Below are 142945 nucleotides of genomic sequence, written 5' to 3' on the forward strand. Positions count from 1 at the left end.
GAGGGCGGTCAAAGGAGAGGGGCAGTGGTGCGGAGGGAGCCCCGCAGGACGCGGTGCCGCATCCCGGGAATGGGAAACGAAAGGGAAGGGAAGGGAAGGGAGAAGGATATGGAGCACTGGCGGCGGCGGGGCCGGAGGTGTGGGCAGGGCGGGGGGAGCAGCGAGCAGCCCCGGCGGCCGCCGCGCCCCGGCCGTGAAGGAGGTGGAGGAGGGCGCGGGGCGGCCCGGGCGCGGCGGCCCCGTCCGCGCTCCCCCTGCCCAGCCCCGGCCATGAATATGTAACTCCCCTCTATTTCCCGAGCTCCATTGCGGAGCTGCCGCTCGCCATATTGTGCTGCGGGGGCTGCAGCGGCACCGCCGGCCACGGACTGAGGCGGCACCGGCGGGCGGTGAGCGCGGGACCGGGGCTCTCTGTCCGAGCGGGGCGGGTGCGGAGCCGCGGGTGCCTGGGCGCGGTGTCCGAGAGGGGCTGACCCTGGGCGGGGAGGCGGCGGGGAGGGGGTCGGGGTGTCCGGGAGGAGCCGTGGCCAGCGGCTCCATGGGAGCCTGGAGTCCCCGTTGCCCCCAGGCTGGCTGTGCTGGGGGGCCGCGGGACACCGAGCCGCCCCCCGGGCCGGCGTGGGGCTGCCGAGCCCGGAGCAGCCGGGGTATCCGTCTGTACACACATACCTATATGCACGCAGCTATCTCCCTATGCGTGCACGTAGGGATGCATATGAGATGCATGTGTGCAGCCCGGGAGCTGCAGGCAGAGGTAGAACGCGGCTCCATCGCAGCCGCAGTAGCGCAGCAGCAGCAGCCGGCGAGCGCGGCACCGGCGCTGCCATCCCCGGCCGGGGACAGCTCACGGACACGGCCCCGAGCCGCTCCCGTGGCTCTGCGCATCGCCCCCCTAAGCAATGCGATCCTGGTGTGATTTATAGCTCGGCCTTGCCGGTCTTTTGTCTGTCCCGGAGCCCGTGCCGAGCGGTGCTGGCGGGGCGTGATGCTCACAAACTGGGGCCGGGAGCCACCCGGCTGCTCCCGGGAAAATGTCGCTTCTCGCAGGGCAGCAGGTGCAGAAGGACGCTGTGCCGGGAGCTGAGGATGTGTCTCCTCCCTCCACATCGCTCCCGCTGCTTCCCGTACGAATTTAGCGCTTGCTTCTTGCCAAGTTTTGCATTCTGCAGGAGCTCTTCTGGATCGCTCGCCTTCCTTGCACCAACCCTATGGCACCGTGTGTGTATAAAACGAGCACTGAGCAATATTCTTCCCGGGATTTTTGTAAGCTGTTTGTTTTTCAGACCCTCTTCTATGGAAAATAATTGGATCAAGTGCCTAATTCCACAGAAATCCAGAGGACAGCTAGTAGAGAAAGATGATTTCCAGTATAATAATTCATAATCCAGCCCTGTTTGGAAGTGGTTGTAGCTCTGTGTGATAACTGTGCTCTGCACGTGGGCTTTTAAAGATTAAAGGGAATTGCTTGCGTTTGAAAAACTGACTGGTGTGCAGGTGAAATTATTGCTTGGGGAGAATTCTTTCGTCAAGTGTCATTCATTCAGTGACAAAGACTTGATTTGTCATAGGAGTTCCCTGCAGAGGTGCTCTGATTTGTATTCATCTGTGTTTCCATTAAAAACTTGTGTAATGAGATAATTTGACTTTCTTATACATCATGTCAAGCTCAGAGCTGACACTCAGCTGTCAGCGAAGACAGAGGCGCTGGCTGTGACAGCAGCGGATATGGATAAGCAGTATATTTTGCATTAAAATATTTGTTGGAAGGATTAGCTTTATTGGAGATGGGAGGAATTTTTGCTGGACAGCACGAACTGCAGTGTCAGGTACAAGTTTGTGGCTGGGTGTGACTGTGACAGTGCCTTTCAGCAATGACAGACAAATCGAGAGCATCTTTAAACCATTGTCCCCATGAATTGTCACTACAGTGCTTAATAATATTGTTGTCTGCATTCAAATTTATGAAAATAGAGGGACACAGACATTGGAGGTATTTTTTCACTTCTTCAGTGGCTAAAATTGTTGGCCTTTGGCTTCAAAGCTCTGAAGCACCAGCTTTGCTGCAGCTGCCAAGAAAGGCACTTTCTGTCACGTCTTAGAGGTGAAATAATACACAGGTGCCAACAAAATAAATTGCATGGGTTTCCCTTGGTCAATGATGCTTTGTGTTTTAGGAGTGATGAGTGGTAATGGGTTGAGTATAAAGACTTGGTTGGGTATCTTGGGTGATTGGAGCAGAATTCTGGCATTTTCAGTGCTCTGCTGTCATTGAATAGAAATACAGGCTACAGGAAAGCCATCAGTCTTATATGTGAAATAGACATTGGGCTAAGTGAATTTCTTCATCGTTCTTTTAACTCTTTCCCCTGCTTACAAAAAAAAAAAAAAGTAATGGGGGAGAGAAAGGAGCTTTAAAAATGAGACTCCCGTCTGTGACTGCTCAGTTGTACTTTTCTTATGAGCACTGGATCTCCTCTTACTGAAGCACCAGCTCTAGGAACATGCATGAAAGAAGCATTGGAGTAAAGGAATTCCTTCCACTTTTTTTTCCTTAAATACCTTTTACCTATTTTTTTTCTGAATAGGTCAGCAGTTTAATAATGATGCAGACAAAGAGTAAAGAGATTGGTGAAGAGATGCTGCTGAGCCTCAGCTTGCTTCTGCTTGGTTTTCTGTTGATTGAAATGACTGGCTGTCAGAGCTGACCTTAAATTCTTAATTTTCGAAGGAATGAGCAGCATTTGATATTATGGAGCTGTTTAGACTTGTTGCAGTGGAGAAATATTTTAGGAATTACCCCTGTCTGCTTTCCCCCCACTTGTGGGTCCTGGAGCTCTCTTGCAGACAGCGGGGAGTTAGCAGTAGCGCTCTGCTAACTAATTAAAACCTAATCATTCTTTACTCTTCACCTCTTGGGGGGAACATTGCACTGTTTTGTGTAAGTATTGGTTTAAACTGTATTAAGTGTTGCTCCTGTAGTACTGTTCACAAAATGGACAGTCTTACTTGTGGGGGAGTCCTTGAAACACAAATTGTTCTTTGCTGTTGCCCAGCTTTAGGTGAGAGCTGCCCGCTTGCCAAATTCACTGTTTTGCTTTTATTATGTTTATTGCAGCTATTAAGTCAATCAGACATAAAATTGCTTGAGTCTTTTTGTCTCTCAGGTGTTGTGGGGGAGTTTATTTTCTGTTTATTAATAACCAAGCTGTCTTTTTGTTCTCATCAAGAAAATTCTGTCGCTGTTGGCTGTGGCTTCGCTGCCAAGTGGGAGAGCAATCCTTATGGCTCTCTAACATAGCTCTTGGGAGGAACCTGGAATTCTGCACATACCTCTGGCAGAACCAGTCACAGCATTTGTGAAGATGGAAAAGATTCTGAATTGTAGTGCATGCATGTTCATAGAATTTTTGTTAAAATGTACAGAAAATATAAAGGCCACAACAGAGGTACTGAAATAATTAAACTTCACCTTACTGATTGAAGTGCTCAGATCTTGCTTTTGGCAGCTGTTACTTCAAGGACACAACAAGAGAGTGGTTAGCCTCAAAAAAATGTGCCAGCAGAGCAGGGCAAGGAAAAATTAAAAACTAAATCTCATTAAAAATATCCTAAGGCAACACATATCATGAATTGTTTGTACAGTTTAGTTGCTGTGACAGATTCAACTTCTGGAGTTTGAAGCTTTACTTTTGTTTGCTCCCAAAAGTTTTCAGTCCTTTATCCCTCCTGTTCTGATCTGATACAGCACTGAAATGAATTTTAGAAAGGGACTTTGGTTTTTCTCCTTCCCAGCTAGTGATTAATTCTGAAGTCCAAGGTTAATTTAAGAGATAAAGAACTTCATTTTTGAAACTCACCTGGGTAGTCACATACTATGCAGTACCATGCTTGATAATATGAAAAACTTGGCATAAAATTCAACAAGCAGCAGATAAAATCATTATTCTACTCACTCCCCCAGAGTTCTGCTTAATATCGTTGCTTCACAGGGCTAAATTATAGCTTGGTATTGGCTGTTTTCCTTTTTATATGAATTCTTGGCTAAGTTCTTTGGCACATTTGAGGTCAAGTGTTTGCCTGATCTATTGACCCATGTGAATAGTGAAAAGTTGCTGTTCCTGTAACAGTTTTAGGTTTTGTTTCTACTCCTGGCAAAAGGCATTAATGTTGTAACATATTTTCATACTACTTTGGACGAGATGTAGGTGATGTGAAAGGCTAAGTTCCAGGATTTGAGCTCTAATCATTAAAATAATCTTACTGCCTGATGCATTAGAACAGTGGGCGACCTTTGCTTTTGTGTGCGTGTATGTGTGTGTACCAAAACCTGAAAAGTTTTCAAATTGATCATTTAAGATTAAAAAAAATAAGTCTAGACTTTGTAATTTAGGAATAGCTTGGGTTTGACATGTGATGAGTTTGAGGAGGTGAATTCTGGACACCTTAGAGGCAACTGATGGTATAGATAGTTCTCTGGAAATGTCATGGTATTTTTATGTATTCCAGTTTTTCTAGCTGAGGAGATGTCTCAGAGGATAGGATACAGAACTGGGAATGAGGAGCTGACACTGAGGACTGAAGGTTATGGACAGGAATGGAGGGATCTGGGAGGTGGTGTGAAAAGGCCAGATGCATACAGAGTACAGACCTTGTTAGAATAAACTGAAATGTGAGCCTCAGCTCCACAGGAGGGATGTACCTGGGCTCAGGGTGCTTCAGTGCTGCTATACTTTCCTGCTGTAAATATACAGAGAAGCACCAACCTAAAATCAGTCACATCTTTGTGTCGTGTCCGAAAGCACATGGCTGTTCCCAACACTCATAAAACAGCCTGGAGGTTGATCAAGAGTTTAATTTGGTACTTTATTTTCCCCTGTTGCCCTTGACACCTAAACCAGGAGGATTATCTCCCTTTGGACACTTGTGTCAGCATGGGATTCATGGAGCCTTTCCAGAGGTGTCCAGATGCACAGCAGATGGTTTGTGTGAGGTCACACTCCAGTGTCTCCAGGCCAGGAGCAGCAGCTTGACAGCCAGGTTGGAAATGCTGCCCAACTCCATGGGTTGATCCATCTCAGGCCAGGGAATTGTGAGTGGCTTTGAGGTGGAAGATTCCATACCTCAAAGGCAAAACACTTTCTTAGGAGAGTAAATAACAGCCAAGAAGCTGTAAAAACACCGTGTGCTTCCAAGGTTTCAGAAATGCCACTATTATTTTTTCCCTCAGTCAGATGTCATCACATAACTTCAGAGTGAATACTAAACATACTAGATTATAATCTAGTACCAGTTGTCCTGGATTACAGCTGGATGTAAAGCTATCTGAACTGCCAGGGAAGTGCAGGGAAGGTTAATTCCTTCAGATAGTACCTTCCAGATTGTGTGGGTTTTTTTTTAAATCAAGCTCTAAGCCAACAAGTAAAACCAGAAAAAACCTTAAATTTCAGAATGCTTTAATTGAATGATTTGAAATGAATGATTGAGTTGAGCACTCTGTGAAAACGTGCAGTCTGTTCCCAATACTAGTCATAGTGTGAGAGTAAAACTTAAAGCTCTAAACCTGTTAAATTTCCAAGTAACTGCACTATGAATACCTGTTTTTAAAGGAATTAATCCTGAGGAAGAAAACCCAGAAATGGTTGAAGGTGCTGTTGAATTTGGCACACTGAATAGAGGTCTGACTGTCTTACTGTTTTAAGTCCAAATATTTACCTTTTACAACTTGGAACAGAAATCAGTTATTTCTAAGATTTTAATACTCTCTATAAATATGTGTAATCTTTTTTTTTTTTTCAAGAGCCTGATGCAATTTTTTTCCTCATAAGTGTTTTTTTTTTTTTTCATGAAAGTATCACAGAAAGTTGAATGGGGGTGGTGTGGTTATGGTCACACCTGAGCTGGGTTTGTGGATTCTCTCTCCAGCTGCTTGGTACCACTCCAGCCTTTCTCTGATCTCAAGGTGTGCTGACACAGCCACACTGCAGATGCTCTCTAGCCTTTGTCTGGGCTAAAACAGGCCCTCTGAAGCATTTTGGAGCATAATCCAGGTTGTGAGGCATCCCTGATGGCATCCCCTGCTCCCTGTTTAAAGCAGGACCACCATCAAGGTTAGTGCCGGGCTAGAGCTAAGCAAATGTTACATATTCAGACCTAACACTTTTCAGGACTAAGGAGCTTTTACTCACTGGTGGATCTGAGGGTGGAAACCTGTGAAAGATAAGCTAGGAAGGGCAGGAGCAGAGAAATGGTGGTGCTGAGCTCCTCCTTTGGCTGCCCAAAGATCTGGCTGCTCTACGTGCTGTCAGCTGGATTTTATTTTTACTGGACAGTTTCAGGAGTGGGACATCCAAATTCCTACCCTACTTCAGCCATGACAACGTTGGAGTAAATAATTAAGTATATTTCAGTGTAAGAGGTTGTGAAGTAGATGTGGTGTTACAAGTGTGGATATTAGTCTGCTGCAGTTTTTTGTGCAAGCATATTTGGAAGAGGGACATCCCAGCATAAATTCCCCAGCCAGTGAGCAGGCAGGAGATCCAAGGGCTTTTCAGACAGGGTGTTCCTTACTGTTATTTTTCCTGTAACTGCCTGTTTTCCAGTGCTTCAAGAACAAGACTTACTTTCTTAAATTTTTAAATCCCAACTGGTTTTCTTCAGATTTGTTGAGGTGCAGTACGTTGATTTATCAATCATCTCTGGCTTTGATGGTGACAGATGTGTGTCCCCTGTAATTATGGAGTTTGTGCTCAGGGTTTTTGCTGTGCCTGAAGACCGAGTCAGTCTGAAGGGTTGCAGGGGTCCATATAATATTGATTAAGGTGGTTTCCTGAATGATTGACAAGAATGGCCCTCTGGCCACAGCATTAATCCAAGCAACTACTGCTTGTTGGTGGCTCTGAGAGAGAGAGAGAGGTTTGATCTGCCAGAGGGCAGGGTTAGATGGGATATTGGGAAGAAATTTCTGCCTGTGAGGGTGGTGAGGCCCTGGCACAGATTACCCTGAGAAGCTGTGGCTGCCCCATCCCTGGGAATGTCCAAGGCCAGGTTGGATGGGGCTTGGAGCAGCCTGGGATAGTGGAAGGTGTTCCTGCCCATAGCAGGGGTTGGAACTGGATGGTCTTAAAGCTTCCTTCAAACCCAAAGTATTCCAGGATTCTGTGATTCTAATGAATAGACATAGTACTAGATATGGCTATTTTATGTCAGGCTTTTTCCCCCTCCTTCTTCAAAAAGAAGGAAAATACCAAGTGAGAAAACTCTGATTTCTGTGCCTGGATGAAAGTAGATCTAATACTCTGCACAGCTTATCTTGCTTTCCCTTTACAATTAATTAAAGCTTATATAGTAACCTTGTTCTCCAGAGAGTTTGGGACTTTTCATAGGGAACTTAATGAGTTGGAAAATAGATTATAATGTATGTGGTAGATGCCAATAGAAAATGAATTTGGCTGCTGAATTGAAGGGTCTGGAAACCCAGATTTAAAGAAGGAATAAAAGCACTTCTTCCACCTACAAAAAGGGTTTGCAACTGCAGTCTTGCCACTTACGTAGTTACAATTATTTTTTTAAACATACCACTCTCTGGGATAAGTTTTCCTGCTCAAGGCAGGCATTTTTTGGAGTCATGGGAAGCAATGCCTCCTCTCCCCCAACATAATAGTATTTTCTGTTCAGAAACATAATTTTCTTCTGTCACTTTGACCAGACTTTTCCCACATCTGCAGTGACTCTGTGTGGTAACATTGCCTCATCTCAGACAATAATAGTAAAATTTTGATAGAACAGCAGAGCAATTTCTCTGGGTTTTTAAAATTATTATTACTATTTAAATTATGCAGTGACTGGGTTTCTCTTGATCTTTCAAGAGAAAGTATCCTCCAAACTTCTGCTGGGAAAGCCCATGGGATGTGATTTGAAGAAGGAAAAGCCCTCGTGGTGTGCTCCAGTGAGCACATTTGACTGGTGTGCTGTGTCCTGTCTCATTTTGCCCTTCCCTCGGTGTAGGAAGCAGACCCTGCCTGACCCATGTGTGTGTTTGGAAGTGGATGTTTGAGGAATATTTTCCGCATCAGGCGGCATTTGTGGCCCATGTTCTCTGGCCTTCAGTTCTGTGTCACTTTTGTTTAACAACTGAATTGATTTTTGCCAAGTGTTCACGGCTGAGCGGCTCCCCCAGTTCTCCTGGAGTGGTACAAGCAGGGGATTATCCTTGTGTGACACAGCAGAGCCTGGTACGTGGCGGGACTGCTGTTCCCTGGAGCCTCTGCCGGGCTGGACACGCGCTGCTGTGGCTTGGGAGGGGAGAGGATCCTGAGCCAGCCTCACCTGAGTGCTCAGCCCCTGTCCTTTCTTTCCCCAGCCATGTCTCAGGCCGTGCAGACCAATGGGACACAGCCTCTGAGCAAGACCTGGGAGCTCAGTCTGTACGAGCTGCAGAGAACACCCCAGGTAATCACAGAGCTCTGGGACTGCTGGGCTTGGGAGGCACCTCTGGAGGTCACCCAGCCCAGCCCCCTGCCCAGGCAGGGTCACAGGAGCAGGTGACACAGGGGCACATCCAGGGGGGTTTGGGATGTCTCCAGAGAGGGGGACTCCACTCCCCGGGCAGCTATTCCAGGGCTCTGCAGCTTCCAAGGAAAGAAGTTCTTCCTCGTGTTGAGGTGGAGCTTGTTGTGTTTTGGTTTATGGCCATTGCTCCTCATCCTTTACATCCTTACAAACATCAGAGCTTTACCCACTGGCAGCTCTGAACAGAGTCTGGCACTGTTATATTGATGAGATTCCCCTCTCTGTCCTCTCTCCTCCAGACTGACCAGGTCTCCCACAGTCTCTCCTTATCAGAGAGATGCTCCAGACCCCTCATCAGCTTCCCGGCCTCCCCTGGACCCTCTCCAGCAGCTCCTTGTTTTTATTGCAGGGCTGGCAGCACTGGGGTTTTGTGTGCTTGATGTGTTTGTGTCTCGTGTCTCTTTGCTGTGTTCCCTTGGGTAAAACACGCTGTCTCCATGAGGAAGGGACTCAATCCCAGGAAAGAACCTTTCCTTTCTTTGCTGCCAGGAAGCCATCACAGATGGCCTGGAGATCGTGGTGTCCCCCAGGAGCCTGCACAGTGAGCTCATGTGTCCCATCTGCCTGGACATGCTCAAGAACACCATGACCACCAAGGAGTGTCTGCATCGCTTCTGCGCCGACTGCATCATCACTGCCCTCAGGAGCGGGTACGTGAGCGCTGCCAGGGGACACTGCCAGGGGACAGGGGAGGGACACTGCCAGGGGACAGGGGAGAGGACACTGCCAGGGGATAGGGAGAGGACACTGCCAATGAACAGGGAGAGGACACTGCCAGGGGATAGGGAGAGGACACTGCCAATGAACAGGGAGAGGACACTGCCAGGGGATAGGGAGAGGACACTGCCAATGAACAGGGAGAGGACACTGCCAGGGGACGGGAGAGGGACACTGCCAATGAACAGGGAGAGGACACTGCCAGGGGACAGGGAGAAGACACTGCCAGGGGACAGGGGAGGGACACTGCCAGGGAGGGGTCACTGCCAGGATGCAGTGGGGATGACACTGCCAAGGCATGGGGAGGGGACACTGCCAGGGCATGGGAATGGGACACTGCCAAGGCATGGGGAGGGGACACTGCCAAGGATGTGACACTGCTGGGAAGAGGGATGGGACGCTGCCAGAGGACCAGAAGGGGATGCTGTCATGGGTAGGGATGAATACCATGGAGGAAATAAGGCTTGGACAGTCCATTGCACTTCAGGTGGAAGTGTCCTTGGCGGGGTTGATGTGGGACAGTCACTGTGTGCTGGGGGTTTCTGAATGTGCAGCACACTTTTCACATCCTGTTTTTCCATTTTCAGCCATCTCTGGAAGACAGATCAAATTCCTTCCTTATGAAAAATAATTTCATAATTCTGTGTCTTGCAAGGAGTTGAAGTCCTTTTTTGTATTCTTTTTGTCCCTTAGATCCAGTAACAGTGAAACAAAAATACACATTACTGGCAAAAATGGGGTTCATTTCCCTTATTCTTTCTTTTCCTAATGATATATTTCAAATTACGTGGCCTTCAGCCACTTCAAATTATGTGTCCTGTAAGTGTTGGAAAAAATGGAATCATAGAATCCCGGAATGGTTTGTCTTGGAAGGAACCTTAGAGCTCATCCAGTCTCACCCCTGCCATGGGCAGGAACACTTTCCACTAGCCCAGGTTGCTCCAAGCCTCATCCAGCCTGGCCTTGGACACTGCCAGGGATCCAGGGGCAGCCACAGCTTCTCTGGGCACCCTGTGCCAGGGCCTGCCCACCCTCACAGAGAAGAATTTCCTCCTAAGACTATGCCTCTGTATAATTTCCATTAGACATCCATTTTTTCTAGGTAAAAATCCATCCAGAAAATGAAGAGAAGAAGGGAACTTGGGACTTCTGATCTCTTCAGTCTAAATAGTTTGCTCAAACATACTTTAAAATAAAAGAGCAGCAGGGAGAGATCTGTTTGGGATCTTTGTTTAAATATCTGTAACTACCTGATGTGTCAAGAGACAGAAGCCCCTTTCCAGATTTACCATAAATTACTGAGTCTTAGCGAGCACCTTCACCAAGAATGGAAGCAACAGGGCAGAGTTTTGTTACTGCTGGAGAGTTAAGTGTTGTTTGCTTCCTTCCTGCCCACGTCCAGGAACAAAGAATGTCCCACATGTCGCAAAAAGCTCGTTTCCAAAAGATCCCTGCGGCCAGACCCCAATTTTGACGCTCTCATCAGTAAGATTTACCCGAGCCGGGATGAGTACGAGGCTCATCAGGAGAGGGTGCTGGCCAGGATCAGCAAGCACAACAACCAGCAAGCCCTGAGTCACAGCATCGAGGAGGGATTAAAGATTCAGGCTATGAACAGGTACATAATCACCTTGTTTGCCTTTAGGCTAAAAATACAATGCCTGGCCTCGTGCCCTGTGGAGCTTGAGAATCTGTTCTTCCTCTGGTATCTGCCCAAACAGTTTCTAACCTTTGGCAAAATTATTTTTAACCTTTTATCTACGATCAGAAATCTCTGTATCACTCCCTGCGACTTCTGTGGCAGCCTGACAGAAACTTTAGCTTAGCTTTACCCAATTATGGCTGTCATGTCTTAGATAAGAAACCATAACACCATGAATCCTGTACCAAAATGCTACCCTTACACACCAGTAAATGCACAGAATATCAGGACTTGGGGCTTAGTTGTGACTTAATTCACAGGCTGGAATATGTGGTGTTTACAAGTGGTGAAATTCCAGATGTGCATTTAAACCTAAGAGAGCCAGCTGGGAGAGAGGCCCCAAACTTTGCATGATAAAGCATGGTGTGATTAAATAATTCTAATCACATGTGGATAATTCTAATAATATGTAATAATTCTAATCCATGCTTGGATGAAAATAATGGTCGGCAATTGCCTGAAAAACAACTGTGTGAAGTTAAAACATAGCTAAAAGGGGTTTGAGGGACATGAAAAAATGAATAGTTCTGTCTAAGAGTATCTTTCTCTACTAAAGAATTAATATTAGTAATTTTTTTAACTTTAAATCTCTCTGAAATGTTAAGTGCTTGCATGTGCACATGCCTGACTTGGGGAAGAGGTGTGTTGTCACCTGGCTGGATTCTGGGTGGGTCAGGCTGTATCTCTACCTGTTTGTGGCCAGGTTGCAGCGGGGCAAGAAGCAGCAGATTGAGAACGGCAGCGGGGCCGAGGACAACGGCGACAGCTCCCACTGCAGCAATGCCTCCACACACAGCAACCAGGAAGCTGGGCCCAGCAACAAGAGGACCAAAACCTCAGATGACTCTGGGCTGGAGCTGGACAACAACAACACCACTGTGGCCATAGATCCCGTGATGGACGGGGCCAGTGAGATCGAGCTGGTGTTCAGGCCCCACCCCACCCTCATGGAGAACGACGACAGTGCACAGACAAGGTCAGTGGCATCTTGCCATCTCCAGGTATTCTGCTGCTATTTCCTGGTGATTTGGTTTTCCATCACTTCTTGGGGCTTCTGAACATCAGTTTATTTCAGTCATATCACACCCTGTTTAACTGTATCACAGGATGAAGTGGCAGGGACCTTAAAGCCCATCCAGTGCTACCCCCTGCCATGGAAGGGACACCTTCCACTATCCCAGCTTGCTCCAAGCCCCATCCAACCTGGCCTTGGACGCTTCCAGAGATCCAGGGGCAGCCACAGCTTCTCTGGGCACCCTGTGCCAAGGCCAGATACAAATAAGCATTCTCCCCTTCTTTCTATTCCAAGTCAGATAGATGGTACTGCTCAACTATTATAAAAAATACGGTCATAAGCCGTTTTAAGCCTTTGATCACAAATAAAGATGTTTTTAAGGTTTTCTAGCATTGCAGTTCAGTAGTGGGATGATGGTGTTATATCAGCCCCTTTCTACTTACTCTAAGATTCTTTGGGAATAAACAAACCTTGTATAAGTGTCAGCAGTTTCCAGAGCAGCTTTGTGTCAGCAGGATTTGCAGGCTGGCAGCTTTTCCTGACTTTTTTGTTCATAATCCAGTCCAAGCACAGATTGCAAGTTTTGGCTCACAGCAGTGAGTAGTTTTATGGCGTTTCCTCAGGTCTTTTCTTGGCTTTGTCTGCTGATGAGACATCTCTCTGTGATGTGTGTAAATCTATGCAAATCTTCAGCTGGGAACTGTCTGTAAAGGCCTTTTCACAGCTGACCTTTAATATTTGGGGCGTTGCAAATGGCTTTTCCCACAGCTGCTGCTCAGTCATTGCTGACAATCTGTGGAAATTCTTCTTGGCTGCTGTCACAGGTACATCAAGACCTCGGGCAATGCCACAGTCGATCACCTGTCCAAGTACCTGGCAGTGAGGCTGGCCTTGGAGGAGCTGCGGAGCAAAGGCGAGTCCAACCAGATGAACCTGGACACGGCCAGTGAGAAGCAGTACACCATCTACATCGCCACTGCCGCCGGCCAGTTCACCGTAAGCACCGCGCCGCCCCTGCTCCAGACACACCGCTGGGCTCGGGGAAACGCATGGCACCAGTTATGGAGCAGCACAGCAGCTGCTTTTTGGGAAAAACTTAGTGGGTAGAAAAGGAGGCATAGAAATTAATTGGGGAAAAGGCAGCGATGGCACCAACCATGACCCAGCTTATGCGCTTGAGAATCTTTGTGGTTTTTAGCTTGTAACTTGTTGTCATCTTATTGCAAAGCTCCCATAGCCTCTCAGTGATTTCTCATGTGCAGCTCCTTGCAGCACTGACTCCTTCCTCACAGCAGAGCCAACAAACTCCAACTCTCTTCTCACCCAGCTAACCCACTCTTTTGTAGCACTTATTCTTATTGAACACAGCTGTGGGCTGTTAAGGGCAGGCCTGTTCCTAATCTTTGGTGATTAGTGCAGCTGCAACTCCTCAGGGATGAGATTACTTTCTGCACTATCTTTATTTTCTTACATTCTATCCCCCCACAACTTGTGCCACATTACTGGTGACTCCTTCATTTAAGCATTGATTTAAGTAGCCTGCTTCACAGCACAACACCAGATTACCTAATTTATTCCTGTTTTGCTGTTCTCTTCTAGGTGCTAAATGGGTCCTTTTCCCTGGAACTGGTCAGTGAGAAGTACTGGAAAGTGAACAAACCCATGGAACTGTACTATGCCCCCACCAAGGAGCACAAATAAGTGCTGGGAAACTGGGATGGAACTAACTCTTTTTATAGCTACGACTCCTTTAATATTAAAATAAGGCACCACCAGTATCTTCATGGACAACACACGTGGTGCCTTCAAGCACTCTTACTATACTCAGTAATATGACTAGACAGTATTCTGGGTTGTATTTAATTTAGTCTTTGGGTTGGGTTTTTTGGTTTTTCCCTAGGAGACTAAATGACCTCCAGTGCATTCGTGTTTGAGATGCTTTTTTGTTCCTAATGCATGATATCTGATCCAGTGTTCCGGTTTGGAATGGCTTCATTTTGTCCAGGTAAATCTGGATTTCTGCTCCATCAGTTATAGTAGCCTCTGTGAAGTGTGGAGTGTTGGGTGGCCAAGGAAGTCTGTCCAATAGTAGCATATGCCAAGGAATGTGTTAAATGTTGGAATTTGGTGACTGTTACCCATCTGAAGAATTGATTGGTAGAGAATGGGTTTGGGATAGTCTTGCAGCCAGAGGTAATCTGATTCCCTAGGAAAGGTTCATTAAGATATTTTCTTGTGAACAAAGGTGAATTTTGCATCTTGTGAGAGGTATTGCTGCCCATGGCAGGAGCTTGGACTGACATGGTGTTTAAGGTTCCTTCCAAGTCCAACCATCCTGGGATTCTGGGATTCCAAAGACAGCTGCAGTGAGAAAACTGACACTTGGAAACCTTGCTGTTTACTGGGCTTAATTTAATACTTCAGTGCAAAGTGGTTCATCAGATTGGCTTGGTTTTGTTTTTAATGGCTATTTCAGTCAAAAAACACCCAAACACCCCAAACCCATAACTCTTCCCCATGCAGGCCTTGCCAGTCTTGATTCCTGCCTGGTCCTTCCTGCAATGTTGCCCTGTCCTCACAGCTGAACTGAAGGGAATCTGGATGTTTCATAGCCCTGCTCTGTTCCCTAGAGTAGGATCTCTGTTGTGAATATGCTGTAAAGAGTTGTCCAGAAAACTTTTTTGTTAAAGCAAATCCCCCAAATTCCAGCACATAGCCATCAAAATGCTTTGCTTTGGGGAATGGTGCCACCCCAGCAGGGACCTTTCCCAGTGTCAGTGTGAGTAGGGAAGACTTCAATTGTAAGCTGCTCCAAGATTCTACTTTTGTTACTTTGCCATAGCTTTAACAAACATGGCTTAGCACTTTGGAAGACAACTTCAGTACTTGACAAAGTTTACCATTTAGTGTCTTACTTTTAGGCTCAAGTTTCCCAGTGTGGCAGTGGGCTGTGCTGTAAGGCCCGGTAGCTGCTGGTCATTTGCATGTACCCTGGTTCTGGACCTTGCTGTGGCTCTGAGGGGGCAGCCTGCCCTGTTCCACGTCCTGTCTGAAGGGAAGCTGGCACCACGAGGCTCCCTTTGCTCTAAGATTTGCTCCCCTTTTAGCCCCTTAGGCTCGAAGCAAAGAGTTGGTGGTAGGTGGGAGGCACCAGGCTTTACTCCAGTGAGTGGTTTACACTCCTCCTGTGTCCTGCCTGGACTCCCACTGGCTTTGGCATTTGATATTAAAGTATTCTGCTGCTTGGGGATTCTCCTGGGAAGGACTTGCCCTTCCCTGGCTCTGGGCTTTCCTAGCACTTGTAAATAGTGTCCCTGCTGGCTGCTGTTCAGATCAGCTTTATCCCGCTGTGGAAACTGCACAGGCTTCTTTGAGTAACTTAATTATTTCCTCTGACTGGAGAGCCTTGGGCTTTTGTGATATGAAATGGAAGAGTTCAGGCCCCAGAGCACAGAGGGGCAGCTATTAGGGACCTGTTTTTGCTGACTTTGTGAAGCGTTGCTGTATAGACTGTAGTGCATGTCCACGGAATATAATGGGGGGTGGGGGAGTGGCTGTGCTAAATGCTTTAAAGTTACTGGGGAGAACTTCTAGATTAGTGCCAGCATCCCTCCTGGGGGGAGCTGAGGGGAGGCAGTCCCTTAAGCAAGAGAGGTGTTGTGAAGCTGAGCAGTTTGTCTAGGAGCTGTCACTTTGTCTCCAGTTCTTTTGAAAAGCGTGAGAGAATGTGAAGCTTTTATTTTCATGTTGTAGTGAATTCCCTGAATATTTATGTTCTTTAAATATTATATATATAATGTAGTTGTTTGATTAAACCATTGATTGCACTGTGACTCTTTAGTGCTATAAACTATTTTATTTTCAAAATGCCATTATCCTTCCCCCTTTTAAAGCCATGTTCTTTTTTAAGTACATAATGTGTGTCACGTACGGGTAAGCCTAATATCCAACTAAAGTATCTCCTATCCAACTAAAGTCCCACTGAAATGCTCAAATTGACAATAAAAGCAAAAATGTTATCAACAGTCTGTTGGGAATTGCAGTGCTGCTTCCTCTTCTGGTTGATGAAGAACCCCCTTTGGGCAGTGTTTTTGTTCATGCCATGCAGGCTGTGCAGGTGCAGCTCAGCTCCACCAGTGGTGGCTGTTACAGACCCTGAGAGCAGCTCAGCTCCTGAGCCTTGAGTGAGAAAAAGGGGCACACAGAAGGTGTCAGCTCTTCCCCTGACCTGTCACAGGTGCTGCTGTTCCAACCAGATCCTGCAGCCTGAGAAGGGGATAAAGGATTTTCACAGCATTCTGGTTAAACCCAGCAACTTTGGGTGCATTTAACTATTAGGCAGCTTCAGTCAAGAGCAGCAGAGAGCAACTGTAATGAACCCCTTCAGATCAGGTGCAGTGTTTAGAGAGATCAAGTTTTGTTCCTTTCCTTGTTTTCTCTCTACATGCACCACAACTTTTAACCAGAGGATGCACCTTGAGTTAAGAGGCAATGTTTGAGTATGCCCAGTGTAGGGTTTCTTGAGATGCACTGAAAATGAACAGTCTCTGACTGAAGAAATCCTGCTGCTCTCTGGGCCACCACTGGTTATCCAAATTGCCTCTGAACAGCTTCAGCTCCCAGAAAGCTTCCTGGCCCTGTGGATCAGTGCAAGGAGGAACAAGATGTCCCAAGCTCCAGACTCAAACCTGCAGTAATGGTCTCTGTTAGCTGATTATGGCAGGACTGGCCCTACCTGGTAAATAGCAGAGACAACTGCTGGATAGGAAAAGAATTCCCAGAGGCCTGAGTTACAAACACCCCTTCAGCTGGTCCCTGACAGATTACAACAGCTTCTGCCTGTCTGGCAGAGGAAAAGAGCCCAGATTGTACAGACAAGTCTTGAGTTTTACTTTTTCTGCCCTTCCAAAAACCTGGGAATAGTTGTATTGGCTTGGAAAAGGTACTCAATACCTTTCGCTCCTTAAAAGGAGCTGCAAGAGTAATCAAAAGTATTTCCTACAAGGGCCTTCAGTTAAAACTTTCTCTTTAGCCTAATTTACTGTAATCAGAACAATTCTTTGCCCCAGGTAACTGACTTTAGGACTGCTTTTATCCTACTAACACTGACGTGTGTACCTGCAAGCAACATCTGCCAACACTCTATCCACTTAAAAACTCAAAAATGCCACTAGGGAATGTGAAATTATCGCCTTCCATTTAGCTTTCCAATGTGGCCTTTGGAAAAGAACTATAAGCACTGCATTTTTCAAGGAAACATTGCTGTATCACTGATTCAAGAACCCTTCAGTGGGTTCTTCCTTTTTGAAACTAAAGAGGATAACTCCACCAAAGCAATCTGGAATTGAAGAGAGTAGAAGAGGCAGCAACTTCTGTCTGGCCTGACAGGAGCATAGGATGTTTTGCATCATCAGGAGTGTATTAGCCCTGTTACTTCTATTGTAAAGTTTCAGAGATGGATAAGGATAATAACACCTCATATTCTGCTCTTGGATAAACCTAACACTGGGGGACAGGCTGAACACCAAACTTGTGAGAAATGGCAACCACTGCTGACAGCTGTTCAAGTGGAATACACAGAGATACCAGAACTAAGTGTGGGGGAAAGAAAGGACAAAGGCAAGCTCGTTTGGCTGGAATGCTGCCATGTATTTAAGGAAACCAGAGCTGCCAACACCTGGCAGCTTTGCTCCTTCACAGAAGAGATCTTAGCTCAGAGTTACTATTGACAACTCACCACAAACTTCACCTGAAGGTCCAGTGTGGTCCCTTGTCCCTGTACCTTTCTGCAGCACACAACCACTGTAAGCTCTGAGCAGACAACTACCTAGAGTGACTACACAATTCACTACGATTTGGGTACAAACTGAAGTTCGCTAGCAGCTGTGTCACCAGTCCTTCCTGTTCTCCTGGGATCAGCTCCTGCCTGGAGGCAGAACCCTGGAAACAGACCTGAATGGAGAGTTACATGTGCAACCTGGAGCTACAGCTGCACCCAGGCAGGACTGCCTGGCTTTAACTCAGAGGGCATTTTATCTGTGCTATTTTGTTACCTTTAAATGCCCTCTCTCTCTGGATCATAGCTGGCCAGGTTTTAGGAATGATGCATTTTAGGAACAGGCTGTTTCACAATAATGTCATATTCCAAAATGCTGAACACTGTTAGCCCTGTCCCACCTCCTGGATGCTGTGCTGGCAGTAAGGCTTGGACAGACTGGGAAGCAGCCTCCATGCCTCAGTGTGAAAAAGAGGTGAACATAAAAGCAGGTAACTCCACAGCCTTCCCACAGTGCTGGTTCTGTGACCACAGCCATGCTGGGATCAGGGCTAAATTCTGTTACCTAAGTCTAAACTGTCCCTTCCAAGTACAACAGGCAGCTCAAAACGGTCAAACTCCAGCTTGGGAGGAAGGAGTGGTTTACTGGAACAGGGTGTGCTGGAAGTCTGTAACATCCTGATGAACAAACCCGTCTGCATTATTCAGCAGCACAGTGAGTGGGGTAGGACTCTGTGAACACGGTGGTGGCGACCCCGGATTTATCTTCCGCCCCCTCAGCCTCCTCCACCTTCATCACTGCAGCAGCTGGAACCTCTTCTCCCACCTGGATCTCTCCGGGGAGATGCACAGGGCCCTCTGCCTGTGCCCCCACATAGGTGGGAGTGCTGTACTTCATGAGAATGGTCTTGAACTGCGCCAGGGGCGCGTTGGTGCGGACTCCCATGGGGTCGAAGTGGGTTCGGCTCACGCGGTATCCGGCCTCTGACAGATAGTTCAGGAACTTATTTAACCTGGGAAGAAAGGCAGCAAAACCAAATTCCCGCATTTAGAATGGACACGGTGCTGCCAGGGCTGACTCAGAACAAGCTGTGTGTCAGTGTCAGACCGGGCTGGAAGGTGAAGCCACACTTACTTTGGCATGTTCATGCCCTTGATGCTGTGCCGGTGGACGTTGTAGTAGAACGGGGGGTGCTCGGCGCAGTGCTCGGCCCGCTGCCGCTTCGCCGCGCTGCGCAGCACCTCCTCGCTTTTCCTCTTGCCTGCACCACAACAAGGCCACAGAAACCACTCAGCACTCACAGGCACCCCAAAACCACCAGCAAAGCCTCAGACAGCACACACAAAAACAAAGCCATGCAGCAACTTCAGCTGTGTGCCTGCTTTTCTAAGCTGGTGTTTGCAGAGGTAAAACCGGGCCGGAATTCAATCAACAGGCCATTTTCAGTAGTAACAAGTAAATTACAGTGGCCTTCATAGAGTATTTGGCATTCGGCTTTTATCAATAAATATGATTCTGGATAAAGATAAAATCTAATTCAGTACTGGCTGGGAAAAAAACTCCAGAGTGCAATACTGTTAAATATAAAAAAAGCTACACCAAAATGCTCCACTTACCATGTACTAAGTAGGATTCTGCAGAAGTATTTTGTGTTCTAATATATACACCACACTCTTCTAGAATACAATTAGAAGGCAAAATTAATTCTACTGTAAAGTGGCAAAACGCTTTAATTACACAGAATGAAATAATTCAAATATTCAATAGTGCATTCAACTCTATGGATACACTGCTGTTAAGTAACTTATCAGGGATCAGCATCTCTAAGAATCACCACAAAGCCAGTCCTCTCTGTGAACAGGCTGCCCCTTTTCTTACCTTGTTTGTTCTCATCACCAGGACTGTGGGTAGAAAAATGTTTGGGAGTTGTGCACTCTGCTTCACAAACTAATGTCTTCAGAAGTGGCTGAGCTTCATCCAAGCCATACTGCACAGCCTCCAGGAGCATCCTCCTGAGGAATCCAGTGTTAAAGAGAGCTCCTGACCTATGAAACACAAGAGAAGTCAAAAGTTAAGGCTTCTTAATGGAAGCTGCTCCAAAATTCTCTTGCCCAAATTGATTAGCAATTATGTTACACTGAATTGATTTTTTTGCAATGACAACAACACTGGTCTTGTTTAAAAAAATAATTTAAAAATCAAGATCTCAAGAACAGTAATTTCTGCCCTAAGATGTAGAGAAAGTCATTCAACCCCCTCAAGAAAGGTGCTGTTGATTGCCAATAATTTTTAATACTGATTTGAAATAGCTTAAAGGCTTTAAATGATTTATTCTTGTTTCTACAAATATTAATTAATGAGCAATGTAGTATTTATTACCATCAGCACATGTAATGATTTATTTAATAAATTCTCCACAAGTTTAGAGTAACAGGAGTTACTTTTGGCAAATAGAGGAACACAAGAGGCAGGTTCTCTTGTGCAGGACATATTCCATAAGTGCACTGAATGTGGAATTTAAAATACGTTACTATTTATTAACTGGTTTGAACAAAAGGAAAAACTGAATACCCCACTAAATTCAAATCCACACTCTGTTTCCTGAGCTCCTGCTGATTGCTGTACCTCCTTTTGTAGTGCTAAAATAAAAAATGTTATGGTATGAACAGCTGAGCTTCAGAGCTCCTGGACCAGAGTGGTTCTCCAAATGTGTCCTGTGATGTGAACTTACCAGAGAGGACCAAGAAGCACTGCTGTCTTCCCAGGCATGCTGCCATGGCAGTCACAGGGGAGCTGCTGGTAAGGGTTTTCTGCAGCAGAAAAACAGCATGTGAATTGTTTGGCAATAGCCAGCCATGCCTGTGTGACTGCACAGACAGAGAGATGCAGTGGGAGCTCACTTCAGTGAGGTATTTGGAAGGGCAACAGCAGAAGTGTGACAGTATTTTCACTTCTGCCAAGCAGCTCATGGTGGGATTTAGTGATTGATGACTTGATTGGTAATCAGTGTTAAAACAGGAGTGCAATTTTTGTCTTCTGTCTTTGCTAACCTGTATGTGGGGACAACCCATTAACAACAGCAGGGGAAAACCAGACTGCTCAGTCCACTGCATTTTAAGGAACTGAAATGCAGCAGAAAAGCAATTGACACCAAAGGCTATCTAGCTGCTGCCATCTGAAGGAACCCAATAGTATCAAAGGCTATCCCTATCCTAGGGCTTTTCCTGAAGTGGCAGATCCATGGACATACCGGGCATCCTGGCAGCTCCAGCAGCTAGAGCAGGCTGGGAGGGTGTCCTGTGTAGAAACAACTCTCAGAATGGTCTGGGTTGGAAGGGATCTTAAAGCCCGTCCAGTGCCACACCCTGCCATGGGCAGGGACACCTTCCACTAGCCCAGCCTGCTCCAAGCCCTGTCTAACTTGGACTTGGACACCTCCAGGGATGGGGCAGCCACAATCTGAGCAATTTGTGCCACAAATCCAGTCCATTTACAGGAAAATCCATGCAGACCAATCCAGCCCATGGCCATGAAGCACAGCACCCTCTCCACCTCACATACATTGTTACATACAAGGGAATTGCTACTAATGGGATGTAAATATAAACAAGGCACAGAACAGAGAGACAAACTGCAAAAGAAAAGCCATTTACCTTCCACCATATTGCCCTCTTTCTGGAAAACCCTCTCTTCACACCACTGGCAGTGGATGAGGTATCGGACCTTCTTTGCTGAATCATCTGCAGTGGTTGGGCCCCGTATAACTCTGACCACCACCAGAACAAAGTGTTCCAGAGCTACTGCCAGCAGCACTTCAATGCCCTTGTTACAGCGAGCTGCAGCTCTGGGGGGACAAACACACACAAAGCCCAAATTGTACTGAATTCAGCAGGCAAACACTGCCATGGACACCTGAACCTGCTGCACGGTTCTTGAGCTCATTCCCTTCCTAGAGAGAGCTACTAAAGAGTTGAGAGAGCAGGAGGAAGTGTTCTTTCTGAAGTGCCTCATTTTGTGGCCTCCCTGGCAGGCCAAGCAAATCTAATTTTACTTCTTTTTATCACAGCTAGAAATAGTGGACTGCCACCTGCATCATCACATGAGCAGGGAGAGGACAAGGGAAATCTAAACATGTTCAGCTCAGCATTTGTGCTCTGGCATTCTCAAAACCTCTGGTTATTTCACTTCCTCCTCATCTTTCCCAAGCAGTTTTCCCCTCCTCTTACCTTTTTTCTCCAATTAGGTTTTAGGTCTTCATTTATTTAACAGACTGAGTTTAGTTAGGGTATCTATATGCAAATAACTGATTTCACAAGTCAGTAAGCACATCCATCTTTTTAACCTCAAGTATGAGGATGTGCAGTGAACATCAGGTTCATCCACTGAAGCAAGTCTACCTGAAAGGCTTAGCTGGAAGCCATTCAAGCAGTTTATTTTGTATTTAGGAAGTCCTATGGAGCTTTAAAATGGCAGAATTGATAGAGAAATAGAAGAGTTTGCAAGTCTGGGTATTTTTTTTTCACATTACCATCCCACCCCCCCACCCTACTGATGCATTTTCACCTTGCCCAGTCACTAATTATTTCAAATAATTACCTAATAATTTTTTACCCAAATTGGAAATGGTTGAGCAGTACCTGGTGACAGCAGCAATCACAGCCCTGGCTGCCAGCTCCTTGTAGTACTCTGTTCTGACAATATTGCAGCCATAGTGACGCAGGGCCACGTGCTGAGCCTTGGCATAGAGGGAGCTGATGTCTGTGGATGTCAGTGACACAATGCCAAGGTTTCTCACATTTCTAAAGGCAGAGTCCAGGTAATTCACAGAAGTTCCAAAGGGGTCCAAATGGCTGAAAAGAAAGGATGTACCACTGAGTGTCTGTAAATGCTCCAAAGTCTGGCTTTACACTGAGGAAAAAACTGTTTTATAACCTTCATCTATGATCACATTTAAAACAGAAAGAAGGAACAGGACTAAAACTTCCAGCAATGCTTAGATCTGAATGTCAGTCATTAATAACACAAAAAAAATCCCACCACTTATTTTGATATCTGTTTGAATGGGTTTGAATGCATGCATTTATATACCCAACCTGGAAGAATCAGCCTGCTTTAATTCAAAGTTAATATGCTGCAAAATAGATAAAAACGGGAGATGCAACAAACAGCATTTTAAACTAAAAACAAGTTTTAAAAAAACCCAAAACTGATTTGGTATTTCCCTTCAGCAAACAAACAATGAAGTTATTAAAAAAAAAACCAGCCTGGGTTAAAATTTTCATGTATATTTGTAACCCATTCTGAATGTCATAAAAACTAATATTTTTCCAGCACTTTTAAAAACATTTAAGATTAAAGTTCTGTCTCCACACCATTTCTGGGACAAAATTACATTTCAAGTGACTGCTGGTTGATTATTTTATCATGCCAATTTCTCCAAATAATCACATACTGGGAAGTGGGGTGGGGTGTGTCATTACCAAAACAGAAAACTGACAGAAACATTCAACACTTACATAAAATCAAATGATCTCAAATGCATGACAACATTGGCATCCATTTTTGTCACCTCAATGGTGTCACTATTTTCTTCTCCATTTCCCACAGTTTCACCATTGTCTTCTTCCCTACTGTTCAGTTTCACCTTCATTTTGTTTAAATGACAATTTTCCTTAATCATTGTCACAGAATTTTCATTACAATCATTAATTGTAACTTTCACAGAACTTCTGAGGTGCTTTGCCCACTGCAACCCCATGATTCCTGTGGAAAAACAAAATTTAAGGACAATAAGACAACTGATTTTAAGACCACTGAACTTAAATATTATTTACAGCCTTTTTAAAAGCCTTAATAGAGCTTTTGACAGCTGTCTTTTTGTATGGAAGCTCAGGACTCTCTGCCTAAGGAAGAGAATTATTGTGTATCTGACATTATTTTTGGGTATGTGATGTCAGTTATGAATTTCTGCTGCTTCCTCCTATTGGATTTAAACCCAAACTATTAAAGAAATGGATTTACCAGTGGCACCAAAAGCATCCAAACATTCAATGGGTTTGCGCTCCCCAGCAAGCACGGCCAGCGCACAGAATATCAACTGCCTGCAAGACAAAAATGGCCACAGTCTGTAAATTCAGAGAACAGTTCTATTTCCTTTTTCTTATTTATCTCCCTTTAACCTAACAGTGGGATATTTAAGCTAAACTCCACTTTTTACAGGGAAGAACTGTAAATAAAAAGCTCAGCTATGCTGAAAAGCTGAATTCTACAGCAGAGTATTCTTAAAGTAATATCTACTAATTGCAGGAAAATACTTAATAACTCCAGAAATTACACTATTTCACATATAGTGGTTTTGGGTATAAATATTATTTGTCAAGAAGAGTTTTCTGATGAGAAATTCCTTTCTCCTTCCCTCTGAACAGAAGTTTTGCAGGGTTGCTTTTAAAAACACAGATTTTTCACTACAAACTTCCCACCCCTCTGATGCATCCTCCCACTCCCTGCTCTCTCACCTGTTGAGTTTCATTTTAGGATTAAAATAGGAATCTGTTTTCTGGGGTGTGGAGTGGTTGGGAAGAACCTGCACATCTGTGGCTGACTCCTTCACCACTTTGTAAGATGACTTGGGAGCACGAACTGAAACAGGTAATTGAGGCAGAAGGAAAGAATTGGTGAGAACTGAAATTAGTATTAACACAGTTGGTAAATTACACTAAAAAACTGCTCCCACAAAGCAAGAAGTCTAGGTTATGCTGCAATCCAACCAGCACATGGAGCAGTTTACAAGGATGAGGGGAGAAGCAGGCAACAATTTATATTCTAATCTCAAAAGTGGCAAATAAGATCATGCTCTGCCACAATTTTCTTCTCATAAAACACCAGATTTGTTTCTCAGTTGGGCTCTTATGTATCCACTCCAGTTTAAGAAAGTCAGCCCCTGAACCTGACACTTAGCACATCTGTTTTGCACGTTTAAACGTAATACATTTCTAATTAATTAAAACCCTGTTATCAAAGTCCTACATGTGTCTCAATGAACTGCAAAAATCCTTGATCTGTTTTAAGTTATTGAACAGCCACACAAAATGCATGAACAGCACAGGCACATGGACAATTCCAGCACCAGAGCTCTGTGTAGACAGCCTGTGGCAAAACAAGCTTTCAGATCTGAAACTGTAAACACAGGCTGCCATTCCTCTGAGCAGTTCATCCACAGTCTAAAATGTACCTGGGAACAAGCAGGAAAAATTTGTACCAACTGGATATGACCCTGCCCCTCTCAGGGCTTTCAAACACACACATGGTGTATCTGCTCCACCATCAGGGGCCCCAAGAGCTGCCCAGTGCCTACAGGTCACAAAACCTCGGATTCCTCCTCCCTCTATGAGGAAAAACTGCCTCTTGCATTTTGTTAAAAATACTAAATGGGCCATTCTTTACTCACAGCTCTGAAGGGAAGCACACAGAGATCAAAGTATTTCACAGCACAAAATCTATAAAGATATGGAATGTAGTACTACTATCGCTTTTCAGACATCCAAAGTAATGCCCAGGCATCAAACTACTGGCATTCCAATTATTTAAAATGTTTTTAACCTAGTTTATGCAAGTTTAGAAACCAAAGTCTCATTATGGACCAAGTCAGGTAGGATTGCAATTTACCAAAGAACTACTGACACCTCTACCATGTCTTTCTGAGACTGAAAAAACCTTGTTTTGGGAACCCAGGCTGGTTCAGTCTGGATAAAAAGATAAGGATTTTTCATTGCAGAAAGATTTACTCCGGATTTTTTTTTTTTTTCCCTGTGGATGTCATGTCCTTGCTGTTTTGGAGACACTCAAGCTGGTACTTACAACATTAAGGGTGAGGGGAGTACTTGTAATCTCAGTAAGAACACAGGAACTGGTCAATGCAAGACTAAATCACAAGTTTGATGAAACTAAAGTTCTGAAATATTAAGGGCAGATTTTTCATTAGAAAGGCTAACCCTGTTTGTGAATTTTTCCTGTGTTACTGCAGGTGGTATATGACAGAAGAAGACTGAATGTTTCCTGTCAGTCAGAGCTCACCTGTGCTAAACCTGGACTCAGTCTCTCCTTTATTCACGTGACGATTGATGTGACCGATCATGTCAGTTCTTCGTACTATAGTTGCTGAGCAGATGATGCAGTGGTAATGAGCTCCCATCTTGGACAATGTCTGTAAAATAGAGCCTTTTATGTAGTTCCAGAATACATAAAACATGCTTGAAGTAGAACTGAACACAGACATATGAGAAGTCATCTGTTACCTCTAAAACACACAAAGTATCTGGAATGTACAGCCAGAGCTGCCCCCCCCAGTGAGAGAGGTACAGCCACATGCAGCTACCCAAGGGTTCCATCACACATCCTGGACCAAGAAGCTTTTGGCATCACACACACAGCAGCAAGATGTATTTGGAGACTAAGCAGATCTCAAAAGTTCCCCTCAGTCACCCAAATCCCCCACTTTGTACAGTAACAAGAATTTCTGGGATTCAGCATTTTTACCTGGTCTCCAACAAGGTTGGGTTTTACTGGCCGACAGGATAAGTGACAGATGCACATTCTGTACCCTGGAAAACAAATGCCATTCCAGAAGAGTAAATGAACAGCATGTCTGTGGCCTGCACCACATGCTGTCACTTCAGATTTCACCAGACAGCAACAAGAGAAAGAACATCACCAATTATCTGGGACATTCCCTCTCTGCACAGGGAAATTTATCAGCTAATTATACATTTTAAACTTTAAAATGCAAAGAATTTAAAGTTTATCTTAATAAAGTCTCTGAGCATCTTACAAAGCTACACCAAGTCTCCAATTCAAAAGTACCTGTGAGTCATTCACAAAAATATTGTTACCTGGCTAAAAGACTTGTGTGAAGACTTTATCTATAAACATATGTTGCACAGTTAAAGAAAACCAAAATGAGATACCTGATACTCCAGCTGGAAAATTTATAGGTCAATTTTATCTTGCTCATCCTCTAAATAGTCACTTTATTTGCCACAAACCCATACACCTGGGTTTTTTAAAAACACACACTGCTCACTTTATTTTCCTTCCTAAACTTCTTGCAGGGATTTTAATGCATGTCATAAGCAGATCACAGAGTTCATTAAAAAACAATTAAGGCTACTAAGTACTGATACTACATAAAGACTTCAAGTGTTTATTGGAACCCATGGAATCTTTATGATCCACTAAAATTGATCACCTGTATGTGTCTGATTATTATTACTATATAACTAAAACTTTTATTGAAGTAGTTTTCATTATGCACTTTTTAAAAATTTTATGGTCATTTTCATAAGATGCCATGCAATTATTGGTGTTTTTCTAAAGAGAAAATGTACAATTGTAACCATTCTGGCTGGAGAATAATACGAGTTCTTTCACATTTACATTTTACATACCACCTCAAAATTCATTCTGTCAAAATATGGTTCTAATTCAGAGATGATAACAAAATGCTCAAGCCAAGAGGAATTTTGAAACATGAAACACAGAACATACTCACAATTTCTTCTAGTATTTACTATTCAAACCCAATTGCCATTACCTTCAAATTCAACAGAAACCTTCCAGTGCAAATTCTGCAAGTGACGATGGAGTTTGTGGCTATAGCAAGCTTTGAATTTCTCCTCAGGACATAATGGACAAGGCTTCCTTTCATCTGAAAATACATTAAAAACTATGAGAAACATGAAATGCAGTTATCACTTGTGTTAGCTGACATGCAGGCCAAGAGAAAAAAGGCTGAAGGTAAAACCAACATGAGTTATAGATTAAATCTTCAGGGAACATTCTATTTCATGCACAAACTTCAAATGTATGGGCTGCCTCTTTCTCCTCCATAGAATATAGACCAAAATCACTATAAACTTTTAAAATCACTAACTTCTACAACCTTTGGGTTTTGGTTTCTAGTATTTTTTTACTCCAGGAACATGAAGATAATGAAATTTCTGAAAAGTACTGAGGAACAACAGAACTTTACAGATGACATGCAAAGACTTGAAAGTTCCAACTCCTGAATCCTTTGGACAAAACAAGCAGCTGATATCTATTTAAGCTGCAAAATAAGGCAATGTCCCCTATATAAAATAATTTTGGAAAATATAAAATAATTATTGAAAATCCTGCATGTGAGACACAAAAAGCAAAGGCAAGGCTGTGTACAAAGGTGTTGAAGCCCTTGAAGCAGTAGCCTAAATAAAAACTAGCTGAATGTCAAACAACCTCTCAGGCAGAATTTAGGAGAGGAACAAGAGAATAATTCATAAAGCCTTTTTTTACAAAACCCCTCATCTTTAAATATCATAAATATATGTAGTGTGTTAAAGATAAAATCTAAAGGAAAATGTAAATGCCTGTAACACAAAGATCTGTGTTCTGGGACACTGCTGTGGATAACTCACCGTCTCTCAGGTCAGCCAGTTTCTCTAGATCAGCAAGGTGTCTCTGAATTGAAATATGTTTGTCTAAAAAAAATGCCAGAAATATTTAGAAATTAAATATTCTTAGTTTAAAAATTGCTTTCAGTTTACTGCTACTTTTCTATGCAGCATATCAAATCTAGCACTGTTTGAGAATGACTGCAGTAGGGACTGAAATACTTGGTTTTGTCCTTTTACTTCTATGGCAGCACAAATAACTTCAAAAATTACCCCCAGAATAGCTGTTTAAAAAGATCCATATATTTTCATATATTTCTACTTCCTTTTAATACTGACACACAAACTTTCTAGGATGGAAAGATCCTAATTTGAAAAAAAAACAGCTGAAAAGATCAAGTCACATTCCCTTTACACTGGGTTTTACTGCTGAGCATTGTTAGTGAATGTAAATCATGCACAAAAGCAGTACAAAAACATCTTATGAACTCACTGGAAAAACTAAATATCAACTGTAAGTGGACCAAATTTAAGAACAATTATTCACTGTGGAGTCAGGATACATGAAATCCTACCATTTTTTCCCTTCCCTTGGTAAACAATTTAACCTTTAAATCTACCACCTGATTTTTCAACTTATCAGTCAGCATTTGCCAATACCATGAAAATTAGGTTGAAATCTACTTTATTGATTCCAGCACACAGAACTTCCCAGTCCACTGTAACAGATTCTGTAGCAACTTTTAGCTTTACAACGTTTTTACAGGATAAATATTCAGGTTTTCTTGTGCCAGACAAAGCAATTGATCCATGGCAGGATACAGAGGTGAGTTTTAAAATGAGATTTCACACACTCCCTTTACCTTTCCTCCCTAGTTCTTCTACGTTTCCTCCAGCACATGGCACAAATATTAAGAGTTTATTAACAAACCTCGTGGGTAATCAGATGATAGATCCAAAATGTTGCTATCAGATTCCCTTGGCCGTTCTTCCTCTGCTCCTCTGTCTTCAGCTTCCAATTCTGACTCGGGAATTTTCATATCAGCGTCCTTGCTTTTCATGTTTTCAGAGACCAAACCATCTCAAAACCAAATAAAAACACAGTAAAAGTGTCACCGATGTAACTGAACTTTACAAACACGTAACTGAACTTTACAAACACGTTCATTTGTTTTCAATAATCTGGTGCTGACTAAAAGCATGAAAGAGGAAAAACAGTTAAATAGGAGAATAGTATGAGATGAATTTTCACTCCAATTATCCTTGGAAACCGCTGTGGAATAACGTAACCATGGACAGGGGAAATGACTATTCACACATCAGTATCAGATGTTTAAGGTGAACAAAATAACATTTACATATTGTTTTGTGACAGAATGCAAGGCAAAGCAGGCAAGGAGGAGCTCCAAATTCCCCAGACAATTTACAATCAGCTAAAAAACTTTGGTAACAGTTTAGTTCATGAATCAAACAGTATGAAAGAAGGGACTAAAGGAGGAATTTGCTATCAGCAGAGGCAATGATGAGGGTAAGTGCTGGTGCCATCAGCGTTTGCAAATGAATTACTTCTTGGGGCAGATGGGCCTAGTGAAGAATTTCAAGCATTTAAAGAGCCTGAGAGATGGGGAGATAAAATGAGGAGAATAGTCAAACCCGGGGAAAATAATTGAAGGAAGAGGTAGAATTTCCCCAGAAGGCATGGTCCAATCCCTCTCCAAGGGATATGAGGAAGCACTAGAAAAGAATTCAGAAAGCCACTTAAATCTACAAATACTGTCCTGCTCCCAGCGAAATTCCAGGGGACAGGTGGGACTAGTGAAGTTTCAACCATGGGTAACAACAAATAAAGCTCTGGCATTGCTTTGCAATTATTGAGAAGCAACAGAGCAGGCCAAGGCTTTTCAGCCTGGATGGGAGAGACAGGAGGTGCAGAGAGGGCACAAAAGGCAACCACGAGCTGTCTGTCCTGACACAGAGGCTGGGATGTACCTCATGGAGAAAACACGGACCTACAAACTGGTTTGTGTTGGAAGTTATTTCCAGAGGATGCAGGAATGGATGGTTGTTCTGTGGATGTGGAAGGAACAACCTGGGATAGTGGGAGGTGTCCCTGCCCATAGCAGGGGCTGGAACAGGATGGGCTTTAAGGCTCCTTCCAACCCCAAACCATTGCATGATTCTCTGATTTCTCTGGTCTTCCCTATCCACCTAGTCCTGACCACAGCTTAAGACAGGCTGGAAGGATCTTACAGCAGTTCTTCAGATTCCCCTGGGCTACTTTTGTTTGTTTTCTTTTAAACATTGCTGTTAGGTAAGAATATCTGTTATTATGAAAACTGACAGAAAGAAAAAATGGGAGGAATACCTCAAGACAGGGGCTCAAAACTGAAAAAACAGAAGCACAGAGTAAAATTATTCTACCTATCTTAAAATCTATCAGGAGGTGAATTGCTACAAAGAGACTGTTACTGTGCTCCTCACAGACCTGTTTTAAGATGGCAACTCACCTAAGAAAGATTTGCATGGAGTCTACTGCTCTATTAAAAAGTTGCAGGATTCCTGGTGATAGTTTCTACATGCTTTATTAATACAAAGACAGACGGAAAAAGAGTAAGTAAAAGCATGTTTGGTAAGAAATCCCTAACAACTATTGATTAGTTGCAGGCAAAGTGGAAACGGTTACAAAAATGTATAGTGAGAGTACAGCAGTGACAAAACCCAGCAGAGTTGGACTGTCTGCATCTTCAGAGCACGTGGAGAGGTTAGAATGGTTGAAAAGGATAATACGGATATATGTAAAAAACAGCTAGTTAATATGTAAATGTACAAGGAGAGAGGTAAACTTTCACACTGAATGATGAAGAAAGGCAGGTTCTACCGAACCAAGACGTCGAGAGTTTTTAAATGCCCACGGGGAATCCCTGATCTCACACAAACAGAATAATGCTTCTTCAGAGAGCCTAAAGTACATTTACACACAAAAATGAACTAATTAGAAGATTCAGTTCACTCCAACCGTAATGCTGCAGCAGCAAAGGGCTGGCAGCAAGGGCTCACTTGGGGAACTGGAAGTCCAGCAAAACCAATTTCCAGAGTCCCAGAGCGGATCAGGTCGGAAGGACCACGGTGGTCCAACCTCCCTGCTCCAGCAGGCTCGTCCCGGAGCACATGGCGCAAACACGTTTGGATTTAAAAAACTGCGAGCAAAGATGCGCGGCTGAGCCCGCGCGGCCCACGCCGCACTTAGGGCTCCCTAAGAGACCTCGTGGAACAATAAATGATCCCCAAAGACAAAATACCGGTAGGTTTGGGGAAGAAAGAAGCGACAGGAGCGCGGGTTCAAGCGTAGCGAGGCCCGGCGGGAACACGTGTGGCCCGGCACTGCGCTGGGAAAACGGGAGACCCGGGAGCCTGCGCCTCTCACGGCTCCCCGGCGCGGGCGGACGGGGACGGCGAGCGGCCCTGGGGTGTAAATTCAAAGCAGCTCGGGGTGTAAATTCAAACCCGCCCGGGCTCCGCATGGCGCCCGCCCGCCCTCAGCCCCGGCACGGAGGGCCCGGCTGCCCCAACCCGCCCGATCCCTGCCCGTTCTCACTCAGCGCCGCCGGCTCGCCGCCGCCTTCGTAGTCCTGGTTGTGGTTTTCCTCCTCCTGCTGCTCCTGCCGCCGCCCCAGCGCGGCCTCCGCAGCCTCTAGCGCTGCCTCCGCCGCCTCCAGCGCTGCCATGTTCCCGGGGCGGAGCTGCCGCGGAGCCCTCACGCCCAGGGCGGCCCGCTCCGCCTACACTTCCCAGCCGCGCCCGGGCCGGCCCGGCGCGCACCGCGGCGGAGGAGGAGCCGCTCCGGGGCTGGGGCAGCCGTGCCGGGCACGGCTCGAGCCGCCCGAACGGCCCCGACAGCTGCCGCGGGGCCCGCCGGGGAGCGGCCGAGCGGGGTGAGGCGGCGGCGCACGGCCTCCTTTGAGGAGGGAGGAAGGGAAGGGAAATAGACGGAAGGGAAGGGAAGGGGAGGGGAGCTGTGTTTGTTGGCAGCGCCCCGGGTGCCTTGCGGGCCCCCCGGCTGTCCCCTTGGAGGGAGGGAGTGAGGCAGGAGCTGTCGCCCCTCAGCCCCCCGTGAGAGGCTCCTTCAGAGTCCGGTGCTGCCCGCGCCTCAGGGCGGAGCCGGTCCCGGGGTGCCCTGCTCGGGTCTGGGATCTGGGATCGGCTCGCTGGGAGCTCCGGGTGAAGCTTTCCACAACTGCCCTGAACTTCCTGGTGGTGCGCGCTGTTTGTGTGGAGGGGCTGCTGCGGGATGTCACTGTGGTTCCTCCCTCCTCGGCGGCAGCCGGGACTGCCTTAGGCAGTCACAGCTTCGGCTGGGTTGGAAAAGCCCTCCAAGGCCATCGAGCCCAAGCTGTGCCCGATCCCCACCGGGATCACCAGCCCAGAGCTCTGAGTGCCACGTCCCGGCCTTCCTTGGGCACCTGCAGGGATGGGGACTCCAACACCGCCCTGGGCAACCCCTGCCAAGGTCCGATGGTCTTAAAACTTGGTTATACGACTCAGTGTTAAAGGATGCTAGTTTTTGTTTGTTTGCTGGTACAAAACAGGTGTCTCTGGGGAGGTGGAATTGCTGTCATTTCTGCTCTGGCATCCCCTCAGATGTGAATAATTAATTAACCCTGTTCAGATCTGCTGTGGCTCTGTAATGAGAAAACAAAAGAAGGCTATTAAGGCTATTATAAAGTATTTTTCTCTGTGCAGTTAAAACTTATTTTTAGCTCATCTGGATCTAAAAACTTAATACAAGCAATAAAGACAACACTTTTTTTTTTTTTTTAATAGGATTTGAAGATGTCTAAAAAGAAGCTGAAGAAACTGTCTGGAAAGGAAGTCTCTTTGGATGGCCAGGATGACAAAGTAGGAGCAGAAATATTAGTAGTTTTATATCTTAATTCAGTCTCCTACATTCAAGAGAACATAAATTGTTTAGCAGCCTTGTGGTGGAAGGATGAATCCAATTTAAAGACAGAGTCATAAAGAACAACAGGAGGGTTGAGTTGGGCAGATAAATGTGTTTTTCTTCAGAAGCTGTGAGTAGTATGGGTATCAGGAAATAAGAAACTTTTTCATTTTAGTGTATCTTTCTGTTTGAGGAAAGTTTGGTTTAATACTGGTGCTGAAACCAGTGCTGTTTTCTTGCACTATTCTGTAACTTGGATCGTATATCCTAATTTTCTGATTAACCACAAGTTGCACTTCACAGCATTTTGGTGAGTGACTCTCCAATATTTCCTTCTAGCCACTGAGACATATATTAATGACCAAAATTCTCAGCATATTCTAGTACATACTTGTATCTAGTGAGTCAGCTTTCACTGAATCACTTGTAAAATGCAGGTGCTACAGGAGTTGTCACCTTTTGCTCATACTTGTGTGTAGCTTCCTATTGTTTTTTATTGTTTGTGTCCAACTTCTGACAAGTTATTTACCCTCAGAAGTGTAATACATAGTTGATAAATTAGTAGTTTATTAAATCCACACTTAAATTTGCTACATTTTTTCCTGTAATATTTTGCAAGGAATATTTATAAAGTAAGAGAACTTTTACCTGTCTTCTCAACAATTTTTTGCAGCTGTTAATAAATGAGCATGATTATGGACTTATAAACTGAATTATTCATGTTAGAAGCTTTCTAATCATAGAGTAAATGTTGTTCAAAGTCAAATGTTTGTAACTATGATTTCTTGCCCTGATTTCCTTACTATTATTCAATTTGTCTTTTAAAAATAACTTATCATAAGATACCTTATTGTTTTGGGTTTTTTTACTTCTGTAATACAAAGGGTAAACACTTGGCTTAAAACCTCATACTGCAGCTTATTGCCATTGCTAATGCCTCACCAGTTTGAAGAATACAGCTTTAACAGCAAAAAGATGAGGAAATCTCTAACAGGAGCAAGTGTCCTGCAGTGTGATCCCAGCATGGGTGGGAGGTGCCTTATACCCCAAACTGGTTGTGCTGGGAGAAGAGAAACAGTAGGAAAATTTGCTTATGATGATTAATTTAAACGATAACATTTGAGAAAAGGAGGAGGTAGGTTAAAAAGAGATATTAAAAATGTCATGAAAACTCATGGTTGTCAGGGAATAGGCCTTGAAGAGAGAAATGAGCAGCTGGAGATGGGTTTGTCCTCACCAGAAGTTGTCCCAGCAACCCCATGAACTCCACCTACCCCAGGGGAGCTCCTTCAGTGCTTTCCAGCTGCTGGGGACAGCAGGGGGGTGCATGTGGCCCCGGGGGGAGCCTTTGGAATTGTCTGTCATTCTGCTTGCTCTTTGCATTGCTGGTATTGGTCCTGCAGCTCCAGACCAGCCACAGGCAGAAGTTCTCAGAACTCCCTTAGTTTAGGACTCCCCTGGTTTCTGCAAGCCTTTGATTTTTGCATGAAGTGCTCTCTAGTGTGGGAGCAAACCAGCTAAGGCCTCTCTAGGTAGGACAAATCACTGCAGCAGTGACCTGGTGGCCTCACTGAGTCAGCAGGCCCCAGTTATTGAAGGAGTGAATTATTTGTGAAAGGATGAACTGTCTGGAGCTTCCTTATCCAAAATAATCCATGTGTTACCATTCTCTGTTGTAACTTCCTACACCCTGCTGTGGTTTGGGGAAAACTGAGTCCTATAACCCAGAGATGTATAAAAACTACATGTGGGCACATGGTTTTACCTGAGTGCCTGTGAATTGATCATGGTAGGAATGTTACTATCTCAGGTCTGTACTTGTCACTGCTGTAGTGGACCCTTTTGAATCACTTTGTAAGCATTGAAGTGCTCCATGATTGAATCATGAAGTGCTCTTAAACCCTTTGCACCCTTATATTTGCATGCACATCCTTGGCACCCTTTGACCTTGGTGTTTTTCTAAGCAGTCAAACCACCCAGTTTTGACATTGTCTTATGAAGGCTTTTTTTTTCAACTGCAGTTTCCTCTGTAAGCTCCTGAATTTTTTTTTCAGAACTCTGAAGACACAAGATCTTACAAGCACACTGCAAAAGAAGAAACAGAACTTCAGAGGTAAATTCTCAATCTGTCATTAAAAAGAACTATTTAAAAATATAACAATGCTGAAGACTTAATGCTGAAGACTTTTTTTCAGCCTGTTCACCAAATGAAATATGGTGTTTTAACCAGTCTTTCTTTGGATATTTTAAACCTTGGATATTTTAAACCTAGTGTACAGTAAATATAATTACTGAGTATTTTCTTTGCTCTTATGACAAATTTCCTAATAATTTTTCATATAATTAATGATTTCTGTAGAATGTTATTATATTCCCCTCCATTGCTCCCTTTCCAAGTTCCCCAGTCAGTGCAGGATAAACAGTTTGAAAGCTGTGTGTGTTATGGCACTGTGTGACCAAGCTGACCTTTTAGGTAACACACCTCCTTTATCACTGAACTGCTGTTAAAACTTATCTGTGTGATAAGAAGAAACTCAACTGTGTAGGGTGTCTCTCAAACCAGTAGTGAATGCAGAAGAAGCTTTTTCTCCATTTTCTGAAAGCTAAAATGGCTGTACAGTGGAGAAAGGTAAATCCAAAAAATGCTGTGTCAAACTATTTTGAAGGATAACTGTTGCTTCAAGTTCATATTTAAGAATGGTGCTCATAAATGCTTAGTTCTGTCTCAATCAAATGCAGATGCCTTTTTTGTTGCTCTTTTCCATTACCTGAGCTAAATTACATTACTTTGTTGATCATGTTCATGTAGGTCCAAACCAGAGAAAGATGGGCATGAGAAGAAGCGACACCGAATTTCTCGTGCTTTTCACGATGCAGATGGAAGATCCCAGGAAAAATCTCCAAAGAGAAGCAAAACCCCAGATGGTTCTTCAATTCATACTGACAGGCAGAAGAAAATAGTGATCCAGTTTAAAGCCAAAGAAATCAAACATGGCAAAACCACCCGCACTCCTGATGTGGTGACTGCCAGCAAGGAAAGAAGTCAATCTGATGGAAGAGAAGGAAAAAGGCTCTGGCACAGCTTTGAGCTTCAGAGGGACAAGGCACTGAAGAAAAAGAGAGAGAAAGCTGAACTCTGTAAACTCAAGCTAAAAGCAGAACAAGCTATGATAGAAAAGTTTAAGCCCTCTGTGTACGAGGTACCACATAAAAAGGCAGAGAGCTCAAAAAAGCAGAGTGAAGTTGTCAGAATTCCCAAAAAGCCACCTGACAGCTCTACAGGGACTGGGCATGGTGACAGACCTGTCAGTAAGGAGCCAAGTGCATTATCTAGCTTCTGGGAAGAAGAGGAGGAGGAAGAAGAATATAAGGACTTTGCTGAGAAGAAGAGGCACACAAGTAAACACAGATCATCACACTCCCCATCTGAAACTCCACCACGACGGGACTCTCAGAAGCGCAAGAAACACAGCCCTGGTTCTCCTAAAGCTCCTGAGCACTCAGCAACTAAAGAAGGAGACTTGGAAGCCACAGCGTTGTGTTTTAAGCAGGTAATTAGAACCCTGTTCTTTGTATTATGTAGATGTTTCAGGATGGCTTCTTAATGGCAGATTTGTATGAGCAGACTGTCTTCTTACAGAATCCAGCCAGGTTTCACAGCTAGCTAGGTGGATTTTTCTGATCCTAATGTAAACCTTGTTTCCATGTTCCTCAGCTAAATGTTAAACAGACCAGAAGGGTAAAGGTCTTGGATGCTGGGACTGTGTCTGCTCAAATGCTTCCATGGCTTTGCTTTGCTGCTGGGGGCGTGGAATACTTTAGTTTAGGTACAAATCAGCTGATTTTTTGTTTTTAGTTGATACGGTTGTTTCATTTTTTAAATGAATAAACTGAAGCAATGAAAACTTGCTGCCAGACAGAGCATTGTTAGTGGAGTGATGCCTGGAGAGCTTGGGGTGGATGGGGGACTAAATTGGTATGTGTGCTGCAGAACTTCCCTTTTATCTGTGACAGGTTTGTTTCTAAGCTCAGGTTGTGGTGCAGAGCCAAACACAAGCTGGATCTTGAGAATGGGGTTTTTGCTGTTGTTCTGGTGAAAATGCCCAGCAACTTTGGGGATTCCAGTTTGTGTTACAGTACTGTGGGCATTTTGTGTGTGTGCTAAGAGTTATTACATGCAAAGCTGGGGAGCCATTGAGGTTGGAAGGCACCTCTGGAGATCATCCAGTCCAGCCCCCTTGCTCAAGCAGGGTCAGCCAGAGCTCATTGCCCAGGACAAAGGATAGAGACTCCACAACCTCTCTGGGCAGCCTGGTCAAGCACCTTCAATGTAAAAAATGGTGGGGGGTTAATGTTCAGATGGAATTTGCTGTGTAGTCCAGTCATTTATTTAAAAGAAAGCCATGCATCTAAGCCATATTAAAATGGTACTATAGATGCTAATAATTGTAGTTTATGTTCCCTATTCACTTGGGAGTACCCAGTGTTCTCTAAAAAGCCCTCTAAGACATGTGTTGTTCTTCTGTTCCTGCTTGTTTCTAGAATGTTGAGGGCCCCTGCACATCTGACTCCTACCAGGGAGGTGAGGTCACAAAGCCTGTGCCTGCCCCAAAGGTGAGTGAGGGACTTGCTTAACACTGCAGGGCTGTATTCCAAAACTCCTGGCATAGGGATCCCTTTTACCTCAGTATTCCGTGATATTTTGTGGTGTTGGCAGGGTGTGTATTTGTGGTGTTTTTAATTCTCCCTACAGGGCTCTGAAGACTTTCCACCCCTTCAAGACAGTCAGAACACAGAAACAGACCAAGAGGTTGGTAATGCTTTCATTTAACACTTCTGTGTTGTCTTAAAGACCAAGGGCACCAAGGTTGTGTAACTGGACAATTCCATGACCTTTCCAAGTATTTGACATCGTTGACTCATGATCTACACTCAAATGTGGAGCATTAATTTAAAAAACTAAGCAAACTTGCTGAAGTGCTGCTAATCAGGAACTTTCTGAGATAAAGTGTGTCTTTCTGTTACCATGTGCAACAAAAGGGCCTTCAGAGTTGTTCACATGCTCCAGCTATCTCATTTTTCATCCTCCAACTTTTTAGTTGGAAGAGAGACATATTTTTTTAAGAAGCGCCTGTTAGGAAACTTGCAGTTTGTGTAGCAAAAAAAATGCAGCAAAGTTTTTGAATACCATGTAGAAAGGTCATAAATCTTTCTAGGCCATATTTTGGATGTCTTTACTGAAGAATATGTAGAAGTTCTCGTGGATTTCATTTCCTGTACTGACTGAAAATTTTTCAGACATCATTTGGAGGCAATTTTAACAGCTTTAATGCAAAAGTGTCTTTTTGGGGAATAATTATGAAGTGATTCCTTCCAATGGATTACACACATGCTCATTTTCTCCCTGTAGATGCAGATAGTTGAAGACTTGCACGTTGCTCGTGTGGAGAAGAGGATGGCCCTGTCTGTAGTACAGACCTGTGGAGAACTTACAAGCATGGAGATAGATCTTCCAGAACAGGATTTAAATACTCCTGCTGGTATGGCATGATGGGATCTGCTTTGCTCTCTAGTTGCAACAAGTAATTACAGTTATTGATGGTCTGAGTAGGGAGCACATAACTGATTATTTCTGCTGTTTTCTCTTTTTTCTCTTCTTTTCCCCTAGGGGCTTTTAGTTCTGGTCTGAACATCCTAGTGGTGATTGACACAAATATAATGATTAGTCACCTTGAGTTTGTGAGATCCCTGAAATCTGAGGATGTACCCGGTATGTAAATATGTTCTGATGAGTAAGACATTGTAAGTAAAACAGATGCTGTAAGAGCTTCAGGATACCTGAAGGAAACCAAGCCCCCCTGGGTTCCTTAAAAAGGCAGCAGGTTTCAGGCAGGGGCAGAAGGCACACAGAGAGCCTGGTTCTGTGAACCCAAAAAGCTGCATCCTAGGGAAACCTCAGCTGTGGAAGCAGAACCTACTGTGCTTCCAGCCCATGTACCTGCAGAGAAGCATGGCAGATACTCCAAGGAATATGCTTGAATTCTTAGCAGTAAATAAGACTTAACCCTTTCTAAAAACATAATTTAAGCATTTAACTTCTTACTAGTGATAACTCTATTTTCTCGTCTCCTTTTAGCATTTCTTTTTCTAGAAATATAAAACTATCTAAAAAGTGTAAGGCAGTCAGTCACTGCTTTTTCTGTCTTGATAAAGGTGGCAGAACTGAGCAATTTCTTAGGAATTCAGAATGCAGACCCTGGCTTTAATATTTGCCTCTAATATTCTGGAAAGCTGTTGGTTATTTCATGTTTGCAGGATTGGGATTGTGCATGTCAGTTCTTGGTAGGCACATCTGGAATCTGTCAGAATGCCTAGGATGCTTTGATGCTTTCAGCTAATGAATACACTTATTCCAGCCACCTGGAAAATACCTTTCCTTAGGGCCTGAGTGATTTTCAGGAGTGTGTCAGACTGTATTTCTTCTCTCAGGTTAGGAATTCTCTGTCTTATATAGACTGAGATGCCTTTTTAGAATACTGCAAGTCCCAGTGTCTGGTCCTGCACCAGACCCACTGTCTGGAGAAGGCTGCTGATTCCCAGCCTATTTATTGTAAAGCAGATGGTTATTAATGTATTTTTTCAAAATTCTGTTCTCACAATGTGAATGAGAAAGAAAACAATTGGAGTATTTGTCATGGGGTGACCAACACAACAGTCATTAGACTTCTGATTTACCCCTGTATTTCATATAAAAGCTTTAAAGTTCAGCCCATACTTACCTACAAATAAAACCATGGTCCAATAGCCACACTTTCTGTTCCTGGTTTAGGAGTGCTGGTTGGCAATGAACACGAGCTGTTGCTGCTTTTTTTGCTGCTTGTTTTGGCACAGTTACTGCTGTGGTCCCTTGGGTGTGGGCAGCCTGGTATTTCAGCTGCTGTTTCACCTTGCTGCAACATCTCACAGCAGGTGTGTGCCAAGAGAATTGGTGCAAATATGTGTTATTAATGTTGTCAAAGTATTCTGCTGATTAAAATTGTGTTTCCCTTTTGTTTGCCTGGTACTGTCACTTTTCTATGTAATCAGTGAAGAGGGAAGTCAGCATTTTCCAGCTTTTTTTCAAATGCTAGATTCTCTTGAGCAAGGACTATGAAAACTACTGGCAAAAAAGTGTGAACTTGCATAAAGATGATGCTTGAATTGAAAGTTCTCTGTATGGTGTCGCTCCTGCAAATACCATTGTTTATTGGTGGGTTTTTTTCCTTCCAGGAGTTGACAAACTTGCATTAATCATTCCCTGGGTCGTCCTACAAGAGCTGGACAACTTGAAGAAGGGGAAAATGTTGCAGCATGTTCGGGACAAAGCTATCCCTGCAGTGCAGTTCATCTACAAGTGTCTCAAGAACCAGGATTCCAAACTGTGGGGGCAATCCATGCAGCTGGCTTCTCAAAAAATGTGTAATACATGTGCAATCCATTTGTGCTGGGTACTTCATCCTTGCACTTCACCTAGTGGCACCCTTAGAATTCTGAGTTTAATGGAGACTTCTTCACTCTGCTGTTTGCTAATTAACATGAGCTAATTTCTTACAGCAGCCTTCAGAGTGTATCCAAGGCTGTGGCATGTGAATGTCTCCACTATCTATTGTTTTACCAGTTGTTTCTCACTTTCACCTTACACTTGTGTCCTGGTGTGGGTGGTGTTAAATGTACAATGAGCACCACGAGTGCACTGAGGTGTTTGTGAGGCTGAGCTGTGCCCACATCCCTCAGCTGTGTCTGCCCTGCCTTTACAGATGGGCTGAGTGATGAGAACAACGACGACCGTGTCCTGCAGTGCTGCCTGCAGTACCAGAAGCTCTTCCCACAAGCTCTTGTTGTCCTCTGCACGTGAGTTCCTGGCTGCCTTTAGCTCTCCTGCCACACTGCTTTCAAAGCAGGGCTTAAAGAAAGAGCACTTTCTGATGTAAGCTCTTGGAAGGGCAATCACCCTCTTAAAAGCTAGAGTAGAAGGATATAATAAACCACTACAACTGGAGGTGGAATCACCTTTATGAGCTTGAGGTCTGAAATAGAATTCAGCTTACTCAATATTCAATTTTAAAACTTGTTAAAACATAGGTTTCTCAGATTTTATTCTGGTTTCTCATAAAAAATATTTCTGAAGTTACAAAATGAAAAAAATACTTGAATTAAGGATTGAGATCCAGTTAGAGACTTCACCCCTGTTCCCAGCCAGGCAAGCAAAAGCAAAGAAGGGGTTAATCTTAGAAAGCAGGAAGCTGGGGATGGATTTGCTGCTCTTCCTGTTTGTGAGGATAACAGCTGACCTCTGGGTATTGATTCTGAATTTGATAGGAGCAGGTGAAGCCTGCTCAAAGGACTAATATTCCTTGGCTCTCCTTGCTCTGGTCTTGGCTAGAACCAGTTCCTGCATGGTTCAGTGAGTGGGATTAAAACTCTGGGCACCATTTGGGTTATTCAAGTTGACACAGGTTGCTGCTGAAAATGCCATTTCAGTCAGTGTTCATGGGGTCATGATGGTGATTTTAGGTTTCACTGATCAAAAAACAGAAGCTGACTTCAGAACTGGTTTTCATTCAAAAATTTCTTTATCCTCTACCAATATAAGCAATGGGAATTTTTGAGAAAGTACTGGGATGCAGCTTTGTCCTGGCTTTTTAAAGTAGTTCTGCTGGAGCAGAACCTCAGAGTGGCATCTGGGATAAAGATTTGACCAGCAGAATAGTTAAAAGGGGTCTCAACAAGGAGAATTAACTGTAGCCATCAAATAAGATAGTACTGCCTCAGAATTATTGCCTGGTTTGCTTTCTGAGATCATAGCAGCTAAGCATCACTGCTGTAATCACTGCTGTAGTAATTATAGCTATTGTTTTCTTAAACCTAGACTCTGAAACACTTATCAGTATGTTTCTCATTTTTACCTAATTTTCTGGTTTAATTCTTTGAACTGCTTCTAATTGCTTGAGAAAGAGAACTTAGTCTATATAATGAAACTCACAAAATAGGTTTTCCAAATACAATGTGCTGCTTTTATTCCTTTGCTGACAACAATTAATTATTTTCTAGGGATGATAAAAATCTGTGTAATAAAGCCATTGTGAGTGAGGTGAAGGCATTCTGCAAAGCTGATCTGGTCACTGCTCTGCAGAACGTGAATGCAAACAGGCCCCAGAGCTCTGAGGAGCTGCAGCAGCCAAAGCACGGTGAGTCTGGGGAATATATATGGTGGCTTGTAAAAAATCAGTGGGGTGGAGGAAGAACAGTTGCTACTATACCTTCACTTTTCCTATGCTTTGAATCCTTAGGAATGTTTTTTGTTTGGGGAGGGTTTTTTCAAAGGTTTTCTGAAAGTTCGAGATGTTAATTAAACCATCTCAGAGTTCTAGGAAATTCAAATATGACATGTTTTTATTTTATAGGGAAAAAACCACTGCATTAATTTCCTGTGTTTAGAGTAATTTAAAAGGTGTCCTGAACTTTTTGGGACTGAAGGATGTTTTTTCATTTTTCCAAAGATACAGGTACAGCTTACAGAGATCCTCTTGTGCTTGCTGATAACCCTGCTGGCTGTATATGATCTAAGTTATTTAAGGAAAAAAGAAATGTGGAGTAAGATCACTAATCAGTAATACTATGGGGACATTAATCCTCTTGATTAGTAGCTCTTAATTAAAAATACACACAGTACAAGTGGGTATAACTAGAAATAGTTGAAACTTAATTAGGTGAAGCACATCTGCTTTATAAACCCAAGTACAGTCTATCTGCATTTATGGGGACAAGTTCTCCATGTGCCATCAAGATGAATTAGATGTAAACCCAGTTTCAATAAATGCCTTTTGTGTCATTGGTTTGACAGATACAGAATTTGGGAAGACAAGAGTTGATGCTGGTTTTACTGCACAATTCCCAAATGTGCTTCCAGACCTTGAAAAGAACTTAGGAGAAGCTTTGTCTTGTATTTTGGAGACTGAAATGAAACTTGCATTTGGAAACCTGTGGATGGAGGTGGTTTCTTACATCGTTTTGCTTGATATTTTGATTATTGAAAGGTTTGAATGTCCTTGGTGTTTTATTGCTATTAATACCTGTGCCAAGCCAAACCCAAATCATCCAGGTCCCTGATATCATTGACAGGGAACAGCTCAGTGTTCACTTCTAATATTTCATTTTATAGCAAGATTATCCTGTTTGATCACTAGTGTGCAGCATGTGCAGTATTTTAAAAGAATTTTAATGACACAGTAACAGGGCTGCTGGTTTCTCAGTGTGAAATTTCAGAATTCTTTTTATTAATGGCATTAAAATTCTATTTCAGCTTTTCTACTCAAATAAAACCTTGCACTGTAAATGCATCCTGCAAGAAATCATTCCATCATGTTCTGTATAATATCAGGGCATTTATTGCATTTCTTCCCCACCAGAACAGATGTGGATAAAACTGTTCCCAGCTAAATTGATTCCAGTGCAGAGGCAGAATGACAAGGGTACTAATGAGAACCTCTAAACATGCTTGCAGAAGATACATACCCATGTACAAGGCACTTTCACATTGTCCATGCTTAACTTTAGTTTCCATTTTATAGCTGGTGGGAGGTTGTTAAAAGTTTAAATTTATTGCATATAAGCCTCTGTGGCTTTAAAAATACCCCAAAATCATGGGGTGACTTGTTTCCCAAGCTGCCCTGATTAGCTGCTAAACTTTCAATCACTTCTCTATTCAATTAAATAATTTCTTTAAACATACCTTCAAACACTGGTTTCACTTGATAGTAGTGAATTCTCAGTTTTTTTGCAATACATGTATTTTACTCCATGTGTCAGTGTTTATTTTTACTTTGTAACAGTACTGGAAAATCATAGGCATATTTACTGTTCTTCTTTTTGTTCTTGTTACTGTTGGCTTTTGTGCATAAGTAACTCATTAGATCAGTTTTGACATAAATCAAAAGTCTTAAGTGTTTTTGAGGAATGGGGAATCACAAATTGTGCATTGCTTCTTAATGAGCATCACTGTTTAACCCATGGTGCTGCTGAATCAAATCTTTATTAATAGATAAATTTATTTAAATCTGGTCTTATTTCTGAGGAATCACTGAATTTCTCCTTCAGCAGTCACAGATCATCACATTCTTGAAGAACATAGCAATTGTGAGATTTATAGGAACATGTCTAAATGGAAACCAGCCTTTGAATTTATAACATACTCTCTTCCAGATCCTGTATCTGAAGCCACCATGGACTTTAGCAAACCTGCTGAAATGTTATAAAAAACACTGGATGGCTGTTTTTGGTTATGTGGTGCCAAGGAGTTTACTTTCAACCATTGAATGCCTTTCTAAACACCTTTATGCAGGTAACAGTCCCTGAGAAAGTTAATTGTAAACTTGTGAAAAGCCTCCATGTTCTGGTTTGAGTTATGGAACTGGCTCTGTGTGTTAATAGTCACCTAGGTCTGAATTATTTTTAAAAAGCAAATAATTCCTTTTCTCTCCTTTGCCTCCATGTTACATGTGACCAAATGATCTGCATTTACCAAAAAAATTATGGAGGAGCAAAGGATATTTTATGTGGTATGTGAGGGCAGGAAGGTTTGTTTTAAAAAGAAGCCAACTAAAATAAAACCCCCACAAACCTTCCATTTGTTTAAAGATGTCTTTGAGCATTTGATTTTGACAGACAGACCTGGTGAATTCCCCCAGAGGGTGCTGGGCACTGCCCAGGCTCCCCAGGGAATGGGCACAGCCCCAAGGCTGCCAGAACCCCAGGAGAATTTGGACAAAGCTCCCAGGGATCCAGGCTGGGATTGTTGGGGTGTCTGGGCAGGGCAGGGGTTGGACTCTGTGATCAGGGTGGGTCCCTTCCCACTCAGAAATTTCTTGGTTCTACCTCTTTGGGATATTGCTGTTCTGCAGAATTATTTTAGATATGCCAGTTGATCCTTGTGCAAGATCCCAGGATAAATTTGGAAGACTTGGCTGAGGAGTGAGCAGTCCCATGCATGTTTCTCTGAGATTGTTGTACCTGATGCTTCTGAACCATTTTCCTAGCATTATCAAGTGCTTCTGTTAATCTAGGTATTTGAGTATTAAATTTGCCTGCCAAGACTGTTAAATCCTAACTTGTTTTTTTCCTCCCTCTTACATTAATGTCTAAACATCAGATAAACCATTTGACTCCTCAACAGTGCGTGTCCTACTCCAGGAATCCAAAAAATTGCTCCATGCTTTCAGCTGCAGGTCAGACTACAACGGTGTCCTGCCCCAGGCTTATGCTGAAGTGGCAAAACTGTGTGAGACCCTCGGAGGGGTAAGGGCAGCTTTGGTGTTTGTCCACCTCACCCCATCCTCAAGTTGTTCCATGTTCCAAACCTGGCTTAGATTTCTTAATTATTCCCATCATTTCCACTGATTACTCCAGGAAATGTTGCTGGGGTGTTTTTGAAATGAAGAGACCCTGACTTGAAGTTTTAATTTCATTCAGTGAATATCTGCTGATACATTTTTTGCCTAATATAAATGTGTTAGTATCAGAAAGGTGACTGAAACCCATTATTTTGTCTTAGTTTTCTATTGCAGTAGTGTCTGATGGGCCTTAGAGGTTAAATTTGCTGTTTCTCCTTCTGACATGGGTCCCAAACTGTTGTTCTTAAGTGTGTTATTTCAGCTTTCGTTGTCTGTGTAGCTGAAGAAGGGATTCCCTTGTTTGTGGTGGTTGTGCTGGCCCCTTTTGTGTTCTCAGAAGTTGGTCTTCACTCCCAGCTCAGCTCTTGAGTTGCTGTGGAGGAAATTCCAACTGTCTTGGTTTATGGTTATTGTCACTTCTGTATGTAATGATGTAAAAACTGAGTCATGAGCATGGATGAAATATTTGGATTTATGGGAAAGAAGATAGGTCAGAACAGCTGTCAAGAGTTCTTGGTGTCTTTAGAAAAGGATGAAAGAGAAAGAAAGGTCAGGAGTCACCTGTGCTGGGACCTCTGTGCAATGCAGTCAGCCCTGAACCTGATGTTCTGGGTCATGAGAATCAAGCTCTGTCTGAAAACTTCTCAGGAAGGAAATTCCTCCCTGCAAGGGTGGGCAGGCCCTGGCACAGGGTGCCCAGAGAAGCTGTGGCTGCCCCTGGATCCCTGTCAGTGTCCAAGGCCAGGTTGGATGGGGCTTGGAGCAAGCCTGGGCTAGTGGAAGGTGTCCCTGCTCATGGCAGGGGTGACACTGGATGGGCTTTAAGGTCCCTTCCAGCCCAAACTATCAGGAGAGGCTTTGGATGCAGAGACTATAACCAAGGTGACTCAAAGAGTTCAGCCTTGATTTGTTGAGCAATGCTTAAAAAAAATCTGTAGAAGTGTGTAGATTCTGGTTTTCTGAAGTTAGGAACCAAGTACATTGATTATTTGTTTGCTGAACTGTTTTATAAGGTGAGGGCAGACAGTGAGCAGGATTTATCAGAAGACATCATGGTTCTTTCAGAAAATACTGCATGTGAAAAAATGGAAGCCACGATGCCCAATCTGCAAAGCACTGAGGAAAAAGAGCTACAGCCCAGCTTTCATGTGGCTCAGGAAAACAGACACCAGGAAATCTGGTCAGTCCTGGAAGGTGTTTGGAACACCATGAACTTGTACAGGTACAGCTTGCTAAAAGGGCTCAGAACTAACACATAGCCTTAGATAATTTTCAAACAAGCACACTTTAGAAACTGTGCTTTTTTTACCCTGTAATTAATCTAAATTGACCCCCCCAAAAAAAAAAAATCACACAAAAGTTGGGAACATGCAAATTGTTATGTCAATCAGAGCTTTTCTTATTAACTGCTTTTCTTTCTTTTCTTTGTTTCTTTGGAATTTCAGTATTGAGCTGTTCCAGAAGCTGGACCCCAGTGCAGTGACCATGGCTGGCAAGGCCTCGTTTGAGGAGGCTTTTGTGGGCCTGCAGAAGCTGCTGGCAGCAGTGAAGGACATCCGTGAGGGCATTGGCAGGTGAGCACTGCAGCTGGGCACAAAATGTGTCACAGGCACCTGAAGTCACAAAAGTCTGAAATATTGCAGCACCAAACCACTCTTTATTCTGTGTGCTTGGTGACATGATTTGCAGTAAAAATCCTGCTGCCAAGGTCAAGGCTGCCTTGAGCCATTGGTAGAAAAAGATCATGGAAGTGTTGCAGACGTGGAGATCTCTTGCAGGGAATTGCCTTTGATGTCTGGGATTTGTTTTCCAGTGTTTGACCAGCAAGTTGCCTCTGCTCAGGTGTAACTGGAGCTATTAATGATTAATGATTATAATTAATACATCAGTTTTGATGGCAGAACTTTGAATAATTCAGGGCATTTGTGTTTCAAATGTGAGGCCCACTCAGATGGGAGCAAAGTTCCAGTAGAGTGAAGGATGTAAAGTTGTGGGGCTGTGCTGTTCCCAGTTCTTCATGACAGCCCTAACAACAACAATCAGCTGCATTTTCTCTTTAGGCAGGATAATATTCCCTCTGTCTTCATAGAATCACAGAATCCCAGAGTGGTTTGAGTTGGGAGGGACCTCAAAAGCCCATCCAATGCCACCCCTGCCATGGGCAGGGACACCTTCCACTGTCCCAGGCTGCTCCAAGCCCCATCCAGCCTGGCCTTGGACACTGCCAGGGGCAGCCACAGCTTCTCTGGGCACCCTGTGCCAGGGCCTGCCCACCCTCATAGGGAACAATTCCTTCCCAGTATCCCATCTAACCCTGCCCTCTGGCAGGTAGAGCCCCATCCCTCCACTGTCTTTTTTTACAGCACAAAAGATTTAAAGTTTCAGGGAGAATAAGGAATCTCCTGTGTTGTCTTGGCTTAGTCCTTTTTTCATGGCACTGAAAGATAGATCCATTCAAAGAATTACAGTCTCTCTTTTAAATATAAATGATCAAAATATTATAAAAATTAGAAGCAGAAAAATATGGGTAGGAATGTGAGCTTGAGCAGGTGAGTGCTGATGGATTCAATTTATTGCTGGTGGGTTTTTTTCCCTCTAAGGAAATTGTTTCAATAAAGTAGGTTACTGCTAAACTTTGCTCTCTTCATTCTGATGCTAAAGTTTTTGCAACAGATCCTGTGGTACCAGTTTATAAATGTGGTGGATGAGATTAAATGGGAATATGGAATATTCAGAATGGTTATTTTTGTATTGCAGAGGTGTTTCATTTGAAACTATTGTTTTTCTTTGTGGGAGGGCTCTGTAAAAATGAAAACTCCTAATAATAAATAAAAATACATAGGCTCATTGTTGGAATGGAGTAGTTTTGCTGGACACTTTGGAAATGCCTGCTCTGATGTGCAGGTTTGCAGTAGGTGGCATCCTGGAGCAAGAAATGGGGAGAATTTGCACAAGCGTTTTCTGCATTGGCCTTGAGTGGGGGGATTTAAGGGAGTTTGAGAGTTCTGAGGAGCTTTTCCAAAGAGCCAGGAGCCAGATTAATGTGTCCATGCAGTTTTATGAATATTACAGAATATTAAAACAGAAATTCAGAAGCTTTCATAGAACCAGAATGTTTGGGGTTGGAAGGGACCTTAAAGCTCATCTATTTCCAGCCCCTGCCATGGGCAGACACCTCGCTTTCATTTTGCTCTAAAATTCACCTTGCAGCATATTTATATTTCTTGATTTTTGAACAAAATGCCTCTCAGTGACTTAATCTAATGGCATGATTGCAGAAAAGGAGGCACTGGAGAAAAAATAGTGAGAAAGTTCTGTTTTGAATATTTGGAGGTAAAACAGCTTTTAGTGATCAAATCCAGCTGATTCTGTGGTACCTTCTGATCCCTGCTGTCCAGAACAATGAAGAGAGAACATATCTTGTGAAAGTTTGGAAGCTTTACCAGTAAATTATGTTGAAATTTCAACTGCATTAAAAGTTTAGATTTTCAGGTTGTTAAAAACAATTAGAAAAACATGATTATACTTTTTTGAGATAAATGTAATGAACCCCTTAATCATAAAAAAAACCAACTACAGTGGCACTATCCCAGCTATTCAGGCTTGGTGGCCAGAGCATGCTAATGACAAATACAGATACAGAAAAGGAAAAATAAAAATCTGTTTCACTGAAGATGTGTCAGTAACAGCTTTTTGCATGTTACCCTGTTCTGGTAATTTCTGCAACACCATGCAGGTTTTTTTATTTTGTCTTGATTTCTTCCTCTAACAGCACTGGTAGCAGAGTGGTGTTTGTATTGCACAATTCTGCATGCCAGCAATGACAGCCTTCAGCTCTGAAATGAAGAATAATCAGTACAGTGAGCATGTTCTAACTATATACCTTTACTATTGGTAATGGGCAAAGGGTATGAAACCTCTGAAATTTAAGCATCCAGTAAAATTGTGAAACCATTACATGATTTTAAATAATTTTGGATTGAGGATTTGTGAGTGTTCTCACTGGTGGTTTATATTTGTGTTTGGGTTGGGTATTATTTGGAAGCAGTTAATTGAGGCACCTTATTTAAGGTCTCTTAATTAACTCTTTAAAATTATATAGGGGTTTAGATTAGCTGATGTTTGCCCTCAGCTGAATAGAAATTGTGATTCTAAGCTTCTATATGCAGCCCTAGGGAATTGGATATTGTCTTCATGTCTCCTGCCAGGTTTCTTTTAGATAAGAAATCCTTGTTCATAGGAAAGAAAGAAAATTCAGTCTTGGGTGAATTGATGCAGTTATTTCAAGTTGGATTTTTTCCTTTCATCTCTTGGCTAAAAAAGAATTTTTTTGTTCATATGCCAACTTGAAAATCACTCACATCTTATAGCGTATACACTTGGATACAGGCCTCCTAAATATTTATACTAATATGCTGTCACCTGTAAAATATTTGTCTGTTACTGACTGCATAAGAAGCCTGAGTTCTGCTTTTCTAATATTTTATCTAAATTGAATTTCTCTCATTCTCCCAATGATTTGGAAAAACGTGGTTTAGTCCAGGACTGTGTAAACATTTGTAAATTAAAAGTGTAATTTCTTAAGATTTCAGTAGTGTAGGAGAGTGTTACTATATCAGAACCGATCACTGAATTGAAATAATTTAAAAACAATTCTGTAGTGTTACTAGCTTTAGTACAGAATTCCTCAGATGCAGAGAAACTGTGTCCTCTATTTTTTCAGCTGGCCAGTGGAGGAACTGAGGTCTCTTCTCCTTGGTGTCTCAATAGAGAATTGTCTTCATTCCCTTAGGCTCTGGTGTCAGTTAATAATTTCTGCCATAAAGTCCCAATAAAGTCTGTAGATGAAGAGCTCTGCCTTTAATCTTTTCTGCACACAGTCTCTTTTTGGAAGTAAAATGGAGATTAGTTCCCTGTTCAAAAAGTATCAGACATTCCAGTTGCTACTTGTTTGATCTTTACGGTTTTATGCATTTAGGTGAAACCTGAAACTGAACTTACCTGCAGCCTTCTCTGCTGCCAGGCCCAAACTGAAATGTTCTGTTGTGCCAATTTTAATGACAGCTGTAAGAAACAAAGCTCAAACAGAGCTGGAGGTGGGCAGTGCTCCCCAAGGGGCAGGGCAGAGGTGGTGCTGTGCAGCTGCTCACACCGTGGTGCCTTCAGAGCAGTCTGAAAAGCAGAAAGGTTTCAAACATGGGGCTCTAAAGCCATGGTGCTTGGAGCCTGTAGAGCCAGGGATGCCAGCAGGGGCTGACAGCTGAGACATTTTGATCTATTTCTTATCCATTTCTATTTATTATTGTATCTTACACCTTGTGCTTGGCATCAGATGAGTGACAGGACAGGAGATAAACATTGGGAGTGGTTTGGGAAGCACTTGAGATAAAATCATCAAGTCTGTCTCCTTTCTCCCTCCTGCCCCCAAGACAGCATTTAACCTCCAATTGGTGGCAGATATTCATAGTAATTCCTTGGGTCTTTCTATGATATTCCCTTCTTTACCTCAAATTCCCTTCTTTACCTATGACATTCCCTTCTTTACCTCAGTATTTCCAGAAAACTGTGTAGAACCACCCTGGAGTTCTTAGGTTGAAGCTGAAGTACAGAATGGGGGCTGTTGTAGTGTGGCTCTGCAAGGCTGTGCTGATGCAAAGGCCAAGTGATTCCATGGATTTCCACTTTCTGCTTTTGAACCAGTGTGGAGAGAGGAGCAGCAGCAGTGGTTGGTGTTGTTGTGCTGAGGTTCACATGGCTGCTTAGAACAGTTGGATGTAAAAGCCCTTTGCTTCATGGATTACTGATTTACAGACAGTTCTCTAGACATAGTTCTGTAGTTGAGGCAGATGTTTTATCACTGAGAAACTTCCATGGAAACCAGGGCAACTTGATTTAATGAAGTAATGGAGGCAGAGTCAATGCTCCTACAGACAGGTCCAAATTTCCCAGTGCTTCCCATTCCCTTAAAATGTCCATTTTCCATAGCACAGGGGGGTGGCTACAGGTGATGAACATGAAGTGACTGAAAGCAGTAGGGAGCAGTGGTGGTGCTGAGAAATCATTGCTCTGCAGACAGGAATGTGTCAGTTTTGTACAGAAGAATATATTCCCAGACTGGAACTTATATTGCAGCCCCTGTTTAGCTGCAGACAGCACCAGGCTGTTGTGTGAGTGCTGACCTGTTGGGAATCTGTGGAGGGAGTTATGGTGCAGGCTCTTCCCTCAGCAGCTTCCAGGGCTCTGTGTGGAGTGAGGGCTCCCCCTCAAAACAACAAATCTCTCACATTTGAAGCTGCTATAAAACTTGGAGCCAAATGTCAGACTTCTCATTCCACAGTACAAACCCAGAAACCATTGGCTTCATCCAGGCAAAGGCCATAAAATGAGGTACAGGATTTACCATTAGGTTACTTGGATGATTAATTACACTATTTGGTTTTTTTCTCCAAAGAGCTGGAGGCACAGTGGGTATGTCCATACACCTGAGGTCTTGCTGGAATACACTTGAGTGTGTTCCCTCCATCCTTCCTCTGGAGAGCTCCCATGGCCAGGTTTTCCAGTGGCAGCTCAGTCCTTGGCACAGCAGGAAGAATGGGGATAGACAGATTTTCCCCCAGTATTTTGTGATGAGATCATTCATAACACTTTAGCTTTTATGTTGTGTCCACTTGTGCATGCAGGCTGATGGCAGCAGTCAGGCAGGTTCTGCGTGGACTGGAGGGAATGATTCCATGAGGAATCTGCCTGGACTGGAGGGAATGATTCCATGAGGAATCATTCATATAATTCAGCCTCTCCCAGGCTCAGGATGCTCTGCTCCTGCTGCTGCAGGTGCTGGGTGTGATAGGCAGGGCTGGATAGCCTGGAGCTGCTGGGGTGGGAGTGGGAGCTGCTGGGGTGGGAGTGGGAGCTGCTGGGGTGGGACTGGGAGCTGCTGGGGTGGGACTGGGAGCTGCTGGGGTGGGACTGGGAGCTGCTGGGGCAATGGGAGCTGCTGGGGTGGCAATGGGAGCTGCTGGGTGGGGGATAGGAGCTGCTGGGGCAGTGGGAGCTGCTGGGTGGGAGTGGGAGCTGCTGGGTGGGAGTGGGAGCTGCTGGGTGGGGGATAGGAGCTGCTGGGGCAATGGGAGCTCCTCTGCAGTTGCAGCTGCCAGGATTCCCTGTGTTTCCATGGAGGGTTGCTGGCAGCTTCTCCCTGCTGGGGTTTTCCGCTGTCAAAGCTGATTGTCGCTGAGGTGCCCGGGGAAGGTTCTGAGGTGTTTTTAGGCAGAGCAGCCAGTTGGTTCCCTTCTTGACTCCTATTAAGGCAAACATTTTGGGTACTGCTTCTTAGGAAGCAGGGGGAAGAATGCATGACTAATTTTTGGTGATAATTCCTATGAAAAATGATGAGAAAAAGTAGTGCACACTCTGCTTTTAGAGGGGACTTGACAATAAATCCTGTGCTGTGTCATGGTCTTCCAGCCTGCTTCAAACACAGACTCCTTTAACTGGTTTTTTAAACTTAGTCTGTTACTTTACTGGTTTTTTTCAATTCCTAATTAATTCATTTATAAATGAAGCTTACAGCTTGCAAGAGGAGGGAGAGAATTTGGGCACTTTCCAATTTTTACTTTCCCAATATTTACTTTCCCATGGGAAAGTAAATAGAGCTTTCCCCAAACAATTTTCTTTTTCCAAGTCCAGTCATTATCTTAATCATGATTTAACTATGTAAGACTGAAAAGTCCAGAATTTTCTCAGCATTTCTTAATATATATAAGGTGTTACTTGTGTTTTAATTTTGTGTTGATTTTAAGGTACATTTGCAGCATTTAGGAGGGTTCTGCTTTTCCTGGTGAATGCAAATGAAGTTACACTGAGGTGGAACTGAATTGTATCTGCCTGAATAGATGAGGATAATTAATTTTGTTAAAAACCAGCTTCTTTACTGGATTGGAGCCTTATGGAAAAGAGTGTCCATCAAGGTGCTTCATTAAAGCCACCTCTCTTCAGCTGCTGCATCCCACTGGCCCTTGGCTGTATTGGGTGGGAATTGGTGCTTATTAGAAGTAACAGAAATGGAAAGTGAGTTGCAGCATTTGGGCTGCATGTGGGAATCTGAAGGGAATGAGTCAAAGCTGGGATGGAAATGTTGTGTTCGTGAGCCCAGGGGCCTCACTGGTGGGCACCAAGGGGCTTTCAGTTACTGCTGGGTTTCCTCCCTCCTCCCTCATTCAGAAATGGCTCACAAAAACATGGAGGGAATTTTTAATTAGAAAAAGCCTCCAGAAAAGTCCTCCCAGAAATAATAAGCTCTTTAATTCTGTTACAGTAGTGGAAGGGAAAATGCTTCAAAGTTCATAATTTCCTTTTTGTTCAAGTAATTTTTTCCCCTTGAAGATTTCTGATTTGTTTTTTTAACTCTTTCATAGACTCCTTTTCTACTTGCTTTAAATCATCCCCAAACTTTTTTTTTTCAGAATTTTAACCCCAACCAGCAGTTTCCAAGATATTTGGACCCTCTATAACTTCCTCAGAAGACATGAGGTATGACATTTTTGGTGTTTGATCACTTCACTTACAGCTTTTATTTTGGGAAGCTCTGAGGTCATGTCTCATCACTGTATTTCCATTAAGAATTTTGATTCTTTGCTCTTATTTATTAGTTGTTGAACATAAAGATAGATTTTGGTTGGATTTCAACAGGTATTTGAGTTGTTCCTGTGATTTGCTGAGTGCTCACTTGGTGTGAATGACTTGCTGTTGAGAGTAAAAAAGCCTCAAAATGAATGTTTTTAGTAGAATATTTCTGTTTAATATGTTACATATTTCAGGCTTGCAGTGCTCTGCTGTGCAGGGAAATATATTTGGGGTTTAGGCCTTCACATATATTTTTGGAATTGATGCAAGTCAGGGCTTATTTCATTTGAGATACACACACATATCTATAAATATGTATATGTAAATAAAACTATAGGGTAACTTAAGAGGGGAGGGAGAATTCTTGAAGGTCTTGTAGATTTGTGCAGAAGTGGTTAGAAAATGGGGCTGGAATTTGTAATTTTAGATTTAATTACAAGATACAGCATGACTTTTTTAATGTACTGTCTCAACTTGAGAGCCTGTTAAGGAATACATGAGCTGTATTTTCTATTCCTACTGTATAATTGTAGAAGACATGTGATACTTGATAAATGACTATATTAATTCTTTCTTCTTTGTTTTAGATTAATAACAGTCTGAAATTCACTGCTGAGGAGCTGTATGAATGTGTTTCACAGGAGCTCTACAGGTGAGCCTGTTACTGACCCCAGTGGGGGAGTTGAGGCAGCTTTTTCACCTGTATTAACCAAGCTACCATGAGAGGAATCATCTGGGTCAATAAAAATCCCCCTTTGTAGGAATAGTGTAGGGAAAATAAATGGGGGATTTTTAAAATTCCCTTTTTAATTTTAATGCCCAAATAACACTGATCAGGAGAGGACAAAATTAAATTGGACTTGAGGCATCAGTGCCTACATGGGGATTTTCAGCTGTTGGAGGTGAGGTGTTGAGCCCTCTCTCCTCTGCCAGTGGTTTCTGGCTCATTTCTTTATGAATTTGTGTCACTGAAGGTTTGTGACTCCAGGCTCTGGGAGGTTTCTGAAATGCCATCATGGATTTTTAATAATTCTGAGCTGGTTAATAAAGGGCAGGTAACTGGATTTTGCTGTTGTGTGGATATGAATGAGCTGTCACTGGCCAGGATCAGCTGAGTGAAAGGCTGGAGGGTGAATTACTCTAAAAAGCTTCCCTTGGCCTGGATTCATTCTGCATCTTCTGTAAAGTTCAATGTGCAGATTGCAAGATCAGGACACAAAGTTATTCAGGGAGGGAGACATTCAGTATTTATATCAGTAATAAAAAACAGTTTAAAAGCTTCACTCCCACAAGGTGATGGCTCTAGACCTGTATTGATACAGGCATAAAGAAAACAGTGTGTGGAAATTTGTGCTGAGCTGGAGACTTCCCTGGCAGCCCTCAGGCTGTGATTGGGGTTTTCTTCCTTTTTTGAGAAGTAGCTTTTAAATGGTCTTTTGAGAAAGGTTTGCAAAAGATTCTAAGTTAGGGCATGTTTATATGTGATCAGGTTGAGATTACTCTTTTGAAAGGGTCTAAGTTGTAAGGGGGTGTATCCAGATCCTTATTTTGAGTGTGAGTACAGGCTGTGTCAGTATACGAAGATGGTTGAACCTTCCAGAATCCCAGCTCTCTGCAGAAGGTTGATGCCAGTGACCTCTCCTGACAGTTGTTCCCCTTTACCTGCCCTGGAAGGCAACAGGAGCTCTGCCTGTGGCAGCGGTGGGTTGGCTGTTGCAAGGAGCTCAAGTGAAATCCTCAGATGTAGCAGTTGTAGTGCAAAAGTCACTGCTGCTGCTTGAGTTTGATGGAAACGTCCTAGAAATTTAAGGAGTATTTGTAAAGATTGCTGTTCTGCTGTGTCCTGCTAACCTTTCTCTCCTGTCTCCCAGGGAGAGGCTGGAAGTGGGCTGCTGCCAGCTGGCACAGCTGGAGCAGACGCTGGAGCAGTGCCACGCATCCGTGCACAGGGAGGCCGAGAGCCGGGGCTGGCTCTGACCCGGGCTCAGCTCCGCCTCCTCAAGGGGAGGAGAGGAAAAGGGAAGTGCTGGAGGAGCCTAAACCCTGCGGCTTTTCTTCTCGAAGGTGCTGCTTTGGCTTGGAGTTGAAGGGAAAATACAGTTTCACGTAGGCATTAAATGTTGGGATTTCTGCTGAGGATTCTACTCAGTACTAGAATGTTCTGTCTTGAGTGAGGGTGCTGCTGGATAGGCATGGATAGCAGGAGAAGCAGGGCTGGCTTGGGGTGCTGTGCTGTGCTGCTCTGAGCATCCAGCGTTCCTGTCAGGAGCTGAGCTGTTAATGGTTGGATAGGAAAACCCCTCTGTTTGTTTTGCTGGTAGTTTACAAGTCACAAGTGAGAGAAAGGAATGTGTGGTGTGACCCGAGGGTAGGAAGTAGCTGAGTGCAAGGCCAGGAATGAAGGACTGACCCACAGACACACCGTGTGTGTCCTGTGCAGTGAAGGCTTCAGAGAGGATGTAGAATGGGCAAAGGAGCAGATTGATGCCTATTTTTCCTTAAAGACAAAACAGACCCCCCACCCTCACACAAGTGTTTGTCCCATACCCCTTTTCAGAGGAAAAGGGCTTTAGTCCTTCGTTTAAGCAGGCATTTTATATTCATTCAGTGGAAAGCTGCTAGCAGTGCTCTTGGGGAAACTCCTCATCCTGCTCTTGCCACAGCCTTCTGGAAGGTGGGCCTGGGTCCTCCCTGCTCTCCAGGTGACATCCCTCTGTGGCTGCACTGCTGGTTGCTTTTCAGAACTGCTTTAAGTCCATGAAACTTTCCAAAAGCCATTTTCTAAGGCCTTTAACGCTACCTCTTCTTGTATGTATTTGTACAGAGATGAGCTGACTAGCAAAGTTCTGAAGTGTCTATTTTGATATTAACTTTTGGATGCATTTGTAAATTCTTGATTGTAAAAATGTAATTTATTGTTACATAAACCACTGGTTCATTCTGAGTGGCTCTGCCCAGTCCCTGTGGATTCAAGTGCATCACAGTCCTGCCCAGGACCCTGTGCCAGGGACTGGGGTGGAATCCCTGTTGGAGCACAGTGACTGTGCAGGGCTGTTCCCATGGGGGCTCTCCAGCCCTAGGAGTGGGGTGGGGATGTTGGCTCAAAGGTGCTGATGGGGGCAGCTGCAGCACATGCTAGCTGGGAAGGGCTGTTGTGGAAGATGAGTCTTCTGTTGCCCACTCTCTTTCTAGCTCTCCCTGCCTACACCCATCAGAAATGTCACTTTTTGTCTCTCTTCGGACACCACCTCCTTGAAGAAAAGGACACACAGCCAGGTCAGGGCACGCCTGTGGTGCAAGGGTTTCCCAAAAGGTACCTTTAATGTGTTTGCAGCAGCAGCAAGCAGTCAGTGCTAGTTTTGGCACCCAGAGTTAGATGTGCAGCACTACACATTAGACACCAGGTCATCCCACCCCAATGTTTGATCCATAGGAACAGAGAAAGTGAACTAAAACAGGACTATGAGCACATACAAAATCAAGTTATTTGTGTTCTATCACACTTCCAGCTGGTAATATTAGAAAAATAAACTTAAGACAGGTACTACAACACATTTTCTTTGCCAGCTGGCAAGAGTTAAAAACCCATGAGAACCTCCCTCCCCAAACTATTATTGTACAAAGATCAGCTCACCCAGAGTAACAAAACTGCTGTACAGAAAGCATGCTCTGCATTCTCCTCAAAACACTTGGAGCCAGAATCCTTTTCCCACCCTAGAAAGTCTGGGTGTGTCATGTCCAGAATCCCCATGCAGCTCTAAGGAAGGTGGTGCAGACTAACTCACACTATTGCAGCAGAGGCAGCAGCTCACCTGTGGGGGCAATCCACTGTCCCACTTGGGCTCTAGAAACTCCAAGGCTGTCTCTGTTTCAATCACCATTTATCTGCCATTTGCATTTCAACAGACAAAATACTCTGCTGAGTATATAAAAACTGTTATAAAAAGGCAATTGTAAAAGATAAGGTATTAGCAGAGGCATGTCAGCTTTTTTTTAATAAAAAAAATAGCCATTTTATCTATTTAAATAAGGCTTCTTGTTACAGATTGTTCCAGTTACTGAAGGAAACCAAGGCCTGATGAAAGAAAAAAACATTATCCCCCACAAATTTTACCCTTCCTGCCCCAAGAACACACCTCCAAGAAGTCATCCAATGTGCAAAGTGACAAATACTGGGGGAAAGCTCCTAAAATGATATGCCCAGTCTAGTTTCTCCTGCATTATCATCAAAATCTTAAAACAAAACCAAAACCTCTAAAGATCTAAAATACACAAAAAAACCCTTCATCTCAATATTTTTTCCAAAACAAATATATACAGCACGTTAATATGCAATATGCAAAAGCTCTGTGTTGCTGTTGGCAACATCTATGCCCTCCCCACCCCTATTCACAGGTGTACCTCTAACTGAAACACAATTACATCACTAAGCCTGTTAGTTTGAAAAGGGAATTTAATTCACTTAAAACTTGTAAATTTTGGTATAGGGGCTCCACTCATTTGACTCTGGATTGTAGACCTCAAGTGTGTTCAAGAACTCGTTGCCATCAAAGCCCCCCACTGCATAAATGGTGTTGGCCACGGTGGTGATGCCAGCGTTGCTCCTTGGCGTGGTCATGCTGCCCATCATCTTCCACTCGTTCCTGGCAGGGTCGTACATCTCCACGCAGTTCACCGCGTGCGTGCCATCGAATCCTCCAGCCACAAAGAGCTTCCCTGTGGGAGGAAAGGGAGCCACGCTCACTGCTCAGCACCAGCTGGCCCTGTGCTCCCACCAGGAGGCTCAACAAAGCCCCAAGGGACCCAGGTGTTGGCACAGACCTTGGCCTGGTCAAGGTCTGCACTTATAGGAGCGATCTGCTTTGGGTCTCCTGCCCAGGAATTTGATTCAGAGTAAGAGCAAAGTATAAATTCAAACAGGTGCAGCTCTAGAAGCTGCACAGTGACACTTTCAAAACAAAGAGGTGCAGTGAATGTCCCACAACCAAGAGGTTTTTCTTTTTACTTAAAACTGGGCATTGAACCAGGCTCCTACTGTATTGTTTCCTGCCCAGAAAGGAGCACAGCTTTGTATTCTACTCGCATCAGAGCAGACATGAAAGGCCCCGAGGCAGCAGCCCCAGCCCTACCATCACGGACAGCCGCGCCGGCGCCGCGCCGTGCCACGTTCATGGGCGCCATCAAGGTCCAGGTGTTGTTCTCGGGGTTGTAGCGCTCCACGCTGTTGAGGCAGTTCCACGACTCGGCCCCGCCGATGATGTACAGGTATCCCCCCAGCTCACACACGGCCGACTGGTGCCTCCCTGCAACCAAAGCCAGCACAGTCAGCCACCAGCACCAGCAGCTCAAAGGGGCAATTTTGGTTTTTGTAGTTTTTGCAGTTCTGCAGCTGCCCTTTTCTCCCCATTCCTGCCCAGCTCCCCAACAAACTTACGGATGTTAAGGGGAGCACAGCTCGTCCAAGCCTTTGTTACGGGATCAAACACATCACAGTTCTTCAGTCCTTTCTGGCCATAGGGATCAGAACCACCCACAATGTACAGCTTTCCATTCAGGGCACACACTCCTGTTGATACAGGACAGAATGGCAAGTGAGTAAGAACTGGCTGAGTCTTCACCCCCCCAGTCAGGCACCGCAGAGGCCTCACCTGCATTGCAGCGGTTGGTGCGCAGCTCCGGAACAGGGGTCCAGTCATCAATGTCGGGCTCGTACATCTCTCCACAGCTCAAATCATCCGAGTGGCCGTTTGACCCACCCACAACGTACAGCTGCCCCTGAGAGGAACAAACCAACACCCGTCAGCTCTCAGCACACCAGGCAGCTTGTGAGCACTCAGGTAACCGTGGAACTACAGAGAAACAACTTTAGAGCCATCCTGTTCAGTGTGCCCTGTTCAGCTCAGCCCGGGTGCGGGCTTGCTCCACCCCACACACCATCAGCACCGCCATCTGGAACCGGGCCCTCGGCGTCCTCATGGGTGCGATGAACGTCCAGGTGTCCTTCTCGGGGTCGTAGCACTCCACGGTGCGCAGGCACTCCTCCCTGTTGTAGCCCCCTGCAAGCGAGAGGTTACTGGCCCCGCATTCAGAGGCACCAGCCCACCCCCGGCCCAGCACCCCTGCCCCGGCTCACCCGCTGCAATGAGCTTGCCGTTGAGCTCGGCCGTGCCCAGCCCCGAGCGCGCGTACTGCATGGGGGACATGGGCTTCTCAATGAGGTCGCTGGGCTGCAGCTCGAAGCTCAGGCTCTTCAGCAGCCGGGGCGTGCTCGAGGGGGAGCTCTGGGGGCTGTTGCGGCCGTGCAGGAAGATGACACACAGCACCCCGTCCAGCACGGCCAGGCACAGGTACGTGTTACCTGTGGGGACAGCACACCGCCACCCTCAGCACGGTGCCACGGGAAGGGCACTGAGCTGGATGCCAAATGGGCTCTGCTGCTTGTGCCACTCCCCTTGGCAGCACAGAAACTTCATTTTTTCAGGTTACTGGTTCCAAAAGTGTTATTGACAACTATGCTTTAGATACTGAAAGAGCGCTTGAAGGACACACAACAGCAACTTAAACATGTGCTGGGAGTCTCCTTGCACACACCAAGCAAAACAGCTCTGCTAATTAACTATGGGCTGCCTCCTTAGGATTTTCTGGCAAAATGATGACACACCATGGATTTAGTTGATAAGGAACTGAAATGAATGTCATCCCAGTTTCGGTACATCAGAAGCATCCTACAAATTACTTGTATCATCAGTAAGAAGAAACACCTCAGCATTCCTTAGAGATGTGAAGGAAATCCCCAGGGAGCAGAAGGTGGCAGGTACCCAAGAGGAGACACATCTATTAGACAACCCCTGCCCCTGTTACTCACTCGAAGTCTTCTCTGAAGCAATGATTTTCCACTCGTGTTTAGGACTCTGAACAGTAGCATTTGGAGAAAGACTTCCAGAGGAGCTGCTACTGATCTGCTTGTGATCATTCTCACGTGGTGGCCTCTTCTGCAAAATCAAAAGGCAGCTACAGAAACCTAGCCAGAGACTACAGCTCCTTCTACCTCTGCTTCTCTGAGACACTGTGTAGCTACTCCAGAGCACACTTGTCTACACCTCCGCAGAGCAGCATTTATAGCACACCTATATTTTCAGCAGAACATCTTGCCTGCCCAGCAACAGTGGCCAAAAACCACCCTACACTTTTCTCCTGGAACTCACTTTATCCTGTGACTGCAGCTTTATACTGCTGGTGCTGGACTGCAAATCCCTGAAGTGAGTGAGCATTTCTAGCAGGATTTACAAATATAAGGAACACACAGCTGGAGAGAACTGAGCTACCACACAGGAGCCTCACTCCCAAGCTTTGCTTCTGGAACTTGAGTTAATTATATAATGCTGTTTGGAAGTGAATAAACTATTCTCTTCATTCCCTGAAGACAAACTAATTTCACCTCAGTTCCCCTCTGTGCTCAGATTAGCTGTTTCTTGGATTTTACTCCCTTGATACTTCCACTAACAAGAGATTTCTGCTTTCTTTTCATCTCCAATTAAATTTCTACTATAGCTTACATTATTTTACTCTATTAAGAAAAAACTCAAAACGCCCAGTTTCAGCACAGTTGGCTGGGTTGTTGAGGCTCTTCCTGAAGCACAGAAGTTACTGTGCTGTCTATACTGTTCAGCAGCGAGTTTATGACCACAGTCCCAAGTCTGTGATGCTTGCACAGTTCCCTGGAGCCTGATCTCCATGGAAACTGTCACAAGTCTTCAGAAACACATCACCTAACTCAGATAACCTCACACAGAGGAGTTGGATTGCTAAGCTCAGCTCACTGTGACAAGCAGCGTGCTTGTAGAGAGCTTTTTTTTTTTAATTTCTGAACCTTTATCCAATTAACCACTTAAGCTCTTATCTTTAAATTGCAGCAACAGACAATCCAAAGTTTTGTAATTTAAAAATGTAAAAGTTACAATTTTTCTAGGATTGGCATCTAGGGGATTTTTAGTGTTACTTCCCTCAACTGTTTAGGATGTCTGGAGTTGGTGACTTTTCTTATTAGAAAGGATTTATGGAAAAATGTTGAGAAGTCCTGGTCTTAGTTCTGAAAATGAACTTTCTTAACATTCACCTCTCTGCTTCTAAGCATTACAAATGGTATCCAGAGGTGCAGAACCTGTGAAGGCCTTCTAAAAACAATTAACAAACTGGAAAATTAGCTGGCTTTTCCTTTTCCTCTCATTTCACTTCTAAAATCCACATACTGGGATGGACAGTGTTTTACACATTAGCTAAGAATTGCATGAAGGAAACCTTTTGTATGAACATGTTTCACTGTTATAAAATATTACAATGTATTTGCTTCAAATTCATAAATTTAAACCAAGCTAATTTGTATAAAGCAACTGATAATTTACAACTGTTAGTCCTTTTTAATTCTTTCTATCTTAGCCTGCATTTTTACTAAGCCATGTGGTTTTCTTGAGTTCAGAAGGGTTACACCTGGTAAGAAATAAAAAATAAAATGGTAACAAAGACCTCTCAAAAAGCACAGGAGTGATTTGCACTCAGTCAAAGCATCAGAGAGATTTGGCAGCTACACCACCAGTGCAGCTGAACAAAAGAAGCGGACGCTGGCAGCTGAAGGATTAGAACTTGGATCTGGAATCTTTTTCTAGGCCCAAATTTACCAAGACACATTCCCCACTGCAAACCAAGCAGTCCCTGTTTCTCTACAGTCTCTGGGAACTCTACAAGGTCTCAGCTGACTTCCTACAACTGAGTGCTTGTCTGCCTCTTCTTTCTTCTAACAGCCAGGATTGATTTTGAAGTCAGAATTAGAGCACTCTGTTGTGCAAAGGCTGAGAGTCAGCCCAGCCTGCCAAAGAGACAGAAGCTGAGAGCACATCATGGCCTGCAGCAGCTCCCAGCCAGACACCTTCTCCTGCTGCATTTCTCCACTACAGCACCTGCTGCCTTCTCTGCCAGCAGAACACAGGACTTCAGGTGTGCTGTAAACTGCTCCAGTCTACCTGGGGTTACCTGAGACTGTCTGCAATTGGTACCTGCACAAACTGAATGTGGTCATCATCACTGCCATACACCTCAGCCTGTCCATCTAGCAGATTTCCATCAAGCAGCTTGTGATCAGCTGAGTAGTACAGCGTTTGCACCTGCAAAAACAACAACAGAACACCCATGTGGCTGCTGTCTCTGTGCTCCTCAGCTACAGGCACATTACCCCAGGCACCACACTGCTCGTCAGCTCATCTCAAGCTCGCACAGTGGCAAAACTAAAAGGAAGCAGATGTCATGGTGGCAATCTTCAAAATAGGGAGTGAAGGTTCCTTACTTTCTCAGCTTGAGAGAAATCTTCATTTTCCATGGGCTTCTGCTGTTTTCCCAGCACAGAAACATTAGACAAGCAAAAGGCAAATTAATTTGCAGTTACACAAATTCACAGTCTCATGCAAGCATTTTCCTTATCCCTGCACACAAGTTTTCTGCTATGAAAAATACACATATTTATCTCCATCAAAAAAGGCCAAGAGAAGCCAACAGACTCTAAAAGAAAGGTATGGGAATGAGGGAAGACAACACAAATTTAAGTTCTGGAAGAAACTGTTGTCCACCACTGAAACCAGATGCAGCTGTTTCAACGAAACGCATCTTAATTTCAACATGATGTTTTAAATTAGTTTCTCCAAGAGGAAATATACACTTGAGATTATACGACAGCATCAACATGTACTTTTGCCTAGACAAGTGTTTCTGGGGATCTTTTGTCCTTGTAATATCAGATTTTGAAAATTTTGAAGAATTTCACAAGATTTGGTAAAGTCCGTTTGCTGGAGCCAATTAAAAATTTTATCTCCCCAATAATTTTGCCATTAAACACTGCCCAGGCTACATCTACCATTAGTATTCATGAGAAAAGCCATTTAACAACACACAAGTTTGAAAATAATGCATCCTGTAAAGGAGTAAGTAAACACCATTAAATCATCATGATCGTTCTCTGCCCACAGCGGATTTTCTTAGGAGCACTGGGGCAGGACTGCTGCTTCTGTACGTGTCAATACACTTGAGGCTCTTCTTGGTTCTTCAGCCTTGGTATCCTAGTTTTGTTAATAAACCTATGGGGAGATAAACCAACGGGGAGGAACAACCATTAGAAGCTTTTACCTACTGTGCATTTACAAGCAAAACCTGCAAAGGAAAACATCACCAATCTATGGCAAGTCTCAGTACCACCTCCCCAAACTAAAGCAGATACAGGCCACTCTCAGGCTACTATACAGCAACGGGGAGCAAAAAGGAAAGTGAAGACCAGACTGAACAGTGCATTCAGCTCACCTGAACACCCCCCCAGTTTCTCAGCTTAGGGGTACCTACAGCAAAATTTAAATTCTTTAGGGTCAGTTAAAAAAGTGAAGGGGGTAAAAAAAAAGAAAAAAAAAAAGGGATCATCCTTCATATTGGCTTTTTTGGGGTTTTTTTAATGATTAATCCCAAAATCCCATTTTCTTAAAGACTAACCTCTTCCATTAGATCTTCCAGGTTGCCTCCATTCTCCCAGATGCTGCGCTGTACCCAGTTGATTACCTTTGTGTACAATTTGCCATTGCTGGGTAGGCCAACATTGTCTTCCAGCATTATTTCAAGCTTGAGGGAGAAGACAAAAGATTATTTACTCTCTAGGAATTCTGTAGGAATTTACTCTCTCCCTGTAGCATGCTGTAGTTTACAAAGTGAGCACAACTCTCTCTTTACCACAGAGCCAGAGAACACCACAAGGAGCTTTCAGCCTATGGAACTAAGCAGCACATTTAAATACAATCACCTTTTACACCTGGAAAGGCTGACAGCACATGTTCTCTAGAGGTAAGGTTCACAGCACTAAGAATAGGACACAGATCCAAAATTGTCACATTACTGGCAGCAGTCAGTACACCAAGCTTTCCTGCCCCCAAAGGGAAGGAAATCCTAGTTGCTCCTCAGGTTGCTTTTTGGAAATCCTGTACCAGAAGGAATTCTCCAAACTGAAGCTAACCTTTAACCGTGGGAGCTTGAGAAATTCCTCCTGTTCTGAAATCTCTACAAGGTGTTCCTGGATGTAGCCATCGATCTTGTTCAACAGCCGGGAGTCTCCCATGCAGCTGGCAAAGTTGCGGTACGAGATGCAGCTCTGCACGTCCATCTTGGACAGCAGATAGTCCCCACAAACCTGGCAGTGCAAGCAGACAGTTTTTATACATTTAAATTACCTTTCCCAACATACAGCAGCTGTTTTCTAACTGCAGAGTCATGACTCTGCTGTCATCCCCATGGCAGTGCTGTACAGGGAATGTTGCCTTCCACAGAAATATGCACATCTTAAATGAAAAACTCAGACACATTTGGAAGCTACTGACATCTGCATTGACCCCATACTTTTCTACTGAACACCTATTCAAAACTACTTCTCATCAGGTGAGCTAATGATCCCAACTCCCTTTTTAAGGGCACCCCTGTCTGCAGCTAAGGGTATTTCCAAAGTCAAGCACTACCAAATTTATGTTCAGGAGTGTGTGAATTACTCTTTTTCTAACAGATTTACAGGTTTGTTCATGCTCCCAACACAACCAAGCACAGCACTGCTGCCACAGACCTGAAGGTAAGGAATCAGCCAAGATTTAAAGCTGTTTTTCTTACATAGGTGCATAAATACAAAACATGACTTCAGGGAACACCCTGGCACCTAGACAGTTCAAGTGGAAGCAACACATCCAGCTGGCACCAAATCAGTACAATGCTAAGGAACATCTACAGCAGCTTTGTGCTGAGCAATTCTTCCACAGAAGCATCAGGTTTTGGCTCACTAACACCAAAAGGTGCAATGCTGTCAGCCTGGGAAGGCAGAATGGACTTCTAGAAGAGCTGAGAACCATACCTGCTTAACCCTCTCCATCTTCAATTTCTTTGCTGCAGAGTATACATCTTTCACCAGCTCTTTATCAGCTTTTAACCTATTAAACAGAGAAATTTAGCTCTTATTATTCTGATTTTTCAAATCAAAGTCTATCCTCTCTCTAGTTACCATGAGAACTACTTACTGAGCAGTATAGGCATAATTCAACAGAACTTCAACAGCTTCTGGGTTGAGATCATCAAATTTCACATGGGAAACTCCATGACAGTCGCTGTCAGTGTTGAAGATTTCAAACAGGTAGGGACTGCAGCATGCCAGCACGGCTCGGTGCGCCAGCATCTCGTGTCCACACACCTTTATGTCAAACACAAACAAGAAGCCCAAGTGCTGGTGAGGATTTTTTGTAATTACCTTTGCATTTTCACAACATGAAGGCCTACTCAGGTGAGTGCCACAGTTCAAATCAATTTTTCAAATCAACAGTCTCCAGCTGAAAGCTGGGATCACTTCTCTCCAAGCGCATCCCATTTGGGTTTTTTTTAGTATGCATTTTTCAGAAAAATGGGCTTCTAAAACCTCACATCTCCCAGTCTGTGAAGCAACAGCTCCACGTGGTGTAACCCCCACATCCCCCCAGGCTCCCCAGTGGGGCAGGGCACAGGTACCTGGAGGCGGACGTCGCAGAACTGACCGCTCTTCCGTAAGGCGTTGAGTTTGGCAACAGACGACTCGATGAAGTTCTCATCCTCAAACATCAAATATCCATTGGGAATCATTTTGGTGTTGGTCTGGCTGCACATGCAATGGGCAAAGGTTACACACACAGCATTTGGCTTCAGTGCAGCAGTACTAGCAACACTGTTTGCAAACAAACACTTGGGGCATTAATGGATTAATGATTTTCAGAGATTGAGGCCACATCCCTTCAGCAGGTACTGGGTTCAAAACCACAGGCTGAATCTGTGCCAGCTCTGTGGGAGCAAGCTGGGAATCACTGGATTACATGGATTCCCTTCCCTAAAGATCTTTTTTGGTAGATCCATCCCCAGCTATCATTATTCATCACCACTTTCTGCTCCCTACCACTCTGGTCCAGCTGCATTTTTTGCAGACACAAAACCCAGCTACACTGAAAAATAAGAACTGAGAATTTAAAGTAGCTTTTGAAGTAGAATAGATAGATAAACATTTTCTGTTTAATTTTATGAGTAATGAAATTACAGTATTTTAGAGCAGCTGGAAGTCATGAAAACATTATGACCAACAAAACAGACATAATTTAATACATTCTGAACAGCAGTCATGTATTTTAAATCATCTCAAAGCTAGAACAACTTCGTTTGAAGACCTCAGCCATATACAAAGATACGACCTCGGGGAGATCAGTCAAAGACTGGGAAAATAACTTCAGGAAACTTTAATTTTTTTATCTGGAAGCTATTTCTTAGCTCCTTTAATTGATTCTTATTTAGTTAAGCACTTTCCAAATAAGAAGCTAATTAAGAACACTTAACTATTACCCTTACACGACCTAACGAATTTGAAATAGTAATTGAAAACAAAAAACAGATTTCTAAGTTTGAGCTGCTAACATACACAGAAGTACAGTTACCTTAAAAATCTTAGAGTATATGTAGGATTCTATTAATGTTACCAGAAACAATTTTTATTTCCACCTCAAGTTTAAGAAAATTCTGAAGATCACACTAAATAAGAAAACTACAAACCAGAAGTAGTGGATTGCAAAAATCAGTAATGAAAATACCAAAGCTCCCACAAAATACTTCTACTGTTAATACATCTATTTTAAATTCACTTACTACTGCGAGTATTCAACCCTAAACTGGCAATAATAATCTTACAAACATCTATCTGTTGTGTTTTATAAAAGAAAAGACACCAAGATTTTAAACTTACATAATTTCAGCAGAAGTATTAACTACTGTATACACAATTAATGGTACAACTTACCAAGCAAATATATGACTGTAAATTTAAAATAGCCCAATGGTATCACTGTGTTAGAACAGAGCACTTGAGTTTCAGGATCTCCTGACAAGGAAGATGTTTGTGGAAATGCAAAAGCAGACGTGTGTTTGCAGATGCAATGTGGATTCCAAAACTATCAGGCTTGAAGATGATGTAATATAGTCCTTATGAGCTATAGACATGAATTTCTTCTGTGATAATCATGCATCATAACCTGCAATAAAGGAGAAGGTATCACGTAAGGACAACAAATAGCACTGCCACATATTTCACATAAAACTTGATTCACAGTCCTGACCCAAACAAACAAGTTTTTCTTCACAAACAAGTTGGGGTTGTTTTATTGTTGTTGTTGTTTTTTGGGGGTTTTTTTCCCCACAAAAAGCAAGCAGCCTGAAAAATTCCATATTGACACCAATATATCCTCGTGCCTAATAAGAAATCAACCACATCATCCTTATACCCCCGGAGACAAGAAAAGGGCTAAATTAGTGCTTAGGAAAAAAGTCAGAACAGCTGAATCCCATTTTTAGCCAATCCCTTACCAACTCTGCCCTTCAGCACATCCTATTATCATTACTGCTTCCACAAGTAGGTAACTCACACGTAACACAACAGAAATTACTCCATTTTATAAAAGAACACAATCCACAAGCCTCCTACCTTCGGCTCTTCTTGTGCTCATCTACTTATAGCCTTCTTCTACTGAATGCCTGAAATTGTCTGAAGATGGATTAAGGACATGTCTGAAATGACTGGGCATGTCTCCAGTCTCCGCTACTTCCAGAAATTATAAAGTCAGGAATCTGTATGACAGCTTTCTTTGGTAAAAGGTCTCTCTGCTGGGAACAGACCCTGCTGGGTTCTGGCTGAGCTCGGCACTGGCAGTGCAGACTGGGGTGGCTTTGCTGGGAATTCACATGCTGGTGGGCTCTTTATGCCAGGATTTTTTGGGGAGGGGAGAAGAGGAGGAGGAGCAGCAGCAGGGAGGGAACAGGCAACAAACATTCACTCTGGAACTTTCCATGACCCTGGTGCCACCTCAGGAAAACATCAATCACTTCAGTTCCAACACTATATTTGTATCCACAGAATAAATGCCACATTCGGAACTGGGTTTCCTAAAAATAGGAGCAGCTCATTTCTCCTTGTCAAAAACTAAAAGTGCCCTGCAAGAAAACCTTGTGACCATGGTGCGTGGCCAGCGCCCAGCCCAGGGTGACTTTGGCAGGAGCAGTACCTGCCTGGTGCCTGGTGCAGCCCAGTAGCTCCAGCAGGAGGCTGATTCCTGGGAGCAGCAGAGGGCATTGTCCCACCACGTACAGCTCACGGACACTGCCTCCATTCCCACAGCCTCAGCCAGCAGAGAACCGTGCAGGCAGAGCAAACACAGAGCTTGGCTCTGGAGCAGGCACAGCCACGCAGCCTGGAGAAGGGAACAGCTGCTCCCAAGCACAGCAGTGTCCCACATCAGGGGAACACAGCACCCGGAATGCTGGGCACTGCAGGAGCAGCGCCCCTGCACAAAACTTCCATCAACACACTGCAATGCCAGTGTGCTTCGCTGAGAAAAGAAATCTCACATAAAGGTGAGGTTAAGTAATAATAAATTAAGGTATATTCTTCTTGTAATCCTACAGGCAAGTTAAGAAGCTGACACCAAGCTCTATTTAACAAATATTGTTTAATTAGGCATTTGGCAGTCAACACTTCCCTGTTGGTACAACTGGCATAATCACCGCAATTTTTAAAGCAAGCAAACTTCTCAAAACAGAACTCAAGAGTCTGATGTCCACACCTTCCCCAAAAATTCACCTCAACGAAAACATTTCAAGTCACAGGACAGCTAGTCAAGCTATTCTCACTAAATCCCACAATCAGCCTCGCTCAGTTTACATCTCTGAGCGTGTATTGTCACATTCTGCTGTAATACATCAGTTGTGTTTCCAATGTTCTAACTCTGCCACATGCACTTGCTTGGGAACTTGAAGGCCTAAGAAGGTCATCCAAAATAGTTCTGGATTGAAATGGAAGATTTGTCTGTTAAAACCCTCCTTTGTGTAAGACACCAATCCCATGCGGATGCATTTATGTCCCTAATGGTATTGTCCAATCTGAATATCTAGGAATATGAACATTTTGGAATTTGAATATCTTAATTACTGACACAGAGTTTCAATGCTGTTGTGTATGTCATGGCTAATATTATTCCTCAAAACAGCATTAAACAGCACAAGCAAATTCACTTTTCACATTTTGGTTTGGAGTACTGCTGCTAGAACTCAACCCAAACTATCAGCCAAAATTCACTGCAAAGTCAAGAATACTGCCTCTTCTGCATTAAAGGTCATAAACAGGTACTGCAAACAAACTCTTTCCTTTAAATTATTTTTTTAAATCGAAATCACTTTGTCATTACCTCCCCCTCCTTGCTTATACTCCCTTTTAGCTCAGCACATGAAGAACTCAGCGGCTTTTTTTAAAATTATCCAGGATTTTTAAATTCTTTTAAGCCAGGTGAGATGTTCCCAGATGACTGTCAGCCAGTGAAAGGCTGGTGCCTCTGACACCACGACTGTTCAAGCTCCATCCAAATGCACTTCTTTAAACACATTAAAGCTACAGAATTATCATTCCAGAATGGGAACAACACATTCCTTTGGAGAAAACTCCTACTTGAGAGCAGCCGTTCCCTTACTTTTAAAATGACGCAAAAAACTAAACAGTAATCAATAAACTCTGGATTTTTGTCGTAATTTTAACAGTAAGGACTGGTACTGGGGCTGGAGACTCCCTTGATCAAGAGCCGATCACACCAGGCTCAGGCAGGCCTGAAGTCACAGAACATCCACATGGTGTGTTCTGGCACCCCAGCTGTTCCCAGCACAGGAATGCAAGGACTCAAATGTCTGCCCAGCTGCTGGATTTTAAACACAGCCTTGTTGTTGTAACTGTGTTTCCTGAATGCCTCATGTTGTGCACAGACTGAGATTTTCCTTTGCCATGTACGTGTACCACTGGCCGTGAGCGAGTCACAGCTCATCATGCACTCAGAGATAAACTGGCTGCACATCCCGACTTCCAGAAGGGAGATTCCCTCCTTTTAAACTCCTCTGTTCCACTGTATTTAAAGGTACATTTAAGAAAACCCACCTAAATAGCAATGGTACTGAGACACAGTGATCCTCAGTGCTGCCCTGGGCATCTCCCCTGCAGAGCCTCCTGCAGGAGCTGTGGCCTCAGGTGACCACCAAGACAAGAGAGTCACCTTGCCCACGACCTAACAACACAGGGACCATCTATTTGACCTCTCATCTTTAATAGAGCCCACTTTCCATGTGCAGTATTTGCTGTGCCAATTCTGCACAAACCTTTTAGTCAAATTAATGTGCTACTTCTTCAACTCACAGGTAAAGCACTACTTTGGGGGAGATACTTGATAATCTTTTGATTTAACATCAATAGTTGCTGATGTAATGACAGATATTTGATTGACACTTGTGAAACAAAAATGGAATTTAACACCCAGCCGGAGCTTTCTGGCTTGTGACAGCCCAGCTCAGAAGAAATGTAGGTCACACCTACGACTGCTCACAGTCCATTATCTGTATCAGAATATAAAACCAAACGTCCTCAAAACATTTATTTCATACATTATCATTTATTTATGGTAAAAACACATAATCTTTTCATGTCTGAGTGTGCATTCAAGACATTTATTAACATACTTTACACCACTAAAGAGGCCCAGCCTCTTTATACCAGTAATCTAAAGCAAGACTCGGAATTTACAACAATTTTGTTTTGCTTATTCACTTTTCAGTTGTTTTCCACTAAAGATTTAGTCTCACTGATAACTAAGACTTGTAGACAAAATTTTTCTATTTCACTGCACATCAACCTTAGTCATGCTCCCATGCCAACAGTGAGGACAGGGAGAGGGAAGATGGAATATTTGCTATCACTGGTTAGGAATTGAAGAGGAATGACAGAGTACTGTGGACATTTTCCAAAATCTCTTACATGCAGCCCGGGAAGGTGCAATGCTTGGACGGCCCTCTATAGAAAGCAAGCCCAGAGAGCTCTTCCAAACACATTTATGCATGCAGACTTTAAAAATTTATAAGCAGCAGGCTTCATGCTTGAATGTTACTGCTGTTCCAGCGACAACCCTCAGCTGCAACACTCCGGCTGCTCATTCAGCGCTGGCTTCCAGGTCTGGCCTCCCACACTTCTAAGCCCTAGCTCTGGCCATTAGTTCCCTTTTCACACTGGTTCTGCCCTTCCTCTCCCTTCCCACTTTATACTTTCGCTGTTGCTGTCACAGTCCTTATCTACATCTCTTTCAGTCTACTAAAATCTGAGTTCTTTCCTCCCCCTTTGCCCACCCCCTGAGTGTATTTTTTTATTAACACAGACTTCTCACAGTTCTCCAAACATCTGTCACACAACCAAATCACTGAGTTTTGTTTATATGTCCTCCTTGTCTTCCACCCCCATTCTGGGCAGTTTTTGCCTTTCTTACCATCTCCTGCTCCTTAAGAATTCCAGCTGATGAAAATAAAATCAGACTTAATTACAGCAGCTAGTACACAGCTTCCTAACTAGAAAGTATTCCCTGACTGTTGCATTCTGCGCTCCAGGAGTCAGGCTCGTGGCTACAAAATCTGCTTTTGAAAATTAAACCAATCTCACCATCGAAGCACCACATCCTGCTTGCTTTCTTATTTTCTAGCTTCTGACAGAAGAGATGTGGTGTCTACACACCCAACACTGCAAACAAGAAAAAAAACGTCCTCCCTTCACAAACCACACAAACAGGGAGTGACATGAGACTGTATTTCCATTAGTCTATCACCACACATCTCCTTAGGAAATACCTCGGATGCTTGGATGTTTCACCTCTCATTGCCAGTATTTTTCTACCCTGCATGAAATTACAGCCAATTCATATTTATTATCTGTGGAAATGCTGGGTGAAGGAACAGCAAAAGTGCCAATGCAAAGGCATTTTCTACCTTGAAGCGCCTCTGAAAATTCTAAAAAACTCTGGAAATTGGTGCATGCAGACAGAAAATACTGTACACCTCCCAAAAAACCCTAAAAAATCCAAAATCAAACCGCTCTGGTCATTCACCCTCATCAGCTTTCCCCAGAAGCACTAATGTGAGCTGACAGCCACTATTATCTCCCACTTCCTAGAACTGGTAGAGATGACAGGGAGGGTCATGGCACTGGCAAACAGCTATCAGCACACGCCGCTCATCCCGGAGCGGCTATTTCCTCCCAAGTCCAGGATTCCCGCGATTCTCTTTCCTCCCCCCGCCATTCACGGCACGGGTTTGGGAAGACGCCTCTCTGCGGCTGCAGCGTGGCGCTGGAAGAGGCAGCGCCTGACCTTGGCCCCGCACCCGCGGGGAACCCGGGAACTCCCGGCCGGGGGCTACACCGCATTCCCCGGCTGCCGGGGCCCGCCCGTTCCCCCGGCACAGAGGGAGCGGCCTCACGCCCTTCAGGCCATGCGGGCAACTCCGCGGCCCAAGAAAACGGGCCACGAACAAGCAACAAAAGCGCCGCGGGGCCGCAGGGGCTGCGCTTCCCCGAGCGCGGGGCGCCCGCCCGGGCCGCCGCTTCCGCCCGCTGCCCAGCGCCGAACAAAGCGCGGCCGCACGGCCCCTGCCCGGCCCCCGCCCGCCGTACCTGGTGCCTCTGGGCGCGGACGGCGCTGAACATATTGGGAGCCTCCAGAATGCGGGGGAAGAAGACTCGCAGGCGCAACCCCGGCTGGCCGGGAAGGAGCAGCGGAGGAACAGAGGGAGCGGAGAGGAGAGCGAACGGCGCGGCGCTGCCGATGGAAGGCGGGAGCGGAGTGGGTAAGCGAGGCCACGCGAGCTGCGGACACACGCAGAGCCCTGCGCCCCGGACCCTCCTCCTCCGGGAGGCGGGAGGAGAGCGGGGAGGGGAGGAGGCGGTGCTGGGGCGGCCACGGTCGGCTCCGCTCGACCGCGAAACGAGTCCGGCCGCCCCGCCCCGCCCTCCGCGGCCCCTCCGCCTCCGGGCCGGCGGGAAGAGGCGCCGTGCCCGGCGGGGCTGAGGCGGAGGAAACGGTGGGGTGGGAGCGCCGTGCCCGTTTCTGCCCGTACCGGCTGCGGCCGTGAGTGTTGGTCGCAGCACTCAGCCACGAGCACAGCTGGTTCAGTAGGCTTTCTCTTTCGGACCTGGCGCTGCCTGTTCTCCTCAGCCACGACGCCTCCTCAGCCATGAGATCCTGCCTGCCGTGACACTCCCTCAGCCGTGACTCTCCCATAGCCATGTCAGCACCTCAGCTACAGGTCTCCCTCGGTCATTACTCCTCCTCAGCCACGACTCTCCTTCACCCGTTTGACCCCCTCAGCCATTGCTCCTCCTCAGCCATGCTTCCCCCTCAGCTATGGCTCCCTCTCAGTCATGAACCCCCTCAGCCACAACATTCCCTCATCAATCTGGGCTGTTGTTCAAGGCATTATATCTGTTTGACAAAAAAAATTTCCGTGTTTAATGTTGGGAGATCTCTCTGGGATTGCTCTTTCATGTGAGGCCATGACAGCCCCATCCCACCTCACCCCCATCACCCTGGCGTCCCTCTGGGAATGACATTTTCCAGATGAACAGCATTTTCAACAGCTGGATGAGAAATTCACCCACATAGTCTTCAGGATAAATTCTGTCTTTCCATGGAAATTAATTTTTAAACATCCCTGATAAACGAGGGGTATTTGAAGCCTTGTCTGTTTGTTATGTGTTTGCATGCAAGCTCCTGATTCATGGCTGGGCCTGAGAGCTGCTGCAAGATCATCATAAATAATCTATGGGCTGGGTAAAGTCTGAGGATCCATTTTTGCTTCCTGATTTAAAGTGCCAAGGTCACCTGGAAGGCAGCGTACACTTCCCTGTGTGACTTCCCTGAGTGCTTCCTCCGAATTCAGAGGCTGCCTTGGTCAGGAAATAGGAAACCTGTAGATTACGTTAGATACACCTTCAGTGTCTCAGCTGTGCAATGTACGTGATATTTTGTCATATATTATAAAATGTATCCATTTCTCTAACACTCTTCAAGAATCTCAGTGGAGAAGCATGTTTCAAAACACTGAAGTTGAGCCATTCTGAGGTTTCATGCATAAAGTGCTTTAAAATACTGAAAATAATGATCTTGTCGCATCAGAGGCAGGCAGAGGCATTAAGCTGTAGGTATATTCCTCACCAGCACAGATATCTCAGCTGCAGCTGAGTCCTCTCCAGTTTCTCACCTTGCCTGCAGCAAATGGCAATCCCAACTTCCCACCTCTCTGAGACATTCTTTCTGCCTCTTTTCAGCTTTTAAATCACCAGCCACACCTCAGGGCTGCCTTCCCACTCTCTGCTTTCTTTTTGAATGAAGTTTCTTATCAGGGCTGTGTTAATCAAAGGCAAAGCTGGGAGGGAGCAGGAGGTAAAGGAATGATGATCAAATAGAATGGTGCTGGGATGTTACTTAATTAAGTAAATCTCAAGATTACGCAAGCTGCTCTTCCAGTTTTCTTAGGGATGGAGATGCCTTTATGAATCACCATCAATTTTCCTTGTCAGCCACCACATGTGATGTCAGCGAGCAGGAGCAGCAGCTTCCCTACAGCACAGTTAGCAGATGAGTATTCCCAGTTCTTTTCCCATGGACCCCATGCAGAGCAGGGCTCAGCCAGGAGCTCAGCTCTCCTTTGGCCCAGCTCTGTTCTGATCACCCCCACTGAAAAATTCACTCCCACTGAAAAAGGTTTTTTTCCTCTCCTCCTTGCTGTGCAATGATCATGAAATTATTTTAAATCATTAAAACACCTTTACTCTGGATGAAATCCTATGCTGATGGAAGGTACTTCTGTGGCATGCAAATACCTTCATTTCAAATGGCTAGAAACTTTGCAAAGCTTCCCAATGAACTTGTGCTAAATCTTAATTGATTTGTAAAGAAGAACACATTATGGAAAGGGACCAGTGGATTGAGTTGATAGCAAGTGATTGAGTTACTGGGAGCTGAATCAGAACTAATTGTCATGTGTGTGGAGGTTCTGGATGTTCTGCACACCTGTTGTCTCCTGCCATGGAAAATACAGTCTAATCCCTGGAAATCCCTCTTACTTGTCATCCAAATGGTGTGTTCCCCCTAAGCCAGGTGTTTGTAGGTGTACTTGATATGGCTCTTCTGCTGGTTTCCACCATGTCTCATCCAAAGATCTGATATCTCTGGCTATTGCAAAGGCTTAATGTTATAACATCAAACTCTGCTTCCTATAGAGCTTTGTCATTCAAACCACCTGAGAGGGGAAAATGCAGAATTTGGTTAGAGCAAAATATGTGGCTTGGATTGCTGCACTAAAAATGGAGGAAGTGTAGAAAAAAATATGTCATTCTTAGGAGTGAGAATAAGGCCTTTTTTTTTCTCTTCATAAGCTGCTCTACAAAATGTCTTTAAATTCAGAGTCACGTAGTGTTTCTCTGAACAAACTAGCACAGCTCAGTGCAGTGCAGCACCACCAACCAGAGAATCCAGTCCCTGCTCTTATTTTAAATTGAAAATTGTTTTTATGAATGAACAGAATGCTTTGTGAAACCAAAGACTATTTAGTTCCTTTATCACATATATATTTAAAATATACATATAGAGAGATATGTATTGCAGTTGAAGTTTGTTTGTGTTCTGTGTAATTATAATTTACACTTAATCTACTAATAATCTACTAATTCCATAACTTTTCCTTCTTGCACTTCAGAAGGGTTTTTGGTAATTCATTCTGGTTGCAGAAGTACTTGTGTAGAACACATTTTGTCAGTGCCTTGGCTTTCAGAGTTCCTAGCAGTGACATTTTAATGGTGTTTGGGCTGTGTTGGGATTAATGGTCCATATTGGAGTTTCCCCTGTACATTCTGGCACATCATTTGCCATCTGGCTGGCTGGTAAGAGCTACTCTGAGCAGGGCAGTTCATCTCCTTTCCTTCCCTGTGGCAAAGCAGTGATAGTCTTGGATAAATTCTTTACATAGGAGCAAAGAATGCTGGACATTTATAAGCACTGTGAAGGAGTATTAAAAGACACAGGTTTAATAGCTACCGCCTTAGATTTTAATAAGATGTTCTCTATCAAATCCCTGCTCATCTTTCTTGAACAATGCAAACAACTTCCTTCCTTCATTTCAGGAGACACCATTCTTCCACCAGTCACCTTCCTTGATTTGTGTTGGACAGAAAGCCAGAGACTCTGCCACACCAAGGCTATAAATTATGTCTTATTTCCATTAAGCAAACAGAAGTCTCCTTAATTAATTCCATTGGATGAAGTCCATAGGAAATGTTCTGAGGATTCTGATAGAGCCACTAGTTAAGGTCGTAAAAAAACCCTTCTTCTGACTACCTGTCCTTGAAGGATCAATCTTTCCATCTCAAAGACACAGCTTTTGGGATGAAGCCTCATGTGAACTCCCAGATATATCTTGCACAGAGAAAACAGTTACAATTTTAGAAAAACTACGGCTTTTATAACTATTTCAGGACAATTCTCCCCAGGCAAATGTCAGCAGATCCATTTTGGGCATGGAGATACTACCTTTATTTTTATTAAAAGTTATTTTTCCTTGGCCTGGGACAGTATTTAACCCAGATGTAACATCAGTTCAGAAGTATGGATGTGTTCACAAAGCAGTACCTGTCCTGTCGTCATTCTTGAAGCAAACAAATCCAAAATTGATACTCAGATCTGATTCCAAATGTTTGTGGTGGCACATTTGTTAATGCCCCATCCCTGGAAGTGTCCAAGGCCAGGCTGGACAGGGCTTGGAGCAACCTGGGATAGTGGAAGGGGTTGGAACAGGATGAGGTTCCCTCCCAACCCAAACCGTTCTGGGATTCTGTGATTTTTAGGAGAGCGGACCAAAGTCTAATCCATGTGCCTATGCTCAAGAGCTCCTGATCAAGAATAAGCCTTTAAAAAATTCTCTAGTTTGTGGCTTTCCTAAAGAACTTGAAATTTTGTTATTGATTCCTTAGGACTGGAAGCCTAGTTAAAATTAAAAGCTTCTCAGCTATATTAATTTATGGTTGCTGGGCAGTGATATTTGCAAATATATTCTAGTTGTTCATTACAAAAACGCTGACTCGTTTCATACACCTGTATGTCTGTCTTGCTTCCATAAGGACAATAGCTTCTTTGGCTGAAACATCCTGTTCAGAGGGTTACAATAAAACACTTTGCACTTGAATTGTTTGCCTTCCTGACCCCTCAGCTTTCTGCCAGCTCCTGACTGTGCACGCAAGTAAGAGCTTTGTACTATTTGTCCTTGGGGCTGCATTCACTGAGTGTTCACTGGCTGTACTGGAGCCTGGTAGCTCCCAGTCTGCTTTTTCTTCTTTTTAGTTTTCTCCCTCTGAAGCTGCATCATTACTTTCACTCACGGTCCTAGTGAAAAATCAGAATGTTAATTAAGAATGGTAACAGTGGGAAATCTCTGGAAGACAAACAGAGACCTGATTGCCTCTATCCCAGAGAAGAACTGTGCTGGGTGATGCCAGAGGAGGAAAGGAAGACCTGGAAATCCTCTTGTGATGAGGCATCAGGAATTGCTGTTAGGCTACTACAGCTGGAAGAGGCTGCTCCTTGTGTTCTTCAGCCTCCTGCATCCGTGCCGTGGTCATTAAGGATGGCTGTAATCAGGAACACCAGAACACAGCAGCAGCAGCAGCCTGAGGGCACCAACAGCGTGGGGGACAGGCCTGCTCCCACACATCCTGTGGCTGTGAGGGATGCACTTCCTGTCCTCCCTGCTGTGAGACAGGTGAGCTTTTAAAATAGCATAAAGAGTGACCACATAGGGAATTAGCTGCTCTGCTGGGAAAGTAAAAGAGAGTGAAGTATCCTCTTCTATCAGCAGCTCAGAAAGTGTTCCAGAAAATAACTGAAAATTTATACTGAGAGGTCCATAGTTCCTGTGACGAGGCTTTTTTTCAAACAGAACTCTTATTTCTGCTTTTACAGAAGAACCCAGTGTCCTTCAAATTTGCTTTTTTAGTTAATACTAACATCATTAGCTATGGGGACAAAATTACTTAAGAATTGGACTGTGCATTTGCAACCTATGCACAAGCAGAAGAATAGATTTGATGTCACTTTAACTCTGCTTATGTGTTCCAGCCATAGTAATGTTATGAGTAATTTAATTTTAAAAAGAGGAGAAAAATATAGAAGAACTTATGTCCCATGAAAGGAAAGCTGTTCCCACTGTATAGCCCTGCTATCACAAAGGCAGATTCATGAGAACCCTGCCTTGAGGGTTGGTTTTCCAATGAGCACAGGAGCAAGCCAAAGATGAACTGTGCTGTTTCTTGATCAAGAGAAATTAATTAATCATCTTCAACCTCATAATTTATTCCAAAGAACACAGAAATTTATTGTAACTGTGTGCACACTCTGTATTATGCTGCAGCTTGCCGTGTCTGAAAAAATAAACCTTCTGATACATGGATACTCTTTGATTTCACCAATATCAGGAGGACATTCAGCACTGAGGGGGGGTTATGTTTAACATTTGGGGCAGGTGTCTTTTATTGGTGTGATTTATTTCCAGAAGCATCAGTGAGTGCCACACCTGGTCTGTCATAGAGTAGGTTCTGATAGGGCTGAGGAAAGCTTCCATGGAAATGAGGTCTTTCAACTGAAGGTAGAGTTTGTGTGGAAATTATTTCTTTCACATAACTCACAGCACCTTGCATTTCTGTAACTCTTTCTGTTTGAAGACCTCAGAGCTATATGTAAATTAATTCTGCAGCACAGAAATACAGAAATGCATAGGAGATGATAACTATTTAATATTTATGTTTCACTTTTCAGTGGTGTTTGTTTCCACAGCTGAGTGGAGTGCATGGAGAGAGCTGTCTGACCTGGTTGACACCACCAAAGTGCAAGGATTGGCATTGCTGACAGAAATGAAGTTTTCCAGCTCTTGAATCTGGAGAGAATATGGTGAAAGGAAGATGAGGGCAGTCTGCACTCATCAGAATTTTTGGGGGACTTCTGCAAGTGCAGCATATGGTGTGTGTCTGATGCGTGGGATGATCACGATACCTGGGAGGGAGTAAAGAGAGGGAGCTGCAGCAGAAAGCAGATAATGTGAATGCTATTTAAGGGCAGGTTACAGAATTACCTGATTTTTAGCTGAACTGCTTCAACCCAAGTGCTCCCTCCTGAGTTCTGTGTGGGGGTGGATCTTCAATGCCTACCTCTCCCCCTCAGTGCAGGGAGGTAACTGCCTGTGCCTGCTCTCCTTGGAGCCTGGAAGAGGCTAGGGCTCACTAGAAGGGATATGGGGAACAGGGGCTGGGTAAGGAATGTGAGAAGAACTTTATTTTACTCCCTACTGCAGCAGGGTTTGCTTTAATGGGTGGGTGAAAGGAGAGCTGGGGCAGCTGAGGCTGCTCTGTGTGCATGCTGCCTTTGAAAACAGAGCACGTCACTGCTCCCAGCTCCTGTTTCATATTCTGCTGGGAGCTTCTGGTTGCAATGCTAATTCCAGCAAATCTCTGACAATTTAAGGGGGAGAGGTTTGTGTATAATATGTGTAGTATGACCTGTTTCTACGAAGGAAATCATCATCATTAAAATACAAGGACACGAGTAATTGCAAGTTTCTCCTTAACAAGAATATTCAATTTAAATAGAAGTAAACAGGAACAAAGTGGTCTTATTTTAGAGCTAGTCAGTGCATATTTTTATAGGATCAGGAATCACTAATTGCACAGAAGCAACCTCAAGTTGCAACACCTTGTAATGCAGGCACAGAGCATCTTCATAATGAAAATGCAGTGCACTTTGAAGATATGCACATGAGTGCAAAACAGAATGATCACTGGAAGGGTTATGGAAGGTAGAGCAGCACAGGGGAAAAGTGTAAAGGAACACATTTGGAGTGAGAAATACTTTTCCTGCAGCACCAGTGTCCCTTCCAGAATCTAAATTACTGCCCAGCCAGCCTTGAGAGGGGACAAAAAGGCTGGAGAGATTTAAAATTTCAGCCTGATGGCTGCCAATGGGGATAAGAGTATTTGACACACATGCAATGACATCTGCTCTCCTGAGGACTGCAAATTCCACTATTAAGGTCATGCATCTGACTTTCTGGCCCCATCCTTTTAGCACAGAGAGGGAGAACCACCACAGGCTGCCTCATGTTACACTGGAGTATTAATAGTGCTGTTGGTTGCCCAAACACTGCAGGGAAATGCCCAGCTTATTTCTTTAAATATATATTCACAGAATCACAGAATGACTGGGTTGGAAGAGACCTTAAAGATCATCGAGTCCAACCCATGCCCCAACACCTCAACTAAACCCTGGCACCCAGTGCCACATCCAGGCTTTTTTAAACACATCCAGGGATGGTGACTCCACCACCTCCCAGGCAGCCATTGCAGAACTTTATCACTCTGTCTGTGAAAAACTTCTTCCTAATATCCAACCTATATTTCCCTTGGCACAGCTTGTGACTCTGTCCTCTGGTTCTGTCAGTGCTGCCCGGAGAAAGAGACCAACCCCACCTGACTACAGGCACCTTTCAGGGAGCTGTAGAGAGTGATAAGGTCACCCCTGAGTCTCCTTTTCTCCAGGCTAAACACCCTCAGCTCCCTCAGTTGTTCCTCACAGGGTTTGTGTTCCAAACCCCTCACCAACCTAGCTGCCCTCCTCTGGACACGCTCAAGCATCTGTACCTGTGCATTTCATTGTGCCCTTCTTACATTTTGTACATGCTAGGATAGTCAGGAGAGGAAGTTAAACAATAAACTCCATTTTTATTAAGATGAAATACTCTACATTGCCCCTCACATTAAAGTCTCAGTTATTTTACTGTCACACATAAAATGAAGAGTATGTAGCATACTGATATGTAAATGTTTGTGGTGCCAAGACAATTGCTGGTGTGTGATGGCCTTGTGTGTTATATTCCAGCTTCAAAGCTCTGCAGCCATCCATTCCTACCAGTCAACAGCAAATTCCTGCTCTTGTCAGAGTTAAAGGCATGTCTTCCTTTGAACTTGGTTGGAGCAAGAACTGGCCCAGTGTGGAGCTGTAGGAAATAATTGACTGCAGAAGCATTTACTTCATTAATCTCTGAGTTTATTTCAACCAAATTACTCAGGTAATTGCAGCACATTTTACTTACAGTTTTACAATCTTAATTACCATGCAGGTCTCCTATATTAGGACTGATATACATTTAGGAAAAAGAGAAAAAGTTATTAGTGGTTTTCTACCATGTTCAGATAATACACACAAACCAAAAAGTCACACAGCCACTCCAAAAAATAGAGAATGTATTCAGCTTTTGTCAGTTCTGGTAGGCACTAGAGTAAACAAAAGGGATGTTCATTTTTTATCAGTCCACTTTGTATTGCTGAGGCCCAAAGTGCTAAAAAGAAACTGAGAATGTTGTCTTGCTTTTCCCCAAAACTGATAATCTCTCTTCCTGTCTTGAAGATGAAGAGAGAAAATTCAAGGGATGAAGAATTCATCTCTTGAATTTTTGCCTCTTGTTCATTTTTGGCTTTGTCTTCTCAATGTCCTTTCTTCTGTAATTTTCATTGCCTGCTTTTATGCCACTTGGCAAACTCCGAGGTGATAAATTACCAACTCTTCAGTAGAGAGAACAATCTCCAGTGTCTTTACCTTGTGACACTTTTGTGGGATGCCTTATCTTTCCTTTTGCATATACATGAAGGGTATCTGAACGTGTTTGATGGGGAAATGGCAGAACCATTTACAAACTCCAGTTTAAAAGCTGTAAGTAAAACCTGAATCCCTCTTGGGTTTGTGATCACTTCCTTTTTATGAGTGAATCAGGATTATGCCCTGTTGTTATTTGGAATTCTACTGTAGTTATTTTCTTTAATTTTTCCCCAGTGTAATCTCTGATCCCATCACCAAGACGAATGGTTGTAGTCTCACAGCAACTTGGAGAGATTTATAGACCTCATTTTGCAGCTTAAGAACCTGAGGCTCAAAAAGGCCACATCATTGACTTGAGTTACAAAGGAAGAATGGAGCAAAACTGTGAATTAAATTGGAATCATCCAAGTCCTGTATTAACACTTTCACCCTAAAGCTGTTCTGTTGTGAGGGAAAGAACAATATGAGTCATGCATGTAACATCTTTTCTCTATGATCATTTAGAAGAGGACCACCTTATGAATATGATTAACCATATAATCTACTATATGATCTTAGGGAGGAAATATCTAGAAAGATTATTATGATTTAGATAAGATTTAAAACTTCAGCTTTTTAAAGTCATCAATAGAGGCTGATGGCCAGAATAACTGGCTGGCTGCAGATATTGCTGTGCAGGTATCTTCCTATATTTCCTATCTACCTCTCTGAAAAATTAAATGTTGGGACTGGGAAACTGTATATTTGGGGAAAGAACAGGTAATGGCATGGTCATAGTGAAAAGTTTGGTGAAACAAATGAAAGAAGGAAACATTCTCAAACTTTCCAGGATTTTGAACTTCAGAATTAAAAAGCCAAGCCAAACTAGAGAAAAAAAAAGTCCAAAACCTGCAGTAACTTTGGAAGGTTGATGGGACAAGCACTTCAAGACACACCTCAGTTAGACACAGATTTACAGGGTTCTGCAGATTAGGGTAAAAAGGGAGGAAAGTGGATGTATTCTACAGTCACCTGTAATTCTGTTCATAACAAAGAAAGGAGAGAGGTTTTTTTAGGAAGATCTAGATCTGTTTCTATGAAAATAGAAATATGACAAACATTACATGCTAGCATTTTTCTGTTCTGCAGCACTGCAGGTATGTGCTGGGACATACTCTAATGCACAATGAAATCACCTAACCTAGGAATCACCTTTTTGAGGAGTTTTTCCTGTTTCCAACCTGAATCATTCAGCAGGTTGATTTTGCATGGGAATGGGCAGGGACTGGTGATTCTTGCACCTACTTTTGCTACTACAGCCAATGGCCCATGGGGTGAGGATTGCAGTGCTATGTGCAGTGATACAGAGATGGATCCTCTCACTGGGGCATTAGGAGAGCCACAGGAAGTGGCTCATGGCCTTGCCTGAGACAGCATTTTCTGTTCTCACTTGTCTGAGATGGACCAGTGCCCTAAGGGCACTATATAAATAGGACTGGGATTGCTAAATATGTATCCCAGATATTTGGATTTACTTTACCATTGAGTAGTAAGTAGCCAAAAATCTGTGAACACACTACTGTGAACATAAACACCAGATAAAACATTGTCAGGAATATTGGGAAACAAACAGCCAGGCATAACAATATCCATTTCAAGTACGTGCTGAGGAGGACTTTACTCTTTCAAGGTCCAGCATTTTTGGTATCAAATAGAATTTGTGCCTTAAAGAGACACTCAGCATTCTTGCTCTGGTTTCCTGGATATTTTTGAGGTGTGGAAAGGAACAGTTTTGTGAGGACTTGCAGAGATCTCTGGAGGCTGACTTTCCAGGGGAATGGTATGGCTGTACCATGCAGCCCTTTTTATCTCTTCTGAAGATGCCTGCAGTTAGGCAGAGTGCAGCTTCGATTTTGGCAATTTTTAATGGATCAACATACTCCTCATTTTGTTAAGATACAGCAGTGATTAATGTTGAACCTGTCACCTGACCCAATCTACTGCCAATGCATCATTTATGACAGCAAATAAGGTATTTGGGGGACAAAGAACCCCCATTTAAAGATATGAGAGGAGACAGCCTGTATGATTTTTAAAATTTAGGCTCAGATTCCTTTCTGGCTCAGTACGTTTGCTGCATATTGATTTTCCTGGAGTTATATAAGGCCTAAGCCAGCCCTTTGTCACCAAAAGCAGCACAGCTGTTTCCAGGACCACGAGTCATGTGTGACTTCTCTTTTTAGCTTCCCACTGGCTTTTTAAAAATACACTTTCAATCAGTTTTGCTTTTCAACACCAAAGAGAAAAAGCAGTAAGTTTTCCTGAGAACTGGAGATTTGGGCAAAACATTAAGTTTTCATATCTTAAGAAAGTTGTGCTGAGAAGTTGTGTTAAACTCTGGTATTGACCTGATGTTATAGAATATGGGAGATGTACATCTGATTATATGCATCTAAAGTTCATGTTGAAGGTACTAGAATTGTCTTTTTTAATCAATAGTGAAACAAATCAATGTTAGCAGCAGTGGGAAAAATTGAGAAACACAGGCTACACTCTCATTTTTGGGAATTGTGTTCATTTCTAGTCAATTAAATATTAAGGCCTATGAAAGTGGGTAAGCAAAAAAAAAATAATAAACACAGGTAGAGGGTGCGACTGAAATTTTCATTGAAGTACCTTGTGTAATCCCAGCTGGATCAGCAAAACAACCACTGATGACAAACCCAGCTTTTCCTTGGCCTCTCTGTGGTGTTTCAGAGCTGTAACAACCTCATCTCCATGTAGTTGCTTTTGAACCTTGTTTTGTTTTGCTCTGACTTTGTGTGCCAGGGATCTAGCCTGGGCCAGCTGTGCCTCCAAAGGGAACTCTGTGTTCTCCTGAAGCACCATCCTCTCATTCCTCTCCTGGGTCTCTGCCATGATCCCAAGGAGGAGCAGTTGGGCATGAGTGTGTTGTCCCATTTGTGATCCCAGCATCTCTCAGCTGAGCCAGACCTCTGCATTACACACAGAGTGTGGAGAATCCCTGCAAATTGCCCCCAGTCACCTGGCAAGGTGTGCCATGCCTGGGGAATTTCAGGAGTTAAGTTTAGGGGTTGAAGTTCGGCCTATTTACCGTCAGGCTTATCAAGTCAGGAATTTATGGCACTTCTCCTCAATCCAGCTCATTCTTATGGATTTAAAGAAGCCACTGCAGTGCTTTGGGTGGCTTCCCACATGTGGTCCCAGCACCCAGGCACTGGATTTGTCTCAGGAGCAATACTGGGAGTCAGGTAACCTGTATAAAGCACTCTGAAGAGTAAGAGCACCTCAGTTTAGGAAAAATTACTTCATGGAAATGCTGATCAAGTGTTGGAATAGGCTGCCCAGGGAAGTGGTGGAGTCACTGTCCCAGTGGAGAGTTCAGAACATGTGTGAATGTGACAGGGGTTAGGGGTGGCCTTGTGCTGGGGGAATGATGATCTTAAAAGAATTTTTCAGCCTGAAGGATTCTCTGAGTCCAGCTTCTGGGTCTGTGTGGGATGGTAGCTTTACACCAGTTTAGATGAATTCACATTACTGATTAGATAATATACACATTTCATATCCTATTACAATTGTATTATAGATTTATAAACACTGTATATTTGCACTCATCTCCTCTAAGGCTTTTGGTCTGTTTAATGACCTGAGAAGCAACAAGCAACCTACTGGCTGCTGTGTCCAAGATCAAATATAAAAATACAGTGAGAATTAATGAACAAAACCTCCAAACATTTCTAGAGTTTTATGCACCTCACACACTTGCATAAATTTCAATGAAAGAGATGCTTTTTAGTAAAAATAATGGCAGAGGCATGACAAGGCAAAAAAGGCTGAGACATTATTTGACAGTTTTTGTATATATTACAAAGCTCTCTGCTTTGTTTCAAAGCTTTTTACTTTTGTGTTTGAAATCTGGCAAGGAACTCAAAAATCTGATGCAAGGTTTTAAAGATGGATTTTTCCAAGGCAAAAATCAGTGGACCAGCTTCATACCACCAGCACACTTAAATTCATGCATTTAAGAAGGCAGTCACTAAGTTTTAAGTTGATTTGTACCAGTGCACCCAGAAATACACACAAGAACAAAAATATAATTTATTTTTATCTCTCTCACACACAGATATATATGTGTGTATGTGTTTACACATATATACCCATGTGTCCAAATTTTATCCAAGCCCAAACCAGGACACTATGAGCTGTACACAGACACAGATTAGTGCATAGGTGGGAGGTATATCCAAGTTTCCTTCCTTGGGGAGGGAGTAGCCAGAAGCACAAGTCAGGGCAGATCAAGCCCTGCCTCTGCCTTTTATAAAGCAATGCTGCTTCTTAGCAACTATTTTCTGCCTGGATGAAAGCAGGAACCTTGCAAATCATAAACAAATATTTAGGTCTAGGAAGAGGCCAAGTTAAATAAAGTATTCTTTACCTTAACTCTGCCTGCTCCTCTTTTTTTTTCATGGTAAAAATTTCCATGAAAAATAAGAGGGAGTGTAGGATGCAGAGCCCTAAAGGAGGGATTTAAAAAGAAATAAATAGGAAATAATATGATAATATGCACAGGAAGAGTTCAGCCACTATAGGAAACAAATAAGATCTGGAGAGGAGGTAAAAATAATTTAATTCAGTCTTTTAGAGCCAAAATTTAAGTTAATTTAAAATTTTCCCTTTTTTTCCTCCATGAGTGGAATTACAAATACATGTTATTTCTTCCCCTTAAGGTGGAATGGAGGGGCCTAGGATATATTTTTCAATATATCTATATTATATATATACACATTTATTTCATAATATATCTCTATAAAGGATTTCAAGTGATATTTCAATATCTTTATTTACAGGTATTTTTGTTCATGTCAGTCAGATGTTGTCATGTACTGAAATGTCTTGAATGCCCAAGGATGAGCTTCCAACAGAGCCACAGCTAGCAGCCTGGAGAGCTCTTGCACTTGCTCACTGACATACCATGTGCTGCCTGGCAAATTAACTGAAGCCAAATTTCCAGAGATTGTTGTATCCCTAGAAATGCAGTTGGCACTCAGACATCACATTTTCAAAGGAAAATCTAAGAAAAAGAAAATGAGATGCCTAAATCTCAGAGGAACTGGATGCTGAATCTATGAAGATACTTTTGCAAGTCCCATTAGGCATCTAACTGACATCCCAGTTTGTTTCTAGGCTAAATCCCTAGGGACTGATCTCTTTTTGTGGATCTCTCTATATTTTTGAGTGCAATATACTTCATCATGGCCCAGTATCCATGTAAAGTAGCATAAATTCTCCCCAAATGATGAAGAAGACAGCCAAGCCCCACTATTTGCATATCCTGATCTGGAAATTTTAGGACAAAGAGACTGAACTCTGTGCCTTTTCCAAGGAAAAAGGCTGATGGATAACTTGTGAAAAATAGAGCCCCTTCATAAGCACCTGAAGCTTTTCCTTTTGTTCAAGGCTCAAATACTTCCAAACACCTGGTATTAAGGATTTAATTGTAAACAAATCAACTTGGGATGCTAAAATTGTGGCTTTGCTTTGAAAATGCCATCAACAGAATCACAAAATTCCAAACTGGTTTGGGTTGGAAGGGATCTTAAAGATTACCTCACCCAACTCTCCTGCCATGGGCAGGGACACCTTCCATTATCTCTGGTTGCTCCAAGCCCCATCCAGCCTGGCCTTGGACAGTGCCAGGGATCCAGGGGCAGCCACAGCTTCTCTGGGCACACTGTGCCAGGGCCTGCCCACCCTCACAGCAGAGAATAGGGAATGGATTAGTTTGCTGTACAATTCCAGTAACAAGAATGAAAAGATAAATTGTCTTTCTATTTCCCTTTATGTGCCTCAGGGGTGATTTCCCTTATGGTTTGATCACAGGTAACCTACACATGATGAGCCCAGTGATGTGAGGTGCCCCAGACATCCTAATTCCCAAAGCAGGAGGAGCTCAGCAGAGCTGGCCTTGCAGCAATCCATGAGCTGGAAGATGAGATCAGGTAACTGAATCCTCAGATCTTCCTGATGCTCTCTGACCCTGCCCATTCCCCAGCAGGTTGGTGTGTCTGATTCCCTCTGCACAGTCTTGTTCATGCAAAGTAAACACAACCAGGTTGGCTTCTCCAGCTACAGCAAGAACAGGAAAAGGGAAACAGCAAAGGTACCTGGCAAATGGACAAGAACAAAATGGAAAATGTTGCAGAGAAGCTTTTGGCAATTGCTGAATCTTTAGGAGCCGGGTGATGATTTTCCTGTAAATCAGCAGGGAATTGAAAACATTTGGAATTCTTAATATAATGATGGTGCTTTTTAACTTCCACTAAGAACAGAGCGACACACTCATATGTTTAAGGCATTTTTCTTGTAGCATTTCCAACTTTACAACTATCCTGCTCTGGCCCTGAGGGCTGCTCTTGTACAAACCCATGTTGACATAGGCACTAATCTTTGGAGGGCTTTGAGCAAGGAAATTATCTGTATGATGGAGGCATGTCTGCAGAAAGCAGTCTGTGGACATGATGCCATCAGAAGCAATAAGCAATACAAAACCACATTATATTTGTTGATTCTCTTCCTGTTTTGAACTAATGATATCAAATGTTGTAAAAACCTTGACAAATTTGTGCTGTTATTTTTAATTAAGGTAGTTTTGTCACTAAATATCAAGTGGGTTTTGATTAGAGGCAGTTCAGTGCTATAACTTCCGTCTAGGAGACGTGGAACACTGCCAGACTTCATGATGATGCTTCTGATACCACTGCCCCTAAAAGATAAATTAAACTTCTAAAAAGTACCTTTAAAAATAATTCTAGTTCAAAGAGAAACATCTGTTTTCTGGGAAACATCTCTTCAGGGAGAAATCACACTGTTGTGTGAAAGGGAGGGAGGGTGTCTGGATTGCTGATGGTGACAGCAGCTTTCAGTTTCATAATGTTTCCCACCACGAGATTGATGCTATCCTTGAGACTCAAAATGGCTGGCAAAAGACTTCTGGCTGACTGGAGGAGACTGTCACACAAATGCCTGTGGGAAGATGCTGTAGTCACTCAGGCATAGTGAGTCCCTCTCTAAGACAACTGATCCTTGGCACATGCAACAGAGCAAACTCAAGTGTAACTATGCACAGAGTGAAAAATGGAAATCCTATCAATTAACTTTGAATGCATTTTCATCAATATTTATCAAGGGAAATTATTCCTTGGTGAAAGACAACATCAAGTACAGGGTGTTCAGGAGATCACCACCAAAGCTGAATATTTATGAAAATTTAATGGGGCTTGTAGATTATAACTGGTGTCTTTCAAGGCTGACTGCCATGGAATACACAGGGAAGTCATGTGATGGGAAATGAAGTGTACAACCCCAGTCCATCTGAGCTGATGGAGGCCAGGTGGCAAAATTTAATGTCAACCTTCTTGTGTGTTGTACTCTAACTGCAATTAGTAGTTCTGTGTACAGCAAGTCTCTCAGGAATTAGCTTGTTCTGCTTGAGCTTGGGATTGGGAATGTAGCTCAGATATAACTGCTGAGCAGGAAGAGGTCTCCTAAGTTCAAAAGCAATGTGAGAATCAACTCACACACCTTGTCTGTGGAAAACACAGAATCCCAGAATCATTCAGGTTGGAAAAGGTCTCCAAAGTTATCAAATCCAATCTGTGACTGATCTCCCACCATGTCACCCAGCCCAGAGCACTAAGTGCCACATTCAGATATTTCTTGTACACTTCCATGCTCATAAACTCTTAAGCAAATTCTTCCTGAGAACAAATGCAAAAATAAAATATTCTCCTAAGCCCTAAAAGCCTCAGAGTAGCAGGACCTTGACCTTTAGTGTGGTGACAGACTGAGGGGAGCCACCCTTGACTGCCAAACTCCAACTGAGCTTCTCTGCCTCGTATGTAAGGGCATTGTGCAGCCCAAAAGCTAAACTTCATGGAAGCTGCTTAACCTGGATCATCTCACCCTCCCCAGTCAGGCTTTGATGTTTAAATGCTCACCTACATGCTGCTTATCAGTGGGTCAATAGGCCACAGCCCAGCCACCCCAGGCTCAGACTGTGAAACTTAAACTTTGTGCTAGACTGGGAGGAAGAGCAAGATCTTCCTCACATCTCAGGATCAGTATCCTTAATTTAAACTTTACAAAGCCCTAATAAACCTTGCCCCATCTTTCCACAGAGGAGAGGCTATCAATCTGATGCCATGAGTGCTGACATCTCAGAGATGTGAAGTAACTTGCCCAGCTGAGCTGAATCCCTGGTTTAATCAGCAGGTAGCATCCTCAACATGTGAAGATATTAGTTTTAAATATTAACACTTTACTCTATGAAACCTGTCTCCAGCAGAAAAATAGGTTGTTTAATGAGGGGATAAATACAAGGAATCCCTTTGAAATGCAAAACTGCTTTTGGTTGTAGCAGAGTAAATATTAAAAGTGCTTCTGATGAATAAAACTCAGATGTTCCCTGCTCAGAACTCGATGCACAGCGGTTGATGGGCTCAATACAACACAGATAAAATGTAATGTAAAATAATAATCCATCAGATTCCTCCAGAAAGGCACTCTGGCCCCTTACTCCAATTCTGTTTGTCTTTTTCCAAATGTCAACTTATTTCTTTGCAGTCCATTCATACCAAAAGACAAGCTAGTTTATGCTAGTGAATTAGTTTGGTTTGATTTGACAGTGACATCTTTCCTCAGGTTAGTGAGGAGTTATTTCCGTAACATTTCAAAGTTGAAATTTATATTTTAATGTGGCAGTAGTATTTGACATGCAGCAAAGAGCTAAAATAGGGTCTGGAAAATGTCAACTATTATGGGCAATACTTTATGGAAAGGGATTATTCACTTGCTTGCTTCATTCCAATATTTACAGTTTGAAATGTCACCACTGTGAGGTTTAACTACCTCTCTCATAATTTAGATAATTTTACTTTTTTCAGAATTTTCTCTTATTTCATAGAAATGGCTTCTGTAAACAGCCATTATCTCTTTCTCTCTACAGATAATTTACATTATATATGGAGAATTTGAAAATAGGGGAATGTGGTTTCAGATGTTTCACGTTAACTCTTCCTTTATCCCTCTTTATCCTTTCATAGTTCATTTGGGGTCTTTGGCCACCTGGCAGCAGGCTGTGTCTAAAGAGCCCCAGCAGAAGCTCTGACAGCAGTATTGGGCTGGCCACCCTTCTCCTGGGAAGGGGGAAAAGGCAAAGCACAGCTGGGAAGCACCAGTGCAGCCCTTGGCTCCTCTGCACACGACATCCAGGGGCACAAAAATCATTGCCAGCCATAGGCAAGGGGGGAATTCAGAGCACTTTGCTCTTGATACAGGTTTTGTAGGGGGATACAATATAAGAAAATATAGATAGTATAGAAATAATCTTACCCCATTAAGGAGCTGCAGCTGAGCCAATCATTAGAGATTGGGAACAGGCCTGATTTTAACAGGTCACAGCTGTAGCCAATAAGAAGAGTGTTATAAAAGAGTAGATGGTTGGTTGAGGGAAACTGGAGTTAGTTGGCTGCTGTGAGGACAAGGAAGAGCCAGTGCCTAGAGGAGCTGCCTATGGGAAAATCAAGGAGGTAAGAAACTCTAGCAATATGGAACCTTTGCAATGTAATGATAATAGAACTCTTGTAATATAATGACAAAAGGTTTGGCTGAGATTGGGCTGATGAGAGTTGGGTAGCAGCAAATCTTCCCTCATCACTGCTGCTTTCCACAACCTCCTGGCACTGTCACAGAATCCTAGAATGGTTTGGGTGGGAAGGGACCTTAAATATCCTCCAGATCATCCACCCCTGCCATAGGCAGAGACACCTTCCACTAGCCCAGGGTGCTCCAAGCCCTGTCCAGCCTGGCCTGGGACACTTCCAGGGATCCAGGGGAAGCCACAGCTTTGTGAGCACCCTGTGCCAGGGTCTCACTAAACTCAGAGGGAAGAATTCCTTCCTAATATCCAATCTACCTCATTCAGTTTAAAGTCATTATCCCTCATTCTATCACTACCTACCCCTGGAAAATGCAGGTAAGTGTTCATATATAAATACATACAGCTGTAAAACCTGGTAGGGACATAGAGTTATAGTCTTGCTACTCACTTTCTCACCTAGAGCAAGTGGTAAATGCACTCTTTCAGTGGGTGGCAGACAGACCAGACAGCAATTATGCTCCCCAGGGTAAAAAATCTCACATTAACCAGGCTCAGGCTGGTGGCTGGGAATTCAGTGGGAGACTGAATCTGGCTCCAGTGGGCTGTAGACTGCAAATATAGAACATTGCATGACCTTAACTTTGCTTTTTAAAAGAGGCTGCTGATACTGAGACTTACATAAGGAAATACATAAATTTACTGTTCAGCATGGTAGATTGATGCCCTGTGGCAAACACATATTAGAGAAGTACAAAGTAATTAAGGTTACTTAATGCTGGGAAACTGAACATTTCTTGGGTTATTTTGTCATTCCTAATGTATTAATCAAATCCATCTCAGTTATGTTTCCTTACTCACTGTCTTTATTAACAGTGCCTTATTTACTCTTTCTTCTAAAATTAGTATTTATATTCCATGCTTAATGTATTTTTTGTTTTAATGAAGAGCCTCAGTGTTGAAATGAGCATGGGAATTTTTTTTCTCTCTTTCCCAGTTATGGAAACTGTCCCACCAAAAAGCAGCTGGCCTTTAACATCCAATACACTTTTTCACTTGCAAAACCAGATCAATTAAACAGACAAAGCATTTCATGTGGCTGGAGGCTCAGCTACTTTATTTTCAGTAGTGGAGGTTACTCATCTGAAAGTAGAATTAGAGGTTGCCCAGAGAAGCTGTGGGTGCCCCTTGATCCCTGGAAATGTCCATGGCCAGGCTGGACAGGGCTTGGAGCAACCTGGGCTAGTGGAAAGTGTCCCTGCCCATGGCAGGGGGTGGAATGACATGACCTTCCAACAGGAACTGCTCTATGACTCTGATTTTTCTAAAAATCCAGATTCTGTGTGAGTATACAGCTCTTTTTTAAGTATAAAAGGATTTAAAGCTTTTAGAATTGCTACTTCAGCACTTCATCAGTGATGATTGATCACATGCAAAGGCCAAGCTCTGTTCCAGGGTTGGTGTAGATACACAGGAATTCTCCTACTAGAGATGAATGCTGCCAAGTTTTAGATAAGGAGGGAAGCAGTGGGTGCCCCTTCACTTCACACCCACCAGGTGGTAACAGCTTCAGCCTGGTCCCTGCTCTATGGAAGCCTCCAGAAAGGGTTTCAGAGTTCATTGCAGGAACCCCAAAAATCCCAGTCACACACAGACTAATTCAGCTTTTTCAGCTGCTGTCCTTCACTTGGAAAGATCCAAGAGAGCCAAAGCACATCAGAAACTTCAGGAAGACCTCTGAACCTCAACTGAGGTGGGTAAGCTTGTTTTGCAGGGAACCCTCTCTAGCCCTACGTGAGGTACAGTTTGCAAAATAAGAAAGCTGTAGTGTAAGAGCTTAAAAAGTCCAGGTGACAGTGCTGCTGCAGTGTCCCACTGGTGCTGGAACAATCAGGGCAACTCACAGAGTCCCTAAGCTCAGAGTACCGCAGGTTATGGCTGCTAAGAAATCAAGGGCAGGAAACACAGATGAGATCATAAATGCAAGTATGAAAGGAAAAAGATGAAAATGCTGAGCTGAATATATGTCATCATGTTCATAAACACAGCACTGTCTCCATCTTGTGAAATATCTCTATTTTGTGTCTTGGTTTTAACCTGAGGCTGTAACAGTTTTGCATCATTCATCAGATTTCATCTGAAAGCAGTTCTATCAGTTTATCTCTGCTGACTTCACTGGAATTATGTCCTTATCTCTCTCCTTCTCTCTAATAAGAGATTCCTGAATTTTCATTCTCTCTTTAAACAGTCAAAGAAATACCTTCTTCTCTGAGTTCATATTAGCAGAGTCTCACTCTTTGAGGGCCAAAATCAGTTTTCACTAACACAATGTTTTAAATTTCTATGGGAAATGATCAGACTTAATAGCACAAACTAAGTTGGGTCTCACCTCATAGTAGATGCACTGTACATTTATGGGAGATGTCATGGATTTGGGCAGTTTGAAAGGTGGAGCTAAAACAAACCAGATTTAGTGGATGGAGTAAGAACTTCTTACTCAAATTCAATTAAAATGATTTCACATGAGAATAGTCCAGCTCCAAATGATATGCAGGGCATTTCAAAAAGTTAATGATGCCAGTCAGATTTCATATGACACCATGAGAAAGGGGAAAGATAAAGTTGTGAATATTTTCAAGACCGAAGCTGTTGAAGATGTAAGAAACATTATGTGTTAGCACAGTTAGTTGGGAGCATTCTCTTTAGTGAGGGAGTGATATTTTCTGGATGTGCTTCTCTGAAAGAATTCTGCCTCTGTGTCTCTCCAGGAAATATTGGATAGCTTATGAGTCTATAAGGCAGCAGTAATTAATTGGAGACACTTAAAACCAAGTTATCCCTGGTGTGAGATAAGGGTTATTCAATTCTTAAAAAAAAATCTTGGTAGGCTTTTACATCCCTCTTGGGTGATGACAGTTATTCATGACCCTACATTTATGAAACTGAGAGCTTATATGAATATGTGAAATTGCCACTAACCTCCTAAGACCAAACTTGTGAGTATAAATTGAAAAAGAAACTGCTATAGTGTGTAAAGAATGAGTGATGAGGCATTACTGAATGTGCAGAAGTATTTTCTGATCACTACCATGAAAAGAATTACTTAAGTCACTATAGTTCCACTGAACCCAGTGAAATATAAAGATGTAAGGGTTCTGATTATATCTTGGGTCATCATTTCTGGAATATTTTCATTTTGCATGACCCATTTTCAAATCCATATCCATTTTTATAATGACAGTGATGAAAAGATTTCTGAAGCAAGGAGGATGTTATGTGATACACATAATTTTGTTCCCGTGGTCAGAGGAGTGAGGTATCTAATTATTAATGGCATTTTATGTTGGTAAAACATACCTGTTACAGATTGGGTTACACAAGTTTTAGTTGAGTCCAGGCTATTTTATATTGATGAAGCAATACAAACTTGCTGGGTCTTTGTGTAAGAGAAAAAGGATTCTGCCTTTTTATAGCAACATTTTTTTTTCATTCTTTGAATGTGTTGTGGAGGTTACATTACAAGACAGCAACTCTGGGTAAACCTGAGCATATTTTATTCACAAGGAGTATTAAGTGGCCTCTTGAGGAGGTCAAGTGACTTCACCTGAAGATGAAGGGAACCAGAAGTACTTTATGTCTGCTTCTGACAGAGGTCTCTGCACTTTGTTGTGGCAGAGCAGGTCTTTTCTAGGCAGGCTGTGTGGGATAACTGAATTAACAGCGTCTGTGATCAGCTGTGCTTTTATTTTTAAGTTCCAAAATTCCTAAGTACAATATTTTTCTTGTTTCTCACCACATGCACAGTAACAAGGCTGGGAGACCTCGTGACTGTTATGACAGCACAGTTTGAGAGAGGCATTTGTATTTGGAAAGACATGCTAAGTCCTTATCCTGTGAACTTCCTCAAGGGATTGTTTAGGAATAATGAGCCAGAGCAAAACCAACTCAGAAAGGTATTTAACAGAAAAACATTGCCCAGTAGGACATAATGAACTGGACAAAGGAGTTTGAAATTTAACTTGAACATTTAGCTTAAAGATATTTACCTAGTGACAAGGTTTTGTAATGTTTTTACTCCAAGGATAGTTAATCTGTAATGTAAATACTATCCATGTGTTTGGGAAATAGGCCTGATTGAGAATTGTGTATCCAATAGTAAGTACAGTGTACTAAGCCTCCTCTATTTACTCTCCTTTATTCAGCAGTAATTGCAAAGTAAGTATTTTTTTCTGAGGTAACATTTTTTCTTCTACAAAGGTCCATAATTTTTAGCTGGATTTGGAAATTTTGGGAATTCTTGTACTGTATCAAGAAGATTTTTGTAATTTTGACTTGTAAAACAGTAGAATCACAGATCAGCATTAGTGCTACAACCTGAAGTTGTTGTGGGCAGATATGTGCAGAACGCAATTATTTATTTCTATGTAGCATTCAGTGGTAAAGAATCATTGGTTTGAAGGCTGACATTTTATTATTTTCATCTATAAACTTGTCAGCGCACACTCAGGTTTGGATTGGGTTAAAACCTGTACGATTTGGGCTGTCAGATAGATGTGATTTCTGTTCTATTCCAGACAGACAAGGATTTCTTCTCCCAAAATGTTCAATAGAAAAGACAAGGGTCGAAAACATTTGAAGACTGAACTCTTCCTGTCTCCCCATAGCCCCTCAATGTGTTTCTTACATCAAAGTTTGGCTGACAGGCAGCTCTCAGTGAGTCCTGAGAAAGTCCTGCCCAGTTCTAGCAAGGCTGCCTCACTTACAGAATCACAGGATGGTTTGGGTTGGAAGGGACATTAAAGCCCATCCAGTGCCACCCCTGCCATGGGCAGGGGCACTTTCTGCTATCCCAGGATGCTCCAAGCCCTGTCCAACCTGGCCCTGTGCACTGCCAGGGATCCAGGGGCAGCCACAGCTTCTCTGGGCACCGTGTGCCGTGACCTCCCCACCCTCACAGGGAAGAATTCCCTCCCAAAATCCCATCTAACCCTGCCCTCTGGCAGTGGGATACCATTCCCTGTGTCCTGTCCCTCCATCCCTTGTCCCAAGTTCCTCTCCAGCTCTCCTGGAGCCCCTTTATGCTCTGGAAGGGGCTCTAGGATGTTCCTGGAGCCTTGCCTTCTTCAGGTGAACTCCCCCAGCTCTCCCAGGCTGGCTCCGGAGCAGAGGGGCTCCAGCCCTGGGATCAACTTTGTGGCCTCCTTTGGACTCATTCCAAAGGGTCTACATCTTCTTGTGTTGGGATCAGACTTCAGGGGTTGCAGCAATGACAACATGAGTGGGACCTCAGCTGGTGCCTGTGGAAAAGTAGAAGTGCTGTGGAGATTATATTTTGAAGAGGAAGGAGTCTGTTGTAGGAGGTTATTTGAGACAACAAAGCATAAATTATAACACCTACTTGCATGGTAAGGGAGAAATGTATTCAATCTTGCTATCATGGGTAAACAAAGCAAGGAGGTGAAAATAGTAGGAGTGTCTGGCTGACTAATGAGACCAGCTAGACTGTTCAGGAGCAATGAAGAGATGTTTCAGAGCTGTTTATTTTCCCTTCCAATACCCAACATGCAGAGAGTGCAAATTATAATAATGGGAAATACCAACTGTGCTGCAAGATCTGTTCTTCATTTTTGTTCTGCTTCATGTTTCCCAGGGAAGTTAATATCTTGAACTTTCCTGGGTGCCTCAGCTTAAGTTTCTGTGACAGCTTTTTAAATTTGCTGTCTTAAAGCCCCATGACATCTCAGTAAATAAAGGTGAGCAAGACATAGGAGCATTTAAATAAAAACACCAGAGCTGAAGAGCAGTATAATTATCCCATTTAGGAAGGATTTCTAGGCAGTCAGTGTGTGAGTAATAAAGGAGGATGCAAGTGTCACTGCATCAGATCTGACCCCTCCCACCCCACCTCCCCCTGGATTTCCATCTGCTTCAGATGCCTGGGTCACCCAGGCTTTCTGTGCAGGCTTTCACCTGCTGTGAGCATGGAGAGCTGAGGGCCAGCATAGCTGCTTGTGAATATCGTTGCATGACTGTCTGCATTTAGGGAAAATCAAGGAATTAAAAGAAAAAAAAAAAAGAGCCTTAAATCCTCCTTAGAAACTGCAAAGAAGGGAGCAGCAAGAACAAGCTGCTGGGTTAGAATACCAGAGCCAGTCCCCCCTCCCTCTGGCTTCATCCAAGGATTCTGTCTCCTTTGTTCTCCTATAGCTCTGGCATATCTAGGCCAGCACTTACTAATTACCAGGAAATGGAAACCAGTTGCTGAGAAGTGTTAAAGGAAAATTCTCACACTTAAAGGCCATGTTGATTTAACAGCAGAAAAAAGAGGAACTTTAAGAAAACAAAAAAACTGCATTACTGGATAATTGGAGCTCAAGCTGGGTGCATTATATAATAGCACTTCCCAATGCAGCTGCCTTTCACCCCTTTACTCATTCCTCCAAGCACAAGACACACAAATAGTTACCACAACTTAGAAACTGTCTAGACCACACCTTTCTTAGAAGCCTTAAAAAGGTGTGGTCTGTTGTTGTCAGAATTACATCAGGTCTTGAACTTGAATCCACAAGTAGTTGGAACCTGCCAGTAACTACAGCAGAGAGAAAAAAGTTCAGAAGTATAAAAAAAACTGCTGAATGCTTACCTAAATAATCCATTTTGCTTTCTTTTTTCCATATACTCATTTAGGCTGGAATATGCCTTTAAGGTCATTTGCAGGCTACTAAAAAAGGATTTGCATAAATGTTTGTTTGGAGAACTGGAAATAGTTGAGGAGAAAGCATACCATCAGCTTCTAACAGTCTACAGAATGTGTGTCTAAAAGGAAGAATTCCTATGCTTCAGGCAAAGCCATAAAGGACAGGAAGGTGTTTGGGAGCTGGCAGGGTGCATGTGACTGGCAGTGGAATGCAGCCTCCCAAAAACTTGCCACCAGGTCAGATCTGAGCAGACAGGGTCAGGCATTACCACTGCCATCAGAGCTGGAATTAACCATACTGTTAGATGGACATTTGATAAGTTAAGGCATGTATTTAATTTCACCTGCTCTGGTGGAAGGTGGGATAAAGGGGGTGGAATGAAATTACCTTCAAGGTCCCTTCCAAGCTGACAGAGGCAGCCCAAAGACATGAATTAGCACTGTTTGGTTCATGTCTGCTTTCTGAGGTGCTTGTCAAATTAGGAAATGCACTGAAATAAAGCTGTCTTCCTAAAGCAACTTATTAAAAGATTTAAAAGGAAAAAAATACTAGTAAATTCAAATTTTCTAAAGAGGGAAAAATCCCCAAGTAGTAGTCTGCATAAGTTACTGCATAGTTTTATCAGTAGATTTGCAATAAATCCATAGGCTTTTATATAGAAACAGAACTGTGTTAGCATTCTGTGAGGAAAAGGCTATTTTAGTCTGCTCATCCACTGAGGAGATAAAGCAGACTGTTATGTCAGCCTTGACAGCAACTCAGTTTTCCTGGATATGTTGAAAAAAAGAGTTTTATATCTATTCCCCATATGGGGGTAGAACATGTGATGCAGCCTAAAGCTATTTCCTTTGAAAGCAGAGCTCTGAATTCGTGCAATAAAGCCAGGGATGGGAAGGCTTGTTAACTTGACAGAACAAGGAATCTGGCATGGTTTAATCACAGCACATTTCACCAGATTAAATTTGCAGTTCTCCAGCAGTACCTGCAGTGGGATATAGAATAACCATACATTTTAATTTACCTGGGGTTTTTTTTGCTGGGGACCTCTGGGTAGTTGTGAGTAGCTGGTTAGTCTGTTTGGCAGCCCAAACAGACCCTGGGGCTGTGAGACTTTGCAACCTTATGGGGTGGGATCTGGGGAAGAGTTTGAATCAAACAATATTGGCTGAGTCCACTGGAATTCTTTGAGCAGAAGGGGATGGTGAGCTGGGCTGCCCTGGAGCTCTGCCAGCTACTCCAGGCACAGGGATTTTCCAGACAGGGGCTTTACTCTATCAAGTGCAGAATTCCTGTTTCCTTCCTGCTAGCATCCATTACATCAATATGTAAAGGTCAGGCAGGTGGGTTTAGTGGAGCAGACATCAGCTGTCCCTTGCCTTCTCCAGAACTTCCATTTACAAGGTCCAGCTGAGAACAGGCTTTAAGTCCTCTCAGTGCAAGAATAGCTCTGCTGCTGCTTTTTCTTTATCCCTGTCCTCTCTGCAGGGGAGGGAGCTGCTCTGTGAAGCCTTTCCTCCTCCTTTCTGTCAGAGGCTGCTTGATGGGGAGGCTGCAGCACAGGGGAATAGCTTTTCTTGTGGAACAACCCTGCTGTGAGCTCCTTTGTCCCTGTCCTTGCCTCTCCATGGAGGACAGGCAGTGTGCAGACCACGTGCACCCACTGGGCCAGGGCAACTCTCCTGCTGTTTGAACTGGTGAGCTGAGGGGAAAATATTCATCAAAGCAAACATTAAACCAGACTGGTGGAAAGTATGGCGATCGTTACAGGTCACAACACGAGCAAGAATCTTAGTTGCTACATGCTCTACTCAGAGCTTTGTGTTGGGTTAGAGTAATAGACATTCATATTTAAATTGATGAAGAGACAATAACCAGAGATGTTTAGCATAGGCAGGTGTACATGTCAGGGCTTAAATTCACTGAAGGATGTGATTAAAACAATTGCTGCCCCCCTTTTTTTTTGACTGGGAGTACTATGTTACTAATTGTGGGACACAGGTTTGCACAAGATGTTGTCCTGAGTAAGAGCAGAGGTAATCACTGACATCATGCAAAATAATGCTGCCATGAATGGATTTTTTTAATTAACTGTCTTTAGGGGATAAGAATCATGGCCATAATTTTAAAAGCAAGTAAAGGTATTACACATAATCAAAATAAATCTGCTCAACCTCTGGAGCACATCAGAGAGGAACAAGGATCAGGAACTCAGCCTGAGGAGATAGGTCATTTTTAGAGAGGGATAATCCTCCTAAAGGGGAAGTCTTCCCATAAGCACTTTGGAGAAATCCTAAATATTAGATGTCCATAAATCAATCAGTAGTTCAACACTTTTATTAGACACAACTATTGCCACCAAGACTTCAGCTGGTTTTGTGCAGTAGAATATAGAATAACCACACATTTTAATTTACCTGTGACATTTTTGGCTGGCTGAGGACCTCTAAAAAGGGTTTCATGTAGAAATGATAACTTTTGGAGCACCAATTCTTGTGATTATTTACAATGTGATTATTTCTACTGCTACTACTGTTCAGTTTTTATTTAGAGTCTTACAGTATTTAATGGACACAGGGAACTCAGTGGCAGGATGTACAGTGAATATCTGTGAAACTCACATTCCCACATGGCCCTGTGTCTTTGTCCAAGCAGAATGTCAGTGTTTTTAAACTGATCCAAAGTGGGATCCTTTGCCTGGCTGCCCTGATACTGGGGACACGATTCCCTTCTTGGGATCAGCTTGCAGTAGCTTGATTCAAACCAAGTTTCTTGCTGCAGGTAGGTGAGGACAGGCAATGCTGCAGTGCCACTGCTGTCCCCAGAACAATGGGAACTCTGTGTGTGTGCAAATTGGAGGGCAGACTGAACCCCCAATTTTCCCTTTAATGTTTCAATTTATACTGTCGGTTTTAGGAACCAGGGATCAGTTGGATGAGAGGAGGTGACTCATGATTTCTGTGCCTCATGCAGACACTGCAGACATCCCACAGTGCTGTGAATCAGTTTAAACTGGGCCTTCTGGGACGCTACCATCAGTCATCAGTCCTGCTTTGCTGTGCTGGGACCCTTGCACTTTTGTAGATATTTGCATATATTACAACATGTATTTAATAATATACATAATTATATATTTTGGTGGGACACTGGTACAGGGTGCCCAGAGAAACTGTGGCTGCCCCTGCATCTCTGGCAGTGTCCAAGGCCAGGCTGGACAGAGCTTGGAGCAGCCTGGGATAGTGAAAGGTGTCCTTGCTCATGGCAGGGGGTGGAAAGAAATGAGCTTTAGGACCCCTTCCAGCCCAAACCTTTCTATAATTCTGTGTTTCTATCATTATGTGGAACAGAGGAACAGGAGGAAAAAAAGTCAGTATCAATTATAAGTACACAAGCAGCTTTGGTGTAGTGTGAAAATGGATAATAAAAGCTGTCCCAGCACACTAAACCTTCCCACCATTTCTAATTGCATTTTACATATAATTTTATCTTCCAGTATCCCTGTTCAAGAGTTTGCTTAAAAATAACATGAGGTATAAATTCTGGAACCGTGATTCACAGAAGTGGATTGAGAAGTTGTCCTTGTTCATCTTCTTCTCTGTGGAAGGATTGAGAGGCCAGAGCCCAGATGTGCTCTGGGGAAGAAAAGTGATCCAGGTAAAGTTGGGCATATGGAAAAAAGGGAATGCACAAAGTGTATAAACATGTAGAGGGGTAGGAAAGCACTTTAGAAGTTATATACACAGACAAATATAAATATAACCCAAACTCTAACACTGGAGGCTGCTCATGCCAGCTGCAGCCTTGCTATGGTTTCCATTATACCAGCATGACTCCACCTGCTTCATGTTTTGGGTAGAACTCCTGCCCACCCTGTTGCTGCTTGAAGAATAAGCTTATAAAACCTGAGGAAAAATTCCTTTGCTGCTTCTTGAAAGCACTGCAGAAAAGTAGAATAAAACAGAATAAATATACACTTCTATTGTAAAAACACTTTGGTTATGCTCCTTAAAATGCTAATGCAAAGAGTAGAAAACCAGCTGACAGAAAAGATAAAATTGGAACTATGAATGGCCCCTTTGGGACCCCAGCCTAACCAGAGAAGGCTTATATTTTCTTTTGAAGTTGTTCACTACCTGGAAATGTTTATTTAAATCATTTTCCCTGCAAATGTCTAAAGGTATTAATTTCATACTTGTGAATGCTTATTAAGCTCAATGGATGTGAGATCATGGTCGAAGTTCTCCTGAATTACTTCATGTTTAGTTTACTGAATGTAGCATGTCGAGGGCTGTCTGGGTGCTGCTGAGGCAATTTATAAGCCTCTCTCAGCATTTTTCAAAAGAATTCAAATGCAGCTGCTTTCAAATCTAGGGGTGGCAGGTTGACTGTTTGTTTTGTCACAATTAGACCTGGTGCTTCGTGGTTTCAAATCACTCCTGTAGTAAATGGTTTCTGATGTAATAGTCCAAATAATTTCTTTGTTATGTGTAGCTTTCCTGCAAGGACAGTGGGAACAGTGCCCCCTGAATAATCACCCAGCTTTCAATGAGTGCTTCCCAGCCTGCTGTCTGTTGCCCTGCAGAAGGAGCTCAGATGTTTTCTGGAGGCAAGGTTTGCCATAGAAGAACTCCATCAGTAGCAAAGAGGCTTCTTAAATTCTAATTGAATTAGTTTCCCCCCTGAATATTTGCTTCTGTTGCTAACCAAGTGGCAGACGTTACCATCTCTTCCAGAATGGTAAATGCCTGCCGGGTAAATCCCTGCACCCCCTGGGAACACCCAGTAATCCACGATTTCCTGAGGGACAGGGGGAAGGGGAAGGTGGGAGTGTGTCAGTGGTGCAGCTGGGTGAAAAGGTCAGTGTGAATCGGGTGTGCACATAATAATGAGTTTGTGGAGATTAGTGGTATGCTAATGACCCAAATTCCAGGAGGTGTTCCTAATGCACACAGAGGGCATGCAGGTGTGCTGGCTTCATGAGCTCAGCAGTACAACAGAAAATAGGGACTCTAGAAGGAAACCCCTACCAGGGTGAAAGCTACTTTGTATCAGATTTACTTTTCAGGAAACAGGGACTACATTAAACCAGAAAATTTTTTTAAAAATCGCTGTGTGGAAGACATAAAATACTCTGAGTAAGCTAAAAAGTGACAAGCCAAATCTTGCATGTGTACATGTGCTCCTGCTTCACACATAATCACTGAAATTATTGAGTTTTCCTGCAGTGATAGAAGCTGCTGGGGGTTGTTTATCTCCCTTATGAATGTCCTGGGATGGATTATCCAGGTGAGTGCCTGTAACCTTGTCACTGAACTGGAGCACGGGGCTGTTCTGTCAGCTCAGCATCCCCAGTGCCCTCCTCCCTCCCTCCTTGGGACACGGCAGGGTGGGGGCACAGGGGAAAGAAATCCCTAAGGATTAAAGCAGTGTCAGAGCATTAACACTTAGTCGATGACAACTGTAAGGATTAATTCAAGCTGGTTAAATCCCTCTTAGCTAGAATAGGAACCAGCAAACCATCTGGTGGAAAGAGCAGTATGACAGGGCTAAAGGGAATTACTGTCTGAGTAGGCAAAGTAAAAATAAACTTTTCCGTAGACTTTTGGGAATTGCTGTATTTCCTAAGTCTCTGACAGCAAGCAACAGTTTTGAATAAAGAGAGTGGGGAAATACTGTATTTTCAGCTCAGGAAAAAATCAGATTTAAGCTTTACATTTCTATAATAGCACAAGACAGCTGCTAAAAAAAAAGAAAAAAAAGACTAGTCATGCTTTCTGTGAAAAAAATCTCAAGCCATCCAATGTATTTTCCTGCTAAGGCCTGTTCTGTTGCCAGCCTATGTTGTTCTCTAGCTTCAATGCTGAGAAGCTGAGCATTGAGCTTCACAGAGGCTTTACAGCTCCTCCCTCCTGTGGGAGAGCTGCTGTGGGGCTCCTGTGTGCGGAGTCACCAAGGCCAGCCAGGAGTGACCCAAATGCCCAGCTAAGGTCAGTGTCACAGCTCCTGGGCTGGCAGAGCTGGCCTGGCCCACAGAGGCAAGCTGATCAGCCTGGGAACCTGCTCCCACGTTACCCCTGCAGGAATTCAGAGCGTTTGTGTCTGAGCAGATCAGACAATGCAAATTGGATTGGAGGTGAAGTCTCTCCTCCGTGATGTCACTCGTGATGTTTATACTCAAAATAACGTCTTGCTGTTGATGGGCTTAGGGGTTGGTTCAGTTCTTGTACTGTCCTTATGAATAAAGGGATCTATGAAGCCTTGTAAGGTTTTTTGTACTCTTTCTATTTGTTTTCTGAGGTGCTGCTGTTGCCTGGTCCATAGAGGCACCTGGCTGGCTGTGTGTGAACGCTGATGGCTGTGCCTGCAGGCTCACAGACAGGGAACTTCCTAAGGGCAGGCAGCAAATGCATTTTTCATTCACTTTCATCTGTTAGCTGTTCCCTTTTTAAATCTAGGAATTCTCTTTTGTTTGTCAGTGATGAAATGTAGAAGTGTTATGCAGCTTATGCTGCTGTTCCACAACAGGGTTTACTAACTTCCTGATTACACAGAGCTTGTTTGTCTACTGAAAGTTTTCTTCCTGCTGCTCCCCAAATATTGCCTGGCAAAGGAATTTATAAATGCAGCACATTGGCCTGTAATCTGATGTAGCAAATGGCTTTGCAAATATAAGCACTGATTTCTTTTATTTGGGTTCCTGCTAGAAAAACACCAAAGCACTGGTTCACGCTCCTCTTTTGAAGGTGGATATTTCTGGTGTGTAAATAGCAGAGTAAATGTCGACAGGGGAGCCCCAAGGCTTGCCTGATGCTTGAAGTGAAACTTTCCTGTACAGGGAAGGGGGTAAAAAATGTCAATAAGCTTTGAGCCTGTAGTGATACAACAGAGAACCACCTCTTATTAAGAAACAGTAATCCTGTTCTTGAGCCCAGCCTTACCCTCAGAATGCTGCTGGGATTGAAAAATGTTTTCAAAATACAGTGTTTCATCACTACTCAGGAGTTTAATGGGTCTTAAAGGATTGTTTTCTCTCTCAGGAACCTAAAATAAAGATAGATTGGGAATTTTTGGATCCAGATTTGAAATAAGAGGATCAAAGGACTCAAAATACCAACAAAGATAAAAGAGTTTGTTCATCATTGTCTGCTGATACTGGGGGCTCTGCTGAACCCTACAGTATCAAGCAGGAAGCATCTGTGTGTGCTTATCAGCTTTTTATAACACAAAATCCCAGGTTTCTGGCATCTGCCCTATCAAAGATAAGGAGTAAGACGTTTTCACAACATCTGTGTGTCAGAATAGTGGACATACTCCAAAATCTGGAGTGACTTGTTTGTGTCTTTAGCTCATTTTGTGGGCATTTTGTGTGATAGCATTAACACTGTGTGAGAGGTTGAAGCCATCCATCCCCTCTGGTTTTGGTTGTGATGAAAATCCATCAGTCTGGCCACTTATTCTCACAAACCAGCTGTGCCCTTAGCATGGAGAATAAGTAACAGCACTGAGTCATGGCAGGGAACCTGCAGGAATCCTGAAGGAAAACATTATCCTCACATCTGAGTCATGAGAATGCATCTTCACTAACCATCTTGATAAACAATAAACTCTACAGCAAGATTCACAGTAAGGGTTCACCAATTACTATTAATTATTCCTAGCTAATGGTGCTATAAAAATAACAGCTCAAGGCAGAACAACAAATACTGTTTAGTTTTTTATTGGATAAAAGACTAATTATTTTGTTTTTTAAATTTCACTCTGATTTTAACATAGGAACACATATGCTGACTGGCACCAAGTTGGCCACTGCTTTGACTCTGACCCAAGTGGCTAGAAGGAGATGGATGCCAAGAAAAAAGTAAAAATAGGGTGGGTATCATACCTTTCCCTCTCCCCTTCTTCTCTCTGACTAATCCCATGTGATCTCCCAGCTGTATATTTAGGCATGGCTGATGGGATTTGTCACTTTTATAATTCCAACTACAGCCCTTGTTAAGCATTTGTCCAGTTGCTTTGGGAGCTTTCTGCTTATTAAAAATGGAAAAGGCAGCAAATGGAAAGGCAACAAGGGTGCAGAATAACATCCATGTGAGGTTTGATTGGGCAGAACTCCACAGTCAAAACACAAAGGGAGACATTGTTGTAGCTTGTGGTAGACCTGTAGAACTCTTCACCAAAGGATGTTGTAGATGCACAAAATTTACAGTACTTTGAAAGAGCTGAACAAGTGCTTTGGAAAAACCAACAGCCTTGGTTTGTTCAGAACCCAACTTCTGCTAACTTCCCTTCCTCTTCCAGCACAAGAACTGGTACATCAGAGGGATAGTTGATTTTTACTCACCTCCTCCAGGCTATTCAAGAATACATAACCTTCTAAAATATCCCCTGTAAGTCAAACCTTTCCTGTGCTGCAGGGTGTCTGCTCAGTCAATCCCCATATGGAAGTTGGTCCATACATTTCATCATTGTCTTTGCTCTATTTTGACCCTTTTCCACTTTGCATGTTTTGTGTTTCACCAAAGCTTCCCAGAGTACTCAGTATGAAAGATCCACAGATGTATATAATGGTATAATCTTCTTACCTGTTTCATGCTGTTCTGCTTTTGTAACCACTCCTGAGACTTTACTTTTTGGCAGCTGCCAACCACTGAGTTGATGATTTTATATAAGTCTTCATCTAAGCTCAGTTCTTGCTGTGCCTGTTTTCCTGAAACTGTTCAAAATGTTGATTTAATAATTCCCAAACTAATGAACACTGTTTTCGTTACAACTATTTACAAGATCATACTTGTATATGCATGCTGAATTTAATTTGCTTTAATCATTTGAGTGATTTCAATCTGCATCTTTAGGCATCTGAATATTTTTTTTGCATTAGGCCTGAAATGAGGGTTAAATGTCTCGTTGTGGCAGTTTGGGGTCACTCCAATCATAGTTGTGTAACACAATATGTGAAACAGAGCTGTGCCATCTGCACTTCCACATGCTTTGTAATGGATAAATGAACAAGGTACCTTCAAGTACTGAAAACATCTTCACACACTCACAACCAATCATCAAAATCTGCAGCTGAAAAGTAATATTGGCATTTCTTTTTTTTTTTTTTTTTTTTTTGTCATTCTCTCACAATAGAATTGACCATAATTCCATTACTTCAGCCTCACTAACCCAAGGTCTGGGTCTCTTTTTCCCATAGCAAAATCTTCCTTAATGGTCTCAGGGAAGGAGTTTTTGCCTTTGGAAAGGCCTTCTGTCAGGGGAGTTGTTCAGTTTTCAGTGTTTGAAATGTGCCTTGCAAGAATGAGATGGAGGGGACCAATGGCAGCAGTCCCCAGCTGAGTGGTGGGAGTTATCAGGGATATGGAAAATAAGGTGTCTGAGGCATCAGGAAATCATTAAGGGTGGAAAAGACCTTTAAAGATCACCAAGTCCAACCATCAGCCCAATACCACCACCATGTCCACCACTAAACCTTGTCCTCAGGTGTCACATCCGCCTGGTTTTTGAACACTGCCAGGGATGGGCACTCCACCACTGCTCTGGGCAGCCTGTGCCCATGTTTTACAACCCTTTCTGTGAAGAAAAGCATGAGAAAGGAAAAGGAGACTGCAGAAGAACTGAAGTTTTCAAGGACAAAAAACCTGTGGTAAGGGCAAAGATACTACCTTGTTTTTCCTGTCTATGAAATCTGTAGTGAATTTCATGATAAAATGAGTTTGCAGCAGATTTTCTGGGCAACTGCCATGTCTCCACCACAGAGCTCTGGAAAGAAAGGTCTGTTAATCCTGTGGTGAGGCCAGGCAGCAGCTGGACAGTCAGAAGTGCAGTAAGAACCTCAGCACACCTGGAATACCTACATCTCCCAGAAATTGAACTAACACCCTGTTGATCCTTGCAGTGACAATGGTGGCTCCAGGACTGCTGCTGCTGCTCCAGGAGAAGCTCTCATTGTCAAAGAGTTTTGATATGCTCTTCCTAGCGAAAAAGGAACAAGTCTAAAATGTATTAGATGTTGTGGCACCCTTCTGCAGGCTTTCAAATAGCAAATGCTGTGTGAAGCTTCTTTCATACTTTCCCAGTCCTACCTGTAGCTGGCAAAAGTAGTCAAATAATACTTTCCAAAGATATTTTGTAGAGAAGAAACCCAATTAGATATCTGGACTTACTGTGTAGAAAGAACATCACTCTTTTTTTTCCACTTTATTCTTTGAATATAAAGGAATTATAATTCCTTTATTTCAAAAAGATCTAATTCCATGAACTTTTATTCTACATACAATTTACAGATTGTTCTACAAATCTTGTGGTACTTTGTTCTTTACCAGCTTGATATTGTTAAACCCAGTAGCAAAATGTTTTGAGGAGCTGGAAAAAAATTTAGGGCAGGCCAGCTTGAATTAATTTCACTGTCTGAAGCAGAGTGTTCTTAAGGATGTAAATAATCTAATGCTTAGAATATCTTTGAAGTCTTCACAGTTTGTCAGCCTCTGTTAGAATACTCTCACGGACAAGTTCTCAAGAATTTAATAAGGATGAAACAATTGAGCTTCTGTGAGAATCAAGGAGTTTAATGGAAAGTGATGTTCTTTTAAATGGGCTCTTAATGAACCCCTCTAATGCCATGGCAGAGACACACAGCAGAAAATGTGTGGAGCAAGTCTCACTTCCTGTTTGGCTGGACAATGCACAAGCTCATGCACAGCTTAATTTGGTGTCTTGAGGCACTGGATGTAAAAATATAAATCTTACTACAACCTTTTCTAAAATGCATACTGAAAAAAGGAAAGTTCTGTAAGAATCTCTGGAAGTTGCACTGAGTTCTTCCTGGGATCCTTCTGGGGTTTGTGCAGCTGGGGTGGGCATTTCCCAATGTGTAAGTGGGTGCATAATGACCACAGCACTTGTGAGGAAACCCCCATTTTTTTATACCTCTTTTGCCCTTTAGTTTCTGTTGATGCTTTTATGTGGGAAAGCTGTATCCTCCAGAGTTAGATGATCACAGATATCCAATACTGGATTCCCTTCTCCCATCCCAATTTTGCTTTTTGAGGTTTTACCTTTCTTTCTTTATTAGAATCAGCACTGAGATTCAGTGGCAATAACTATATGGTTTTGTTTCCTGATAATAGGATCTAAAACTAGAAACATGGTGAATTTTCCTATTCCTGCTGGCCTAAACTTGTCTGAATGTATCAGCTGAGGGCACAGTTAAAATTGCTGGTTTGCAGAGGGTGGAACTGAACTGTGCTTGCCTGTGGTGTTTCAGCTGGGGTAAACTTTGGTTCTAGTGCTGCATTTGTTTTCTACACTTGTGATATGTGATGGACAATGCTCCTACTGCTTACAGGATGATGGTATTTGTTATCTAATGTGTATGTCAAGCACTTTGGAGAGCCAAAACATCACTTGCCTGCTACATATAAGTGATATTCTTATGGATGGTCATGAAATTGATTTTAATTCTGATCTTGTCCTTTGTGTGGGTCATTTTCAGTTCTTCAGCAGTCAATAGCTAGTGAAGAGCTATTGCCAGAGTAATTTTTATTGGTACAACATCAGAATCAGGCTCTAGAATTGCTTCCTATATAGTGTAAGTCTGTATTTGATTTCCAAATACCTATTACTGTAATTACCTGGAAATTCTAATATTGCCAAGAAATCAGTGCTTCGAGCTTAAAGTATCTCAGTTAAGATGATTAAGGAATTAGAATTGGCCAGCTTTTGTCTGAGGCAAAGTTCTGACAGTGCTGCAGCTCCATTAAAGGCCAGTTGGCATGTTTAACACACCCAGAACAGTGAGGTGTGTTTGCTAAAGATGTTTATTTTCCATAGTCATGTGGCTAAAATCTATCTTTGTTTGTTTTAAAACTTTGTTTCAAAGAGAATTCCTTGCCAGGCTGGAAAAAGAGGTGCCCTTTAAAATGCACATTAGGGACGGCTGTTTCTCCTTGGGAAAGGCTGCAGCACGCTTGACATACCTCACCTTAGGCTCTGTGCCTGAGCTGAGACGTGGCAAGTGCTGCAATTGTCAGGGGTGGATGAGTCAGAATGGACGTCAGCAGAAAGGCACCTCCTACCAGCAGGGTGAAAACACTGGGGAAAATAGGAGGGGAAGGTCAGGAAAAGAATGCTTAAAAAAAATAAAAAGCAAAATTCAACTTCCTCAAAGAACTTGTGGACAATGTGAAGGGTGCTGCTCTCTCCAGGTATGGAACAGAAGGTCTGTAAGGCAGTGGCAGTGACTCTTCCCAGCTCTACTTGCTGGCCTCCATGTTAGGATTTATTTTTTAATATCTGTTACAGACACTATTTAGAACAGTAGATATCATCACCCCTTCACCTCTTGGCTTTTCACTAACACCTGGCCAGATGAGGGTCTCAGTGACAGTTTGGCATGAATTTTGACCAATGAACATTCCCTTGCTAGACAAAATTCATTGATGGTGTGTCTGAGCTGGTTGTGGGGTTTGTTCCTCAGATAATGAAAAGTTTAGCATCCAGCCACTGTTTGCATCTCCTCTTGGAGTATTTTTAATTAGAAATGTTTTAATTAGCGGCCTTCCAGTACCTAGAGGGGCTTCAGGAGAGTTGGAAAGGAACTTGGGACAGGTTGGAAAGGAACAGAAGGCCAGGACAAGGGGAAATGGCTTCCCACTGCCAGAGGGCAGGGTTAGATGGGTTGTTGGGAAGGAATTGTTCCCTGTGAGGGTGGGCAGGCCCTGGCACAGGGTGCCCAGAGCAGCTGTGGCTGCCCCTGGATCCCTGGCAGTGCCCAAGGCCAGGCTGGATGGGGCTTGGAGCAGCCTGGGACAGTGGAAGGTGTCCCTGCCCATGGCAGGGGGTGGAATGAGATGGCTCCTTCCAACACAAACCATTCCATAAACCAGGATTCTGTGTTTCTATGAATGTCAGCCTCTTCTTGGTGCCTCTTTAAACATTTTTTTTTTTTTGCAAGTCTCTTCTGAAAAAAATACCTGCTATAGCACCCAGAACTGCTTAGAAATGCCATTTTTATTGTCAGAACTGGTAGTGGACTCTCACTGTGGTTTAGCATACTAAGGGAACACATGGTAAAAATAGAATTTGCATTTTAAAATATTGTGGAACTGATGAAAGCTTTTCTCCAGAAATTAATTTGTGAGTGTGCAGTTGTTATTTTTCCCCAGAAGTTGCTCAACCCTGTGGCCAGACTATTACTCAGCTACTTTCCAGGCTGGTCTGTGTGCAAATGTCTTAAGGCTGCTCCATGCTGTGCTCCACATGTAGTTAGAATGGAATATCCTTGGATCTTTTGGAAAACAACTGAAGGGAAAAATGCATCTAGACCTCTGCACTGAGGCTGCTGTCTGGCCTGTTTATGCAACAGGGTCAATAGAAGCTAATTGAGATTGGCCTTTTGTTGCCCCACTTCCTTTTTTCCAACGTGTCCCCTGCCAGATGTAGGTTACATTTATCTCCAGCTGTCAATGCTGGTTTGCCACTGCTGACTCTAAATCAATAAAAACATGCTGGTATTTTCTGTGTCCCCATTCCCTGGGGTGTTGTGGGGCTTGGAGATCCTGTCACATCAGGAACTATATTGGGAGCTGGTACAGGGCATGGGGCATGTTCAGGGGATGAACAATGACCTGGAGGAGATTAATTCTCAAAGTACCTAATACCATTCATAAAAAACACCCTTGGATGATTGAAGTCCTATTTGCCCAAAATGCAGCACTGTTTCCCTGTGTGCCATTACAGTAAAACATCAGTCACCAGTAAATGAATATCACATTAATATAAGGATTTTATAATCACAGAATCACAGGATATCCTGAGCTGGAAGGGACCCACAAGAATCATAGAGTTTGATATGTTGATATGTAAAAATCACAGAATCATTGATTCCATTTAATAATCACATTGATTCTACTTAATAATCACATTGATTCCATTTAATAGTCACAACAATTTTCAATTTTTTATTTTTTGATAAATTAGTATTTCTTAGTGACAGATTAAACAACATCCCAGTTGCCTTGCTTCCCTTAGAGTCCCTGCTTAAAGCTCTTAAGATACAAGACTGGTGAGCAATTAGTGAGCACGTAGATATCTATAGCACTGTTATTTCCTGATAAATTGTCAGTGGTTCCACGAGAAATGATTAACATGGACAAACCTTTCCTTGGAATGCTGTCTTTTATTGCTGTTTAATGTTGGATGGTTAAAAATAGTAAACTGACTTAGAACTTCCTGAGCTCCACTGATGGGCTTAGACCTGCACTGTACAAGATTATAGGACTAGATTTGCAGTGGGGTTTGTTTCTTTGCCTTGCTTTTCTTCATTCTTGCAGGTGTCCCTGATCAGACATAGGTTGCCCACAGGTCTTGGTGTAAATGCTCATCTATACATTACTCCCCCTAAATCAGAAGCAAGCTTTTGTATTTTGATTCTGTGCACCCCATGTGTTCTGTGACCACTTAGGGGCTAAATCTCAGTCATTTTCCTAGAGCCTTTTTTCCTCTTTAGTCCCCAGTATTTACTGTGAGCATACTATGAACAGATTTGATGATTCTTTGCTGCAAGCCCTATGAAACTAAAGATGTGATCTTTGGGAAACATTCAGTGGAAATTTTTGGTTAACTCTGCTGCCTTGAGTGTGCTAAGGCTGAGGAGGAACAAATGCTGAGATGTTGTTCAGATGTTTTATGTAGATGTTCATCTAATTTCCTCTGCAGCCCTCACTTATTTTGTTTTTATTCAAAGAAACATATTTGCATGTAGTTTTTATACAACTTCAAATGAATATATTTGCAAATCTTGGTAAGTTAGTAGAAATAATAAAAGCTGCTAGAAATGTTGCCATTTCAGTGGAGTTTCTGTAAACATTTCACCACTGGCAAGCACTTCCTGATCTGTACTTTAAGATAATCTCATGATTTTTGTTTGTTTGATTTTAACCTTTGGTTTGTTTTTAACCTTTCCTAGAGTATTTTTAGTAATTTTAATGACTGTTCCTAGATGAAAATCACCTTCTGTCCCCATTTTCCTTAAATAAATTATTTCTGTTCTAAAAGAGCATCATAAAATAGATGAAAACAGGATCCAGTGCCTAAAGACTTAAGGAGAAGTGAAAGATTTGGCAAGGAGGTTGTTATAAAACTGCTTCTTGATTTGTGATTTCTGACTCCTCTCCCAACTCTCCCTTAGTTTTCTATGAGATGCTCTGTGAGCCAATGCCCCTGACTTTGTTCAGGTGAAACAGAACTACAGAATTCTCCTGGCTCCATTTTTATAGGCTCTATTTATTGCCTGATTTCTTATAATGAAGAGGAAGATAAAACCAATAATGCTTCTTGTTGTCTGCTGTTGATTTCAGATTGTGTGACCCAACCCGAGCAATGGCAGTGCTGCAGGATTTGGAAGCTTCCAAGAGAAAAATTCCAACCTTTAGCTTGTCTGATGGAGTAAGATGGGAGGATTTATTATATGTACTCCCTTCTTGGGCACTGCAGTTTGGGGCTAAGGGTCCCTTAAAAATGTGCAGAAGCATGGATGAAGTGCTCCTTTTACTCTCCTGTGTAGCTTTTTATGATAAAACAATTGTTGGAAAGTGAACTGGATTGTCTTATGTGTCTTAGATTCATATATCTGACTTTCTGAATATTCTATTTCTTGCATTCTTGCGTTTTTCCTTGCCTTTCTTCTACTTTCTCTACTTTTTTGTTTGTTTGTTTTGGAAGAGGCTTGCAGGATGATGTTTAGATCTCTTAGATATTTTCCTTTGCATGTTTTCCTTTTGACATCATTACTTTTACAGAAAGTACTGGAAAGACAGTTGGACAAGGACTTTTTGGGAAAAGAGAGGGAAATGAAAAAGTGGCAAACTGACATTTTTATTATCTTTGAGGGCAAGAAAAGATTTAAGTAGAAGATTTGCTAACAACTTATTTGATGCAAAACTTGGTGTATTTCACAGTGTCTGGAATCCTGCTTTTCTGGTGGAAAGCTTCCAGCTGAAGCAGCTCTTTCTGTGGTTTACATCACATATTTTCTCTCCACTTTGGCAGCTGGACACAGTTCCCATCCATGGGTGCTTCAGCATGATTTCCATCTCCTCAGCCATCAGTGACTTAGCATGACAGATGTCAGCCAGCAGAGCTCAGTGGGGATTACTGGGAGTGACTGATCCCAGCCTTCCTTCTCCTGCAGGATTGGCACTGCCTTTAGTGCTCTCCCTGACAAAAACCCCTCCAGCTGACAGGGGCTGACTTCCCTCTCTACCTGTGACCATAGCAAGGCAATGAGGAAAAGCTTTTGTTCCTCCATGTCACCTTTCCATGGATAAATGTAGGATTGGAGCCTTGCATGGTCACACTTCCCAAGTGTCTTTAATAATGGATATGGATTTGAAACTGGAGTAGTGGTGGATGACAGCGTGGCTTGGGGGTAGGGGAGGGCTGTTGGGCTATTTTGCCTGCTTATTTATTTCCAATTAAATAGAAATCCCATCTGTAATGGGATTATGGTATTTACTGAGAGTGCCTGTGGGCTTTTAAAGCATTGACTTTCTGACATCACTGAAAATGGGAAATGGGATGCTGGCTTGCTGTGGTGAAAGGAGAATATCTGAATAACTGAATCTTTAATGGGCTGGGCTTAGGATTGTTAGCTGTAGCTGGGATGTATGCTGGGAATGGGCAGGGTGTATAGGAAGGAACACCCTGTGAGGATGGGCAGGCCACAGGTTCCCAGAGAAGCTGTGGCTGCCCCTGGATCCCTGGATGTGCCCAAGGCCAGGCTGGACAGGGTTTGGAGCAAGCTGGGATAGTGGAAAGTGCCCCTGCCCATGGCAGGGAGTGGAATGAGATTATCTTTAAGGTTCATTCCAACCCAAACCATTCTATTATTCTGTGTACAGGAAGGAAGAGAAAAAGAGGAAGAAAGTGAAAGAGATGAGTAGAGGGGGGGAAAGAAAAGAGGAATTGAGGTACAGGAAAGGAAGACAAAGATCTTGTGCATTCCCTTGCTTGCTCAGGACCTGGGCAAATGGAGGAAATGCCCCAGCCAGCAGTGCAGTGCCTGAAAAGGAGCCTCCCAATAATGCTCTTGGAAACAACAGCAAAGGAACAGATCTAAAGGTTCAGGTCACCTCAGCTGACCCAGTGACGCAGCTGTTTGCCAGAGCCCAGAGCTCAGCGATCAAAGGAGGCACTGCCTACACAAAGCACAAAGGTCTGTCTCCCTGCAGGACCCCAGGGGACAGGGCAGGGACTGCAGCCAGGTGACATGCTGGGATTGAATCGAGTTCCTTGGGAAGCAGGGTGTCACTCGTCACTTTGATTCCAACAGGATCAGGATCACTTTTGTGCAGGTGCTAGAAGGAAATATCATGCCCAAGAAGGTGCTGGGAGGGGGCATCTTGCTGGTCTTGCACTGTCTGCATTTTGGGAAATCAACTCCATGTCACAGTGATGGATCCATGTGTGTAAAACAGAAAACTTCTGCCTGCTGGCATCCAAACCCCAACAGTATTTGCCAATCCTTAAAACATCCAAACTGTGCCACCAACCATGCTCATAATGTCCCTGTCATTTGGCCTTTCCCTGGGAAAATGGAGACATGGATACCTGGCTTTGGAGCCCTCAGCTTCTGGTTTGATTCCAAGAGGTTTAGTTTGACCCTGTGCCCCAAGGCACCTGTTCTGCAGAGAAGGAATTGAAGGGGGAGTCTAAAGGCCAATCAATCAAGGGCTGATCAATAATGGTCTGCTGGGATTGAGAAGGTGTAAATATCATGTGAGGGTGTGCAAGAAGGAGCATTATTTGAAAAAGTGTAATCTGTCTGCTCTAGTCAGTATTAGTAGGACCTGTTCCAGCTTTGGATGCAACATTTCAGGAGAGACATGGGCTGATTGGGGAGCACTGAGAGGGAAGCTCTGAAGGTGCTCAGAGATCTAAGAAATACAGCTCTCAGGGCAAGGCTAAAAACAACCCCTATTCTAACACTTTAAAAGCAATTGAAAGCAGGAGAGAGGGACATAAATCTGAAGGCCTTAAAGAGCTGCTGCAAAAAGAAAGGAAACAGTATGTCTTCTATGTCCAGAAGCAGACAAGACAAAAAAAAAGACTAATTACAGTAAGGGAGATTTGGGTTGATTTTGGAAAAGCAGTAAATGTACCTACACCTTGGAAACAAACCCAAAACACAGAGGGAGCACGTGGAATACCACTAGAGGATTTTAAGAGTAAGTTTAACAAATTACTGGAATCAACTGTATTGACAGAACTGATCCTATGGTCAGAGGGTAGATAAGATAGTCTCCTGAAGGTCCTGTTTCTTTGCTTTTTGACCTAATTTTAATTTTGTCAAGACAACTTTGAGTTTTGATCCTGGCTTCCAGAGCATCTGCAATTGCTTTGCACATTTTGTAAATGAAGTTTCTCTGTTCTCACTGCAGTCACTGCATTAAGATGTGACTTTTAGGCTCACCCTAAATGATACAATTCCATTTGCAACACCCTCAGGGTTTGATAGTGAATCTTCTCCTGATGGCTACATTTGGAGAAAAACTCACATTTTTTCAGTGAGTTGCATATCTGTGGTTTGGTAGCTACACTCCAGGTGACAGTTCCTTCCCAGAATGTCCTGTGGGACATTCCAAGGGAAGGGAAGAAACCTCTGTGGCTTCCCCCCTGCCCCTGGGCCACTCACTGCACCAAGAACGTGTGTGGCCTTGACATAACTTGCTGCCTTCTTGTCTCATATTTGTTTGTGCATGAGTTTCCAAGGGATTAAAGGCTGACTGAGGGACACATTACCTCAGATTTCCTTCTACCTTTTCTTTTTAAAGACAGTGGTGTATTTCCTCAATGCGCTGCAGGTCAAATCCTGTTTTATCAAGCTTAGGTAAACAGCCCATATCCCTGAAGGGACACAGCACATGCTGAACTGGGATGGATTGGAGAGGGCTCATTGAGTGAGCTGTGTGAAATAAAGGAATGGTTCAGAAAGGTCCTGGATGGGAAGGAGCCCGAGTCCAAGACTGCACTAATGTAACTGCACAGTGGTTGTGCACACTTTTGGGGCAAAGGCAGTAAAACTCCTGTTTTCCATTCTGTTGTAAGTATTTAAAAGGAAATATGAGTGTTTCTGTGTCCTGGGAATGTCTGGGTGCAATCCTGATTCAGACTGAAAAAAAATCATGAGGAGGAAGGGTGTTGTTTGGGTGTCCTCCTGACTATGTTCCAGAGAACAGGTTTCTGCCTGTCCAGTGTCCCCTCTGGTACTGGGTGTCTGCTCAGCTCTGTGTCAACAAGACACAGCCACTTCTCCCTGGGAACCTGCCAGTGAGACAGAAATTCCTGTCTGTGGATTCCTACCTTCTGTGTCCAAGCAGTTTCTTCTGAACTTGCTGATTTTGTGGCCAGGTTGACATTGGGATGTGGGTCATTCAAACAAATCAATTTCAGGTGGTTAAAAACATCAACAACAATATTAGCACAAGGAGTAGGTGAACTGTGAGGCTGAGGGAACACTCTGTGCAGCCTTGAGAAGGGTCACAGAAACAAGCCCTTACTAACACCCCCAAACTCTTGGTACTATTTATCTATTATACACAAAACAAATGGTGGTAGGCAGCATAGGGTAACTGGCATTGAAGCAGATCCAATTTTATTTAGTAATCCATATTTTTCCCAGTCATCAGATGTTCAGGACACTTTGCAAGTAGCTAACAACAAACTGCCTAAAACCATGGAAATGCAAGATTTCCATCCATCTCTCTAACTAGCTGGAGAGCTGCTTTATATAAATTTCTAGAAAATAAAATAAACTGGCTAGTGATTTGGAGAAGTTCTTCCATTAAGCAGAAGAAACCATATTTCTGCTCAGTCTGCATGCAAGACACAAGTATTTCAAAAGGGATAATCTATTTGTTCAGACAGAGAAATTTTCTGATTTCCTCTGAGGACTCTGTGTTCATATTTCCCCTTGTCTCTGTATAGATCTATTTATGCTTACTCACTTGATTTAATAGCGCTGCTTGCTATAATATGTAGGTGTTTTTATGGGGTTTATTATGTGCTTTTGTATGTGTGGCTTCTTCTCCATTTCTTCCCAGGGTACAACTCCCTAAGGAAAAACCAGGCAGCGTTTCCCCACTGAGGGCTGTGGTGTCTCCTTAGGGCCACTCAGTTCTGGCTTCCAGGCTGCCAAAAAGAAACAATTTCCAACTACCCTGGAAAACTCCACCTGCTCCAGGCTGGGAAATGGTGCTGTGTGTCACTGCTGCCTGGAATGAGCTCTGCCTGTCCTCCTTCCCTTCAGTTCTTCAGCCTGATTGCCCTTCCTTGGTGTTTCCACCTCTTGGGATAGCAGGAGGTGAGGCAGCCTCTCCACCAACATTTTCACTTGTATCTCATGTACATCAGTAAATCCACTGGGATCAAAGATCCCACCTGCTGCCAGATACTTGAAGAGCTCAGTAGCATTTCATGTCTGTTACTGTACATGGAGGTGTTTTAGCCCCTGTTTTTTGGGAGCTGAAGTTGACTGTAGGTACATAGTCTATAGAACACTCCTGGGTGAGAGGCCTGTGTAGGCACAGTTTGTGGTAATTGGAGCCTCATCCCCAGTGGGTGCAGCTGTGAGCAGCAGGTGAGCAGCACTGACAGCAATGAGCCCGGGAGTGCCCAGGGGCACTGAGCAACCACCAAAGGGAGCAGAGGGCACACAGGGGCAGGGCATCAACAGGAGGGGATAAAAGGTTGGGCCACAGAACAAGAAGGGTGGATACTTGCAGCCTTTTGAAGTGGTAAGGTGGGGTTCTGTATGGGTTGAAGCTTTCTGGGATTGTGTGATGATATTCTGTCTACTGTGGCTGTCTCAGCTGTGACAGGCCTGTGCTCAGGCATGCCTGAAAATCTTCTGAGGAACAGGGACTGGAGTCAGCCTGGATACAGAGGAAATAATGTGGGGCAGAGCTGGCTCTGCCTGCACCAGAGGAGTCCGTGCCAGGTGCTGCCAGGACAGGCAGCTGTTACTGGGTGTGCTTTAGTGTGACCAACTGCTGGCAGCATAGTTCATGTGGAAACACCTCCATGGCTCACTGATCATGTTCTGGAGTGGCTATCAATATGTAAACCAAGCCAGACTCGTACTTTGAATGCTCCAAAGGAGATCACCAAGACTGCAGTAGATTAAAAATTTACTCTTGTAAAAGGTATGACACATTATATAGGCCATGTGTACAAGTCCAATAAGGCAGGCAGACAAAATACACAAGACTTTCAGTCTGATGAAATACAGCAATATTTGTTGTGTTAAAGAAAAGCAACTCAGAAAACTTTTCCTTTTTGTGAGGGGAAGTGTAAGAATAGAAATGTAATTAGTTATATAAAGATATTCCTTTTATACATAAGTACAAATCTAAAGTACTCTAAGCCTTACAGAGGAAATCCCTTAATTGGCAGATAGATCCTTTACCACGGTGCTGGGTTTAGCTGTTATGGAAATACATTGATAGTAAATCTCCATTGATAGTAAATCAATGTTAGCAACAACTAATGGAAAGTTTTCTTCACTGTTCCTCTGTCTGAGACACAGCTGGGCATGAGTTCAAACCCATGGCAGTGGGCACTGACAAATGGAAAAGCCCTACAGATGGAAAAGCAGGCTTGGTGTGTGTTTCCTTAGGGTTTGTAAGGCAGGATGGCCTAAAAGCCTTGGGACCTGTTGCCAAGACTTGTTCTCAGTACCAACTATTCCCTATTTACTGGCTCTAAGCCAGCAGAGATGCTGGAAATGAACCCTGGGCTGGGGCTGGAGTGAGGATCAGGCAGACAGACCCCTGTCAGGAGCTCACTCTGAGTCAAGGCACTGACAATTTCAGTGGGCTTCTTCTGCAGACCAAGTGCTCAGGATGGAAATGGCCACACTGGAAATGAATCCTCACAGAACACAAGGGAAGTGTTTTGGTGCCCACTCCTGCATTCCTGAGCCTGAAAATTCAGTCTAAGCCTGGCAGCAGTGCCCCTGAAATGGCACAATGAGACATTTGTGCATCTACTTTGGGCAGAGGCACATGAAAATCTCATTTTAAAAGCCTGCACTTTTTTTTAAAAGGGTAGAAGAGACTTGGAAGTCAGTATCTGTTTCACATGGTTGATCTGAAGTCAGTAAGTAATGGACTCAAATACTGTGTGCAGCCTTATCTTAACTTTTTAGGATTTTTGTCTGTCCCTAAGGAGCTTGATAAAGTGAGGGATGCCAGCACAGGGCATTCCTGATCAGACCTTTTCTACTTTTAAAGGGTAAATAGAAAGAAATAGAGGTATGTGTGGGAGTTTTAGATCTTACAGCACTAATGTCCTCAGAGGAAGAACAAACAGAGCTCAGGCAAATGTTTGCAGATTTATTTTAGTGGCCTAAATGAAACTAGAATTCCAAGCAACTGGCCCTGATTTATTATGTTCATAATATAGTGAAGGCTTTTTCTCACAGTAAATGTTCTCTTTGTTATATTGATATAAATGACTGTGTTGGTCCCAGAAGGAAAGTATTTTCAGAGGCTGATGGTTTCTCTTAGAACAGTGCATTTCAGTCTCTCAAAGGGTTATTCTGCTGATAAGCCAGGCTGGCTTTGGGGACCAATTGTTTGTGCAGTTAAAGCACAGGTCCAGAAAAATTGTCCATGAACAGTTTCTCCGAAGTGATTGGTTGAATTTAAACACTGTTATCGAGGGAGGAAGGCAAAGAACATTGTGATTCATTGTCTATCAGTTACTTAGAGCTGGGAGGATACACACAGCACAGATTTGGGGAGATTTGTTGTCCTTCTCTTCCTGCAGTGGGAGTTTGCAGTTTCCAGAGAAGCTCAAACTTTAAAGATGCTGGCTAGAGTGTGGGCTGTGCTGATCTTCTCAGGGAGAGCTTTTCATTTGGGATTGCATTTTCCTAACTAGAGATACAAGCAACTCAAAATAGAAAGAAATAACTTAATGTTTAGAGCCTGGGGCTTTTTTAAATGATTGTTTTTGTCCTGGTAAGACCTTTCTGTTCTGCTGTTGATGATTTATTTTATTATGGATTGCAGTGTTAATAATTTGCAAGATTACCTGGCAAATGAAATAGATGGTTCAATTTAACATTTTAGGAAAATATCAAAACAAATCAACATTAGAGACTGACACACAGGGTCACTGATTCATCTGCTAAAACTGACAACAAACAAATGACTCATGCTAAAATGCAACAGCTCAATTATTTGGCCAGCTGCTCCAGCAGTGTTACAGAATGGATGACAGTGTCCCTAAATCTGTGGTGGTATCTTCCCCCCCTCTCATCCATGTGTAGAGTGTTGTGATTTGGGTGAGAATTACAGCTTTTAGTACTTTAAAAACCAAGTCAAAACCAAAACCCCACCATAAAGCCCAGCACAGGCTGCCCAGGGCAGTGGTGGAGTTCCCATCCCTGGAGGTGTTCAAAAACCATGTGCATGTTGGACATGGGGGTGGTACTGGCTGGTGGTTGGACTTGGTGCTCCTAAAGGTCTTTTTCAACCTTAACAATTCTATAATTCTATGATTCTCTAAAAAAATGAGATCAAATCCCACTAGGATTGGAAGTGATACTCCTGAATTTTGGCTTCTTTGCAGGCTTATTCTGTGGCATTCATCAAATTTCCCAAAGGGCTGTGTTCCCTTTAGGGTTCACAGTGGTTTGTGTAAATGTGAGTCATGGCTTATGGTCTTACCACTAAACTCCACCTTTGGGGAAGAGGGGAGTGACAGGAATCCAAGAGGAAAAAGCACTTCCTGGCAAGCAGGTGCCTCTGGATGCTTTTGTAGGACTGCAGCTCTCACTTCCAACCTGTTTCTCAGGGGAAGCCCATCAGGGGAAAGTGGCAGCATTGGCACTTTGCTGTTCTCAGGAGAAATATTTCCTGTAGCAGAGTGACTGGGCTGGGCAGAGGTGCTGTTTGGGCAGGACTTCTGCCCCTGCTCCTCATCCTCTGCCCAAGAATTGTACCACGATCCTTCATGATGTGTCCTGGGCAAGATGGAATTTCTTTTCCCCTCTAAACAATTAAAAGCCTACATTTTCAGGGCGATCTTCCTCACTTGGACATCTATACCTTAGTTTCACTACTGAGGCCAATGTTTCTCTACTAAGGCCAGTGTTTCACCAATCACAAATAGGCTGTGGGTACATGAAACTGTTGTAGAGTCTAATCATCGTTTAGAAAGTGAATCTCTTTGAAAAGAATCCTTAGAATCCTGATCATCACAACACAATGGTAACTGGCTGTTGCATAAAGCTATGGATCCCATCTGGTTTAAGGACAAGTAAACCTGCAACTGCACAGGGAATCCAGCTGAGATGGATATGGACTCTGAATTGAGAAGGGTTTTCCTGCTGCTTGTGCTGAGGCTATGTTCCAGTGTTGCCATGGTGGATACTTGTCATTTATAAGCTTGTTGTAGTAGTGATGAGGATTTGTGCCAGATGAATTCATTCTATGTTCAAATTCCTCAGAAAAAAATGATGTTACATGCCTTGTTACTCATCCCTTTTTGCCCTTGGGTAGGACTGTGCAGCATCAACTGGTTTTTTAGTCCTTGTGGGAATGATTGATGCACCATGGGCCAAAATCACAGATCAAATTCTGTCCCTTTGAAATGGACACCAGGAAATTCTGGAGGCTGAGTGCTCCTCAGTATAATGCTCCCACAACAGCAGGATTTTCCTGAGCCTCTGTGTGCATGCTGAATCTTGAAACAGCATTAGGTATGGCCTAAATAACCAAGATCACCTCCAACTGCAAATCTGGGCTTCAAATCTATCCCACAGATTGGTCTGAGTTTCTCTCTTTCAACCCCTAATTGTATCAGCCCTGCTAGTGGTGCTGTTCTGGAAATCAGGCAGGGTCGTGCTTATCCTAAACTTGATCCACAGTTTTTGTGTGGCCCTGGGGAATAATGGACAGCAGATGATGTGTTAATTGGTAAGGCATGCCAGAGCACACTTCTGTATCAAAGCCAAACCAAAATGGCTCTTAATGGCCACCTTCTGCTGCCTTCTCTGTTTTGAGGCCACATGAGGTGTGTTCTAAAGATCCACTGAGCAGAACTTCTTCTATCCATGCCTTCAAGCTGGCTCTGGGAGCACTTCACAGTTCTGCTCTCTCACAGGGCAGGAGCTCCTGTTTTCTCTTCATCTTAAACCCAGCAGTGGGGGAACTCGATTGAGTCTGGCACTACAGCAGGAGGCAGAAAAACTCAAAACTGCCCCATTTCTTGGAAAACTTGTGCACCTGAGCACTCAGCACAAATGTGCTCATCCATGTGTTCCAGGTGCAGATGGGAACACAGAGACATGGCCAGCTCCCTGTACTGCTTAGGAGAAGGGATTCAAAGTGCCACAAGAGGAACAATATCATCCACTCCCTTACAGTAGTCTGGTACATGAATATTTTAATACACTCAATTTTAAGGGCCAGTTCAATTCAACAAGTGTCAAAGAATGTGACTTCTGAACTAACAAACTCTTTTGTTGTCTTCTTTTTATGATGCATAATAAAAACCATAGACACTATTGAGCTTAGATTGAGGCAGTGATTCTCCAAATATACTACTATATGACTCAATAAAACAGTGTTATATTGGAGCAAGGCTAAAAATTCACTAGAACAAGGATGAATCTGATATGTGACTTTATTATGGTGATGCATTACTGATATGGACTACAATTTACACCATCCTTTTTTCCTGTGGAGTCACACAATTGGAAAGCAATGAAAAAAGGTGAGTTTTTTGTCAATTGTACAGTAAAAGCTTTAAACTTTGTACCAGCCAGCTTTCTGCATCTATGATAATTTGACACTGGAATCTTGTATCAAGCAGTTCAAAGGAAACAGTGATGCACTGGCATTCATTGAACTCAGTGAAAGACTGGTATGTATCAGTATCTACTATATTTATATATCAGTGTTTGAACTCTGATTCTTCACAGTGATGAGCTAAAACCAGACTTTATACCAGAAGTCCAGCCTAAGCTATTCCTGCAACAGCATTACCTTACAATTCCAAATTCAGCCCCAGGTCACTCTTCTAGTTCCTGTGACTGCAGGAAAACAACTAAAACCCAACCTAGAGGTAAGAGAAAGCCCAGAGAAGAAATTGAACTTATTAGAGGGAATTTCAGTTGAATGGCTGCTTTACAGAGGGCAGAATAATGAAGATAAAGTTGGAGACCTCTGAGGACTTTTTCTGGAATAGTGTTCAGACTTAATCTTGCAAGCCCTGGGACAAGTAAATAATCCTGCCTCACATACAGAGTGTCACCTGACGTCAGTGAATGATTTGCAGGGGAAAGGATTACTCACAGGACTAAGGGTTTGTACATTTACTTTAATTAGTCTCTCTGGTTTTTATTGTTGTTTGTTGGTGGGTTTTTTTAGGTTTTTGTTTTTTAATTGTTTTCAAGTATTAAGAATAACTTCCCCTGTATTTCTGCTTCCACACCAATTTTGGTCAACATAGCAGGTGAAATACATATAGTGGCACACAAATTTATGGTGCATTTAAATTCTGTGCACTTATAACAGCTGTTAAAACCATTCCATAAAAGCACACAGTCTCACAGGCAACAGCCCCAAGTGCTCTCAACATCCTGGATGGAGAAAAACTGAACTTCTGTTGAACAAGTTTATACCTTTTTTCCCCATCTCAAAACTAATTGCAATTCATCCATATGAAATCAAGAGAACTCCAGTGTAACTAGACAGCATAAATGAGAGTGATCTCATCTTGATATCGAAGATCTACTAATCAGGAGAAAATTACAAAGGGACCTTTTGTGGACCAGTTTTGGTGTGAATTTTAAACCAGGGACCAGAGAAGGCCTTGCCAAAGGATCAGTCTCTGTTGTGCAGGAGTCTGGTTTACAGACTGAGCCTCTGTCAGCCTGGGGGTACATCTGCATTTGCAACATAACTATTGAGTGGCCTTGGTCCCAGGAATTCCTCATCCCTGTGGGACACTGTCTAAGGCTGTGCTGGTAACATTCAGATGGATACTTTCACTGGAACAGTATGAGCTGATTTTGGATGTTTCTCTGGGTGATTGCAGTCACCCTGGCTGGAAGAAAGGGCAGAACAAGACTCCATGTTTTCTTATAACTTGTGGGAAACAGATGCCAACCAGGATAGATTGGAGGTGAAATATACTGGTTCTTTAAGGGCATTTAGTTGTTCTACACATGACAAATCATGAAGAACTAGTTCTAAATAATGTTCTGAGGCAGAATGCATGTGTCAGTACTGAAGAAGCTTAATTCTTGAAAGAAGGGAACAAACCCCTAACCATACATACTCAAAATTAACTGGAGAAACAGGAACCCTCTGAATGGCTCTGGTATGTGGTCGCCTTAAAGCCACCAAAATCAAACATTGAAGTAGCAATGCCAGGATGAGTGAAAGGAGAAGAAGAAATTACTCTTTATTTCAGAGACCAGCAAGCTACTCAGAGTAATTTAAGCCTTTGTCATATCAAGACTCTACTGTAAAACTGTGGTAGAGGAAGCAACCCTTGGAAAATAACACCAAAACCTATCTGTTCCAATCCAGTCATCCATGCTGGAGGGGAACCACAAGAGCAGTGTGACCACAGGAATCTTGTGCCTTGCACTGACTTCTAACAGACTTCAGGTCCTCTGGATGGATCACCAAATTCCTTCATGATCATGATCCTTGTGCCATGTCACAGTTCATTTTTGTCTTTATCAATAACTGCTTATTTGTCCTTTAAAAATTGTTTTCCAAAACCTTTCTTGTGGCCTGCCTTAATGTTTTATTTTCAATTTATGTTTTGCATTTATGCTGCCAGAGTGTGCAGTGCTTCCTGTTGTCTTCATTTGCCCCAATATTTGTGATCTTTCTAAACATGTGGGATGGCAATTGTGCAAATGATGTGAATTTCTGTTGATTTTCTTTCTTCCCTGTCGTGGCTTAACCTCTCTGTGTAGTGCTTATTTGGAGACTATTAAAGGGAAAAAAGGTACATTGAAATTTTGTTTTCAAACAACCTGTAGGACATCAGATATGCTGTTAAACTCCTTGAAAACATGAAGTTTATTAAACAACTTTGAAAACAATAGGTACAGACTGTCAGTGTTAGTGTTTTCTTGCTGGTTAAAGTCAGGGGCTCAGAACTTCTAGATACTTCCTTATCTTTGATGGCTACTCTGCCAGCATCATGCATTTGTATTTAAAAATAAATAAAATTCCTGCTGTAGCAGGAAATGAGTTTTCTTATCAGATCAGGCAGGTGAATAGTCCTGCTTTTAGCATGGTTATGCAAATCCCAGCAAAAACTCAAGGAGTAAAGAAACTAAAGGAGGTCAGAACTGCAGGATGTTGTAAAGAACTATTTTATAAGTATTTGTGGAAGGTATGGTTGTAACCTGTGAACAAAAACACCCTTTGGGCTCAGCAGAAGGAAAGAAGTCTCTAAGTTCATGCTTTGGGTAACTCAGAAGGCTGGAATGATTATACAGAGAGCTTCAGCTCCTGTGTTAAGCTAATAATGGCTGGTTTGTCCAACAAGATGTTCTGTGGGTTTTTGTTCTTCCTATACTGCAGTCCAGAAATGTGATCAATAAATAGGGATTTGATTTCTCCTAATTTTTCTACTCCTGTAGAAAAGCTTGCATTGGATTCCACCATGGCATAGATTTTTATGTTTGGGGTGTTTTTTCCAGCTTAGCTCAACCACTAAGTAAAATAAAAATAACTGTTTCTTTTTCGAAACAGGTTCAGCTGCTAGAAAATCAACCAATCAATCCTTGGGGCAGGGCATGAAAGGAACAACATACCCTCATGGTTGGAAGAAACCAAAATCAGGTGAGAGTGATCCATTGCACTCTTTTCCACTCAGGTTAATTTCCACTCTCCATGACTGTTCTTATTCATCCTGGTTGTTCACTGATGTCATTTGCTGCTATTCCTTCCTTTGTTCCAATATTTATACATGTAAATAAGGGAGGATTAGATCTTTTCCAGCCCTTGTTGCTGGCCAGGCTTTGAACTCCCAGCCCAGCCAAGGGCTGAGCCACTGCTGGAGCCCCAGTGCTGATGGCTGCTGTCGATGGTTCTGCTCAGTGTTTGAACACAAATCATTGAGTGGTTTATTAGTCCTTTGCACCCTGCTGAACAAAAGCTGGTGTCTTTGCCAAGCCTTGCAATGCAAGTTGTTGTGTGTGCCCAGTCATCCTTACGCTGGAAAAGCCTTGGGAGTTTTGTGGAAAGGAGGCAGAATGCCCATTGTACCAGCAAGCAGAGTGGTTGCAGTCTGCTTCCTAAAGGGCACTTTGGAGGCTCTCACAGCCCCTGCCTTGGGCCTGCTAAAGGACATGAGCACACAGTGGCTTCTATCTCCTGCTCTCCAGGTGTCCATGGACATCCTCCTGGTTCCTGCAGAGCCTGGGCTGTTAAATTACCCCAGTGTGCTGTTCAGTCCCTTACCCCTTGGTGCTCACCTGTGTCATCTGTGACCATTGCCCTGCAGCCCTTGGCAGCCAGAGCACCTTCAGGTGGGATGCAGCCAGCATCCTTCCCAGGGCACATGGTGTGGGGGACAGGGGAAGCCATTGCTGTTGAGGTGAGAGAGAGCTTCAAGCCCCTCCAGTGCCACCCTCTGCCATGTGCAGGGACACCTTCCACTGAACCAGGGTGCTCCCAGCTTTGTCCAGCCAGGCCTCCTGCACTGAGGACCATTACAGGAGGTGCCTTTGCTGTGCTGCTGCCCAGACTGTGCCTTCCTCAGGCTGCCTTTGCTCCCTACACACAGTCAGGGATCAGGTGAACCTGGGCTGCACTTGGACCTTAACCTCTTCAGGGCTTGATAACAGAGCTGAACCACTGTTAAGAAACTGCAAGTTAATGCCAATTACTTTCTCAGGTATTTACCTTGCCGGAGATAACCAGGGGTTATTACCTGAACTTGCTATTTTGACTTCTCTGCAGAAAGATGGTGCAAGTTGAGCAAGATAAAGAGTGTATTATTGTACTGATAATTCAAACTACAGCAGTGCATTTCTTTTTAACCCACTTAGAATTGCATAATAATGCAGCACAGGCAGGAAGTTCCTTTCCTTTTTTTTTTTTTGAAATCTTTCTCACTGCATTGCAATGGAAGTTATTTGTTTTCAAAACTGTAATAGCGACATGTATTTATCAGTTGACCTTGAACTTCATTTTTAATGAATAACAAAAGTCAACAGAATACTGGCTCTTGATAATCTGTAAGAGACATCAAAAAAAAGAGAAAGGTTAGGTAAGGAAGGCACATAAAATCAGGTAATAATCATTAAAGAATCATGCTATTGCTGTTTACACTGTTACTGGGACCTAAACAGAATTAATATTGCCTTTCAAACCTTCCAGAGCTAAGTCTTGTGGGGTTTTTCTTAACTACAGTGAAGGACAAAGATAAGCAAAGTGGAAAAAAGTCAAACTAAGGTCAATAATTTAGGCCAATATAAAAGAAGGTAATTGAGCAGGAGAACAACTGAACAGCACGTGCTGGGGGAGGAAGAGGATGTGTCAGTGGAGAAAGAAGAAAAACATGGAAACATTATTGGAAGTGTTTGCTTTATAAACTTGCTGCCCATTTCTTGCTTCCTTTTCATAATGTCGGTCTGACTGGTTAATCACTGCACATGGTGGTTGCCTGTGGCTTTGTTCCTGTACTTGACTGCATTTTTAATTGTCAAGGGCACCTACAGCAGTGTCCAGGCTGTTGCTGCAAACCCAGATAAACATGAGTGGAAGTTCCACTTGGAAAAACTCTGTTGCTCACAGAAAGGGAATTTTTAAACTTCACTCTTGACTAAGTCTGAGAAATTATCTCCAAGTTTGCATTCTGCAACATTGCCTACAAGTTACTTATCAAATCAAGGAGCAAGGGACTTGGAACAAAAGGTACTTAATTAATTTTGACTAGAGAGCTGATATGTAAAGCAAGCTTATCAAAGAGTAAAAATACACTTCTTATACAGCCCCCCCCCGGGAAAAATCTCAAGCAGACACATGTCCAGGAGGAGCAGTGTGTGCAGATGAGCTGTGGCAAGACATTTGCAGAGCCCCTGTGCTGGGCAGTGAGGACACAGCACAGCAGCCCCTGATGTCCCTGTGTGCATGGACATGCTGTGCACTCCCTCTTCTGGATAGCTCGGAGTGCTTGTGCTGGTGGAATTTCCTCCCTTTCCTGAAAGCTCGGCAGGGCTGAGGTTACAGTGCTGCTCCTGGATTGTGGTGAGGAGCAGAGAGGCACAGGGAGCAATAGGGGCTCTGGGAGCTCCTGGGGGTTCTGATACAGCCACGAGTGTGTGGGTTGTTATCAGTTGTGTGGAGGTTATGGCAACACAAAGGACACCTGACCAAGCCTGAGCAGGGGCTTTCAGAACCAGCATTTCAGTGCTGACCACATCAAAACCGGAAAATCTAGATCTGACTGCTGTGGGCAGCCTCTTCCAGTGCCATGAATGCCCTACATGCCAGGCATCCAAACCTTTGATCACGATTTGAGCTCTGCAGCTCAGACTCATCACTATGGAAATCTGATTTTTGTTTAGGAAAGCAGCTGTGACCTTGCAGTTAGGTCACCTAAAAAAGATGGGGCATGGCCTCGTCCCCACCTGTGCCCCTGACTGACTCCAGGCATGTCATCTGCTCTTTGCTTCTGTAAAACAAGGCTGACAACATTTCTGATGTCCTGGGAGGAAAATGAAACCACATAAAATCATAGAATCATGGAATGGTTTGGGTTGGGAGTAACCTTAAAGCCCCTCCCATTCCATCCCCTGCCATGGGCAGGAACACCTTCCCTTATCCCAGGTTGCTCCAAGCCCTGTCCAACCTGGCCTTGGACACTTCCAGAGATGGAGCAGCATAGCTGGGGTAATTTGATATGTGGCATTATGAGCCTTTAACAGCTTTGTCAGAGAGAGAACCTAAACTTCCATATGAAACATTCATTACCTTAATTTATTTTGTTTGCTCTGGTTAGGGAGGGTTCACAGTATCTCTTCTTGTAACCTCTGTGCTGTCCCCCCACCTCTCCAACCTCCACTAAGCAAAAAACCCTAACTTTCCATCTTTGCACTGCTTCTTCCCTGGAGCAGACTGATAAAGATTGCCCAATTCCTTAGGGCTGGAGAATATACCCACCAATTTCTTTCCCATCCAGATAGTTTGAGTCGTTCCCCCCCCAAAACCTTTAGCTTCTTCCACTCTCAGACTTCTAGGAATCTTCAGTCTTCAATGAAGAAAGCAGAATTTTCGGGAAATCTGTTTGGTCCCTTCCTTTCCACACCCTTTTATGGGTGGGTTTACAGCTATACTAAGGCTTATGAATCTTATATGCCCCCAAAATAGGAAACCCATTGGTAGCAATCTATTTTCCAAGTGTAATTAAATCCTCAGTGTCCAATTGGAGCCATGGAATTTCATTGCTAAGCATTGTGCTGCTGACAGAAGAGGATGCTTCAATTTGAAGCCCATGAGATTTACAGGAATAAAGTAAAGCTTTGCTCTAGGTTTTCAAAAGCCCAAACTCTGCCTGTGCATCCATTATACATGAAAGAATGATTAAACTACCAAAAAAAAATCAGATATCCAATCTTTTGTATTTTGGCTGCAGGCAGTTCAGCACTGTCTGGTTGAGTGCACGTTGTGTGTTCTTCCTTTGGATACACAAAGAGCTCTAGGTTGGGGATGAAAGGGGCAGGGGGCTGGAATCACATCAGGCTGTTTTCCCTCTGTGTTTGGACAATGCAAGAACAGGCTCTGCACACACAGGAATCTCTGGGGATCATCAGTTGCTGTAGGCAAACTCAGTCCCCCATTGTTCTGATGCAAAGTTAGAAATATTGGTTCATAATGTGTTGAAAGGTTTCTGTGCATCCTGAAAAAATTAGGGAATCATCTAGCACGTGGGCTTGGTTTTTATTGGTTTTTATTTATATATATCCATTCTCTGCAGCTGGCTGTCAGGCCTAGCTAAGCCCATACAGCTTCCCAGCTCAAGAAATCCACGATTTGTGAGGGTTACTTTGATGAAATCAAACAGTTGTTTGCCTGATTAATTTGCCTGCAGTGTTTCTGTACAAGCAGGAGAAGCATTCAGTATTTTCAGCAGGATAAGGACTTTTACAAGCAGTGAAAGCACCAGGCTCTGAAGAATCAGTGAAATGTTTCTGCCCATATCAGTGCACCTACACTGGTGTTTGCAATGCTTCATGTCCTACAGATAGAACTGATCCAGTGGAGGGTGCATGAGTGGCACAGCTTGGGGTCCTGCACATCAGCTGATGTGTCTGGAGAGATTTGTGATAAAATCACATACTATGGACCAGTGAGTCTCATGTATTTTGTATTCTTGTACTGTGCACTAGCAAGGCTGCATCCAGGTATATAAAAATCCCATATTCCAGAGTGCTGAAGGATCATTTTCTTGGCTTGTTTGTTCTTTCAGCTGGTCATACTGATCCATAACTCACTGTTCAGTCACTTGTTCATGTCACACTGCAGGCAGTGCTGTGGTTGTGTAAGGCTTCAGTTCCTCATTCCCAAAGCTCTTCTTCCCCAGCCCCTTCCCTTTGTCACGTACATCCCAGCCTTGCACACAGCAGGTATGTGACATGGTTCTGGATGTGCACACCTGTATCCATGTCCAACCAAGTTCATCCCCAGGCTCACATTCCCAAACAGACTCACAGAAGCCTGCAGGGCCTTCTGACATTTATTTCCCCCAGCTACTCCTGCACAAGTGTTTATGGGTGTCTGGCACCAATGGTAAGACAAGGACAAGTGTTACACGTACCAGCCTTGAAAGGGCTTGGAATCTTTTCCAACAGACAGCTGGATTTGTTCCAGATTTACCACTACATCTTGCTTATGGTGTTGCCTGTTATTAAACTGTTTTGAAATATAGTAGCACTCTTTTTTAGTTTTGCTCCTGAGCTGGATTTACTGTGTGCACAGGTAACAAAAGGCAAGGAGAAGAACAACCACAGCTCCTGTCAGTCAGACGTGGGGTCTGGGCTCCCAGTCACACAGGCCATGGTCACGGCTGCACATATCGTACACTGGACTAATTTCTCCTGCATACTCTGTGACTTGAAATTCATTATTTCTCCCCTTCCTGCTCACCCCCAAGGATTTCTGTTTTCTTCGCTCAGCTCTGCTCATAGCTCTGCCCCCCTTCCTGAGCATGAGGCAGCTTTGAGCCAGAGCATCACTTGTGCAAGGAAAGGCTGTGTGAATGTGAAACTCTGCTCTGGATTCAGCCTCTCCCCAGTGAAACAGGCTGCAGGTTTTCTCCTGACACCTACAGGACTATCTCTAGAGCTCTTCAGGCTCTCAGCACTCGATTTTTGTGGTTTGTGAAACTCATCTTGAAAACGAGGGAGTTCCCTGCTCCCTAGCACAGAGAGGAGCAGTGAGTTTCATCACCCTCAGCTGCCTGAGCATTCAAGTGACCTCTCCTAACATCTGAACAGCTGTGAGAGGAAAAACAAAGCCCTCTTGCTGAGGAAGGAGGAGGAAGTTCAGGCTGTTTATGTGTAGTTATGGTTTCCTCTGTTTTTTCCTATTTTGTGTTGTGCCTGTTAGGTTTTTTTTTTTTTTTAAGTTGCAGAAAGCAAACTTTGCAGAGCTGGCAATAATACTCACTGAATATGCTGGAAAATACTGTTATTTGTTTTCTCAGGATTCAGGCTGTGCTTGCATATTTCTGAAATCCCTTCTATAAGGGGGTCTATGAGAGGCCCAGGACATGTTCTAGAATAGAAATAGAACAGAATTGTACAGCATATAAAATGTTTTAGTTGCTGGAGTGCCCAGAATTGAAAGTGGCTTAAGCCATTTATAATTATCACACCTATTCTCACTTTCATTCTTTTTAAAGGATGACCACAGAAAAATGTCTTCTTGCAGGTACAATCACCAAATCCCTGCATGGAGGAGAAGGAATTCTGCAGCCCCTTGGTGCAGTCAGAGTTGGCTGCTGTCAAGATCAGTGTAAGTAAGTCCTGCATCTTATGTTCTTGTTTTCAAGCTCAGGTCATCAACAATGTGGTTTTGGTGTGTTTTTTTGTTTTTTTGTTCTTTTTTTTCAATGAAAACAGAGATTCTGTGTTCAAAAAGCTGGGAACAAGTGAAAAGCAAGAAAGTCTGCAGCAGCTGGAAGGTGTAATAACACTGGGGTGTTGTAATACTGTTTGCAGTGTGTGAGGAGGAGGGTGTTGAGACACTAAAGGGGAAGAGACAGACTTGATCTTGCTGAGAGCAAGAGACAGAGAGGCCTGATGTGTGTACAGCCAGCACTGCTGAGCAGCCCTGCCAGGGTAAAAAACCTATGCTCTGTGGCTCTCTGTGTTCTGGCTGTAGAAAGGATGTTAGATAAAGAGCTCAGCACTCAGGTGAAAAACCTGAATGGTTTTACAAAACAGTAACTGCAAAACTGCTGCCTGTGGGAAATACAGAAAGCCTTGGGAGATGCCCTTGGGTACTACACCCCCAGTCCTTGTCTGGAGAAATTCCCTCTGTTCTGCCACTGTCTCCTGAGCCAAGGGCTGAGTAAGGATGGCTTGAGGCCCAGCTTTGAGTTCTGGGATGTTGGCACAATGTCAGTGTGGGGGGAGTGCAGGGCAAGTTTGCAAACTTGACCTAAAAGCCATTCTCCTCCACTCATCTATGAAAAATCTGTTTCTTGAGTGATTTGCTTGGATATCAGTTAAGGCAACTAGGATCCCAGTGGTCTATTTCTCTCCTTTTGTAGTGACTGTTGGGGTTTAAGATTCTTCCTTTTGTTTCTTTCTCTTAGGGAATTTTCTCCCATATGTTGCTAGAAGACAATAACGACCCAGACAAAAAGAAGTTGCCCAGCTCAGGGAAGGAGGGCATCTGGCCGCACTTCTCTTATCTGAGGGTTTCTCTCGGTGGAGGGGGGCAGAGATACCCCGAGAATTGGGCTGGGGAAAAGGGGCTTAGGCAGCTGCCAACTTTCTCTTGAGCTCTCGGCACTGGGAGGGGAAGGAGGCTGCGCTCGCCGTGGGAAGAATTCACCACCACTGCGGGGTTGTGCCTTCTGCTGCCTTCTGCCGTGAATGGAGCTCTGCTCATAGAGCAGCTGCTGCACTGGGACCCTACCCCACCCAACAAAAACCCTTCACCATCTGCCGGGGCCGTTCAGGGGAAATCCCGGGATCCCCTGTCCCCTCTCTCTATGCCCTGTTCCAGACTCGGGCTGTTCCTGCCCAGCATCCCCCGAGTTATTCGCGCCATTGCAGCCATGCAACCCCTGCCTGCCGGATGGTTCCAGCTACAGCTGCGGAGTTTCTGGTACATCTCATCTACCACCCCGGGATTTTGCTCATTCCTGCCATTCCAGCTCGCTGCTCCCAAGGGTCCTGCTGGGGCACCGGGCTCGGTTATCCCGGGGTTTGTGGAGCACAGCCTCTCCTCCATCCCTGCCCGCCATTTCCCGTGTGCTCTCCAAGCAGCGCCCCCTGCAGGCCGGGGGAGCCACCGCAGCCCGTGCCCGGCGGGAGCAGCAGCGCCCCTGCCGGCTGTGCGCGGAACTGCAGCGCAGGGGCATTGCCTACCGAGCGGGAGGAACCTTCTTTGAGTTTCATGCTTTATCCTTGATTTCTTCTCTTTCTTGTTGTCGTTTGTTTGCCTCGTTGTGCACGTACATACTACCAAAGAACTGTTATTCCTTTTTCCATATCTTTGCCTGAAAGCCCCTAAATTTCAAAGTTATGATAACTCAGAGAGAGGGGGGTCGTGTTCTCCGTTCCAAGGGAGGTTCCCACCTTCCTTGGCAGACACCTGTCTTTCAAACTGTGACCTAATAACGAACTAGGAGATTTTTTGAGATCACTCAAAAGGATTTTATTATTTTATGAGCCCAGTGCTCATAATAAAGCCTTTTAGCAGAAATGGAAGGAGGCAGGCTAAGTCAGAGCTGTCCCAGGGTCCCTGAGCTGTCCCAGTGTCCCTCAAGGTTACATCTGCAGTGTTAATAAAATCACAGAATCAGAGACTGCTCTGAGCTGTAAGGACCCTAAAGATCATCACATTCCAGCCCTCTGCCATGGGCAGGGACACCTTCCCCCAGAGAGGGGTATGTTTCTGGCACAGGGTAAATGAGTCCCAGTTTCCATGTTTTAGGGTATTATTTTCTTGAGGTGGATAGCTGGATATGTACTTTTGGAAGGTTTAGGCTATTTAGTGCATATTCTCATGACAATGTGTATGTCTTTGGCTTAGAAGAGAACTGAAACCAGGGTTCACCCTGTGTTGGTTTTGTGCTTGCAGTTGGTTTTGTGCTTGTGCTTTGCTTCCCAGGGAGTGTTGTGTAGGTCTTTACCACAGCTGTGGAGTTGAAACACAGCCTGTCTTTGGATATAAAGCCAGTGACCTGGAGCATTACTGTACTCTTGAAAATGAATCTGCAGGCTCTGAGGACTAGTTCTGTAGCACTGATTGTCCTCCTTGTATTACATGTACATGCTCTCAAACAGCATCTGCTTCTGGTCTTGGAGCTCCAAATCAATCTCTGATCCTTTTGAGGGGTGAAGTGCACCTGGAGGGTTGTGGAATTGTACTGGTGTTGGTGTAAGCTGGGAATGAAAGCACTGGCTGTAAGGCTGTAACTCCTAAAGCTACAATGGCCAGACTATTATTTCCCTGAGGATAATCTGAAAGAAAATAAGTGTTTATGCTGTCTTTGGAATGTTTCAGTCTGGTCCCAAACCACTGACCTCCTAAAAACAAAATATGCCAACACCTCCCTGAAAAAGGCCATTCCCCAGGCATGTGCTAATACCAGCCAGTTTGCCTGAATGTGCACAAATAACAACTAAAAAGAGCCACATGTCTGGTTGAATCATAGAGCAATTAGGAACCTTGAATGAAGGCTTGCAGATGCTACCTTTGCAATTTATGGTTTGCACATTCCTGTTGCTACACTTCATAAGGACTAAATGAGAGTATGAGGGCTGTCAGCATATCCTGCTGGCACTAATATTCCAATATCCTTACTTTTAAGAGCTCTATTTTGAGTAACTGTTTAAATAGTGAGAGAGAGGAATTTCATGCCTTCTTGTTGAATCAGCAAAGCCTTGAAATCTCCTGTTGCTTTTCTCTTCAGTTATTTATAGCTTGAGTAGTCTCCTCCCCAACACTTCACTCTTGGATCCTGTAAATCCAGCTAAGACTCATGCAAGACAGAAGAGTTTGTGATGCTATGAATTATGAAAGCTCCTGAACTCAAAGGTTTAGACTTGCATTGCCTGTGTCACTTTGTTGCTTCCTCTGGCTCCTGTAGCCTCAGTTCTCTCTCCAGCCTGACCCAAGAGGTTTCCTCTTTCCCTTTACCCTTTCAGGTGTGCTCCTGCTGCTCTGTCCTGCTGCAGCTCCTGGCAGCTTCTCCTGCAAGTCTCCTTGTTTAAAGTAACAAACAGCCATGGATTCTGCTCTGCCCTAGCAGAGTAGGCAGAGAGAATATTAATTGGAGTATTAAAATGTTAGTTGCAGTATTGACAGCTTCAACATATTGGAAAGGAATAGATGTGCAAATGGAGAGGAGCTCTCTGACCTGTGCTTGAATCCTGGTGCTATGGAACTGAGGGTGTTTGCTGTCCTGCCAGAGTGCTGAGGAAGGGCTCTGGATTGGATGCCTTCTTCCTGAAGGCTGCAGGAGATGTCAAACCAAAGAAAATGGAAGATAACACAGTCCTCAGAACTGTGTGGCTTTTGTCTCCCCACAGAAAACTATCACTGGAAAAGCACTTGATGGTTTAAGGCAGCAGCAGGATTGCTGTGGTTGTTTTGCTGCAGTGGAAGGAAAGAAGAGGAGTGTGTAGGGCAGGACCTGCCTCTGCCTTTATAACTATTCCTGGCAGCAGGATCTGCAGTCCAGGTCTGAGCATTTCCTTTTGGTTTTCCATGCCACCTCCCTCTTCCCACCTTATGGTGGAAACAGAGCCATTCCTCAGCCACTGAATACCAAAGTCCAGTTTCCTATTAAGCTTCTGTGGTGGAAAAAAAGGCTTCCAGGAAGGAAGCACAAAGAACCCCCACTGGGAACTGAGGCAAAACTGGCAGTGTGGCTCCAAGGCCTGGAGGGATGGGCATTGCACAGAGTTCTGCTCATGGAGATCAAAAGTCAGCACTTCATCTTGGGCTGGATTTGCATGTGCAAATTATTCACTAGCACTTCATTTTTCATTTTCTCACATGATACTTCTAACAAAACACAGAGCAGCTCCTCTGTGGGTGTAGGAGTTTTGTTTGTGTCTCTCTGATCTCTTGGTTCCTACCTGCAAATAGAGGTTTAGTTACAGATTTTGTATTTCCTTGGCTACTCACAGCATTGTTCCCTAACCCAATGTTTAATGTACTTTCAGGGTGATACAGCATTAGGCAAATATTTTACCTTAATCCACTAAACTACTAATTTAGAAGTAGAAAAACACCAGCATCTGGGGTTTAGTCACTGCAATTTTCCATCTGTTGTCAATGGTAATTGCAGGGCACATAACACTTGATTGGCAGGGGCAAAAAAGCTGCTCATTCCATTTCTTATTTATCAGAAATTAAAAGCCAGCGTGCCTTTGTGTATGACATTTGTGATGGCACAGCTCTGGGGCAGCACCAAGCTCTGAGTCCCCCTGCTGGCACAGAGCCCTCTCAAGCAGCTCTGGTGATGCTGATGGAATCCTCACCTTGCAATAGCTGTGCCCCAAACTAGCTGTGCAGCTATTCACATACTCCTACAGTTGGGTCTTTTTTCTTGTTTTAAAATGCAAATACATCTCCATTTAAACAGGAGAGAGCCCGAGTGTTTCCCCAGCACTTGGAAACCCCAGGAGTTGGAAACCCCCCCAGCACTTTCCAGTCTGGGAAACTGCATTTACTGAGTTAGAAACTTTGGGTTTAAGGATGAGATGGCTGGTGCCTAACTTAGGTACCTAAAGATTGTTAGTTTGCTTTAGGAAGGGAAACAGCTCTTCACAGAGTGCACCAGGAACTTGTACAATGCCCCAGTTCTGCTCCTTTGCAAGTGAGCTGCATTATTCATATTTCTTACAGAGTTACATCAAATGTGTTGGGATATAAGCCCTGATGTGTTTGTCTCAAAGAAAGTATTCCTAAGGGAGCAGGGAAAGGAAAGGGGCATTTCCCTGTGCACAGTGTGTGCCCAGGGCTATCCCTGGGGGAAAGGGGCATTTCCCTGTGCACAGTGTGTGCCCAGGGCTATCCCTGGGGGAAAGGGGCATTTCCCTGTGCACAGTGCACATCCAGGGCTATCCCTGGGGAAAGGGGCATTTCCCTGTGCACAGTGTGTGTCCAGGGGTATCCCTGGGGAAAGGGGCATTTCCCTGTGCACAGTGTATGTCCAGGGCTATCCCTGGGGAAAGGGGCATTTCCCTGTGCACAGTGTGTGCCCAGGGCTATCCCTGGGGAAAGGGGCATTTCCCTGTGCACAGTGCACATCCAGGGCTATCCCTGGGGAAAGGGGCATTTCCCTGTGCACAGTGTGTGCCCAGGGCTATCCCTGGGGAAAGGGGCATTTCCCTGTGCACAGTGCACATCCAGGGCTATCCCTGGGGAAAGGGGCATTTCCCTGTGCACAGTGCACATCCAGGGCTATCCCTGGGGAAAGGGGCATTTCCCTGTGCACAGTGTGTGCCCAGGGCTATCCCTGGGGAAAGGGGCATTTCCCTGTGCACAGTGTGTGCCCAGGGCTATCCCTGAGGGAAAGGGGCATTTCCCAAGTATTTTTACCTTGAATGTGGTGTGTACATCTCAAATATTGCACTTCCCACTCTGCACTGCACTTAACATTTCTCTCATATGGCTGACACATATCTTAACAAATCATTCTGTGCTGTCTGGGGAAAAGCAGGTCAGTGGAATTGCAGAGATTGAGGATCATTTCCATAATCTCCATTAATCCTTTCCTTTGAAGTAAAAATATTCCTAGTGGCAGTAAATGTCCTTACAGGATTCTGGCACCAGCAGCCAGCCTTGGGTGTCTTCATATTCATTGCTGCATAGGAATAGATAGGGGTGGATAATCTGGAGCAGTGGGTTACAGTTCCACAGGGACAACAAATAAGAAAGCAAAACAATGTGTTTCATGAGAGCCTGTTAGGACCCTGTTGGGAAGTTTTCTGTAAATAGTACCTTATTTTTCTCAATCATCTCTACAAAAATATAAAATTCAGCAGGGCTGGCATATAAAATCCTGACTAGTGAGAACTATAAAGGATGATGATGATACAGATGCTTTGAGGGCTGGAGCTCCTCTGCTCTGAAGCCAGCCTGGGAGAGCTGGGGGTGTTCACCTGGAGAAGAGAAGGCTCTGGGGAGACCTCAGAGCCCCTTCCAGTGCCTAAAGGGGCTCCAAGAGAGCTGGAGAGGGACTTGGGACAAAGGATGGAGAGACAGGACACAGGGAATGGCTTCCTACTGCCAGAAGGCAGGGTCAGATGGGACCTTGGGAAGGAATCCCTGTGAGGGAGCCCTGGCCCTAGAGAAGCTGTGGCTGCCCTGGATCCCTGGCAGTGTCCAAGGCCAGGTTGGATGGGGCTTGGAGCAACCTGGGATAGCAGAAGGTGTCCCTGCCCATGGAAGAGGTGGAACAAGATGGGCTTTAATGTCCCTTCCAACCCAAGCCAGTCTGGGTTTCTATGATAAATGCAGTTTCTTTCTAGGAATGGGCATAATCAGTAATTAGGGTCATTTAGGGTCTGTGGGATGAGAGGTGCTGTGTTGTGATGGACAACTGTGTGTGTTTTGAATAACTGTGAGAACCCCAGCAGGAGGAAAGGGAGCACCAGCCCTTTGGCAATTGCTGTCTGTGTTCATGATTTAGCTGCAGCTGCCTGCCAGGAAAAGCAAGCAGGGTGTGAAGGGAGGGTCAATATCCTCTGGGACACCAATTACTGTAACTGGTGATTAACAGCCAAAGGGTTGGGCAGCCAGGCCCTCCTGGAGGTGTGATGAGGCAACTCTGCTCATGGCTTTTTGCTCCTTAAAGGCAGTAACTGGCAAGAGGTGCTCCAGGTTGAGCAGTTGTGATTCGGGTTGGACAGTTTACACCTATAAACAATACCTGGGAGATGCAAAAGGCCAGGGAACAGGGGGAAGGGAACAGGGGGGAATGAGTTGATGGGTTGCTGTGTCTGTGGGTGATGCTGCATCAGGGGTAGGAGCTGCTGCTGGGAAGCTGGAAGGGAAGAGCAGCTTCTCAGACACCCTCTGAATCCCTTGCTAAGAGAGTCAGCCTGAGGGACACTGGAGTTTGTGTCTGCCCAGACTTTTGCCCACTAAAAATAATACCCATGTCTATGGAAATTGGCTGTTGAGACTCAATGGAAATTCAGGTGTTTTTTCCCTTTTCTTTAAGAAGCTGGAGACAGTGAATTTTCATGCTGTTATTGCAAATCATAATTAATAATTAATTGGGGGTTTGTCCCCCTTTAACCCAGACCATCCTAAGATTCTATGAATTAGTCCATTTGTGTGTAACCCCAGCTGAATTCTCAGGCTGCCTGCAGAAATCTTTGAGCCAGGTGTTTTTACCAACCAGCTCTGAAAATACCTGTCCTTTTTATTCTCCTGAGTAATTTAATCAAACTATCAGGGTTTTTCCAATGCAGACTGACAGGTCTTTTAATGCACTATGCTGAGCAGGTTTCACAATGAAGATGTTATGAAACAAATAGAGAAAGATCAGTTAAATGCAAAACCTCCTTTCTTTTGCTGATTAATATTGTTGAGATTTAGGACTCACCTTTGCAGGAACAATCAAGATATAATTTAAATTAACTAAAAATGTGATTTTAACATGTATTTGTCAAACTGTATTAAGCCTTTGGGTGGTTAATCGTAATCAGAGTTAATCTGGTCCTAATTTGATATAGCTGACTTAATTTCCAAGGTCAAATTAAAATTACTAGACTCCTGAATTTCTGTGAGGAGGTGCTCAAAATGTTTTCTCCCATCTTGAAGATCCTGCTTTTCTTGGACAGTGAATAATTACCACTATTCTTACTCTGAAAATATTTATAGTCTCTCATGCTGGTTTTGGCCAGGGCAGAGTTAATTTTCTTCCCAGTAGCTGGTATGGGGCTGTGCTTTGGACAAGTCTGATTTATTTCTCCTGAGCCACTTGGCAATGTCTGCAGCATCCCTTGGTTCCCAGCTTCCTCCCAACGTGATTTAATTAACGCTGCTGCCGTTGGCTTCCGCCAAACAGCCTTATCAGGGCTGGCCTCAAGGTGCAGGATGCGCCCAAGGTACTGCTGACGGGTGAACCTCACAACTTCCACATTCCCAAAGAGTTTGGATAATCATCACAAGGTCTGGATGTTTATCTGAAATGCATTCAAGCCATTCCAGCCCTCTTGGGTCTGCAGATTTAGGTTAGAAATCTTTGACGTAAGACTCGTGGTATTTCCTGCTCCTGACAGGGCCAGATATGCTCAAGTGTCCCTTTGAGGTGACATTTGTCTCCTGTTTTCACTGCTGCTGTGGGGTTATCAGGGCAGCCCTTCTTGGATTTGGGTGCAGGAAGAGACTTAAACATGTTCTTGGTTTCAAGTATAAAACACAACAACAAAGCCTAGAAAATGGGCTTTAAAGGGATGAGAGGGACAATGGGAAAATTTGTAAGAGACAGGGAGGGATTGTGACAGCAGGGATGCAGGGGCTGTTGTGGGAGGAGAGACATCTGCAGTC

General features: G+C 43.5%; 4 protein-coding genes across 5 annotated transcripts; 2 read left to right on the forward strand and 2 right to left on the reverse strand.

Moving 5' to 3' along the window:
• The first annotated feature begins 205 nt into the window (after nt 1–205).
• Nucleotides 206–16027, forward strand: RNF2 (ring finger protein 2). Its single transcript, XM_066555229.1, has 7 exons — nt 206–389; nt 8360–8448; nt 9058–9218; nt 10688–10903; nt 11691–11963; nt 12827–12998; nt 13602–16027. Exons 2-7 carry the CDS (start codon nt 8362–8364, stop codon nt 13701–13703), a joined length of 1011 nt encoding a protein of 336 aa, XP_066411326.1. The 5' UTR covers nt 206–389; nt 8360–8361; the 3' UTR covers nt 13704–16027.
• Nucleotides 16028–17626: 1599 nt separating this feature from the next.
• On the reverse strand, nt 17627–31937 carry TRMT1L (tRNA methyltransferase 1 like). The gene is made up of 16 exons (XM_066555226.1): nt 31799–31937; nt 29135–29284; nt 28228–28290; nt 27369–27482; nt 26315–26379; nt 25853–25982; nt 24295–24418; nt 23801–23880; nt 23296–23542; nt 22417–22629; nt 21433–21623; nt 20511–20589; nt 19658–19824; nt 19396–19455; nt 18914–19040; nt 17627–18791 (listed from the first exon to the last, which is right to left on the reverse strand). The coding sequence occupies exons 1-16, from the start codon at nt 31926–31928 to the stop codon at nt 18479–18481; spliced, it is 2253 nt and encodes a 750-aa protein (XP_066411323.1). The 5' UTR covers nt 31929–31937; the 3' UTR covers nt 17627–18478.
• Nucleotides 31927–57136, forward strand: SWT1 (SWT1 RNA endoribonuclease homolog). Its single transcript, XM_066555225.1, is given in 20 exon segments — nt 31927–31969; nt 31972–32135; nt 33025–33099; nt 35197–35255; nt 35952–36693; nt 37685–37756; nt 37896–37952; nt 38553–38682; nt 38811–38912; nt 40412–40600; nt 40939–41032; nt 42233–42369; nt 43026–43174; nt 44384–44522; nt 45330–45475; nt 46584–46792; nt 47016–47144; nt 54033–54099; nt 54780–54844; nt 56064–57136. Coding segments are annotated over 20 exon segments (2874 nt in total). The 3' UTR covers nt 56170–57136.
• Nucleotides 57137–57469: 333 nt separating this feature from the next.
• On the reverse strand, nt 57470–74005 carry IVNS1ABP (influenza virus NS1A binding protein). 2 transcript variants are annotated; one of them, XM_066555227.1, is made up of 15 exons: nt 73778–74005; nt 68060–68291; nt 66754–66880; nt 66273–66442; nt 66110–66185; nt 65231–65404; nt 64717–64842; nt 63243–63350; nt 61058–61184; nt 60326–60550; nt 60127–60248; nt 59841–59967; nt 59627–59758; nt 59322–59495; nt 57470–58908 (listed from the first exon to the last, which is right to left on the reverse strand). In XM_066555227.1, exons 3-15 carry the CDS (start codon nt 66862–66864, stop codon nt 58655–58657), a joined length of 1926 nt encoding a protein of 641 aa, XP_066411324.1. In that variant the 5' UTR covers nt 66865–66880; nt 68060–68291; nt 73778–74005; the 3' UTR covers nt 57470–58654. The 2 variants fall into 2 exon arrangements, with proteins under 2 accessions (XP_066411324.1, XP_066411325.1); XM_066555228.1 differs by lacking the exon at nt 73778–74005 and adding an exon at nt 68741–68950.
• Nucleotides 74006–142945: the final 68940 nt, after the last annotated feature.

Source organism: Molothrus aeneus, chromosome 9, assembly GCF_037042795.1.
Source record: "Molothrus aeneus isolate 106 chromosome 9, BPBGC_Maene_1.0, whole genome shotgun sequence".
NCBI lineage: Eukaryota > Metazoa > Chordata > Aves > Passeriformes > Icteridae > Molothrus > Molothrus aeneus.

Coding starts and splice junctions, on each gene's coding strand:
- RNF2 (XM_066555229.1), top strand. CDS start 8,362: ATGTCTCAGGCCGTGCAGACCAATGGGACACAGCCTCTGAGCAAGACC. Junction 9,219..10,687: donor ATCACTGCCCTCAGGAGCGG/GTACGTGAGCGC, acceptor GCCCACGTCCAG/GAACAAAGAATGTCCCACAT. Junction 11,964..12,826: donor GACGACAGTGCACAGACAAG/GTCAGTGGCATC, acceptor CTGCTGTCACAG/GTACATCAAGACCTCGGGCA.
- TRMT1L (XM_066555226.1), bottom strand. CDS start 31,928: ATGGCAGCGCTGGAGGCGGCGGAGGCAGCGCTAGAGGCTGCGGAGGCC. Junction 24,419..25,852: donor TGAGTCCAGGTTTAGCACAG/GTGAGCTCTGAC, acceptor TACCTGTTTCAG/TTCGTGCTCCCAAGTCATCT. Junction 18,792..18,913: donor AAGGGCATGAACATGCCAAA/GTAAGTGTGGCT, acceptor CTTTCTTCCCAG/GTTAAATAAGTTCCTGAACT.
- IVNS1ABP (XM_066555227.1), bottom strand. CDS start 66,864: ATGATTCCCAATGGATATTTGATGTTTGAGGATGAGAACTTCATCGAG. Junction 65,405..66,109: donor AGATGGAGAGGGTTAAGCAG/GTATGGTTCTCA, acceptor TTGCACTGCCAG/GTTTGTGGGGACTATCTGCT. Junction 60,249..60,325: donor CGGCAAGCTCATTGCAGCGG/GTGAGCCGGGGC, acceptor TCTCGCTTGCAG/GGGGCTACAACAGGGAGGAG.